General features: G+C 45.3%; 1 protein-coding gene across 1 annotated transcript; it reads right to left on the reverse strand.

Moving 5' to 3' along the window:
* Positions 1–457: 457 nt before the first annotated feature.
* LOC135879897 (paralemmin-1-like) lies at positions 458–104,755 on the reverse strand. Its single transcript, XM_065405927.1, has 7 exons — positions 104,750–104,755; positions 102,498–102,578; positions 78,979–79,109; positions 18,935–19,049; positions 17,759–17,780; positions 6,449–6,550; positions 458–1,203 (listed from the first exon to the last, which is right to left on the reverse strand). The coding sequence occupies exons 1-7, from the start codon at positions 104,753–104,755 to the stop codon at positions 458–460; spliced, it is 1,203 nt and encodes a 400-aa protein (XP_065261999.1).
* Positions 104,756–144,179: the final 39,424 nt, after the last annotated feature.

Here is a 144,179-nt window from a genome sequence, read left to right on the forward strand (position 1 = left end):
GCAAATTAAAATGATAAAATGATCTATGCTCCCTCCACCCCACAAAATCTATAAAATAATGTTAAAATATGATTTTTTTAAGGCTCTCATACCTGGCTACTGTGAAATTCAGACTCCCACAAAACACTGGGAATCTGATCAATCCTGCCAGATATATAAAGTAAAATATAAAAAGTGTTTTCTTTATATATATATTTATATAAAATCAAATAAATATGAAAGCGTTTGTTCACTTTCCCATTTCTCTCTCACTCTAAAAACTAAAAAACAAACAGTATGTTTGGTGGGAAAATAATATTCGTGTGTGCATCTTCCTGAAGAACTAGAAATCAAAGCAACCCATCTGCAAGGCAATGGAGGCATTCACTTCCAGTTCACAGTATTGCAGTTAGAAGTACAGTGAGGTCTAAGGAAGTGATGGAGCAGGTGCTGCTCAGAACAGGGAAGGAAGAAGTGGTCACATGATAATACAGCATTGACATCGCTTTTTCTTTTGTGTACCTGGGACTGGTTCCATGGGCAGACTTTCTTCTTTCCCCTCTGGAGAGGAGGGCTCTGTTGTGTCAGACAGAGGCCTTCCGGAGACCAGTTCGGCTGCATTTCCATCCATGGTGGATACGTCAGTCACGGTCTTCTCACGCAAGGACTTCTCATCATCTTCATCGATGAGGACCAGTTCTGCCTTGATAGTTTCATCATAGCCCAGCACTTTTTTTGTCTCCTCTTCATCATCAATGTTTTGGTAACCCATAAAAATCATTGTCACTGGTTGATCCATGCTGGCCTCTGGGACTTCATCTCCAGAGATTTTTGCTTGGTGTTGAGGATTCCCAGAATTCCCCTTGCTAGGTTTATGTACCATTTCTAATTTTGCCTCTTTGAAGAGCATTTGTTCCTTCACATGGCTAAGGTTTCCATCTGCTATCACATTCCTGGCTGACACAGTCATTTCATACCCTCCTCTTACACTTGATTGTCCAGCTTTCTGTATAAGTTCATCTACATCCTTTGAGCTTAATTTATGTACTCCATTTTCTACCACTGTGCTTCCAGAGTGAACCTCATAGACTACCTTGGTACCATCATCATAGACTTTGAATCTTCTTTGATGGGTCCCCTCTGGGCCAATAGGTGATGCAGAGAGAATCTTGGTCTCTCCGGTCTGTTTGTCTTTCTCCACATTAATTTCCATGGCGTACAAAGCTTGAATGAAAACAAGAGAGGAAGTGCATGTTACAACAAAAAAAGCCAGTGAATGGTTAATTGCCAAACAGACAGAGAAAACTACTGTGCCCATTTCCTATGAAGCTATTTCTAAAGAGCCAAGCATTCTACGTTAGAAGTGAGGTGCATACTGCGAACAGAGCTGGTTATTACAATACAGTACTTTATGTAATGGGATGCGAGGCACTCCTGCTGTAAACTAGAGATACTCTTCCAACTAAATCTGTGCAGAAAGGGGTTCTGGTCAATTAGAAGCGTGAAGATCATTTAGGTTAAGTGGGCTCATGGTGTACTTTTGACAAAATGAGATGACAACATGCAGGTCTACCACAGCCTTTCATCTTTGTGCTTGCCTCAAGTTCCAAGAAGAATTGATCTCAAAGCTCCTGAAGTGCTCCCCCTCCTACCATCCAGCCCATAAACAGCTGTTAGAAAATTTTGTTTGGGAAGGAATAAAATGCCCCTGACAGCTTGTTTTATTATTGAATACTTACTCCTATGTATGCCTTTCATCCATAGCTCTCAAAGCACTTTACAAAGCTTGGTAGTTATCATTATCCCCCGCTACACAGATGAGGCACAGATCACATAAATGACATGCCCAGCTCACACCGCAGGTCAATGGCAGAACTAAGAACAGAACTCAGCTTTCCTGGCTTCCTGTCCAGTCCTCTGTCCATTGGATCAGTAAGTAACTTAAGGAAGTTAGGTGTGTTTTTAACATTTTGATTGTAATGAAAAGTACATATAAAAAAAAAAGCACAGAAGTACCCAAGCTGATTCTTTTTATGGATTCCTAAACATTGTTTTCAAAGGGGAGACAGTATAGGGGTGAACTTGATTTCAAAACTGGACCAAACAAAGGGTAATAGACACACATGAATTCCAGACTAACAAGGAAAACATTCCCCGGCATGAAAGAGTTAAGAAAGGTGCAGTAACAACAAGAGCATTGTGATCACCACACAGTGGGGTAGACAGGCAGCTCACACACAACTATATCCCTCATTCTAAGGTCGTGGTGCAAACTCTAGAGCTCAGTTTTCAAGGTACAATTGTAAAGGTCTCTCAGCTTGTCTGAACAGAACTGTCTATTTAAGTATCAGAGGGGTAGCCGTGTTAGTCTGAATCTGTAAAAAGCAACAGAGGGTCCTGTGGCACCTTTAAGACTAACAGAAGTATTGGGAGCATAAGCTTTCGTGGGTAAGAACCTCACTTCTTCAGATGCAAGACATCTGAAGAAGTGAGGTTCTTACCCACGAAAGCTTATGCTCCCAATACTTCTGTTAGTCTTAAAGGTGCCACAGGACCCTCTGTTGCTGTCTATTTAAGTGCTCCTTATATGAAGATGAAAACATTTTGTCTCCTTAAAAGGTACAAACACACAATTAATTGCAGTTGCCATGATGGGAGTTGTCGCCAGCTGTTGTGAAACTTACTACGCTGTCTCATGAAAATTCCAATTCAATGGACCACAACAAAATTATGAGGATTTCTCTTACTAGGGGAGACCGTCACTTATTGGTGAACACAAAAAAACCCAACCCCATGTAAATTGTTACACTGTCCATTAGCAGTGCTGCATTTTCTAGGACGGATATTCAATACAATCCATATACATTTTTCTTGAAAATAGTGGTAACATAAAAATTACCTGAGCGTGGTTTCAATTCTCCCTACTCCCTCACCATATTATCAAGCTTATGTGTAGATTCCTAGGGCCAAACTCTGTCATAAGCATAGGGAGCATATAATAATTGTCGGAGAAAAACACAGTTCTCACTCTTTTGGTTGGGTGCAGCCAAGTTAAATACTTTATTGCATAAATAAACTTAATAGACTTATCTTTGCATATCTAGAGAAATCCACTACTGCGTTAAACGCTTTAAAGACACTTGGAGCTATGCACCATGCATCTGAGATTACAGCCAGCAAAATTCTGAGCAGCCACAGTGAAGGTTTTCTATAACCCTACTGACTTTATAAAGTGGGACAGTCCCGTTTTATTTGCTTGTATGTATTTATTGATTTACACCTCAGTGCTTGGTCAGTTTTCTCCCGCCCTCTTCTTCAGTTCCCCCATGCTTTTGCTCACAAAGACAAGAGCTGAGTTTAAGGGCGGAGGAGGGCTGCTAGTTCTTGGTCCTCCTACATGGGACCCCTTGAGTGAGGCAGTTAGTGGCTCACCAGCCTGCTGTCTTCCAAATTCACCTTTCTGTCCAGTGCCCAGCAGGTAAGCAAGACAACTATCTGAAACAGGAATTCCTATAGCTTATTGACAGGAAAAAGCATGACTGCCTGTATCTACCCGGCCGGTGCCCTTATGAATTGCTAGATTAGAGTGCATGCCAAGGAGAGATGCTGTGAAGTGTCCTTCACTGCTTCTCCAAGCAGGAGGAGTGCAGTGTGGTCCTATTCATTTGCTCGCCAACCCTTGCTCCTGAGGGCAACACACGTTTGCAGACTGGAGTGGGTTTATGAGCTCCCCAAGTCACGGGCCATCACTTTAATCTGCCATATCATTCAGTGCTCTGTCCAGTGTTATGAAGGGATCATGCCCTGCTGCTTGTGCCGTGACTGGATGTGTGGAATAAGAGGCCCCTACGACAGCTTCCTGCGCTTGTGTACAAGTACAGCAGAGGGCTGGGCTGAAGTTAGCTCGGAGCATTTAAAGCAGAACCTTGGTTTGTATTCTTTGTTGCTATTTAATTGGCTGATTGGTTTTAGTGTCTCCGTGTGTATCATTAGGGATAATACATGACAAGTAGCATGTTTCTGTTGTTTGGTTTGTCCCCATTTTGGGATCTCTGAGACTCGTGTTTCTAAAGTCTCATCTAGTACTTCTTATTTGAACCTTAAATCCAAGTTACAGAGACATGAAGATGATTAAACAAGAGAAGAAGAACCCCATTATTACTGTGCAGGAGCTTGCTTGTTTTTGGCTGGGATTTCTGGGAGGAAGTGTCATCTAGGGGCTAGGGCCTGGGGCTGGGAGTCAGAACCTCAGGGTTCCAGTACTGGTTCTGCCCTGACTTGATTTTTGATATCGAGCAAGTCACCTGACCACTCTGAAACACTCAGGCTCCTCGTGGGCAAACACTTCAGCGCTCAGTCATGTAAAAGTTGCTGTCATTTTCAAATGGTGTGTCTGTTTCAGCTGTGAGGCAGTTCAGATTGTTTAATGCAGAACAGGGCTGTGATTTTCCAAGCCCTCCATGTGTGGAACACCCAATTGAAGTCAATGGGAGTTGCACCTATGGAAGGCTTGAGGACTGGTGCCGGCATCTATATCTGACCTTGCAGGACTCAGCGGCTCCACACTTTTGGAATAAGATCTCCAGAAATACAAGTAAGTACCGACTTGTCCACATTTAGAAAGAGTTGCAAGATGCATCTCTTTGTCCAGATGTCAACTCTTGATGTATAATGATCTCCTAGGCATTTAGGGTCAGAGTTTCAAAAGAATTCAGAACACTTGGAAGATTGTCATCAATGACCATTTAAAACACTAGTTGGAAGGAAGGAACTGTTTTCTCACTGCTCATCTGTGTTAGAAATTAACAGATGTGGTTATATCTTTAAGTATTAAGGCACTGATTTGGGAGCTTATTGTCATTGTTACATATTCGTTTATTCCCTTCAAATTGATTTCAGAATGTCGCACCTGGGACTCTTACATTAGTTAGCTCTTACTCACAGAAGTAGTGCCAATGACTTGATTAAAACTACTCCTGTGAGTAAATGCACATTGATATAAGCAAATATTCCACAATTGGACCCTTTATAAGCAGACCCTAGCTGAAATGTATTACCATGGGAAAAGCAGAACGAGAGAACTTTGCTAACCTTTGCTTTTGTTAATCTACTTGCAGATGAAATGGGAATCTAGTATAATACTTCCAAAAGTTGTTGAAAAATAAACCATGTGATTAATTTTTGTCTTTGCAGTTCTTATCAAACAGCAAAAAGCACAACTTATTAATACGGTTGGAAATTGGTTGATAGTGAAGCATTGAAAGTACAACAGTACTTGAAGACGAGAGCCTGCATTACTGTTAGTACACGTTCTGTACAAGTTTAATTACAATGTAACCTGATTTAGTATTTCATAAGAATAACATCCCAGAGTACCTGTTAAGGAGTACTGCTTCTGCCTGTTAAATGGTCTTTAAAAACAGAGCTATCAAGTCTGTTACATTTTAAAAAGATGTTCTCAACAATCTTTAAACATGTAATAAAACAAAGCTTATGTTAAATAATCTTGACTGTGTGTGCTGCTTGCCCTGTCCTTTAAGCTGTTGCAGTGCATGGACTCCAGTCATCAAAGAAATACACAAGGAGAGACTATTCTTTTCGTGTTTTTGACACAATGCAGCTAGAAACACACAGGCAAATGGGGTGTATCAATCTCTGTCTAAGGCGGGTCAGATTTAGCACTGGGATGCGCTTTCTGGGTGCCCTGCAAAGAGGAGCTCAACCAAATGAAGGGTCCCCCATTTGTGGATCGCACCTCAAATCGATACACTCTCTTGCTGCATGAAATAATTGGAATGCCAATGTACCATCTTTCGTTATTGCTACTCTGTGATGGCAGTGACGTATCGAGCTGCATGTTGGCATTAATGCATGGAGCATATGGTTTTGAATAGAACAATATTGAAAAGATAAGTAAAATCAACAGCTAGGATCTTGCTCATAAATTGCTCCAGTTTAGAAACGCATTGAGGCTGAAATTCTGTAGCCCCAGCCTAAAACACAAAGGCATGTAACACCTTTTTTTGCCCCCGAAAGAGTTAAGCATTGTGCTGAAATAAACAGCTCCTTTCTGTTCTGTAAGGTTTTATGCACATATTGGTGTGTGTGTGTGTGTCTCATTCATCTCAATGGAAGTTGTGTGGGTGCAGGAAAGGTGCTATTATCATGGCCTAGATTCCATACATTTACATCAGCACAGATGGAGAGAGAATCAAGCTGAATGCTTCCATTAAAAAGAAATCTGCCAAGTGTACAATGCTACTTTTTAGGACTCACAAAGTATGTAATATAAATAAATGACTTTGAAATTGCTCACTGCTGTTCAAAGAGCCTTGACTTGTTCACAGAATACAAATCATGTGGCACTTAAACTATATCTGGGCACCAGTCCCATTAAGGTTAATATATATAAACAGAAGTTTGTGTCTACTGGATTGGCTAATAGAATACAGATCTCCTTGAGACTTACCAGTTACCCTGCTTGGTCCGTCCCACCCAGGAACTGGCTCTGCTGTTCGTGAATAGAGGGTTGGGAGTTCAGGGATCTGGGAGTAAATGTAATTTACTGCATCTGGTGTCAGAGAACAGAAAATACAGTTAGATAATGTTATGAGCCCCAGTGGCTTCATTGCTTAGACAGCAGAGTGTTAACTTATCAACCCAAACAATAGACATCAGAGCTTTGTACTGGATGATTGGATCAAAGTAAACAAAGTGCAAAGTCACTGTCATGTGATTGGTGTTCAGTAGACTAGCTGAGGTAGGAGGGAACATATCCAGATGACTCAAACTTTGTGTCAATTGCACACATCAAACTATTTGTCAGGCGCTTCTGGATTTTATCAGGTCAGTGACCTCAACAAAAGAATGAACCCCGTGTAATGGGTAGAATAAAGGATGTTTTATAGAGAAATACTCAGATAAAATGAGGTTTAAAAACTCTGGAGGTAACTGGGTGATAAAATGGCATGACAGACCAGCTCCTTTATATCAGTCATATTAGTTTTGTGTTTTATAGGTTGGTGAGCTGGAATTTGGCTGAAGTTTAACCTGTAAGGGAAATACTGTCTCCATGCTGGTTGATCCCATGCTTACTTGACATTCGGTGGGAATATAATACCTTGCAGTTCCACAGTGCCACATTTCATCCAAAGCCCTCTGGCCCTGAGTCAACAAGAGCCTAACTTTAAGCATTAACTTTAGTAGAACTACTCACATGCTTACAGTTGGGCACATGCTTCAGTATCTTGTTGAAATGGGACTTGAAAGTGGTCAACAAATATTGACTAAGCCTCACAACAGTGCTGCTGGGAGGTAGACTAAGGGAAATACTTACAGAGTCCTAAATTACAAACAGATAGGTTAAGTGACTTGCCCAAGGTCATGCTAGCAGCCAATGGCAGAGTCAGAAGCTCTCAGTCTCCTGCTCTAGGAACTTGTTTCTGGGTTTAAGCACACAAGACAAAGTAATTATTCAAGATGTTTGCATGCTAGGCAGAAGAAGAAAGACCATATTTTGATTCCTGAAGCAACACTGAATTATGGTCACAAGGTGTATTTCCTGTGGTTTGTTAAATCGACTCCATATTTCCAGGCACAGCTGTTTGCCTCACTCTGCCGACTGCTGCATTGATCCCCTGAAATCCTATAGTCTAGTGATTCCTAGTCCCCCAGGGAACAATATGTATAGCCATCCTGGAGTGAGGCCCCCATGGATCTCAATTACAGAGACAGAGAACGATGTCTTTATTGCTATCTCCAGTCAGAAATGTGCCTCCCTCATAGCCTCTGATAAAAAAATAAAGTTTATCTAAGGCATGGTACATTTACCCACCCCCACCACTGAAATGTGACATATAGAGACTGTTTCCTGGGGTCCCTGATTTTCAATCTCACTTTGTACTGCAAGATGTTTGGCATTATATATTTCATGATAACTTCTTGATCCTGGTTTATTTCAATCAGAATGGTCCACTTTGGTCTGTACATTGTGGAACTTTCCACCTTCTCTGGTGACAAGTTCTATCTATCTGAGGTACTTAAATAGCCCTTCCTTGAAGTAATATCTGAGTGCCTCACAGTCTTTAATGTATTTATACTCATAGCACCTTTGGGAGCTAGGAAAGTGATACTATCCCCATTTTATAGCTGAGGCAATGAGACAGCGTGAGACTAAGTGACTTGGTCATGGTCAGACAGGAAGACTGTGTCAGAGCAGGGAAATGAACCCAGGTCTACCGAGCCCCAGACTATCATCCTAATCACTGGATCATCCTTCTGAGAGAAGCTCAGGAGCAAGTCAAGGCAATTTTCTCTGCCACCCTGATAGGTTTTAGCAAAATTCTGATATTCACCAAATTTTATGGTAAATAAGAGATTCTGTATTCTCTGTTCTCTCAAAACACAAATCTTCCAGTCCTTGGGGTTAAAAAATATAAATGATGTTGTTTCTTCTAAGTCTGGTGTATACTAGTCTTGTTAAAACAATAAATACTGGAGGGGAAAAAAAATCTGCCTGCTTTGGTCTCTCCCACAGCTTGTAAACAGAAGAGATGGGAAGGTCTGTGCAGTGTCTGTCTGTGTGTGGACCCATGCAGGAGGGGGAGAAATCAGGCTTAAGAATTCATTTGGTGGCTGCTTCATCTATTTCTTTGTGAGGAAACGTGCACCTCACAAAACCCACCATCACAGTTGTTGGTAGTCTCAGTAAAAAAGTGAAGCAGAAAAGGGGTCTGAAGGCTGATTTACGCTCTGATCTCTGAAGCGGTGTCTGTGCTAGGAAAGTCAGGACATGGTGGTAAAAGGGCCTCAGCCTGGTCTACACTAGAGCCTCCATCACTGGTACCATCAGTAAAGCTGCAGAAGTGGTGAATTATAATCTTGGGCGAGTATTACGGAGGTGACAGCCTAGAAGTCTTCCTCCAGCTCTCGGCTGCGGCACCTTAATTGAGTGAGGAAACTTCCATTGCCACTGCTCATGCTGTATCCGTTGTGGGTGTAAATGGAGAAAGGTATTATCTAACGCTGCCAATCCAGCATCTGTCACCACTACAGAACCCACATTCCTCATGGAAACACATATATGCGATTTGTACCAAGTGCCTTTGAAAGCAAGAGCTGGGTTTGGGAAATATTCTTTATTTCACACCTCAGTGGGCAAACGTAAGCCTCCGGAACTGGGCTTTTTGTTTTAAATGCATAGTGCCGTCTGAAAGCTTTTTTGTTTTGCTGCAATAAGGCCTGAGAGAAACAATTATTTAGGACACAGCTCACTGAGCAATGGACAGTAACAGCTGCTCTCTCTTTTACAAGGTTTCTTGCCTTTGGTGAGACACGGGTACCATTCCTTTGCGCAGTTATTCTGGGAATCTGCATCAGCAAGTTTCTGAAATCCGTTTTCCACATGCAGAATGGCTGGCTCTTTCCTACGTGCCGGAACATGAAGCAGATTGTTCTGGAAGCAATGGAAATCCAATAAATAGTTGTTCAACCAGACTATGGAGGGTCTAGTTGGAACAGAAAACTGGGAACCAGGACATCTGCGTTGCAATTCCTTCTCCGATAGTAAATCTCTCTAGGGCAGTGTTTCTCAAACTGGGGTCGCCACTTGTGTAGGGAAAGCCCCTGGTGGGCCGGGCTGGTTTGTTTACCTGCCCCGTCTGCAGGTCCGGCCGATCGTGGCTCCCACTGGCCGCGGTTCGCTGCTCCTGGTCAATGGGGGCTGCGGGAAGTGGCATGGGCCGAGGGACGGACTGGCCGCCGCTTCCAGCAGCCCCCAATCCAAGGAGTCACACCAGATCTGAACGTGGTTTATACTTAGTAATTGCTCTCTGTAATCCTAGCCTAATCGAGAGTGATGGAAACACAGTATACATACAGCCCAGCTCTATACTGTCTCTCCAATGTCCATTGCAGCATTGTGCAGTGATAGCGGATACTTTTTGTAGCACATCTCATGCCATGTTTAAATGAAAGGCTTGTCAGCTCTTTGTCTGTGATGTGCCGCCAGGGCACTGATATGCTGCAAGCTGGCTGTAGTATGACAATGTAAGAGTCAGCATGTGACAGGCCTGCTGTCCCCAGCCTAGTCATTTCCATTCGGCGTCCTCTCACCGGGTGATCTGAAGCAGTCAGTCAAAGTGCAGTTACGCTGTGGGACGTGACAACGTGGGAGTGCTGTTTATTTGCCTCATTGACTTAGAGTTCAAAAATGGTCATTTAGAAATAAAAAAGATGTCTTTTTCCATCTTCCAATTCAACCTGACTTCTCTTGGATCCATGAGTCATTTTTATATAGTCACTTTTCTGATGTTTGAATGAAAAGGAAGATGCTCAACAGCCAGTGTCTCAGATAGAAAAAAACATGAGCACCGAGCAATTTATTCTCTGGTTTATGGACTCTACAGCATGGGGCACTTGCCTGGATCCTCTGGGCATATCTCACTTAATCAACGTCCTGCCAGTTCATGGGCCTTAAGCATTGGAGCACTTCAGCCCCTCTTGTTGTGGCCCGTGGCACATAATAGTTGTGTCTCCTCAGGGCTGTAATGCTTTTGTCTGATTTCGGGTGGCCTTAGTGTGGGTGTTGGTGGCCTGTGCTGTACAGGAGATCAGACTAGATGATCTGGTGGTCCCTCTATGACTCCAGGTCCTTCAGGGAGTGTCAGCAATTGACATGAGGGTCATGAGTGCTAGATGGTGCACTCGGCTCTGTGCTTTTGCAGGTTATTCCTTCATTGTCCATCACAGGTTTCCTTGCACTTTCCTCTGAGGGATCTGGTAGCGGTGATGGTCAGAGATATGGTTGGTCTGCAGTGATTCAGCTCTTTCTATTTCCTCTGAAAGATGTTTAAAAATTTACATAACGAGACAGCTCCCTATTGGCTACCTACCCGTTTCTTCCTACTGAGATCAGCTATAGTTTATGCTTACTAACTTGTCTCCAGTTCAGACGGCAGAAAGAAAAAAGATTATTAATTTTTTGCCAAACACTGATCTTTGGTCAAACAATGCCCCCCAATCATCCATGTGGTGGGCTTGCAACATGTACTTTCTCTGGGAAAGCAGAACACAAGAGGCTTAACGGTTCATTCGTGATATCATGTATAGAAAGCCCTGGTCCTTGCCCTGAAGAGTTTATAATTTAAGGACAAGGAACAGATGAAGGGCGAGGGGCAGCAATATAACATACAAGTGAAGTGGTTATGATGATGGTAGGCACATGTCTCATCAGCTGTATTTTTGCTCTGATTATCTATTTATATTATAAAAGCTTAGTTTTAGTTTGCATTGGATTTGGACGTTCCTGTCAACCTCTGTGAAATCCTGCTTCTTGCTAACTTGGGAGGAAAGTTAGCCTCAAGATGCAGGTAAACTTTAATGAAAGGGGAAGTCACTTTTGGATCCTCGAGAAGCGCCACTAGTGAGGGTGCTATGATAACCCCGGAAAATACCCCGGCCACCATTTTATAACTGGGGTTGCCTACACTGAGACACTTAGTATCAGTTTTACAAAGGCATTTAGGCACGCAAAGGTGCAGAGAGACACTTTTGTAAATACAATTTGGTACCTAAGTGCCTAGCACCCATTTAAATTAAGCAGAGCTGGGTACCTAACTCACTTAGGTGCTTTTGAAAACTATCTGCACCTTTGTGCCTAAATCCCTTTGACTATCTGGCCCCAAAATATAAGTAGCCAGGTTTTCAAAGGTGCTGAGCACTTGCAACGGTCATTGACTTCGGTACCAGAAAGCAGAAAATCAGGTCACCTGGTATATAGGTGCCCACCTATGGATGTAGATGATTAACGGTAAGAACCCATGTTAGAAATATCTGGGCTAAATGTCTGGTTGTGGCTGGCCCTGCACAGGTACATGTGGCGGATGGGTGGAGTGAGAAGGGGTGCAGAGGGCCCTGTCCCAGCTTGCACAGTGCCAGTCACAATCAGCAGCATTCACCCTAGGAACAAAACATTTGCCTTGCTGGATTCGTCTCTATTCTGGAGTCCCTCCTCCGGCAGTGGCCAATTCCAGATGCTTCAGAGCAAGGCCAAACAATAACAACTGTATAATTTAGGGTATGTCTACACCCAGCCGCTAGTTCGGCGGCTGGGAATCGAAGTTCTGGGTTCGACTTATCGCGTCTTGTCTGGACGCGATAAGTCGAACCAGGAAGTGATCGCCGTCGACTGCGGTACTCCAGCTAGACGAGAGGAGTACCGTGGAGTCGACGGGGAGCCTGCCTGCCGCGTGTGGACCGAGGTAAGTTCGAACTAAGGTACTTCGAACTTCAGCTACGTTATTCACGTAGCTGAAGTTGCGTACCTTAGTTCGAATTGGGGGGTAAGTGTAGACCAAGCCAAAGTCTCCTAACTGGCAAAGACGTATCCTGCCCTGCAGGTAGAATTCCTTTTGGACACCTGTAGGCAAGATGAAGCCTGACATACGTTAGGATGGCCTCAGGAATGTCTGATCTGCCTCTTACTCTTACAAAAAATCCTCTCACCACCAGGGCCGGCTCCAGGGTTTTGGCCGCCCCAAGCAGCCAAACAAACAAACAAACAAAACAAACAAACAAAAAAAGCCACGATCGCGATCTGTGGTGGCAATTCGGCGGGAGGTCCTTTGCTCCGAGCAGGAGTGAGGGACCGTCCGCCGAATTGCCGCCGAACAGCTGGACGTGCCGCCCCTCTCCGAAGTGGCCACCCCAAGCACCTGCTTGGTAAACTGGTGCCTGGAGCCAGCCCTGCTCACCACCAACAGCCTATAAACGTTTCCAATAAAACAGCATTTAAAAGAGGAGAGAGAACTGTAACCTGCATCAGTGAAGGGAGGCCCTTTGATTTAGTTCAGCTGGCAGTCTTCCCCAATGCATATATTAATTCTTCTGGCTGGGCAAAGGCAGGCTAAAGTTCCTTCTCTATCCCTGCAGTAAAACGTAGACAACTTCTCTGCCTAAAACAGATGGCACCCCTCACATGGTATTTTTGGTTGAGGAGATCTGAGTGACTCACTCCCAACTGCCTCATCAACAAGGACCACGTGAACCAATAAACACTGCCAGGGACACTGGCAGCAGAGTGCCTGTTACCACCCATGGTGTAAAAGAAGAAATTACTGCTCTTCTCCGGCTGAAATTTACAGGAACCCCTTACTTCAATCCATTCCTCCCCACCAAAAAAAGGCAGCCTTGTGATCTCTTCTGACTCCGACTCAGGGCTTGCCCCACAATCTAGGTCTGGTTGCATTTAAAAATAGGTGGGAAAACCTCCAGACATGTTGATAATACTATTTAAAGACCCATGGTTTGAGTATCCTGTTCTATGCTGTATCTACTCAGAGGCCTTTGAGTGGAGACACATTGTCTTGACTGACAACTCCCTCCTGTCTGGAATCTCAGCCTATCATCTTGCCCATGCCCAGCAAAAAATGCTACTGCTAAAATCATCTTCCTTCTCTCACTCCCCTCTGCAGAGGCCAGATCATCCTCTGCCTCAGGGCAGCTTTATACTGCTCCAGCAGTGCAAGGTTGCTTTAAATACAGTAGATTAAGCCCCTGGAGGATCTTCCCTGCTTGGGGGGTTTCCCTGCAGAGCTTTGGTAGTCGCTTCTACATCTCTCTTCCCATCCCTGCAATTGGAACAAGGGGCACGGCTGGGAGGAAGAAGATGTGGCCACGCTGCCCTATATACTCTGGGAAAACCTGGGTGCAATCGGGGACCCTTGAGGCTGCTGGCTCAGTGCAGGGCAGCCTCAAGATGGGTTCTACAGATGAGCATCTGGCCCAAAATCTCTCTGTTAGGTCCCTCTCCTCCTTTCTGTCAAGCTCAGCTTCTAGGCTTTACACAGCTCCAGTCCTGTCTACATCTCTGCCATCGATTCCCACTACTCTTCCTCTTCCTGCTGCCTATACTTCTCCCAGGCCTGCTTCCTCAGGCCTGATCCTGCAAAGACTTGCTCATGAGCTTACCTCTGTGGACTGTGAGTAATCACACTGAGCTCAATGGGACTACTCACATGAGTAAAGATAGACATCGGCATAGGCCTTTCTACAACTGGAGCCTAAATGTCCCTTCTGTATCTCCCCCCCCCCCCCGCCCCGGTTTTCTCATCTTTCCTCCATGCTATCCCTTACTCTTGAAACACATTTGATGACCTCTTTCTCCTCAGCCTTTCAGTGTAATCTAGCACCTATGGGCAAGGATGGTGCTTTCATCTGTTTATGTACAGCATATAGTACAGTGATTTATAATTCATAGACTTTAAGGCATGATGGACTATTAGATCATCCAGTCTCACTTCTTACGTAGCGCAGGCCTTAGAATCACACCCAGTTACTCCTGCACTGAGCCCAATGACTTGTATTTGCTCAAAACATCTCTTCCGGAATGTCTTCATTTGAAGTTGTCAAGAGAAGGAGAATCCATCCAGCAATGATGCCCAGTGAATAATAAAAGCAACAGAGAGTCCTGTGGCACTTTTAAGACTAACAGATGTATTGGAGCATAAGCTTTCGTGGGTGAATGCCCACTTCGTCGGATGCAGTGAATAATAATAATAAAAAATACTAATGGAGGACGCTGGTCTGCTTGGGTATTTTATAGAGCATGGGGATGGGCGGGCTGGTTAGGTTAAAGTCAGAACGGAGCAACACAGACTAGTTTATTATTAGTAGTTTACATACTATTGAATCAGAAGCAAAAGAACCAAACTACTACAAGAAAAGCTACTCACACTGGTAGTGTTTCTTTTCCAGCTGAGGGAAGCTCGTTAGAAAACCTGGTTGCCAAACAAGTCCAGAGAAGCTTTGGCTGAAGGCTGGAAGTATTTGGTTGAGGTTTGGAGTAGGTTCTTAAGACAGTCAAGTCAGTTTCTCCATTCCTAACCAGAAGTACTTACTCGTGTTAATTGGGGCCTGATCCCGAGCTTAGGCACCACTGAAAAGTGAAATAATGTGTTCATTTGGGGACAGCACAGCAGGATAAGCCTTGATGCAAAGCCCACTGATGTCAGTGGGAGTTTTCCCATTTACTTCAGTAGTCTCTGGATCATTCCCCTACACGTTACATTGTAACTCTGTACACAGCCCCAATGCTCTAGTGCAGTGGTTTTCAACCTGGTGTCCACAGACTATGTCTAAGGGGTCTGTGAAAGGCTGTCATTACCATAGAACAGTGGTGTTCAGCCTGTGGGCCCTTGGGGGGGTCTGCAGACTACATCTAAGATTTCCACCTCCATTTGAAATTTTTTAAGGGTTCGCAAGTGAAAATCCCACTGTCCTAATGTGTTAGGACCATTCCATGCCATCCTCATCTGTGTTTGAAGACCAGAAACTGGGATATGATTTAGCCAATAGTTGGAGGCCTTAGCATTAATGTCAGTGCCTTACATCATATCCATTCAGTGATGAATAGCAAGAACCAGTCTCTGGAGTGCACGTTACTGCAGATAAATGATGGAATAAAAAACATGCATCGTCCACCATTGGTGTTTAGTTCATAAGGGGTTGTCTGGCTATGTGTGAATTTATAAAGCTTTCAGCTAACTCACAAACCTAAAGGAAAAGTTCAGTATTCAGGCACATCATGTGCATTTGGGACGCTGACTCCATACACTAGTTATTATGGTAGACACATCCGTCAAAGCAATCTTTTCTATCTGTGAGAGTTATCACACAGAGAATATACTTACTCAGGGAAGTAAGCTAAATGTAATCAACACAAGTTATTAATCTATATGAAGAGGAATCGTCATTTTATGAACACTGTGAGAGCACACCACACAAGGGGGAGTGTCTCGATGGTATGTGAAAGGAATTTGCAGCATTTGGTAGCATGTGGCAGAGAGGTCCAGGATATGAATATCGTATGATGCCCTGTTGGCTGCATAAGCTATTGCTGGCTTTCATTTCCCTAGCATGCATATAGAGTCGGATGGGAATTTTCGGATGGAATGTTATCAGAAAACGACGATTTGTGGAAAGAGAAACATTCCATGGGAATAGGTCTATTATGATTAAACCTTTGATGGAAACCAGGCGTCATGGAGCAGGGCCTGGGCAGTCTGGCCTAGTGGTCAGAGCTGGAGTCAGAGGCAGGAACCGAACAGGGTTGGAGGGGACTGCAGTAGAGCAGGCGCAAGGCTGGGAACAAGGCAGGCACAGGAGCGATTGCAGCCACTGGCCTTCAGAGCCGGTCTGGTGATGCCCAAACCACCTGAGTGACTGAAAGGCAATTAGGGTGTTCAGCTGCAGGGCAGCTACCTGGCCCCAGGCTCAGCTGCAGGCCCTGATTCCTGACACCAGGCACTTGTCAGAAACTTGCCTTGTTTCCTGTCAGCTTGCCTGCCTGCGTCCCCCAAGCTCGCCTACTCCCCAGCAGCCCAGGCTCCCAGGCAGACTGCCAGCTCGGCTGCCATGGAGGCAGGGCTTCCAGGCTCCTCAGCAGCCCACCTGGAGGTCGACCCGGGAGTCTGGGCTTCCCGGCTCCTGGGTTCTGCAGCAGCCGGACTCAGCAGGCAGCCAGGGTCCCCAAGGAGTCGGGCAGTGGGCAGCCCATGGAGCATGCCGAAAAATCCCATTGAGGTTCTCCTGAAACAGAACGTACCAGTCTCTCCCTCCCATGAGCATTTTTGTATTTTTGACCAATTTGTCCCAATTTGGGATGAACATTTTCAAAAACTCTGAAACTTTTCACAGGAGGGAGACTGCTTTCCAGCCCGCCCTACAGGCCTACACTTCATGACCTGGACAGGAGCGGCGGAAGTGCCCTAAAAAGGGTGGGAGGGGGCCCACAGGTGCCTGAACCGTCTTCTCCCCAATGCCACCTGTTCTCCCCAAGGCCCCACCCCCGCTCCTCCCTACTCCCTCCCCCCGTCATTTGTCCTTACAGCCAGTAAAATGTGGGAGGGCCATTGCCCCCTTCTTTAGAGGCCTAGCCTCTTGCTGACAGCAAGCATGAGTTAACAGAAAGGCCAGTATGTGAATTACATATGATTTGGCCATTTGGGGCTAGGTGACATTTTTGTGACAGGTTGTCTGAAGGTTTCTGTTTATGTGATCTAGCTCCGAATAGTCACTGGGATCATGGTCTTCTCGAAATGTCCTTGTGCTTCAGCTAATGTTATTTCCAGTCAGTGAGATGGTCAAGGATGATGCAGGAGGCAGATGGAAAAGCAATTCTAGGGTGATATTTGAATGGCAAAGCGAAAGGCATATTAAGAAAGCGTGGCAGAGAACACTGACCGCATTGGGCTTGGATGGAACAGATCTACATCAGCACCAATGAAACCCCATCCAGCCGGGCCTATGTAAACCCCACTGCCCTAATTACAACCAGATACATCCGGTGTTTCTTTTGCACACTTTTTAACATCTTAGAATGGGGATCACATAGAATTTGTAAGAAACATCATTCTTGAGTCCTACAGCAGTCTGTGCTACCAAAAAATAAAGGTTCTTCTATGGAAAAACACTCTGGAAATGATGGACATAAAGATCAGCCACCATATTTAAAGTTAACGGAGTTTCTCTGGGTTACACTGATGTCACAGAGGAGAATTTGTCCCCCCACAACTATTTACACAAATACATCACAAATCACAGTGTACAGCAATAGTGCAATTTGTGTGGGTGCCACAGTAATAACAAAGAAAAAAAACCCCAACCACATCTAACAAATCATAAAAACAATAATCCCCATCCTGTAACACTTAGCAACAAATTGTTATCACACATCACCAGTTAAAACTGTAGATATACGTAATGGTGTAGAGGCACTTACCACCATCCTGGTGTGAGAAGCTCTGTAAAGACACAAATATGGGGATCAGTTACGCCTTCATGTGATGTGAAGTCTCCAAGTTTTTGCTCTAGAATTAGCTTGGGTTTGCTGTGTGCCTCTTTGAGGCTTATAAAGTGGGAGAGAACTACCGAGCTCTAAGGCTATATGTCTACACACTGATAGCAGCAGCAGATAGGGAATGTGTAGCTACACGCTGCCGTGAAAAGCAGGCCGTGTGTAGCAATATGGGAAAGACTCAGGCAGGCGGGAGGCAGCGGGGAAAAGACTCAGCCCCGGCCAGAGCCTTTCCCCCACCATCGCAGTCTTTCCCTGCAGTGGGGAAGAGCTCCACCCACGAGACACCACGCTGCTAAATCCAGCAGTGTAAACAAGGCGTTATGGCTTGGGTGAATAGAGAGTTGTGCAGAGTATGTACTCTCATATGTACCCACACCCTTCAGGTGTGACTTTCCTCACCTATGCTGTGTGTTGCCAGCTACACTGCTATTCACACCAATGCTGGGGGGCTACGTGTGTACATAGTCTACCCACTGCCAACAGAAGTGTGCAGAGCAGCTGTACCTTGAGGGTAGCTGGGTGGTGAGAGGAAGGGGATACCTAGTGTCATTGACATGAGAACACCTGCTGGTCAAGGTAAGAAGCAATATTCAAGAGTGTGGAATGTGGTCTGGATCCTCAGCTGGAGGATACCACAATGGAGTGAGCCCAACGAAGGGAAGCATACACACCCAGCTGCTATAGGAGAGATTGTCTATGTACGGGTGCGCTTCTGGACTGGCTGAGAGGGACGTTTCTCTCCAACCAGACTTTTTATTATCTGGCTGCTGTCTCCTTAAGTATGGCTGCAGGATTCCTGCACTTTCACTCCAGTGAAATGGAGAGACCCCCACCGCTCCCCCAAAACCAATGGCACACCCTAAAAAAGCCTAGGAAGTCCAGCAGTCTTTGGAAAGGCAGGTGAGTAGCACAATAACCTGCCCTAGATAGGTGGGTTTGAAAGCACTGGAGTTTTTTTGATCTTGCTCAGTCCACTTCTTATTAGACTCTCCACAGCTATTCTCCCGCTGTGCAAAGGCACATAACACTGCAAACGCTGCTTTCAATCAGTATTACACCTTGGCTTCACTCTCTTTGAGACTGAATCTTTTTTTGTACCTTTTGAAAGTCCTCAAAGGATTTCTCTGTCTCCTTTAGTTTCTCCAAGATGATTTGCTCTTTGGCAGATATCTGGGATTCTTCACTTTCTAGCTTCTCTATTTCTTGTTCCAGCCTGGAAGACATGGGAAAACCATCCATCATTTATTTCAGTGGCATACTAGATATCTGAAGGCAGCATCACCCTGGTAAGTGAGCACTGGCTTCCTAGCTGCGAAGGTATTAATCAGGATGTTAAATAGGTCAGGAGACAGCGGGGGAGTTTCAAAATCTTGTTCAAAAATGGTTTCTTGGCACAGGAGGAGGCTAGAGGGAAGACAGGGCTTAGAGCATTTGTGGTATAGAAAGGTCTATGTCAAAAAGATGGGAATTTTGAATGTGATCAACTTTTCTCAGAACATTTGTCTGTTAAATTAACACCCCCCACTTCCTGCTCCATTTTGGAAATCTCAGTAGGGCAGGTATATAAACATGCAATAATACTTGGAGGAATAAATATCTCCAAATCCTTCCACACCATAAAGGACGGAACTGGAAGCAGCTGTTAGAGGTTGGCAGGGCCCCAGCCCCATTAACAGGATTTCCTGAGCCTGCGTGGTGCTCACTTCCAGCAGACAGGCCCTTCACTTGGGTAGGATTCTCGGTTTCATCTTTCTACCTTTCCCATTGTTTTTGGATGATAATGGGGGCACAGCCCTATCAGCCTGCAGGTAATACATACCATGACCTGCCTAGAAAAGCCCTGGAGAGTGATCCTTAGAGATGCTAAATACCCATAGTGCTCATGGATTTCATTGAGAGTTGTGGGCTCTCAGTACTCTTCAAAATAGGACCAGAATGATGTTATATTGTAGCTATATAGGGCCAGATCCTCCACCGGTGTAAGTCAGCCTCACGCCATTGACTTCAGTGGTTTACACCAATGAAGGATCTAGTTCAGAATTTTTCTGGAGATATGACATACCCTAACTTATATACAACATTATCACTATTTCTGCACCATCCATAAAAAAATTAATTGTCATATTGAATGTTTGATTTGAGCAAAAGCCGAAGTTTCAAAACCGGGATTATCTAAAGTTCAGAAAGCCCACTCACTTCAGTGAGAGCTATGGTTGTCCAGCACCTCTTATTGAGGTGCCTCAGTATGGATGTAGGAGTCTCATATTAGGCACCCAAATGTGAAAGTTTTGGCCTCTATTTCTTTTCTCGCCGGGCTACAAGACAGACAGCATGGCTGAGAATACATTACACAGGAAAGTCAGCCCATCACTCACCAAAGAGCACTCTTTAGAACACTCCTAACTCAACGAATACATTGGAAATGGACATCCGCAGAACCAGAGTACTAGTTACGAGATGGCTAGCTCCTGTCCTTTCTTTTCCCTTGGCAATCAATGCTCAGTTATCCAGGCATGTTTATACCTCAAAGATGAAGATATATGAGGCCTGATGAATTTACACTGCGGAGATGGGTGCACACATATTCGTTTTTTTGTGAAATCAGTGGTTGCAGCATTCCGTACTACAAAGTCTGTAATACTGTTTTCTGCTAGCCAAATGATTTCAGGTGGACCGGTAGGTAGGGAAAAAGAATGTGCGTCTGACAAAGCCAGAAAATTGCAGTGGGAGAATTAACTCCTTTCCCCTTTTAAACAAACCAGAACTAGTCAATCTATTATCCCACTGACGTTAATGGAATAAGATGTTACTCAAGTATGAGTAAGGGTATCTAAATCTGGCCCATAATAATGGAGGGTAGTGTTAAGTGCATCATTTCCTGGATACCAGCTCAGATCTTTGGAGAAGAAGTTTGTCATGGTTGATTCAAGCCAGAAGGGAAAGTTTGTTTCAACCACAAAAAAAAGCTCTCAGCCTTTGCTTTGATTTTCTCTTATTGCTTAGTGGGCTGTTTGCTGTCTCAGTTTTACTCTGTGATGTCTTTTTTCCCCCTCCTCCCATTCTCTCCCAAAGTCCCTACTGCTTTCATGCCAAACTGCCTGCCCGCTGCCCCAGTGAAAAGAACAGTCAGGCAGATGCAACAGTAGATCAACGTCTTTCTGACAGCAGATACTGTTCTCGGCTTTCTTTAACCCCTTCTTTGGTTCTCTTAAGAAGCAGTAAGAGCAACAAGAGGGAAGAAAGAAACTAGGGGAAAGCTATCAGGGTAGATCGCTGGGGATGAAGGGACATGGATTTTTAGTCTGACACTAAATAAGAATGCCTGTACCACTGCCACCAGTATAAAATGGCATAACTCTATTAAAGGCAATGGAGATATGCTGATTTACACCAGCTGAGGATCTAGCCCTAAACTGGGTACTCTGAAGAGCTGGTCCACTCTTGAGAAAAATCTGTCTGGTCAGCTGAAATGCTGGACCTCCAGTCCCTGCTCTTCCTCACTATGAACGATATGAGCAGTGCTGGCCATTCCAGGAATGTCCAGGTAAGATGTACGCCATGGGCTGCTGAACGGAGCAGATACATTCAGCGCAGTGACAATGTGTCATGTTCCTTGCAGTACCCAAGACTGTGAGGCACCTCTCTACCACCTGCCCTTAGCATAAAGAAGTCTAGTCTGTACCTGCCACAGGCAACACAAGAACTTCCCTCCAGGCTTCCGCAGGCCTGTGATGGGTTAGCGATAGGCTCACTCCCACCCTGAGTTCTCCGAGCATCTCCAGTAGTGTCCAGCCCCTTCTCCACTGGGCACTTACAGCATTACCAAACCCGTTGTTCCCAAAGGAACAGTACAGCACAGCTTACTAGTTACACCCTGGAACACAGCTTCTGTGTAACACACGGCACTTAGATAGGTTTATAGTGAAAACAAGATGAAGTTTATTTAACGAAGAACAGAGATTCATATGGTTGCAAACGGGTATATGGGAAACAAAGAGTACACATAAAACAAAGTCATAGCACATATTCTAGAGCAGGAGTGGGCAAACTTTTTGGCCCGAGAGCCACATCTGGGTGGGGAAATTGTATGCAGGGCCATGAATGTAGGGCTGGGGCAGGGGGTTAGGGTGTGGGAGGGAGTGTGGGGTGCGGTGTGCAGGAAGGGGCTCAGGGCAAGGGGTTGGGGTGCAGGAAGGGTGCGGGGTGTGGCAGGGGGCTCGGGGCAGGGGTGCAAGAGGGTGTGGAGTGCAGGAGGGGGCTCAGGGCAGGGGTGCAGGGTGCAGGAAGGGTTCGGGGTACATGAGGGGGCTCAGGGCAGGGGGCTGGGGTGCAGGAGGGGTGCAGGGAGCTCAAGGCAGGGGGTTGGGGTGCTGGATGCAGGGTTCAGGAGGGGTTTGGGGTGCAGGCTCCAGCCCGGCACTGCTTACCTTGAGCGGCTCCAGGGTGGCAGCGGCATGCAGCAGGGCTCAGGCAGGCAGGGAGCCGCTCCCGGAAGTAGCCGGCATGTCCGGCAGAGGCTCCTGGGGGTGGGGTGGGGCAGGCGGCTCTGCCACACACTGTGGGTACCACCCCTAAAGCTCCCATTGGCCATGGTTCCCCGTTCCCAGCCAATGGGAGCTGCAGGGGGCGGTGCCTGCAGGCAAGGGCAGCGTACAGAGCCCTCTGCCCCCCACTCTGCCAGGGGCTGCAGGGACGTGGTGCCGGCTGCTTTCGGGAGTGGCGCGGGGCCATGGCAGGCAGGGAGCCTGCCTTAGCCCTGCTGCGCCACAGGGCTGGCAGTCCCATGGGCTGGATTGAAAGCCCTGACAGGCCGGATCCAGCCCACGGGCTGTAGTTTGCCCTCCCCTGTTCTAGAGCCTAAACTTAGCTAACAAGGTGCCCTCTTCTCTAATAAGGTACCACCCACCCCAAAGTCCTTCTCACCATGTTTTTCAACCAGGATAGCGGAGACCCTTCTTTTGCGAGGCCAAGCCAGCTCACAGCCTGCCTCCCCTGATGAGGGATAACTGGGGGGGTTCATCTGCACCCCAGATATAGTTCCAAAAGTTCATTGTCTCTACTGCCTAACAGGATAACCTCTGCTGGGTTTGTTTTTTCCTGCAGCGCCCACAACCTATTGATCAGCATTTTGCTCAGGCGGTGAATGGGCATCCATTGTGAACCATAAAATACTCACTTTGCATACACGACCAGCCAGAGAGAGAGAGAGAAGCATCTCTTCCTGCCTGCTTGTCAAGAATATGTGGCTCACTTTTTGGTGACCTGCCTTAACTCCCAGACCTAGAGAACATAATTTTTAGTATATCTACACACACAGAACTCCTCACCTATTTTCCATGCATACGTCTATCAATGAGTATGACCACCAGTGTAACACAGGCTTTCATCAGAGACCTTACAGGACATTCTTCGGCAAACTAGTATGCAGTTCCTAGACCCAGGGGAACCCTGTAACCCTTATGCACCCCTGGGCCCTCTGTCATTTGTTACAAAGAGGTTACTGAATCATGCTATTGAGGGACAACAGCAGCACAGAAGAAGTGATCTACCTTGTGTGAAGGCCCATGTTAAGTTTCCAGTTATGCCTGAAATAGTGTTACCTCATTATTTGCGGCATTCTCTATGCTTACTAGAATGACGTCATGTTACCGAGTTATCTAAGGCAATTAAAAAGTTGAAGGGAAACCGGAGCACACGTGTATTTATTTGTAATGTGCGCTTCACTGTATTATCCAGGTGTCACATACGTTATGAGAAAGCAGTCATTCCGCCACAGAGGACTGCATTCTCTTGCTTAAGCTGCAATCTTAGCTGGTGACGTATTCTTGAAGAGCCAGTAGTGAAAGGGTTAAAGTGTGGGACAAGTCTCGCTTTGCGGTCTGTATTTCTGTGCTAATTCCAACGCTTTGGAAATGGTGTGTGTGTGTGTGTGTGTGTGGGGGGGGGTCTGTATTCTTTTTTAGTTCATGATACAATGAACACATGCAAACCTGAATTTAACAAAACAAAACAGAACACACTTACATACCATCTGTGATCTGACTATAATTACCACAATCTCAGCTGTAATCAACCCAGCTACAGTACACACACCCCTTTTATACCTCCTGAATAATTTCCTCCTGAATAAATAGGTCTTCATTGTCATTTGACACCTGGGAAGGAGACCCTTATAATTTCCTGTTCCTGGCTTCTTTGTAGATTTCAGACTGGAATTTCAAAGGTGACGGCACCTGCAATGCCAGCCAAATAAGCAACAACACAGTTTGGAATGCTGTGGGGAATACCCGAGTGGGAAAAGAGACAGGATAAAGGCAGTGTGAAAAACGGACTGGTTAATGTTATTGCCCCTTGGCCTGAGCAGTTTGCCAATATTTGGAGCCTTGCCAGGTTGTTTCCATTAGGAGAAGTCCTGTTCCCCTGAACACAGTATGGAGGCAGTTTCCTTGTTCAGAAATGTAAGTCAGCCTTTCGAATAAGTGCTGTTACCAAGAGAAGCTCTACCTCAGTTTCCTCCAGGGGCCATTGCTTCTCTTGCTGTCTGCTTTCTTTCTCCCCGCTGTCTATTTCCTTCCAAACACATACACAGGCTACATCTACACTACAGGGGGGGGTCGATTTAAGATACGCAAATTCAGCTACGCGAATAGCGTAGCTGAATTCGACGTATCGCAGCCGACTTACCCCGCTGTGAGGATGGCGGCAAAATCGACCTCCGCGGCTTCCCGTCGACGGCTCTTACTCCCACCTTCGCTGGTGGAGTAAGAGCGTCGATTCGGGGATCGATTGTCGCGTCCTGACGGGACGCGATAAATCGATCCCCGAGAGGTCGATTTCTACCCGCCGATTCAGGTGGGTAGTGTAGACCTAGCCACAGATCATGCAGCTACACCCAATCAATGCCCCCAGCTCCTGCAATTGCAGTCAGTCTTCAGGAAAACCCCTTGGGCCTCACGGCTTAGCTTCTACTCAGGACTGCCATGATAGTCCAGGCCTTGAGTTGTGGCTTCTAATGTTTCAGCTATTTTGACCCTGCACCCCATATTCTTCACAGTGATATTATGATGATTATGATGTAATTATGATGTATTTTATGCAAGATAAGTCATGGGAAGTGTAATTGGAAAAGTTATGATTTGCTGAATATGATTATCCTATTTGTAGGCATGTCTCATTTTTGTTTCTGAAGTTATGAATATTGACTATGTATCTGTATTTCAACTGTAGTGACACCTGGGTAACGCTCACTAGACAAGATTCTTTCAGTCTAGATAGCTGGGTGGGGAAGGGCTTAATCAGGGCAATGGGCCATTAGGAAAAAACAATAGGCCTTAGGAGAAGCTTATCTCCCACCTGGTGATCCTTCCTGTGAACGCCTCCAAACAGCCTGTAAGTAATGGCTGCTATGAATCTACAAGGACATGTGATCAGACCACATCTCTGGACTCCATCTTGGGATGTCAGTATTTTTCCACAGGCTGGTCTGGGAACCAAGCTTTGGAACAAAGGGTTCCTGCCCTGAGCAAAAGCTATGTAAGGCAGGGAGGGACATCATCTGGGGTTCTTCCCTCCCCACATAAAAGACTCCTAGAAACACTCGAGGAACAAAGTCTGAACTGGGGGAAATGCAGGACCTAGGTTACAGGGATTTCTAGCCTGTGAATGAAACGCCTGGGGATTCCAAGCTGTAAAGTAAGGGCAGCTTGCCCCTTAAGAATGTGCAGCCTGCTTGTACCATCTCATAGATTGGATATGAATTAGGAGATTTTCACCCTATTCAGTATATTAAGCTTAGTTTGCATTTTTTGTTTATTTGCTAAGTAATCTGCTTTGATCTGTTTGCTATCCCTTATAATCACTTAAAATCTATCTTTTGTAGTTAATAAACTTGTTTTTGCTTTATCTAAACCAGTGAGTTGGAGTGAAGTGTATGGGAATCATAGCTCAAGAGGCAAAGGCTGTTGCATATTCCTCTCCACATTGAGGGAGGTGTTCTTGTATGTGCATGCCAGTGGTCATAACAAATGTCCACACCTAGCATGGTCACAATCTGTGCTATAAAATTATGGGATGGCCTAGTTACTGCCCTGGTCTAACGTGGTTTGAGAAGAATTGTCTAGGTAACAGTTGGACTGGCAACAACTGTATTAGTTAAGAACTCTCTCTCCCCATGAAAGAGAAGAGTTCCAGCCCCAGCCCCGAGCAAGGGGAGAAGAGACACTTCTACACAGGTACCCTGTCTCTTAGGCAGCATTTTCCTGCTTACGAGCCCCTGTTAGGTACCTCACATCCCTGGCTGAGAGAGGAAAGACTCCCCCGCTGAGGATCCTATTTCTCACAGACAGGTTTATGAAATAATCCCTTTCCACCTAAGCTTTGGCTCATCCTCCATGCTCCAGCTACACCCTCTCAGGCTCAGATTCCCCTCCATTTCCCCCCACAAAACTGGATCTCCCCATCAGTACTACCTCAGCTGGCAGCCCAGGGACCACCCCATTAGCTCCTTGACCCCCCTTCTGTTATCCTCAGTGTTGGCCCATTTCCCTATCTTCATTCTTTGGGAGGACTACAGGCCTGCTCCCCCACACTCCACAGGTAAAGCCTTGAAGGGCAACAGAACTCAGATCAGAATGGACCTTGCTAGCAAACACACTGCTAAGGGAAATCCTGCATGTAGAAAACCATACCTCATGTGGGTGGGGCTGATGGCTGGAAAGGGGCAGCAGGAGGGGAGGTAGCCAGCCAATGCTCCCTACGTGGACAAGGGGAAAAGGCTCTCTCGGCTCCTTATACTCCAAAAGGAGGTCATGGAGAAGGGGGCAGAGATTCACCTGAGGTATGTGAACAGAAGGGGAGCCAAGTAAAGAGAGAGTCTAGGCATGGGGGTAGAGGAGACCAGCCAAGGATTCGGGCTGTACATAAGCCTGGTGGGGAACAGAAAGGGACATCTGCATGCACACGTGTGGGTGGCCTGTCTCCCGGTCACCGAGCAGATGAAGTCTCAGGCTGTGGGTCTCCTCAAACCTGAAACATGGGCTCACCATCTCTCTGCTGCCCTCACCAAAAAGGAGGGGCCCTGCAGCTCTGGCTTTCCCTCTTTCCTCTGCCAGGAGATAGAAATTGTTCTGATGAAGGGAGTCTCTTCTCGCCTGCACCCCTCCCCAACCGCAACACACGTACACACCGTGAACATAGGTCTGAGCAGCATTCAGTGGGGCTGGGGCTGCCACATGCTGTTCTGCAGTGAGGATGCGCAGATTCATGAGCGGCAGAACTGTGCTTCAATTTCTAAAATATAGCCTCCCCTAGCCTGGTTAATTAACTTCAGTAGTGTAAATGGCTCCTAGAGAGACTGATGCCGGGGAAAAGTCTTGTGTGTTTTGTTTTGAAGCGATCATGGTTTCAGTGCGATAGAGACAGTAACAGCAAGAAGATTAAACTTTTAAGAAAGATTGATCAGGTCTCTTTGGTCCATGCCAGCTTTGCATAAACCCCAGACAGCTCTGTGGAGCAATCCTATCATTTCTGCAAGGAAGGTAGCAATGCAATGGCAATTATGAACTCTTATGTATATACGTACGTACGTATACACCAGAGGAAAAGCCGCGCAGCAGCAGCAATGAGGAAAGGTCTGCTTGGCCAGAACTTCAGGATTCAAGACACAAGGATCCAGAACATTAGTGGGGAAACGGAAAAGGCTTTATAGGCAAGAAAATAACTTGGGGGGGAAGGAATGATGAGGGTACATGTGGAACAGTGGGCTGAGCTCTGACATGTCACCTCTACTACCTTAGGGCCACATTCATCTCTGGGGTGACAGCCACCATCTTGGCCAACACACCACAGACCTGTAGAGTTAAAAGCATGGGCTGCTATAGCTTGAGCTAAAGAGGCAGGCTGTCAAGCTGAGAACTGTAACAGACCCATATCCCCTGGAGGCCGAGGAGGCACACAAAAGATGCAGTTCTCACTTACTTCAGTGGACTTTACTTCTGCTTATCCCAGCGTCTCTCTACAGTTAGCTCAGAGACGATCCTTGGTTCTAGTCCCGACTGGGCTTTGGACCATCTCACAGAAGCAGACAACGTGGAGGAGTCTGTTTTATTCTATGCAAGTTCTTGTATCATTCTGGCAGAGTTAAGCATTGAATCCTTATCGCCTATATCCCAGGTCGCTGTCGTAACCACAAAACCACCCATCTGCTCTAAGAGAATGTGCTGGTCCCATAGCAGGGGTTAACACCAGAGCCACACAGCTGGAAACCAAGAATGTTAAACTGCTCAACCATTTATCTATGTGCCACGTCCACTAATAGTGCCTTCTCTGCAGTGACCTCAGACAGACCAGGAGAGGCGCATGGATTTGGGGCAGTCACTTCTTAGTAGAACCCCCCCCATTTTGGGGGAATACAAAAAAACCCTCACCCCACACTGGTGACTCCGGCAGCTCCTGTCCCTTGGGCTGGGACTCCAGGCATTGCAACCTGGTGCAAGGAGTTGCAGAGCCACTCAGGTTTGGCCCAGCTGTCCCTCTGCCCCATCATGACAAAGGGGCAGCCAGGCCAAAATGGAGTGAGCGGCATTGAAACCTGGCGCATGGGGTCACATCACCTCTCACTCAAATTTGGCTTGGATGCTCCTCTGTCATGATGGGGCAGAGGGACAGCTGGGCCAAACCTGAGTGGCTCTGCAACTCCTTGCACCAGGTTGCAATGCCTGGAGTCCCAGTCCCAGCCCAAGGGACAGGAGCTGCCGGAGTCACCAGTGTGGGGTGAGGGTTCTTTTGTATGGGGCACAAATTGGATTAGCCCTGCAACCCCATGCACCAGGTCACAATACCTGGAGCAAGAAGCCAGGCCCACCCCCGCAGGTCAGGAGCCACAGCTGCAAGGTGAGTGCTGGATGGATTGCTTTGCAATCTCCGCTCTCCCCCCTTCCCACACGATCTCCCCTCCCATCCCCTGAGGAGGGACAGCACCTGACCCCTGCTCATGGATAAAATGAAATTCCTGAAAAATAAAATAGGAAAATTATAAAAATTAAAAAGAATTCCATGGGGCTCTACTTATTAGAACACAGACATGGTTTAGCTTCTACACTAGCTAGTTTCCCCAGCAAACCTTGTCAGTTGTGCCAAAACCATCAGAATCCTTTGTAGAGATCAATACAGTCCAGCAAACAGTCAATAAAAGGGTGAAAGCTGCTTGATTCCATACGGAGCATGAATTTATGTGCCATAGTTGAGAAGTCTAATGCTTCCTAGCTTAGCTTTCAGCCCCTCTGCAAAAGTTCCTCCTTTTGAATCTGTCCTCCTTGGAAACTTGACACTATGAACCTTATACTTTCCAAAAGGGTGTTGTTTACTGAGCAAAGCTGCTAATCAACAGCTGCAAACTTAATTAGCACTTGGAGAAGGGACTAAAACCTCCAGGAGAATACATTATCACCAATCAGTGCTTGTAAATTAGATACAGGCACAGCACTGGATAGGTAGCTGTGGCAGCATGTTTGTAAGGTTTCCTAAATGCATAGGGAAAGTACCTTTCTCCTATGACCAAGCAAAAGATGGTGTCTGGTCTTGGTTAAATAAGAATTTGTAGGGGACAGGGGGAAATCTAGATTAAAACCAATGATGATTAATTAACAATCATGCCTGCTTGTAAAGCTTTGCATCAAGGGTGAAGAATATTTGTTTTGAGTCAATTGGTAAAATGCTGCCTGCTCAGGAAATGGAGGGTTTTGTGGTAAGCTAATGCAAGAGCTTTAAGGTGGAATTGCAGAAGCTAGAGATGGATAAAACCCGTACATAATCAAGTCCCTCTCCTTGCCCAGGCAAGAGGGTCTGAATGCTGACTTTGTCTAGTGTTTTGTCCAGTCTGAAATCTTAAATTTCCCAAGCCATGGGACTTCCACCATTTCCCAGGGAGACTAGTCCACCATCTGGCAGTACTTCCTTAGGCCATGTCTATACTACCCGCCGGATCGGCGGGTAGTAATCGATCTATCGGGGATCGATTTATCGCGTCTCGTCTAGACGCGATAAATCGATCCCCGAATCGACACCCATACTCCAACCTTGGCAGGAGGAGTAAGCGGAGTCGACAGGGGAGCCGCGGCGGTCGACTTGCTGCCGTGAGGACAGCCAGGTAAGTCAAACTAAGATACTTCGACTTCAGCTACGCGAATAGCGTAGCTGAAGTTGCGTATCTTAGATCGATCCCCCCCCAGTGTAGACCAGCCCTTATACTCAGCCTGAATTTTCTCTTTCTTAATGTCATTTCCTTCTCCTAGTTTTATCTCCTTGGCTCACCCTAAACACCCTTGTATCATTCCTTCCTGGTGTTTATACCCTTCAGATATATGGAGCCTGTTACCAGGTCTCCTCTCTTCAGAGTTCCCCTCACACTGTAAATACATAAGGCCAGATTCTGCCACTCTTGTTCCAATGGAATAATGCCTGACTTTGGGCTAGATTGTATGCACTGTTCTTATAGCCCTGTCGGTCCCAGGATGCTAGAGAGACAAGGTGGATGAGGTGATATCTTTTATTCGGCCAACTTCGCTGGTGAGAAAGACGTGCTTTCGAGCTTACACAGAGCGAGCTCTTCTTCAGGTCTGGGCTAGATGGTAAGCTTACAGACTGCCCTGAGTCAGGGGGTGAGTGTATAACTGGACGGACTCAGGAACAGAGCAGACAATTAATTGCAACTCAGAGTATCACGGTTCCTCCCCTGCTGCCCCTTCCTCTGGGAAGTGTAAATTACTTCACCCCTTTTCATGAGACCGTCTGTCCCGCACTTGGAGCCGAGCCAGACACTCTGGCCAGTGAGTGAGGGCAGAGTAGGGCTCCTCCCACTTTTCGTTCACAGCGGAGACTTTCAGACTCCCCTTGTCATGGCCAGAATTTGGGCAGGGCCTTAATCCCCCCTTATTCCCCTGCACCTCTGAATAAAGGCTGTGACCGGCTAGCTCAATCTGGCAGAGTCTGGCTGTCTCATAATCCGTGTCCTGGAAGCACCTATGCTTTTAAAAATGGTAATATCCTCATATGGTTTCCCCAGCCCAACCTGTTATGGAAGATGAACTCTTAGGACTTGCTGTATGACCATAGCTCCTGTGTGTAGAGATGGGGCTTTGTTTTCCTATGACTGTCATTGTTTTCCAGTTGTCTCCCCGTCTAGAGAGATAGGGAACCTCTTACGTGTGGGATTTCTTACATCAAACATCTGAAAATAAAATAAAGTAACTGACTCTGAAGCACTCGAGTGGGTTACTTAGGGAGGTGGTGGAATCTCCATCCTTAGAGGTTTTTAAGGCCCAGCTTGACAAAGCCCTGGCTGGGATGATTTAGTTGGGGTTGGTCCTGCTTTGAGCAGGGGGTTGGACTAGATGACCTCCTGAGGTCTCTTCCAACTCTAATCTATGATTCTATGACTCTGAATAGCAGCTGATGCAAAATCCTTGCACTGCAACAAACCAAGCATGTAGCAATCTACATCTGTGATAGATGTGGAGCTGCTCTGTAGTAATTTATGAATAATGTGTGTTGAATCATCAGGGCTGTTGGGAAACAAACAGGAAGGCAAAACAATGCCTCCAGACAACACCCCTCAGCAAACCCGTGGGTGTTGTCACAGGACCATGGGAGACCATGGTCCTGGAGGAGACTGGCTCAATCTCCTGGGCCCACCAAACTGGTTTTAGACAAGCAGGGCCCAAGCTGCAGGAACAGAGAGAACAAAGAACTCTGGCTAAATGGGTAAAATGGGACTCTCTCTAAGCAGGGAGACAGGTGTTGGGGAACTGTACAGCTAGAGTGACACTCGCTGGGGTGCCTGAAGAAGCTAGACCTGCCTGGTCCTGTTCCCGGATGGTAGGGCTTTAGACAGAGATACAGAAAGTTTATTGCTTTAAAAGACTTTTTCTCCAGGTGAAGGAGGAGCGATTACGTGACCCTTGGGGTACGTTTGTTGTCTGTTGTGTGTGTGTTTGTGGTGTGCTTGCTGCTTGACTGAAATATACCATGTGGTCTATTTGTTGGGGGACCGTGTGCTGACTGTGTGTGTGCTGAGCGAGGGAGCTTAGAGGAGGGAGTGTGAGCGGGAGCTAGATACACTTAACATTCCTTAAACTTTTTTAAATTTAAAGCCAAAAAACACCCCCTGATAAAAAAGAAAACAACAACAAAGGAAAGAGCTGCAGGAGTTAACAGAGAATGCCGGCAGAAGTCCAGCAACAGAGTGGCGGCTCCATAGTTTATTGCACCCAATGCAGCATGTATGATTACCTGCCCTATGAGCAGGTGGAATATGTGTGCATTCGGTGCAAGGAGCTCCTGGCCCTCAGAGACCGTGTACGGGCTTTGTAGACACCAGAGTGGCTGAACTGAAGGAGCTAAGGGAGACATATATTTTATAGCCATATTTTATATATAAATAAAATTAAGAAGGCCAAAAAAATAATTTGAAGAACAGCTAGCCAAAGACTCAAAAATAGCAAAAAAAAATTTAAGTACCTCAGAAGCAAGAAGCCTGCTAAACAACCAGTGGGGCCACTGGACGATCGAGATGCTAAAGGAGAACTCAAGGACGATAAGGCCATTATGGAGAAACTAAATGAATTCTTTGCATCGGTCTTCACGGCTGAGGATGTGAGGGAAATTCCCAAACTTGAGCCATTCTTTTTAGGTGATAAATCTGAGGAACTGTCCCAGATTGAAGTGTCATTAGAGGAGGTTTTGGAACAAATTGATAAACTAAACAGTAATAAGTCACCAGGACCAGAGGGTATTCACCCAAGAGTTCTGAAGGAACTCAAATGTGAAATTGCAGAACTACTAACTGCAGTCTGTAACCTATCATTTAAATCAGCTTCTGTACCAAATGACTGGAGGATAGCTAATGTGACACCAATTTTTAAAAAGGCTCCAGAGGTGATCCCGGCAATTACAGGCCGGTAAGCCTGACTTCAGTACCGGGCCAACTGGTTGAAACTATAGTAAAGAACAAAATTGTCAAACACGTAGATAAACATAACTTGTTGGGGAAGAGTCAACATGGTTTTTGTAAAGGGAAATCACCAATCTACTAGAATTCTTTGAGGGGGTCAACAAGCATGTGGACAATGGGGATCCAGTGGATATAGTGTACTTAGATTTTCAGAAAGCCTTTGACAAGATCCCTCACCAAAGGCTCTTAAGCAAAGTAAGCTGTCATGGGATAAGAGGGAAGGTGCTCTCATGGAGTGGTAACTGGTTAAAAGATAGGGAAAAAAGGGTAGGAATAAATGGTCAGTTTTCAGAATGGAGAGAGGTTAATAGTGGTGTTCCCCAGGGGTCTGTACTGGGACCAATCCTATTCAACATACTCATAAATGATCTGGAAAAAGGGGTAAACAGTGAGGTGGCAAAATTTGCAGATGATACAAAACTACCCAAGATAGTTAAATCCCAGGCAGACTGCAAAGAGCTACAAAAGGATCAGTCAAAACTGGGTGACTGGGCAACAAAATGGCAGATGAAATTCAGTGTTGATAAATGCAAAGTAATGCACACTGGAAAACATAATCCCAACTATACATATAAAATGATGGGGTCTAAATTAGCAGTTACCACTCAAGAAAGAGATCTCGGCGTCATTGTGGATAGTTCTCTGAAAACATCCACTCGATGTGCAGTGGCAGTCAAAAAAGCGAACACAATGTTGGGAATCATTAGGAAAGGGATAGATAATAAGACAGAAAATATATTGCCTCTACATAAATCCATGGTACACCCACATCTTGAATACTGCGTGCAGATGTGGTCGCCCCATCTCAAAAAAGATATATTGGACCTGGAAAAGGTTCAGAAAAGGGCAACAAAAATGATTAGGGGGTTGGAATGGCTTCTGTATGAGAAGAGATTAATAAGACTGGGACTTTTCAGCTAGGAAAAGAGATGACTAAGGGGGGATATGATTGAGGTCTATAAAATCATGACTGGTGTAGAGAAATAAGGAAGTGTTATTTACTCCTTCTCATAACACAAGAACTACGGGTCATCAAATGAAATTAATAGGCAGCAGGTTTAAAACAAACAAAAGGAAGTATTTCTTCATACAACACACAGTCAACCTGTGGAACTCTTTGCCAAAGGATGTTGTGAAGGCCAAGACTATAACAGGGTTCAAAAAAGAACTAGATACGTTCATGGAGGATAGGTCCATCCATGGCTATTAGCCAGAATGGGCAGGGATGATGTCCCTAGCCTCTGTTTGCCAGAAGCTGGGAATAGGCGACAGGATCACTTGATGATTACCTGTTCTGTTCATTCCCTCTGGGGCACCTGGCACTGGCCACTGTCAGAAGACAGGATACTGGGCTAGATGGTCCTTTGGTCTGGCTCAGTATGGCCATTCTTATGTTATGCTTTGTTCCTACTCTTAAGCTTAACCAGTACTTTGGTTTAAGCAAGCTGTCTGGTCACTCTGTTCACCACTGGTCATCGGTTCCCAAAGGGAAGAACTGTAGGTGCCAAATCCAGTTGGCTCTATTGGGTGAGCACAGTTGAAACATAGGGTACTGTACCACAGGGCCTAGACTAAGAGAGGTAGTATCCCATGATTCCGCCTCAGGCGTGGTGAAGACGAGTGGCCTGATAATAGAGAGGGGACAGATGTGGGACAAGCGCTGTAGCCGTGAAAAGAGCACATTGCTGCTATGCACTTGAAAAGTCATTTAGGTTTATTGACAGATGCTAGTAGTTCTACTGTACGCTGCATGGTGTTATTTATAGATTGGGATAGATCCAGATATAAAGAGAGAGCAATCCAGGGATGACTTCTGAGAGCTCATTCTGCAGTAACGTATCATTACTGGCTACCATAGTGTTACCCAATGTTGGAGTATTATACACAATGAAAAAAAACGGTTATGTGGCAGTGGTTGTCTCTTCCATCCAACAAGCTGCCACTGCGGCTCCATTTAACCCAGGGATGGGCAAACTTTTTGGCCTGAGGGCCACATCAGGTTTCCGAAATTGTATGGAGGGACAGTTAGGGGAGGCTGTGGCCAGGCGCGGCCCAGCCTCGGCCCCCATCCGATCCCCCCCCCCGTTTCTCGCCTCCTGATGGCCTCCCTGGGACTCCTGCCCCATCCAACCCCCCCTGTTCTCTGTCCCCTCATGGCCCCCACGGGGACCCCTGCCCCATCCATCCCTCCCTGTCCCCTGATCTCCTCTGGACCCTCCGCCCTTGATTGCCCCCTGCCACTCCATCCAACCCCTTCTCTCATTCCTGACTGCCCCCCCGGAACCCCTACCCCATCCAACCACCCCTTCTCCCTGACTGCCCCCAGAACCCCTGCCCGCCCCCCCCGCCGCCCCATCCAACCCCTCCTCTCATTCCTGACTGCCCCTCTGGGACCCCCACCCCTGACCCATCCAACCCCCCCTCCTTCCTGACTGCCCTCCTGGGACCCCTGCCCCCAATCAACCCCCCCTGTTCCCCACCCTCTGAGCGCCCCGACCCCTATCCACACCCCTGCCCCGACCACCACGCCGAGCTCCCCTGCCTTCTATCCAACCCCCCTGCTCTCTGCCCCCTTACTGTGCTGCCTGGAGCACCGGTGGCTGGCGGTGCTATAGCCGCGCCACCCAGAGCATTGCGCTGGCGGCGGGGCGAGCTGAGGCTGCAGGGAAGGGGGAACAGCGGGGGAGGGGCCGGGGGTAGCCTCCCGGGCCAGGAGCTCAGGGGCCGGGCAGGAGGGTCCCGTGGGCCGGATGTGGCCCGCGGGTCGTAATTTGCCCACCTCTGATTTAACCACTTTCAGGCCAGATCTTTTCCATGCAGTTCAAATATATATGGACACGATGAAGATATGAGTCCAAATTCACACCTGACAGCAGTGGGCTAGACTCTATTGGCCTCAATGGAGCTCAGCCTACTGGGCTAATGGTGATTTGGCCTTGGGATTATGAAGGTGTAATAAGGAAGTATTCAGAAAAAGTATCATTAACTTCCTGAGATAGAAAGGTTAAGAAATAGTGTAGTAGCTAAAAGCCTCTTGCTGAGAAGGGTGAAATATTTGCACCACGTAGCTAACAGCTTTTAATGTTGTATGCAGCGTTGCTGTAGCTGTGCTGGTCCCAGGATATTAGAGAGACAAGGTGGGTGAGGTAATATCTTTTATGGGGCCAACTTCTGCTGGTGAGAGACAAGCTTTTGAGCTTCAGGTGTGTGTAAGCTCAAAAGCTTGGATCTGTCATCAGCAGAAGTTGGCCCAATAAAAGATATTACCTCACACATCTTGTCTCTCGAACAGCTTTTAAAACACTTCAATGGTAATAAGAGTTCCAATGGGGATAAAGGAGTTGGGCCTGTATGTCCCATCAACACTTATTATAACTAGTAGTATTATCACAGCTCTAGCGGCCCAGCTGAGGTGAAGGCCCCACGGTGCTAGGCGCTGGACATACACATACTGAGAGACAAAGTCTGCCCTGAAGAGCTCACAGTCTAAGTAGGCCAGACAGAGGGTGGCAAAAGCATTTTAACCCCCATTTTACAGGTGGGAAGTGTGGCTCAGAAATATTAATTGAATTTTGTTCAAGGTCCCCACAGGGAGACTGGGGCAGAGTCTGAAATGGAACCCAGGTCTCCCTTGTCCTACCCCAGTGCTTTAACACCCCCCTACCCCCTGCTAAACAGCTGTGACAGGCCAGGCGGGGTAAGCCCGGGAAGTGAACCTGCACAGGAGGGCTTTTCGACAGATGTTTAATCTCCATCCTTATGGAAAATTACAGCTTCCTTCCGATGGGGCTATGTAGCAGGGTGGTCACCTGCTCCGGCCGTAAAGGGCTTAAAACAGCCCAGGAGAGGGCTGTGGCTGGGAGCAAGCAGTTCCCAGGCTGACTGGGGAAACAGCCTCAGCTGGGGCCATGCCCCAATCAGGGCTCAGCTGGCCCTTATAAGAGTCAGTCTCTCTCTACCTAGAGAGGGAAGGGCCTGGCTGCTTAGGAGCTCACAGGGTACCTAGAGTGGAGCAGGGCTGGGGGAAGGCCAAAGGAGCTGGGGAGCTTCGGCCTGGAAACCCCCACGCTGAGGCCTTGTTAAAGGCTCAGAAGGGTACTGGTGTTGCAGAGGGCAGTCCAGGGGTAGGCCAAGGCAGCAGGTCCAAACCCCCCTTGCCTGTGATGAGTGGCTTGTACACTGCAGTCTGCCCCAGTGAATGGGGGCTAGATGGTGACTGGCAGTAGCCTGATACTAAGGCGAGGTGGGGATAGTGGGTGGGCGTTCCTCTGGGTGGGGAGACCCAGATACTGTGGGGGTACTGCCAGGGGGCAGCCCCCAAGAGAAAGGGGCACTGGGGTCTGGGAGGGACACGGGGGCCAGCGAAAGGCGAGACACCGGCTGGCAGAGGGCACTCTGGAGGCTGGCGAGCTAATTCCCCAAGAGGCCAGCAGGAGGTGCCGCGGAGATGAGCATCACCCTGTTACAGGCTACAATAGAAAAGTAATGAGCTTCTGGAAGCCCCAGGCCCAAACACTACAGACCTGAGCTACCGCCAGCACAAAGCCAAATAGATGGAAGCTAGTAAGGAAACATGTCTATTTGCCCTAAACCACTGACCTCCCTAACCCCAGAGGGTAGCAGGGGGGTATCGTAAAACTGCAATAGGAATAGAGTGGCACTCTATACCTTTCCTATACCTTCCCACTATCAGGGACCCGCTGCTAAGTAGGCTTGTCAGCATTTGCCTAACGAACTGCTCTTTTCTTAAGTCTTAATTGTTGGATAGCTGGAAGCGGCTGCAGAGCTTCTGGATACCTGGTGGCAGGTATTTTACCCTTCGTTCGCTGGACACTCTATGAGGTTCATCCCATCACACACCACAGGAAGATAACTGAATTGTTTGACAGCCGAGGAGCCAGCTAAACACTGACGTTGATTTAGTGCAAGTGAAAGGTGCTGGCTTGAGAGCCCTAGAGACGGAAGTTTTCTTTACCCCTACAACAGTTGCAGCAGGGCATGTGTAATGATGCACACCCAGGTGGGCTATTGGCAGTGGGGATCACACACCTGGGACCTCCGGCTCATCAACCTCCAGTTATGACCTGAAGGGGGACAGAGCAGCCCTCCCACGTGCATGGACTGTCTGATTTTCCCAGTGGGGAGAGGATAGGACAGCATCCAGAGCTCCTTTTCTCGTTGGTATCTTCTGCTGAGCAGCAAGCTAGCTGCAAAATCCTGACTATGGGGAGCCGTGCAAATGATTCATCCTCTGTGTAACGGAGAATGGATCAAAAGAATCCTTCAGTTCTAGCCCCTGGCTACTAAAGGCATTGCCCCTCTCTGCCGAGCAGCAGAGCTGCTGTTCAGGTTGGACTTTGCTCCTTTGATGTGGCACTGGCTTGGCGCAGGGGCTGATTTAGGCAAGACGAGAGAAGACAGACAACTCCCTTCCTGACAGCATGAAATAATGGCCTGCTCTCACTGGGGGGTGGGGGTGGCACACAATGCCACTGCACAATGGAAAGGGAGATGACTTTGCCACCACCTGCTCCTGCCTCTTGCTCTTTTCATTTGACAGAGGAAGGTTTGTCTGCTCCCTCCCTGCTCCATTCATGGGAGCTGGCTGGAGACTGCAGTCAAGGAGAGTCCTGCACTTCAGAGAGCAGCAACCTTATCCGTTTCCATCGCCTACTAGCTCACAACAGTAGAGCAGGCAGGCAGAGAGCAAGCGCAGGGGGACAACACAAGGGGCATGTCATGTACCACTGGCCATAACTAAGCCAGGGTGTTGGCAGTGGTGACAGCTCAGCTAAACAGCTGGGATTTTAACAACTCCTGGCAATGTTCTAGTGCTTTTCAACAGAGGATCTTAACACGATCGGAGGAGCTAATCGGGAACTCACTCTATAGGATATTTTAAGACAATCATAGTTATTTCTTTGGTTGTGCAGGGCGGGATATGGGAGTTAAAAGTCTGGGCTACTCAACCTTGATCATGCCACTGTCACTCTGGGGGAGCGGCCAGGGCTACTTTACATATCATCACCCTCGAAATTTGTTTTCCTGAGCCTCCTTCGCTTTCTTTTTAAAGTTTGACACTTCCATTCCCTGCAGTGTCGGTCAGGCCGACAGCTCCTGCCCCCCAAATTATATCTCCTCTCAGGTCACAAGATTCCCCCTCCTGCGCAACTTAGGTTCAAAGTGTATGTTAAGCTCCACCTCTTCTGCTAAGAAAATACACACAACTAGGGAAATGAATAGGGAAATACATTCCTAATAAAGTCATGCGTCTTTTGTCTCTGCTTCCATTTCTTTTCCTTTCATTTGTGCTCTCCTTCCACTTTCCTCTTCAGACCATTGTCTTGATTCTTCCGCTGTCTTTTTGGTGGTTCCCAATTCCTTTGCAGCCATTCCGTTTTCCAGCTCCCCCCGTTTTCTTGTACACGTCCTTCCTTTCCTGGCTACCCCAAACCTCCCAGCCTCTCATGCCTTCTCTGACTTCCCCCATCCCTGTTAGTTCCTCTGTATCTCATTCATATTGTAGCGATATTTCTTCCCAGGCCCCACCCCACAAGAGCTGGTTAATTTCAGTCTCAAGAATGTAAATATTTTGGATGTAAATTCTTCCTCTAACGTACCTATTATTTACATTGCCTGAATAGCCACTCGAACACAATGTACCCGTAGTCAAATCAATGTTTTTTTGTTACACTGCTGTGCCAAAGGTTTAAATGGCCTTTACACAAACTCCGGATATCTACTTGTAAATAAATAGACAGTTCTCTTATTATGGAGAAATAGAGTTTAAAAAAAAACCCAAACAACCCAACCAGTTCCTTCTAATTTTCTGGGTGTGTCAGTAAAGCTGCAAAAATTCTTGTCTGTTACAGGAGGCACTTACAAAAGGTCTTCATGGGGAACACTTCTGGTATTGTTTTTATGAAAGACCCAATTTCAGTGGAACCATTGTATGTATTTTAAATCGCTCTTGGCCCTTACTGATGTAGTAGGAAATCATGTCTGGTTAAATGAGGGTACCCAAAATAATACATATTACCAGAGCCCGCACAAGTCAATGGAAGTCTTACCACTGACTTCAACAGGCTTTAAGGTTAGACCTTCTGTGACCAAGGAAAATGAATGAGACAACATGAGATGTATGCAGTGTAGCTGTAGCCATGTTGGTCCCAAGATATTAGAGAGACAAGGAAGGTGAGGTAATATCTTTTATTGAATCAACTTCTGTTTCAAGAGCTTGTCTCTCTTGCCAACAGAAGTTGGCCCAATAAAAGATATTACCTCACCCACCTTGTCTCTATAAGATAACATGAGAGAGAGTCTATATACACACAAGCCAGTATATCTACAGGTATCAATACATTATAATTAAGGCTACATTTTAGTCACGGGTATTTTTAGTAACAGTCATGGACAGGTCACGGGCAGTAAACAAAAATTCATGGCCTGTGACCTGTCCATGACTTTTACTAAAAATACCGGCCCTGACTAAAACTTGGGAGGGGAGGGCGGTCGGGGGGCGCTGCGGTGCTGGGGGAGAGGGGAGGCCAGGCCATAGTGTGCGACCTGGGACCAACACTGGTACTGGGAGAGAGGGGGGCTGGGCCGCGGTGCATGGCCCTGGACCCCTGCTGGTGCTGCGGGGGGTGGAGGTTGGCGGGACTGGCAGGGGTTTCCTACCCGGCTCTGTGTCCCTGCAGCTCCTAGGCGGCAGGGGCCAGGGCAGGGGCTCCGCTGCTCCCACCATAAGTACTGGCTGCTGCACCTCCCATTGGCTGGGAACTGCAGCCAATGGGAGCTGCAGGGGCGGGGCCTGCGGGGCGGGCAGCGTGCGGTGCGGTGCGGAAACCCCCTCTGCTGCCTAGGAGCTGCAGGGGGCCATGTCAGTGGGAGACAGGAAGCCCCCCACCCTGAGGTAAGCACCCATCCCCCGCATTCGCCCTGCCCCTAGCCCTGAGCCCCCTCCCACACCCCCAAACTGCTGCTGGCAGCCCCTGAACCAGCACCAGGTGCTGAAAAAGTCATGGAGGTCACGGAATCCAACACTTCCGTGACCTCCGTGACAGACTCGCAGCCTTAATTATAATCCAAATATGATATATTAATTGGTAAATTTATTATTGATGAATTAACCAGGACCATGCTGGGTACAGTACTACCATGCAGTATTAGGGTGTGAGCTAAATCACTGAAGCCAATGGAGAGTCTTTCCCTCACACCCTGCGCCAAAGGGCTGACATCTAAAGGGAGCCTCTGTCTGGAAGGGAGATTTGAAGGCAAACAGGGGCCTGGCTTTGTGAGTTAAATTGGGGAGGGTGTGCCGAGCACACGGGGCAATGTGGAAGATGATGGGAAGGTGCTTGTGGGAGAACCAGATGAACACGTGATGGCAGTAATGGGTAAATAGAGGGAGGCTGAATTGTGAAGGGCCTTCAGGGTATGGACCAGAATTTTGTGATTGCTGCAGTGTAAGTGGCAGGAGCCACTGGAGGGACTCAAAGAAGGAGTGGGCTGTAGCCCACGAAAGCTTATGCTCTAATAAATTTGTTAGTCTCTAAGGTGCCACAAGTACTCCTGTTCTTTTTTCAAAGAAGGAGATGACTTGTTCAAAGCAACAAGCCAAGATGGGACTGTAGCAGCAGCCTTTTGAATGGGGTGAGGTGGGTGTCAGGAGGTCTGGGGAGAAGTGGGTTGCTTTAGTCAGAGCAGGAGATGATAAGGACCTGGGTCAGAGCTGTAGCTGTCTGGACAGAGAAAAAGCTGGATCTTACAGTTCTTATGAAGGCTGGTGTCTCAAGATCCAGATACCACCTGGCTGCGCAGGTCTAGAGAGAGAGGTGAAGTTGAAGATAACAAGGGACTTTGACTGTGAAGATGGTGATGTTATGAACGGTGACAAAGAGAAGGGAGGCAGGGAAGATTTGTGGGTGAAGATAAGGAGCTCAGCTTTAGCGCCATATTGAGTTTAAGCTGCTGGCAGGACTTCCATAAGGAGATGTCCGAGACGGGACTGGATGGAGAGAGGCATGTCAGGAGCAGAGGGGCAAATTTGTGAGTCATCAGCATAGAGACAGTAGTTGAAGATAAAAGCACCTAGTGAGAAGGTGTACAGGGCGGGCCAAGGACTGAACTCTCCAGGACTCCTGCTGAAAGCAGGAGGAGAGGGTTCTTAGAAGCAGGAAAACAGTGTTGTCTAGTGGTGAGTTCAGGAGACTTGACTTGTAAATGTAGAGCTGATTAAATGGCATTATTAGTTCATCAGTATGGTGGTGATACCGACACCTACGATACAGTACCACATCTCCTGATTACAGCAGCATTTCCTTCCTTGTGCTCTCACCCTCCTGACCCAAGACTGCAGATCAGCTGTCTCTTTATTAATATCTATACCTACACACACATTACAGTAACGTAGAAAATTCATCAAATTAATTTAACGATCATTTACATGTAATGAAACGGTATATAAACCTACAGACACATGCACAAACGCACAGTGGACCCGTATATATGTCTGCAGAGGAGACCACCTTCACTCATGGACATAGGAAGTTGGCTGTGGCAAAACTGACAAATGAGCACCACTGGAAACGCACATGTTCATGCAAAAATTGATCTGCAAAAATCCCCCGATTCCAACATAGTGGGAGGTGAAGATAAAAGTCACTATAATTCTCATGCAGTTCTACATTTACATAATCAATTTTGCCACAGTAAATTAAAGTATTCTAGATTAGATCCTCTGATATTTCCCCATGCAATTTAGATGAAGCCCTTTCACTTGGTTGTGGCTTCAGTTACCAGCCAGCTCTGGAGTTGGAATCTAGCACTTTAAAAACATATATTATACATATACCCCAAATGAGGTTTCCCTCTGCAAATGCAGACAAGCCTTTCCTATTAAATCATGGCTTTTTATTCAAATTGCTATCATATAACTAATGTATCAGACTTTTTCACCATGGACTTCCTGTACATACTACTCAGGAAATTATTTCCACTTGTTTTAACTCCCTTGGAGTGAAATCCCGGTCCTCCTGAAATCAGTGGGTGTTTTGCCGCTGATTTCAATGGGACAAGTGTTTCGCCCATGGTGTGTTCCTTATTTGAGATGTTTTAAATCTGGGGTTAAAAGGTATATTCCCCCCTGCAACATCTTGGGGAGAAATACAAATGGTGTATCCTAGAAGAACAGCATATTACTCCCATTATCACTCAAAACAGAGGCAATCTGCATCTGTGGTCCATTAGAAAAGCAGTGTTGTCTAGCAGACTAAGCATGGGGAACAGGTGCCAGGCAGTATGTCTACACTGCATTGTAAACCCAGGTCTGTGGGACCTGGGCTTGTGGACTCTGTGGGTATCTACACTGCAGTAAAACACCAGCAGCTGGCCCATGTTAGCTGACTTGGGCTGCAGGGCCATAAAATTGCAGTGTAGACATTCAGGCTGGGGTCGTGCCTGGGGTCTGAGACCCTCCCCCCTTGCAGGGTCCCAGAGCCTGGGCTTGAGCCCAAGCCCAGATGTCTACACTGAAATTTTATACCCCACAGCTCCAGCCTCAGGAGTCTGAGTCAGCTGCCCTGGGCTCGAGAGACTCAGTGTTGTGGGGTTTTTATCACAGTGTGGACATACCCAGGTTTTCCAAGTCTGAGTTTGAGCGTCAACACTGGGCTTACAGTTGCTGGACCTGGGTCTCACAGCCATGCTAATGCATCCATACTGCTCTATGCAAACCTTCTGCCTTGGGTTTTCAGCTTGAGCTGTGTCCACACTGCAAAATGACAGGGCTTGGACCTGAGTTTCAGCAGCACTCTGGCTCTGACCCCCTCTCCCCATCAGGATCTTAGGAGTTAGGTCTTTAGTGCTTGCTGACCTGTATATGTGTAGATGGAAGGGGGCTTGGGCTCAAACATGAGTCAGAGCTTAGTGTGCAGTGTGGACATACCCAGGAAGGCTTGTGTTCTAAGCCCAGCTCCACTACTGATTTGCTGTGTGACCTTAGGCATGTCACTTAACCTATCTACCCCAGTTTCCCCATCTTTAAACTGGGGGATAATTGAGTATAGTGAATTTTGCCTGTTCATGAATATTGCAAACACAAAATGTGATTTTTCTCTATTCGCTATTCAGAATTATTCATGACAGATAATTATTGACCTAGATATTCAAAAGCGATTTGTTATAAATATAACATTCAAGCTATTTGACTGGGCACAGGTCACATGTGATGTTTCTGTTTCCTGACTGGGTGAACATAACTCTTAGAACCAGGTTTCTGGTACAAATATTTGCAGTCATGATTTCAATATGCACATGTTTTGTGACTATTCTGTAGCAGTGACTTAAAATTTGCTGCTTCAGGGAACAGTCCACCAGTAAGTCCATTTGCTAGATTGTTTGCAGAAAGTGATGCACAACGCCTGTGATCTGACCTGGCATATTCTAATTTACTGGGTGAATACAGTCAAAAATAATGTATGGGTTTTTTTTTAAATTTGAACCAGTTCTGCTATTTTGACTCCTTCTCTGTATCCTGACAGCCGTGTGACTGTAATAGTCTGTTCTAAATAATAGCAAGACTGGCTTAATACCAGGGAACTGTGCAATTTACAGCCTTTTTACCAACCTTCTTTGCGGCACTATGCGATTAGAATCCCTGGGAACTTAGGTGGAGGCTTTCCAAGGGGTCTCAGGGTGCCCAAATCCTATTGAAAGTCATTATAGATTGGGTGCCTAACTCTCTTAGGCCCCGTTGAAAATCCCACCCACCCGTAGACATCCATTTGGACTAACTCCCCCCCACACACATATCCTGCTCAGCTTGCCAAGGCAGAGATCAAAAGTCAGGGACATAAGTGAAACGGCCGGGCAGGAAGCGTAACATGATGTGGGATTTGTTTCTTTAATATAAACATGTTACATGACTTAATCTTCATGATTAGGTATTTCAGATTTAATTAAATTTACTAGAATCAGTGGGCTGCGGCACCCAGTTTGGATGAAGGACAATGCTGGTGATGTAAAGCGAGGAACGTCTCTCGGGATGAAGGTCTCTCTCTCTCACCCCCTACCCCCCATCATTCAGTCTAGGGCATGGCTACACTTGTGAGTTTACAGTAGCACAGCTGCACTCTCCAGGCCCGCAAACAGCAGTAGCTACATCAGTGGGAGCTCTCCCGCCAACACAGCACTGTCCACACCGGCGCGTATGTTGGTGTAACTTATGCAGTTCAGGGGGTCATTCACCCCCCTGAGTGACATAAGTTATTCCGACATAAGCTGTAGTGTAGACATAAGAGACTGCCTAAGTTCAGTCCTGATCATACCAGTGGTAGCATCCTGCTTCTACTTTATCACACTGATCTTCCTTAAGGCTTTTGATTTTTGTAACAAGCTTTCCATATTGCAGCCTAGTGTGTGGCGAATTTAATGGAGAGATATTTCATCCTGGTGGGATAATTTCAAGGTTATTCTAAGTGTTCCTGCTCAGGCAAATCAAGCCAATCAGGAAGCTCCTAGAACTGTGGGCTGTGCTCAGTTGGTTGTTTCCACCCTTAGGCATTTCCTGCCATTGTTCTTGTTAATTTCTCTCAAGTTTTTTGGGGAGGCCTCTGGTATTCACAGACAGATGCACACAGAACTTTTTGTTTTTCTTTTTATGTGGCCTTAGATTTCCCCAGCTGCCCTTGAGTTCTGGGAAGATGGGTTGGCAGTGATAAATGGATGGGAGAAGCCAGCGAGGCAGAGTGGCTTCTTCCCTCGTCTGTGCTCAGACAAGCGAGGATGAAATCATGCTGTCAAAAGCTGAATGAATTTGCCTGTTTGTCAGAAGAAGCTGTTTAAGATCTTAGTAGAAGCTGGTGGGTGGGCCAGTCACAAGGTGCTACTACCTCCGAGCTGAAGAATTCTAAAAAGATTCCTGGGGGTGATGTACTGTTTTCTAGAAACTGACACACATGGTTTGATCTCTTTCATTTCATACCTGATTTTCCCTTGTCCCTGTTAGATGAGTCCTTGTAGCTGTATGTATTATGGCTGGAGCACGGCATATGAGGGTTAGTCAGGGACAGTATTAGCCCCTTGTTTTAGATTCCTTTGGGATTCAAAATTATTTCTTATTTTCCCTGAGGCGACCTCTGAATTTTTCCTGTCTCTAGATGGAAGAGCGGGTTTATCACCCCCCAGGGCGTTGTAATGTAGTGGGTAACAGAGGCTTGAGAGTCAGGACTCCTGGGTTCTAATTCCCAAATCTGCCATTGATTAACCATGTAAACGTGGGCATGTCAGAGAGCATTTGTGCCTCAGTTAGCCACTGCAGCTACTGTACCTTAGAGAAATTGTGAGTCCTAATTTATGCTTCTTAAGCACTCAGATCTCCAAATGATAAGATACTACAGACATGCAAGTATTAGATCACCTCTGAGGCCTCCTGGTCCAGGCCAGCCAAACAGAGGAAGCTATGCAGCTGTAGGCCTGAAGAAATGAATGAGAGAAACAGCACTGAGATTGCTCAGAGGTGACATTTCCAGCCCTTTGCTCCAACAGTATCTAAATCTGAGTCATAAATGTTTGACCACATATGGTGTTTGAACCCCCACAAAAAGAAGAGCAAGTTTAGTAATGTGACAACATCCTTTTCTTTCACAATAGATAACGGCAGAAATCCCCCTGCTGCCTCATGGAAAATTGGAATGAGGCAGGATTTAATTGTGGGAAGCTAAAAAGTTTCACATTCATTTAGGGCTGAATGTTTGTACCAGGAGTCAGCTGACAGCTTCCTGTCCAAGTGGGCCTCAGTCAGGTGAAATTCTTGACCTCTGGATTTTCAAAGTGCTGTAGAAGTTCCAAGTCAGAACGAAGCAGACATCTGGTCTGATTCACGTCAGGGGGTAAAAATTAGTCAGGCCAGCACTTGCAGTCCAAGGGCGCGGCATGGGCTAGAAAAGGCTTTTCCTTTTATTGAAGTCCTTTAAAAGAACATTCTGGGCTCTGGTTTGTTAGGTGGGTCACTTCCAGATACAAGGGAAAGCCGAGGGATGGCAAAGAACTACATTATTATTTATAAACATTTATGTTACAGGATGGGTGACCCATATTTTCTAATAAACCACTGGTGTTCTTTCTGCACCAGACTCAGAGGTCAGAAAGGAATCCCAAGTCTGGGTATTGCTCATGCTCAGTTCAGTTATGCTACATGCAGATTGTCTCACAGAGAGGTTTCTAACTGTTCTGTGCCCAGCAGAGGTCTGTAGGGCACTTGCTGTGATCCTCTTCCTCACTAGTTCCAGCTGATAAACTGGCAGTAATACCGGTAGGAGCTAAAGTACATCAAATACCTTCTTCCTATTATCCATGGGAACAACTGCTGCACTTTCAAGAGTGATACTGTGTAACTGGGAATGTGCGGTAGGTGGTCCGTGTGACCGTGTTCGTGGTGGGAGGGGATCCAGGAGAGGATCTCACTACAAGGATGTGATCAATGCTGTGAAGAAGCTTGGCAGTGCCTGCTTCACCGATATAATCACTACACATTTAGTGAGAAGAGAAATAAGTTCAGACTAGAACTGTGCAGACCTTTCCGAATAAACCCCCAAAGCAGGTGTTTTGCTTGGTTTTGAGTCTCGCTACAAACCTGCTACTCAACCCAGGGTTTCTAATCTTTCCAGCAATCCTGGCCCAGGTTCTGGGCAAACCTGGGACTAATTCCAGTTTTGACACGTGTGAGCTAACCCTCGCCGGCTTTCACCTGGAGTTTTGGCATTTGAGCAAACCCTCAAAGTAAAACAACGCTCCCCTGAAAAATGTGGGATCTAGCCCATGATCCCATTAGTAAAAGGAAAAACTAATTTTCACACAGGTTCAACATGAAACCTGAAAATCACTTTAGGTTTACAACCCTCAGTGAACATTTTGAGAACATGCTCTACATTTCAAGTTTGTAATGAACCGAGACTCTGGGTAAAGTTTCCATAAACGCCTAAGTGACTTGGAGACTAAGTCCCATTTTCAGAAGCGACGTAGGCCTTTAAGAGACTCAATCCCAATGAGGTTTGACCTCCCCAGTGCCTAGGAATCAACTTGGTCTCCAAAGTGCCTAGGGATCAGATTTACAAAGGGACTTAGGTGCCTAAAGGTTCAGATAGGCACCTAGTGGGATTTTCAAAGCATGAAATGAATTAGGTGCCTAATTCCCATTGGCTTTTAAAAATGGGATGCTTAAGTCATTTAGGCACTTAACGATTTTACCCCATGTAACTTCCCTGCCACTCGGGGTTGTGCTGTGAACATTTTGCACAGCTGTAGCAGGCTAACCGACAGCTGAGAACGGATGTGGCTGGGGATTTCTACAATAGAGTTGATGGGTGAGATGACGCTACTTTGAGACCCCGATTCAGGAAGTAACTTAAGCACATGCCTAATTTTAAGCATGTGTGTAGCTCCATTGGTTTGACTGGGACAACTCACATGCTTAAATTTAAGCAGATGCTTTAGTATCTTCCTGAATCAGGGCCTAAAAGAACAGTCAGACAAATCTACAGACGGACGTACGGCAGGGTAAGGGGAAGGGTAGACACTTAGCCTGTTGGAAAATGTAGACTAAGAATAAGACTTTTAAGAATAAACCTTATATACTTACAGCATTAAGAGTATGTGGGGAGTAGAAGAAGCAACAAGCAGGGCTGTATAATACTATCCCTCTGTAAGAGCAGTCAGCCCAGCAGATTGTCAAGACAACCAGTCACAGGGCAGGCGGGTTAGTCGGTAAGCACCAGACGGACACAACCAACTCTCTAAAAGTTTTCTCCCTCATTTGAAACTGGACTCGTTTGTGGTTGAGTTTTCCCTGGCACCATTTGCGGTGCCCCGACACCACTGTCAGCGCAAAATGTACTTGTAGAATACCTCCTGTAGTCCACACATCTGGTCTATTCAGCACGACAGCCCATGTGGCCTCTAGGCATAACACTTGGCCACTCCCTGTAATGAAATTTGCCTGGCTGGCGACATGAAGTGCCCACAAGCTCCATCTCTTCACTTCCTATTCTCTTTAGGAATTCACTTTTGGTTTTGTCTTGGCACATACATGTCAACTTTTTGTAGTCATTTATAAAGAGGCATTTGGCAGCACCAGTGTGGGATTCCAAACACAGAGAATAACGTCAAGAGAGCCACACCTGCAGTCTTACAGAGGCTAGCCCTCCGACACCCAAGTGGTAAAACAGCCTAACCTGTGAGATGATAAATTGTCACCCAAATAGGAGAGTCTGAGTGTTGGCTCTTAGGAGTCAAGGAACGGGCATCAAATCTAGCTGTGGAGGACAGTGCTCCCTGTCAGAATTGTCCAAAGGGCTTTTAGCTATGGTTGGTCATGCACCTATGGTTCATGCAGGGCTCTGTGCACGGTGATTATGCAACCATAAATCCACAGCTGTCCTGTCACCGTCCAGCTACCCAGCTTTTCTGTCTGCCATTTTGCCTTCCTTTTTTGAGTCTGTGTTTTTTTGTGCTTGTTGAATGGGTTGCCTGAACATGGTCCAACAGTGATGACCCTAAAAGGACAGAGCAGAGAGCAGCAAGAGGGAGATCCTCTGTGATTTCGGTCACCAGCAAGACTGAAAATGAACTGCCTGCCTCTCCACAACTTCTCTCTGAAATAGCCAAGCTGTTAAGCACGGGCTGGGGGTGGGAGGAGGGAGAGGAGAGGGTGCTGGAAGTGGTTGCTGCCCTGGGTGCCTTTCTCTGAACAGGTAAGTACAGCCTCCAAATAGGTGTCAAGAGGTCTAACTAGTTAAGAGAAGAAGCATGGTCCAGTGATTGGACACTAGCTTAGGATTCAGGAGACGGGCTCCTTGCTCTGCCATAGACTTCCTGTGTGACCTTGGCACATCACTCTTAGTCTCTCTGTGCCTCGGTTCTCCATCTGTAAAATGGGGATAATGGCACTGCCCGACCGCCCAGGGGTGTTGCGATGATAACTACATTAAAGGTTGCGAGGTGCTTAGATACTGCTGTGTTGGGGGTCGTGTGAATATCATAGGCAGATAAGTCAATTTCTGGTGGAGCCCTAATCATTTAGTGCCTCCATGCCCTTGTGTCACGAGAGGGGGTAACACATTTTACATTTCATCTTAAAAAAATCGTCACTTTCTCTTGCTTAGGATTGACTTTTTCCGTAACAGAGTGGATATTATGCTATAAAAGAAACTGGTGTTTAATTTAGAGTTTTGTGCTCTGAAAACAACCAGCTAGAAAGGGGTAATACATACATCAGGGTGGATCTGAAGGAACCCCAAACAATCCCTTAAAATCTACTCAGAAAGCAAAGGCTCGGCTGTGCCCTCCATCAGCTCTTATAAGGCAATATAATTATGAAGGTCACCAACTAACTTCCCTTTGTTTCCCATGCCGGTGGCATCCTTTGGACAACCTGTTTAGATAATAGGGAGTGATTGCTTTGTACTTTGGCAGCGTCTGCCTGGTGAGTAAGAAGAGCTCTGGCCCAAGGATGAAGAATGAGGAAAAGGCATGAAGATGCTTTAGTTCAAAAGACAGAGAACGTGAAAGACTAGCGCTGAAGATAAAAGGTGAATTTCTGTGTCAGGGAAGGATTTTGATGCAGTGTATGAGGACACCTAGTGGACACTAACATTATGACAGGCTCATCCTTAGGCCACCTCACCTGTCCCAGCCTCTCCTCATGAACTTCACACCCCTGTTAACAGGAGGACAAACAAACATTTTCAAAAACTGCCACTGCTTCCCCACCAGCACCACCACCACAGGAGAAGAGGGCAAGTGCCATTGGAAAAGAGACATGATGACAACGGCACAGACAACGTTAATGTCAGAGGGTTTCGCATATTTAGCTTCTGGTGCGGTGGAAGCTCCGGGGATGGGGTGGGGAACCATAATGCTGTGTTAGAAGTTTTTGTGGTGAACACACTGGAAAGTACATTTTAACTGAATCCTGCCCGTAGGCAGGAGTGTTAATGATGGCAAGCCGCACTCTTGGTAGGTGTTGTATAAAGAGAAAGCAAAGCAATCGGTGCTGTCATCACTTGTGACAAAGAATGACGCATCAGCTCCCTGGTGTCAGGTGGAGGTTCACGATGATGAAACTGACAAGAAAAGCCAGGATCAGTTCTACACAATTTCCAGAAGTAAGAGAACTGGATTTGATGCTGTCGGGAAGTGCTGGTTTGACAGCTCTGGAAAGCGAAGTCTTGGTTTATTCACAGAGCAGGTACAGCATGGGAAGCCACAATCAAGCATCTCCACATTCCCCAGCCAACATGCCTTAACTCTGACCTGGAGGGACAGCCTGCTTTGGGATGAAAAAGTAATCCAGTCTCTATGCCCATTCATTCCCCGCTTCCCCGGCTGCTTTGGTGAGGGGAACATCTGGTTACTAACTCAGTGCACAGCTACTACACGTAATGAAACTTCAGCCACTCCTGACTTGAGCTGGATTTGAACTGATCACTAAACCTGTTTCCTACCATCTGAGCTATCCAGTTCTTACACAAACTGTCCTTGTTAATAACCCCACAACACAGCTATAGGAATATGGTTTAAGGTCAGCACACAAATAGCACTCTCCACTAATAACACTGGTCTTTTTTAACAGGAGTAAGATGAGCTTTTAATAAAAGCTTTCCCCTCGGTTCACCAGATAAATCAGAGGATTTGGAGAGGGGAGGGAGCAGATATTGAGCTAGTGTAAATCAATGTAATTATATTGAATCAGTGGGACTACATCTATTTACACCAGCTAAGGATATGGCTCAATGCTCCACAGTTTCAGCAGGGATAATATTTTTGTTTGGTTCTCTCCCTAATGTTCATTACCAGAATATTTAGCAACTTACAGAAATATGTGCACGTTTAAAGAGAAATTGTGGGTGCAAATTTGACAGCAATCTACATTTTCCATGTAGTTTACAGACTGGAAACTATATGAAATACCATTTGTCATTTGCATGAAGATAGAACCCAATGACTGAATGTCCTTTTTCCTTACGGGTCTGATACTCCCAACTATTGATCCTTATATTGGCTTAGTCCAGCAAACACTTACGTGTGTGTGTAACTTTATTCAGCTGGATTAGCTCATGTAATTAAAGTCACATGTGCTTAAGTTTTTTCAGGATAGGGCCTATGGGTAGTAAATAAAGGAAAACCCAAGTTCCTGCTCTCACTCAAGGGCACATCCTACTTACTGATCAATCATTCACATACCCAGTTTAAAGAGGTTGGAGGACAGATTTTGCAGGGTTTTTTTAAATTGGGAAATAAAAACATGTGCTTTCAAAAATATGCGCCTTCCCACTAGTGCCTGGATTGTTATACCCACAACCAGAAGGGAAGAAAACAAAAGAAAAATAAAAAAACCACAATGCAAAATGTTAGGTTCTATAAAAAGACACAACAACAACATTTTTCACTCTTGGAAACTCCAATGCCCCCTCTAAAAATCCTGCAGATTATTGAAAAAACAAAGAATACAACCTGGAGCAGAGATTTCAACAGCGAAAGTCCAAAATGCAGTCAAGGACCTTCCAAATGGCAAATTGTCCATGGCTGCATGGCTTTAGCAGTGTGTCCCATAAATCTTTCCAGGAGCTTCCACTGCTTAGAATACTTAAAAGGTTCCATCACTCCCCTTAAACAGAAAAAAATGCTCAATTTCTGTTGGAAGCCAGTGTAACCACGCTCCTGAAAATCAATAACCGTCCAGGAGACTTTAGATCATTATCAGCCAGTATCATTAATCTATCTAGACAATAAAATAGTGGGACAAGTCTTAGCAATCCAGATCTCTCTAGCCCTATCACCGGTAATTCATGCTGACTGGCTGACCTGGCTTTATTCCATGGACACCCACCAATCTTAATATTCCCCGAAACATATTCATTGTATTATAAACAGACAAATGTAAGCAACCTTTTTCTTGCACTAGATGCAGAAAAGTCACCCATTATAGGGCCTTTACGATATTATTTTTGTGGTACTGGAGAAATTTAATCTTGCACATCAGTTTATAACCTCCATCTAACTCTTCTACAATTGTCCATCTACACTCCAGTATTTGCATGCCTTAAAGTCAGGCTTTCTCCTTAAAAATTGGTCCAAGGAGAGATTGTCCTTTGTCGCTGTGTCTGTTTGCTCTGCTCACTTAACTGCTTGCAATAACTATCAGAGGTTCTCTGGAGATTCAGGGCATCACAATCCACAATAAGAACCTGAAATTGCTCCTTTGGCAAATGACATCTCACTTCAACTCAGTGACACACAAGCCTCCATTCAATGCCTTCAAAGAGTCTTGGAGGCCTACAGCCCTACATCTAGTAAATATCCCAGGTAAATACAACTAAGCCAGAAGTGATGCCCTTAGGAACCCATCCAGGGAGGCTGTCTAATTGCTGGTAGTCCCTTGGGACATTCAAATACTGAGGTTACAAATCTCACTCAATCATACCTAAAAATCTAAATCTGCAACTCCATTTATATATATGCAAAGCCAGCTCCTTAGCTGGTATCAATCAGTGTCCAAATTCTGGGAGCTATGCTGCCTGACACCTGCTGAGGAAGAGACCCTCCCTTATCTCAAGACCTTCCAAGGTGTCAGAACTTACTATTATCTGTGTTGGACATAGTAAATGGGATACAAATTAATGTCCTTTCCTGAGCTTTGTATTTCTGATCAGGCCTTGCACTGCTTGGTATAAAACGGACTAGAGAGAATAAGCATTAATTTCATATGGCATGGAAAGATGCAGAAAATCAACCAGTTGACGCTCTAGCAACAGAGAACAGAACGCAGCATTAAACTCCCCAGCTGGAAATTCTATCACGGGGCAGCTGTAGTTCAAAATAGGAACTGTTATTTTTCCCATCTACCACGCATTCCGGGAATCAACCCACGGGATAAAATCTTTGGCACTGACATAAGTGTGCAGATCACCAGATCTATGGTGGACATAAAACTTATCCTAAGTCTGCTCACTGTAACAACGAAGCTTGCGGCAATCTGAAGCCCTAACCTAGCTGCAAACACCACGCTGTTTCAATACCAAGGAAGTTTCTGTAGGTTATGTGGCATGTATAAATACTCTGGGACTGTACTAAATGAATAATCAATTGACTATCACTTTGGAGTCTAGAGATACAAGAGTTATGTTCCAGTCAGTCAATCAATCTGTTGTGCTGTCCTGCATCAGGGCCTGTAACTGGCTAGCCACAGTGACCCATGCAAAAGGGTTTCTCATCTGCTGGGGGCTAGCAAGCAGATGGATTATTGCAAGGGCTGGAGTGACAGCGTTCGTGGTGGAGCTGTAATGTCGTTGCGACTCAGCCTGTTCCCATGCTGTGCTGGCTTACAAGTGACCTGTTTGTCCCATGTCTAAAAATAGACGTGAAATTGCTCAAGCCTGGCCCCCGCTGTCTTATCAAAGTATCTTGGTGACATAAAATTCCCTCCAGTGGCAGGAAACAGACTCTTCCCAGGGCTGCTTCCTGACGATGAGAAGCAGCTGCCCTCCCACCATCCCCTTTGGGGGTTTGTTACTGAGAAGATTTCATTAGCAGCTGATGATGGAAGTCCCGGCTTTTTGATTATTGTTTGTATTAATGTAGAGCCTGCCCCCCGCCATGCCTCAGTCAGGATCAGGGCCCCGCTATGCTATTAGCGAAATAATGTTGATTAATAAAGTGTTCATACTCAGTGGCAGTAGAATTATACAGCTGTTTGAAGCAGATTGAGCGCCAGGCTGCAGCTGGAGCCTGTGCAGGTGTCTTGGGAAGGCTAGGAGCATACAGCGGGAGGAGCCGTTGCCCTGCACAAGGACTGCCCAACATTGAGCTGCCTCTGGAGCTATTCTCTTAAAAGGGAAGAGTGAGGGTGGAGCGTGAGCCCCACTGCCTTCACACCCAGAGCTCTGGGACGGGAGGGAGGAAAAAGCACACACTGCATCCTTCCAAAGGGTGGGCGAGTGGCCAGTGCAGCATGTTGTTGCAGGGGACTCCAGGAAAAATTCTGGCTAAAGCACACAGTATTCCTCCATTGGTGCCTACAGCACCCCCATCACATAGGCTGGGATATTCCATGCACCCTAAGGAGTTGGGGAATTTCAGTGGGACTTGGGCACCTAACTCTCTTACTCCCATTGAAAACCCCACCCCGAGACAGCAATCTGGCCTGCAGCATTTGTGAAAGGTGTCAGATTGAGCGCCCTGCAAAGTTAAGTCCTCTTTATTCACAGAAGTAAGCAGCACTGCAAACTTTGCCCACACTGCACTGCCCTGCTACCATGACATGGAGCAGCAGGGCAGATTCATTCTTCACTGAGAACATCAACAAGGGTGACAGCTCTGATGGTGGGTTTTGCCATGTGTGTTCTAGGACCAGTCAGGTGTTCGCTATACAGACCACAAGCCATTACGGAACTTAGCTAGATTCAAATCTCTATGCAAGAGGCAGAAGACTCCATGTGCCTTTACCATCCTCTGAGTCATCAGTCATTCTACCCTGCCATGAAGACCACAGTGTGATCAGATTAAAAAGGCAGGAGTGCCACTAGTGTGGTAAAAGTGGCATACTGGGGCCTGGAACAATGCATGGCAAGGATAGAAAAAGACAGCAGGAGAGAGGTCATGGTGGGGGGGGGGGGTGGAGGGAGACAATTGAAATAGTTAGAAGCAGCATGGTACAGTGGCTCGAGCACTGGACCGGAGTAAGGAGACTTGGGTTCTATTTTCAGCTCTCCCATAGATTTATTGTTTGAGCTCATGAACGTCTCTTCACTAATCTGTGCTTCTGTTCCCCCCTTCTACCTTTTGTCTGTCTTGTCTATAGACTGTATACTCCTTGGGGGAAGGACTGTGTCACTCTGTTTGCACAGCACCTTGCACAATGGGGTCTTGATTTTAGCTGGGGCCTCTAGGTGTCAATAATAATTATAATAATACTAGGGAAGTCCGTGAAGCAGGGAGGTGAAACAGAACCAGCAATCCATCAGTGACAAGATTAGCTCCTAGCACTATTAGACAGGTGAAGAAACTAGTTTATTACATTCCCTAATGACCTGGATATTTAACATTCCATACCAATAGTGGGGAGTCTAAAAAGCTCTTACTGACTGCAAATGAAATACCAGAAACTTGAAGATGTGACATGGAGAGGTTCAGTAAACATCATCAGGAGAATGCCGTACTCATCACAAGCTTGATATCTACACTGCTTAACTGCTATTACAGAAAAAAGTATCTGGCCAGTGTTCCCTCTAAATTTTCCCATCTATGTGCGGAATGAACTTTGTAATGTGCACCATATCGAGGTAATGTGTGGATGTGCGCCACCAGTAGAAACCAAAAACCTAGATATAATATATATTTTTAAAAAGTTACCATAGGGATAATTACTCCACCCAGGACAGGTTAGGCATTTTAGAACTCACTACTCAAAGAATTAAATTTAAGTGTAAGAGAGAAATAAAAATTATGAAATGCATAGACCAGTCAAAAAACTAAAATAACACACTCTGAAAGAAGTATCAAGAAGTAACAACACCACCACAAGTACATGTTTGGAGGTGAGTGTGAAAGACAGTGTGTGTCCGTGTGACATAGAGCTTGCTTGTGCCAGCAAGCTCCCTCCATCCTGAGCCCTGTCTTGTCCCCCATCCCCGCTCTGTGGAGATGGGGTACAGGGGAGGGGGACCCCCTGACATCAGCACCCCCGTCTCCTCCCCCTCGTCCTCGCTCTGCACAGCAAGCAAGAGGCTCCTGGGAGTAGCTCCAAGGCAGAAGGTGTACGGCAGGGGGGGGAGGGACACCTGAACTGCCCGGAACTTGATAGCCTGCTGGGTGGCCACCCAGCCACACAGCTTACAGGGAATGTAGGTATCGGCCTACTTAATTCCTCTTGAAGTTACCATCTGATTCCCTCCAACATGCAACATCAGGATAGGATGATTTGGACACACTTTTATATGAGCCAGCTATTTTTCTTGTCTTACAGTTTAGAAAGGACTCCCCCTACTGGACATAGCAGGTACTACACTAGTCAGGTACATGGTAGAAACACGAAAGGGATTGTTTACAATGTATTAGGGGTATGCCATATACTTTGGTTCAGATAGAAATACATACAAACTGTTTCTTCCTCCCCCCTGCACACGAGACATGACTCGCGTGACTTTTTTAGTGCTAAAGAATACTGAGCAATTCTGAATCCAAAGAACAACGTGAGTCCACCCCACCCCCCGCTTGAAAACTTGCCTTCCAATGTAGTTTTAAAAATCTACACTAGGCCCAAAGCTGATATTGAACAAGGTTTTGAAGAAGGAAAAAAAATCTTCAAAGGAGCAGTGGTGAGAACTGGACAAGAGGACTTTCGTTCTGACATTTCCTGATTCCTGATGTGTTTACATCTAGTTTCTATCCCACCCAGGATCTGGGCTTCTCACAGTCAGTCACCAGAACAGGGTTCAGTCAGAACCAGTTTTATTTAACCAAGTGTTTAGGCAAAGTTGGTTTTGTTTGAAGGCTACTGTGGTGACTGCTTGGAAACTGTAGCCTTTTCGATGTTTGGGAGCAGACAGATGCAAATGGATGTGATTCCATCTTGCAAAAGTAAATGCAATTGAGAGAGAGAGACACACACACACACACACACACACACACACACACACACAGGGAAGTGGGTTCTGGACACTGTATGGCCCCAGCCACCAGAGAAGTTTAATATGCAGAGAAAAGAAATAGGATACTAGGATAAAGGGGTCAGGCATGAGGCTTTCTATTAAGTTTAAGCATCAGTTGGTTTGATGAGGGAATGGTATAGAATAGGTCAAGGGACTGCTTGGTGGGCTGCTGGTATTTGTATCAAAGAACTGGCTCCTCATATCAAAGACAATATATATATTTTAGCCTTTCTGCATGTACAGTCCCCCTGCATAAATAATTATTTGGGCTTGGTCTCCTTCTCATGGGGCAGCAGTACGCCTCCCAGCAGGGACACTGATCTCTCTGTAGTGTGTGTACAGCTGCCCACATAGCAGAGATGGTGCAAACCTCAACACAAATGAGTGAAGGGTGATTTGCCCATGACAGGTGCATGAGCCTGAAAGTTATGCAGAGCCATATTAGCTCCGCCCGCCCGCCCATGGCTTTATGACAAACTGTTGGCATTTAATTTATAGCCTGCCAATCCAATTATGCTGTTGATCCACAGCCCCATCTGGCCATGGTTTACTGATTACTTCATCTTAAAAGCTGTCAGTGGCTCCCTGCATCCAGCTCCACTGTTCCTATCCTATTTCTTCCCTGGAGCAGGCCAGCAGCTCAGCAGAGACGGCAGGCACAGAGAACACTGTCAGGGCTTGGCAAATGGATGAGATCCCTACTAGCCAAAGGAAGAGTCAAGAGATGAGGGCTGAGGAGCGCCATCCCCAAGGTCCAGAGGAAATGTCTGGGGTGAAGGGGCTGGGATTTCTATCATGGGCCCTCTTTGAAGGCTTCACATTTCGTATACGTTTTTGGCTGTGTGTTTTCAGGGCCCTGCCGGGGTGGGGATGCTGGGAACACTGCTCTGGCCCAAGCTCAGTAGGGACCCTAGACAGGACACATGTCAGAGCGGCGCTTTTCTTTTTCAAATCTACTGCTCGCAGTTCAGCAGGAACAGCAGCAGAGGGAGCCCGAAGCTCATTCTAGCACCTGCCTCTCCACACTTCTCTGTCCTTGGGCCCTGTCTGTTCCATGTTAGCAATGGAAGGGCTGAGGTGCAGGGGCTAGCTAAGGGGACGTCTTCACTACCCGCCGGATCGGCGGGTAGTAATCGATTGATCCCCGAACACGCTCCCCGTCGACTCCGGAACTCCACCGGAGCGAGCGGTGGTGGCGGAGTCGACGGGGGAGCCACGGCCGTCGATCCTGCGCCGTGAGGACCCGAGGTAAATTGATCTAAGATACGTCGACTTCAGCTACGCTATTCCCGTGTAGACCAGCCCTAAGGAAACACATGGAGGGAGCTGGGCTGAGTGCTGCCTACCATGGCGGGCGGAGGGAAATCAGAACCTGCAGGCGGGGAAGAGAATAATCACCCCAGAAGGGATCAGGGTGCAGACGGCCTAGATGCTCCTGGCTCCCATGGGGAGAGGGCGAGAGTGCTCCCCTTGAAGCCCATAGGGAGAGGATTGTGCAGGGTGAATCAGAGAGGTGTGCGAGAGATGGGTGAGTGGGCGTATGTAAAGTGTGATTGGGAGCGTGGGTGGGCTGCAGGGGGTGGGGGGGTGTGGCGACAGAATGGGTGGGCTGCAGGGGGTGACGACAGAGTGGATGGGGTGCAGTGAGATAGTGACAGAATGGGTGAGGTATGGGCTGGCAGTGGTGAGGGAGTGGATCGGGCGCACAGCAATGGTGTGAAAGTGGACGGGGCCCATGGGGAAGGTGGTGACGGAGTGGATGAGATAAAGGGGATTAGAAAAGTGAGTGGGGTATGTACAGTGTGCATGAGGTGTGGGGTGGTAGTGGGGATGAGCGGATGAGGAGAATGGGGTACCTGCAGGGTGGGAGTGGGTGGTAGTATCTCGTCGGATTGAATGTGCTATCATCGTATGTGAAGGTATGAAGTTTGGCTATGTGTGTGTTACTGAAACATGTTGTGAGGTTGAAAACACCCACAAGAAGCCTTTCAGGTACGACAGTAAAAAGACCAAACAATGTTAATGGCTTATTGAGGAAATACACACATTACCCCAGGAACTGTGTACAACAGAAACCTCTCAAAGATAGCACTACACAATGGGAACTGTTTGACCCAGGTCACAGCAAAAGAGCTTTCCCGCAAGTGGGAAGAAGATATAAAGATATAAGAAAACAATGACATCATGATGGGACCTCACTCTTCCTACAACACCACACCTGGAAACACCTGAGGGGCAAGGACTGAACTGTCGGAAGTGATGGTCCCAGGCTAGAGGGATTTTTAGCCTGTGTATGAAAACCTGGGAAAGCTGAGGCAACTTGGGCCTTAAGAATCTGCCAGCCTGTTTATCCCTCAGGGTGAGAATTTGCTAATTCATATCCTACCTATCTAGTGTGTTAAGCTCAGTTTGCGGTTTTGTTTATTTACTAAGGTAATCTGCTTTGATCTGTTTGCTATCACATAATCACTTAAAACCTACTTTTTAAAATTAATAAACTTTTTTGTTTTGTCTAAAACCCGTATGTGGAAATCCTAATAGGGGCAGAAAGCTGTTGCATATCTCCTTCCACACTGAGGGAGGGGGTGAATTTCATGAGCTTACGCCGTACAGTTCCCTGTGTAGCGCAAGACAGTACAATTTTGGGTTTACCCTTCAAAGGGGGGGTGCACTTGAGTAAGGGGACAATTCCTTAACTGAGCCACCCCATGCAGAGCTGATCTCAGCATCTGTGTGAAGCTGCAGCTGGGTGTGTCCCTACCTGTATGTGTGCTGGAAGGGGCTTGAGGGCCTGTCACAGCGGTACAGTGTAAAGGGAACCAAGGCTGGTGGGTCAAGCAGGCACAGTGGTACCCCAGTTCCAAGTGGCACCCCAGGGGGAACCTGTCACACCCACCTTTAAAGAACCAAAAGTATTCAGCATCTGGATAAGGTCCAAGATGCACGTACGCACATCAAAATAATCATTCAGTATGTCATACACAGCTCTGGAAAATAGGCCTTTGTACGTAGAACAGCATGAACGTTTCGCCAAGAAAACTTAATATTGTAATTTAGAAAGAGCCCAGATATTCCACAGCCTGTTTTAATTTCTAACAACCAGCAGGGAAATCTCCATTCACTAAAAGTAGTTCTAGGCCCAGTTTTGCCCCCCAGACATTGGTACAAATAACTGAGCATAGCCAAGACCAAAATGAAATCCAATGGAGCTAGGCTCACTTATGCCAGCTGAGAATCAAGCTACACAATTTTTGTGTTGACCTGTAAACTCTTTTACTCATTTCAAAACATTTTTAAAAGAGGAAGCTCAGATCACAGTCATGTGACTAGACCATTACTGTTACATTGTACGTTCTTTTCTGGTTACCCTTTAAAATCATGTCAAGTTTCTCTAAAAACCCACACGCAACAACACCCTTTTCTGAGCCAGACTCAACCCTGGCACCCTGCATAATCATTTGCACCTGTGCAAAGCCGCTACTAACTGCAACCACTGTTATGCATGAGAAGAGACTTCTGATGTGCTAGCACATTTTACACCTGCTTTTATAGGTGTCAGTGTCCAAGGCACTGGAGAATCAGACCCCCATGAGCGCACACAATTCAATAAAAGGCAATTTAGCAAGGGACTAATTAATGAGCACAATCACCCCTCTTTCATCCCAAGGCAAGGGAGAGCCAGGATTTTTCACACACCTTATTGTTTCGACTTTCTCTCATGCAAGAGTTTTCTGACCACTGCCTCGTTGCTTCGGATAGTTTTTCCTGATAAATTCAAACATCTTTACAGTTAGGGGGACTGGATGGCTCAGTAGTTTGGTTTTGGGATAACACAATATCAACAATGATCTAATCTCTTTATAAGGCAGATACCAGTGTGAATTCTGCAGCCTTTACTGCTCCAGAAGCTGTAAACCAACCCACTTAATGGAGCTGTGATGTCATTAAATAACATTCCTCTATTGCTGTCAGCAATCTGAGAATCCTGTAATTCTGCAGTCTCCTCCTAAAGATATGAGGGATGATGAAAAAAATGTACCAAACCTAAGAACATACAAAAATGTTTAATCCTTTTGTTTTTTTGGTTGACAGCTCTTCCTAATGAAAGGTGTTATGGATCTGGTAAACCTCTGACAAGAAGGGCTAGATTCTAATCTCACTTGCACCAGTGCAAATCTGGAGTAACTCCATTGACTTCTCTCAAATTACTCCATATTTGCACTCGTGCGAGTGAGATTAGAATCTAACGAAGAGAATCGATAAGGCTCCAATTCTGCAAGTAACTCTTCATGGACCAACCCCTGTGCCAACGCAAAGCCCAAATGCAGGAGTCCCTGCCCATAAAGTCACCAGTCACCCACACGATCAGGCCCTTTGTGTATGTTTGGTTTTTTACAATTTGGTATATAATTTGGTATATAATTGAGCAAATGGTTCCCCTACCAGAAAAACACTGCACCACAGGATGCCCTTGTCTCTTGTTAGTGTTGCATCGTACCCCATAATGAGAGAAGAAGCTGAGTTTCAAAGAGAAGGCAAATGTTTTTTTCCCTTTGAAATATCATTTTAGAGTGAAATTAGTGCCTGTGACATGCAGTCCAACAGCAATAATACACAACAGTATTTAAGTCCAAAGCAGACAGCGGAGAGTTACAAAGGGATCTCACAAAACTGGGTAACTGGGCAACAAAATTGCAGATGAAATTCCATGTTGATAAATGTAAAGTAATGCCCATTGGAAAACATAATTCTAACTATATATATAAAATGATGGGGATGTAAATTAGCTGTTACCCCTCAAGAAAGAGATCTTGAGTCACTGTGGATAATTCTCTGAAAACATCCGCTCAATGTGCAGCAGCAGTCAAAAAGCTAGCAATGTTATGAACCATTAGGAAAGGGATAGATAGTCAGACAGAAACTATCATAATGCTTCTATATAAATCCATGGTACGCCCACACCTTGAAGACTGTGTGCAGTTCTGGTTGCCCCATCTCAAAAAAGATATATTAGAAATGGAAAGGTGCAGAGAAGGGCAACAAAAATTATTAAGGTTATGGACCAGCTTCCACACGAGGAGAGATTAAAAAGAATGGGACTGTTCTGCTTGGAACAGAGACAACTAAGAGACAACTATTTATCTCTTCATATAACATAAGAACCAGAGGGTCACCCAATGAAATTAATAGGCAGCAGATTTAAAACAAACAAAAGGAAGTACTACTACACACAACGCACGGCCAACCTGTGGAACTCGTTGCCAGGGGATTTTGTGAAGGCCAAAGCTATAACTGGATTCATAAAAAGAATTAGATAAGTTCATGGGGGATAGGTCTCCCAATGACTATTAGCCAATATGGTCAGGGATGCAACCCCATATTCTGGGTGTCCCTAGGCCTCTGATTGCCAGATGCTGGGACTGGCTGACAGGGGATGAATCACTTCATGATTGCTCTGTTCTGTTCATTCCCTTTGAAGTATCTGGTATTGGCCACTGTCAGAAGACAGGATACTGGGCTAGATGGACCATTGGTCTGACCCAGTAGGGCCGTTCTTATGTTCTTAACAGTCATCACTGAGGACCAGAGGATGATTTCATTCTGGGACCACTGGAGGAGTAAGGTGCTTCTCATCATGCATAAGGGTGGCAGAATCTGGCCCTTCTGTTGAATCTGGACCCTATATATAGCATGTTTCATCTGTGGGTCCTAAAGCATTTTACAAAGGCGGACAAATATTATCCCTATTTCAGAGAGAGAAAAATGAGGCACAGGCGGGGCCTAGGGCATTCTCAGGGAGGACCTTTACCTCTGCAACACAATTCCTTCTTGGGTCCGCCAGGGCATCGATTTGATGACATTCAGGTGACTGCAAAGCCTGACTTTTCTCCCAGACTCTTCCGGCGGAGGAGAGTTGAATGGATGGGCAGCTGTGGTGGAAGATGGAATACTGGCTGGAGGGGCATTTCAAATGGTTTTTAGGTTTTAGACATTGGCCCAGTGCATGTGCAAGAGGTATCACTATTTTGCACATCCTCCAACAGCTTTGGGCGGGGGGAATGCATTTTATAAAACAGACAAACCAGCTGTCTGATAGCAATGACTTGCAGTTACACCGATCTGGGGTGGGCCGTGTACTGCCTGTTTTAATTGATGTTATCATTTTAATTATACGGTGCTTCAGCAGAGGGAGGAATGAATCTACTATCAGGCCCTGCCTTAGAGTGTAAGCTGATTTCTGCAGGTAGCAGGAAGAAATCTCCTTCCTCACCCCGTCTTCATATTCAGCATTGCACAATTGGATCAGCATACTATAGGAGCCCCAGTATGGTCCAGAAGACAGAGCACTGAACTGGGCCTCCGGAAACCGGGGCTCCATTCCCAGCTCTGCTGCTAGCCTGCTAGCAAGTCACCTCACCTCTCTGTGCCGCTTGTTGCCTCTCACCCTGCACCTGATCCCTTGACCCTGATGGGAGTCTTTCCATTGACTGCTTTGGGTGGAGTTCCTCTTGTCTGTTTAGATTGTAAACTCTTGTTTCTTAGTCGGTGTCTGTACAATGCTACTGTAACATAAATAATACTGTGGTCAGGCAGCGCCAATACCAAACAATAAGCAGCATTAGAGTCAGAGAGGAGTTATTTAACTTACGCGCCAATGTGGACACAAGAACAAATGGATATAAATTGGCCATCAACAAGTTTAGTCTTGAAATTAGGCGAAGGTTTCTAACCATCAGAGGAGTGAAGTGCTGGAACAACCTTTCAAGGGGAGCCCTGGGGACAAAAACCTAACTGGCTTCAAGACTGAGCTTGATAAGTTTATGGAGGAGATAGTATTATGAGACTGCCTACAATGGCATGTAGCCGATCTGCGATTGCTAGCAGCAAATATCTCCAATAACCAGTAAAGGGACACTAGCTGGGGAGGGTTCTGAATTACTGCAGAGAATTCTTTCCCAGGTGTCTGGCTGGTGGGTCTTGCCCACATGCTCAGGGTCCAACTGATCACCATATTTGGGGTTGGGAAGGAATTTCCCCCCAATCAGATTGGCAGAGATCCTGGAGTTTTTTTTGCCTTTCTCTGCAGCATGGAGCACGGGTCACTTGCTGGTTTAAACTAGTGTAAATGGTGGATTCTCTGTAACTTGAAGTGTTTAAGTCATGATTTGAGGATGTCAGTAACTCAGCCAGAGGTTAGGGGTCTATTACAGGAGTGGGTGGGTGAGGTTCTGTGGCCTGCAACGTGCAGGAAGTCAGACTAGATGATCATGATGGTCCACTCTGACCTTAACGTCTATGAGTCTATTTGATGGTCAGAAAAAGGGGATTTTTCATTAATTTAAAGTGTTTCCATTAAGCTACTTTTAGAAAATGTTGAAGTTTTCGGGGTTGCTGCCCCTGTGAGCAGAGGCAGGGCATCTTTACATGAAATTGAACTCTGAACAATTACAAAGGACATTTCCTGATAACCTGGTAGGGAAAACATGGGCCGTTCATTACGATATGTGCAAGGGCTTAGTGTGGTTGGGTTTTCCCATTTGTCATGCTACCCCCACATTGAGTGCACAGACAAAAGCATTATGGTGTTTTCTTATCTCTAGGGTGATGGCCCTGGCAATCATTTCCTAGAAGATGAGACTATAATGGAGTCTTGGCTGCTGCTACCAGGAAAGCATTTAATGCTGCCAGGGTCTGAAAACTGGGTTGTAAACTGCTGTGATTTTTCTACCTACAATCAGTTGCATTTGCACAAAGAGAAAAAACATGGTCAATATTTTTACAATCTCCAAATAACTAGAGCCCCGATCCTGTAACGAACTACGTGTGGGCAGGATCTTGCACTTCTGTGGAAGTCAATGGGACACAGCAGTTTGCCTGTGTGTATAAACTTGCAGGCTGGAGGCCTAAAACACCATTATTGCTTACATGCAGAACTACTGGCAGAGTTGGGGTTAAGCCCTGCAGAGCTTCATTAGTCCCACTCTTGGAAGTTAATAAAGTGATTGTGCCACACACACAGCTAGGGCTGAAAGCGTAATAGAGAAAAACATTTTAATACCAAAAAATTTGACGGGCACCCCATTGATGACAGAGGTGGGGAGTGGCTGGGGAGTCCATTTGTGCCACGACCCAATGGCTTCCCTAACACTCCAGCAGGGAGATGTGGGGTGATGCTGTACCATACCCGGTCTGCCATTCATTGATACTGCTGAATTTGCCTGCCTTGATGTGCGGGAGAAGGAGAAAGATGAACGGGACATGGACGGAGAGACCTGCATCAAGTACTTGGATCCACTGGCTGTTCCCACTCAGCTCCACCCTGATATTAGGGACCACCGACCATCCTGACTTTGTTTTAAAGTGACTTTTCAGCTTCTAGGACAGCTCCTTGCTCACAACCTCCAGCCTCAAGAGCACCAAGGACTTTTTGAGGTTCCTCACTGTTTGGAGTTTCAACTCACTGTTGATCCACACACACACATTTGGAGTTACTGAGCATAATAACGCAGAGTTGGGGATCAAAAAGGTCTTGGGCAGAGCAACACTCTCAGTCTGGCATGTGGCAATGGGCCCAAACAACAAAATTTAGCTCCTGTTCTCCCCTACGCCAGATCTGATACGCCCCAAACTTCTGGAGTATTCCAATTCAGGGCTTTGGGTGGACCCTCTGAAAAAGTTCCCCTTTGCAAACTAGAGTGGAAGTTTGTAATGTATCTGTAGTAGTTCCAACATTTATGTGAAATGTACATGCAGCATATATTTCATGCTGCCACCTTTTCCAAAACTGGAAGGCTGTTTTACTGGCCCTAGGTTGAGGACTTCTTTTTTGTTCACAGCTCTTAGCTGAAAATCCCCTGGCAGCAAAGCTGGAATCTGAGTGTAACAGATACGAGCTGCCATTCCCAGAGCTAGGAATGGTGTCAACTTGATCCACTGCTAAACGTCCAGGACTATGAGTATGAGAGCGGGAGCTGGAGTAACTCGTGAATAGTAAGCTTGACTGTCCCCCTAGCATCTGATCAATGACTGACTTCCATGCAATCCGCTCGGAATGGCATTTAGAGGGGTAAACTGGTTCTCTGGCTTCCTGCCTTCCATTTCAGCTAAATGAAGCTTACAAGCACAACTCCGTTGGCTGCATGTTATTGAAACATGCCTGCCTGAAACATGCATCTAAGTTTAGGACTGACATTTCATTCCAGGTGTGCCAGCTTATAAATAAATGCTTGTGTACATTCATAGGAATGGGACCACTCATACCACAATGTCCTGAAGCACATTCCTCTCCCCTTAGTTTTTCCGGGGAATTTTATTAACATATGATTTTTTTTCTATATCCTTTGGAAAGTAAGAGGTTTAGCTTTATCTGAGAACCTTGAAACAGATCAGCTTCTTAAGGCTACAGTTATAACTGGATCTCTGTCTGAGGAATCTTCGAAATACGTATCACTGGGCACCAGAACTTCACTCTGACTCTCAAATGCAATGCAGGCTGTCGCATAAAATTCTCTATGGTAGTTTATACCATAGTCTGCAGTTTATACTCTCCTCCAACTTTAAAGAGATAGAGGATGTATTGTACCTTGCACTAGGATTAATGATTATCCGACTGAAACCAAACTAAACAATTGATTTAGTCCAAGACAGCACAGGCAAACCAGGTCTAGGGCTTCAAGTCTTAATTTAAAGTTCAGTCTTCTCTGGTCATTTCTTTGACCACCACAATACAGCTAGAGAGGAGAGCGTCTCTAACCAACATCAATATTGTAGATTGCTGTGAATGTCAAATTTGTATACATTTTCCGAGAGATGAGATTCCATAAGCAAATTCATGTTTGCCATGTGGGTTTCCTATCAAACAAACCAGTCAAATGGCAAAGTACTAAAACCAACACACAGTCAGTGTTTCAATAACTATTTACGGAAGGGATGCTATCAAGCTTTGCAGGATCTATATTTGACTTGCCTTGTTCCTCTAATATCTGTTTGCAGAGACCATGGAATTCTTTATAGAGTAGAACTTTGATTCAGCTCATGCCAGTGAAGTGCAAATCTGACAATTCTCACCCATCTTTGGTCCAGTTCATGGTAGGGCACTGGGCTGGGAGTCAGGAGACCTGGGTTATAGTCACAGTTCTGCCACTGACTTGCTTTGTCACCTCGGGCAAGTTACTTCACCGCCCTGTGCCTCAGTTTCCCCTCCTACCTTTTGTTTATTTACATTACGGGGCGACTCAGTGTGTGTGAATAGCATCTGGTTCAATGGGGTTCTGATTTCAGCTGGGGTCTCGCTGCTACTGTATTACAAATAATAAATGATAATCTTGATGTTGCACATGACGTCTGAGGTGGGGTCAGGACAGACAAAATCAGAAGTGGAGGAGCCAAAAAACAAAACTGCATTTGTTTGCATTCCAAATCTACAAAATACAGTCATTTGCAATAAGCCCACCCAAAAGCAGTGTGAATTTAGGAGGCTCTGCTGGATCTGTTCCTCCCCTCCCCCGAGAACAAATGATTGAAAGACACTTTTTTTGCTAAAAAGAAAACAACATCAGCCATTAATGAGCAAGTCTAAGAAAAACACCAGCATGTGTGGAGGATGGAAGAGAGTCATTTAGGAAAGCCTAATTAAAAAAAAAACCAAGCAATTCTAGACAATAGCACTTTTGACACTATAGTCTGTGGGGAAAAATGTTCAAAATGCCAAAGTGATTTAGGAACTTAGTCCCACTGATTTTCAATATGACTGAGGCTCCTGAGTCACTCAGGTGCTTTTGATCATTTTACCCTTAGTCTGTGTGTCTGCTAGTCATTGAAGAGGCTCCCAGACATCAGATAGGTAAGGCAGAACTTTTGCAAAGTAATTCACACACCCCGTCCCCACTGTATTGCTTCCACACTGTCTGTCTTTGGCATGTCCAGAGTGGCTTAGGCTCTCAAGATCTGGATTTACACGTGTAGCTGGGAGCACATACCCAACATAGTGACCTGCTAAAAATTGGAATCTTACTTTCTCTTCATACGGCTTACAGTTGTTCTTCCTTGCTCTCTCTAGCAGCACAGATGATTTGTGCTCATGGCCATAGGCGCCGACTCCGTGGGTGGACCACCCACCGAAAAAAAAGTGGATGCTCAGCACCCACTGACCACAGCTGTTCCCTGCCCCGGCTCATCAGTTGTCACACCTCGGAGGCGTTGCATCACTGGATACACTCAGGGCCGCCCAGAGGATTCAGGGGGCCTGGGGTCTTCGGTGGCGGGGGGCCCCCGCCGCCGAATTGCCGCCGAAGATCCAGTGCTTCGGTGGCGGGTCCCGGAGCGGAAGGACCCCCTGCCGCGGGTCTTCAGGGCACTTTGGCGGCGGGTCCCGGGGCGGAAGGACCCCCCGCCACCGAATTGCTGCCGAAGACCCAGAGCGCAAGAAGCTCCGGGGGCCCGGGCCCCACGAGAGTTTTTCGGGGCCCCCGGAGCGAGTGAAGGACCCCGCTCCAGGGGCCCCGAAAAACTCTTGTGGGGGCCCCTGCGGGGCCCAGGGCAAATTGCCCCACTTGCCCTCCCCCTGGGTGGCCCTGGATACACTGGGTAGTTTTACCACTTCACAATGGAATTTTTTGATTTTTTTCATATCCATAGTAGCTAGACCCATTCCTCACATTTTCATCTATGATGAGTGGTTTCCTCTGTTTGACCATGCTCCTGTTAAGTCTGATGAATCACTGTTTTCCAGTAGTTCTAGTTGCACATCTGTGTTTTAAAATATGAAATAGAGACTCATTAGCTCCGACTCCTATGCGCTCCAATGGTCCCCTCTGGTGCTCCAATGGGAGCTGCAGGGGCGGTGCCTGTGGATCGGGCAGTGTGCAGAGCCGCCTGGCCGCTCCTCTGCGTAGGAGCCGGAGAAGGGACATGCCACTGCTTCCGGGAGCCACTTGAGGTAAGCACCACTCGGAGCCTGCATCCCTGAGCCTCTCCCCACGTCCCAACTCCCTGCCCCAGCCCTGATCCCCTTCCCACCCTCCAAACCCCTTGATCCCAGCCCGGAGCACCTCCTGCACCCCAAACCCCTCATCCCCAGCCCCACCCCAGAGCCCACACCCACAGCCAGAGCCTGCACCCCCTTCCCGCACCCCTGCCCCAGCCCTGATCCCCTTCTGCCCTCTGAACCCCTTGGTCCCAGCCCAGAGCACCCTTCTACACCCCAAACTCCTCATCCCCAGCCCCACCCCAGAGCCCACAGCCCAACCCCAATTTTGTGAGCATTCATGGCCCGCCATACAATTTCTATTCCCTGATGTGGCCCTCAGGCCAAAACGTTTGCCAACCCCTGATCTAGCAGAAAAAAGGTATAACATGATCCAATGGCTGGAAGTTGAAGCTAGACAAATTGAGACTGGAAATAATGTGTGATTTTTTAACAGGGAGGGTAATCGACCATTTGAACAAGTTACCAAGAGTTTGTCTGGATTCTCCATCAATGGCAATTTTAAAATCGACATGGGATGTTTTTCTAAAAGATCTGCCCCTCGGAATTATCATGGGGAAGTTCTATGGTCTGTGTTATACAGGGGATCAGATTAGATGTGGCCACAGCAGCTAGTCGTCTTAGTGCATCCTTAGGGTCTCAGACGGGATTGTATTTGGTGCGGCTAGCCAATCCTTAGGCTGGCACTGCCATGGCTACACTCTGCTTTCAGTGGGCTAGCCTGATTGGAGCTACTGCGGGTATGCCTGCCTGAGCTGGACAGTACACCTCCAGACCCAGTGTAGACAAGAGATCAGCATGAACCTAACCAGTTTTCAAAAGCTGCTTTTGGAAGACTTTAGCTTAGTCCATGCCACTGCCCTGTCAAGTCCTAAAATCTGTTTTATCTGCCCCCAGCTGGTAGACTGTTATCCCTAGCCTGGATAAGAGCAGAGATTGTGCATAGGAAGATGTTTACCAAGGCAAAACGAATTAATATGGCTTCAGGTCAAAGGAAAGGAAACAAGCAGTATAAACAAGCAAAGAGATGAAGTGCCTCAGGGTATATTGCCTAGTTCTTTATGCCATTTGTAAATGCACCGTAGAACAATCATCTGCTTCTAATGTTTAGAGGGGTGAACGTGTGTGTGTGTGTGTGTGTGTGTGTGTGTGTGTGTGTGTGTGTGTGTGTGTGTGTGAGGGAGACACTGTTCTCAGACTCCGTTTGAGCAGTCTCTTTGATATTGTTTTTCCTGCCCTATTAAAAAAATCATTCTCTGGGTCAGCGTTCAACTAAAAGGATGGCGGGAGCTTTTCCGATGCTAGGACTGGCCTGCTGCTTGTTACGCTGAGGCTCACTCGTAAGGAGAGTTGGCAACCCAATAAACACAAACTAGGACGAATGTAGCAATGAAAGGAGAGGAGTTGGGGTCAAATCCTGTTTGCCATGGGGCGGCGGGGATGGGGTGGGGGGACAGACGGACTTAACGGAGATAGTATAAAGTGAATATCTATCAAAGCCTCCCATATATGATGTACCACAATTTACAACTTTAGGAAGTCAGCGTCAGTGTATCTAGATTTAATAAGGGGCTAGAAGATTTTAGGTAGTTATACACACGAAGACAGGGGTCATTGAGTGTCATGTTTCAAGGCTTAATATCAGCCCGAGCATGAGGCAGGAATGTTGTCACCTCTTGTACAGCAGAACATTATTAGCCACGTGCTTTATAGTTTTATATTTACTCTGAAGCAATAGTGCAAGCACAACACAGAGGTATGAGAGGTGATGGGTGAGGCTGCGAGTTTGTCACGGAGTCTGTGACCGCCACGACTTCTGCAGCAGCAGGTGCATCTGGCTCTGGGGCTGCCCGAGCAGCTCAGGCAGTTCCTGGGCCAGTCGCATCGGCTGCTGCTCGGGCAGTCTTGGCCACTGCCCCCCCAACAGCAGCAGGAGGGGTTTGGATGCGGGAGGGGGCTCCGGGCTGGGGTGTGGGAGGGGGTGATGGCCCTGGGGGGGGGCTTCCTGCCTCCGCCCACAGGCACCGCGGCCAATGGGAGCTGCGGAGCTGGCAGCGCGTAGGGAGGGACATGTCGCCGTTTCTCAGAAGCCGGGTAGGGAGCCTGCCAGCCCCGCCAACCCTCCCTCCAGCACCAGAGGGGGTCCTGGGCTACTCCCATCCGAGCACCCACTGCGCCCCCTGGACCACCCCTCCCAGCACCTGCGGCTCCCCCCTAGGCCGCCCCCCCAGCACCCATGTCCTCTCCTCCCTCCGAGCACCCGCGGCACTCCCAGGATTTAGTCGGGGTATAGTACAAGTCATGGACAGGTCACGGGCCGTGAATTTTGGTTTGCTGCCCATGACTTGTGCATGACTTTTACTAAAAATATCCGTGACTAAAATGTAGCCTTCGTGATGGGCCATTGGTCCGATCCAGTAGGGCACAGCCTATATACATGTACCTATGTTGCTAAAAGCTACTTTTAAATGATCTAATAGCAGCTGTAATCGAGATGGCTCTTGCCTATCTGAGTCTGGCCAAGAGGTGGCCGTTTGTTCTCGCTGATGAGGCTCATGATAACAAGAGCCAAGCCTCAGTCACCTCCAGCATATGCTTTACCTGAAGCTACAGCGTCAATCCATTTGGAAGCTTGAGGCTAGTGTAAAATATGGCAGCCTGCTTGTTAAGTGAAGTATCACAGCACCTGTGCTCCGGCATCTGCACTGGCTGCCTTTGGGCTTGGGGACGGTGCTCAAGGTGTTGGTTCTGATCTTAAATGGCCCTTCTGCTTGAGGGAGCATGCTCACTTCTGCTCTAAGCAGCCTCTCTTTCTCACTGACTTGGAATCGGTGATAACCCCACAAAGTATGAGCCTCATTCAGGGTTCCCAGTTTGAGATATACAGAGAATACATCTGAATCCTGGCACGAGGCAGAGACCAAGGGAACAAACAATGGAACGAGAAAAGACTGGCAGTTCGGACACCAGCAGGAGAGCAGATGATGTGGGGAAAAGGAGCAGGAGATACTATGACAAGAATTAGCTTAGAGTTCACGTCTGCTGGGAGCTCCAAGGAGACAGGAGAAAAAGCTTCAACATAGCCTCAGGATGGAGCAATTGATGTGGGAGGAACTTGGGTTACAACGTCCCCCAAACCTATGTGTATTTATTTTTGTTAATAAGCTTTTCTTTTATGCATCGTCAGCAAGGGTTCTCTCTTCGTGAGCCCATCCCAGTCACTAGGACTCCAACAGTGCCAGATTTGAATATTCAGCAATAAAGGCTACGTTAACTCTGATGTAAGGTGGATACAATTCTGTGGGCTTCAACAGAGATTAATTTCCTTCCATCTGGTCTGGATCTGGCCCTCTCCAAATTGTGAGCTCTGCCTGCCAGCTGTTAGCTAGACACCAATCAGTCAGAGCCAAGCGGCAGACAACCTCCCATACTCCGTGCATCTCTTGCTACCCGAGACCTGCATGGCACTCATCTGTGACTCACATTGGTCAGCTCTACCAGATATGCTGAAGGGAAGCCTTCCTTGTTATCGACCTGGTAGGCACAGTGTTCAACTCTTCTCAGCGGGAAATCGCTCTTACTTGCAACACACCTATCGCGAGCATCCTCTGTAGGCATTAAAAATGCTTGTTTTATAATCTCCCAAACAAGCATGCTATCAAAAGAGTCACCAGCAAAAATGTACACCAGTCAGGGGGAACAACTCATAACCTTTGCTCCAAAGCACAGGCCTGAACCCTAGAGTAAAGGAAGATCTCCATTAGCTATAGTAGGCTAGTATTAGGCTTTTCTTTTGTGAGGCAAGTCACTAGAGGACAAGAAAAGTCACAATTTAAAACCAATCCTGCTTAGCGCGTGTACGCCCACATGCCCACCCACCCACTCACACAACTTCATAACCTCAAAGGGCTTTTACAGACATTAGCCAATGAATGCACATGACACTTGAGTAGCTCTGAAATTCTCCAGTAAAGGGCAGTGGACATACACATTAGCCACTGCATTTCCATTTTTCCACCCCAAGCGCTGTCACAGTGCCACATCTCTGTTACGAAGCTCTCTCCCCTTTTCCTTTGTGCATGGTGCTTTGAGACCCTCTTCAAAACCAATGCACTATAGGTACAGCTCGCATCCACCCCAATCCAGCTCTGAATACAGTGTGTAAAGAAACAGCTGTGATTTGTCTCCCCTTTGGAGATGGTGGGCCAGATCCTCAACCAGCATAAACTGGTGTAGCTCCATTAACTTCAATAGAGAGACACCAATTTACATCAGCTGAGGATTTCGCCGAGTGATTTACCCCCCCCCCCCAGGAGCACAGTGTTATAAAAGCAAGTTAGGGTGTCAAGCAAGTCTGGGAATAGCATTCATACTCCCTAGGAGTTCATGGAAGTCCCACTGGTTTTGTGGCGGGCCTGTGAAAGCTAGGTACAATCAGGGAAGTTACTAGCCATGTTAACTGGCTTCAGTCATCAAGTGATGAAATATGTTGTCACGGAGGTTATTACATGTAAGCATCTTGCATAATGGTTTCACAGCAAAGAAAAATCCTCCACGCTTTGTAGTAAATGTAGGTCTCTGGGACACTATATAACATAATCTCATAAAATAAAATAAATTTGGAAGCCTTTCAAATACTGGGAAGGAACAGCAGGCTGTGGGTGGGCTGCCATACTCTGCGAAGGCCGGCTGTTAATACCCAGATGTCGAATGCCAATTTTCCATTTACTGCTGTAAAATAACAGACTGTCATGTGGTAAAAATAACCACGACAGGCAGACAGAGCATTCCAATGTTTGCTTCACCTACAGCACTTAGGCAAGAATGTGTCAGCGAAAGTTCATTAGGCATTTATCTCGCTGCTAGACCAAAGGATACATTTCATGTTTGTGATTCAGGGAGAGGAGGGGATCAAATATTATTTACTGCCCCAAATCTAATGCAACTGTACAACCCAGGGAATATCAGTCAGGTGACAATGGCAAAGAATCACAGAAAGAGTTACTTTCTTCCAACTCTGAAGAAGAAACCTTATAAGAAGGAAAACAGCATTATCCCTAATGCTTCTCTTCCTTGCTCTCAGCTGCTCTGTAGCATTCCTGCCTAGAGCATTCCCCTACCCACTTCTGCCTGGCATTCTGCCACAGATTTAAAGAAACAGTCCACATAATCTTGCAATCATGTTTGCTGAATCTAATAGTTAAAGAATGCTTTTCAACCAAGTTCCGTCTGACTTCTGTTTAGACCCAGTCATGCTCCCACTGAAGTCAAAGGCAAGAGTCTAACGGGACTTCAAAGCAAGATCAAACCCACTATATATGCTAAAAATTTCAGCTAGTGATTGGTGCAAGTGTTTAGAAGAAAATATCTCCTCTTCCCTCAAAATGAATCTTTACCCAAGTCTAGAACCAAATCAGCATCCGGTACTAGATTATCTAACACTGGAGTAAGATTCTTCACGGGAAGACGTTTTCTTCTGGTCTAGTGTAAAAAGCAGATTTCCAGGCACTTAGGACCCTACAGAGCTGCTCAAGTAAGTTTGACAAAACAGATAGAACACCCTCTTATGCCGCCAGACTCTCTCTTCTCAAAAAGCATACAACGCCAAACTCCAGTCACTTTGAATTAGGCTTAGTCAGTCTTATTCGGTCGGCTAGGTCAGAACCAAATCCCTGGATATAAAGATCCCTCAACTCTGTGTCTCTACCCATCTCGCCTTTTCTTTCTTGGTTAATTACGCTTCTAATGCTCCTATGATTCCTCACTCTCTAAGCAAATTAAAATAATCTCAAACATCAAGTGGTCACTCTGCCTGTGATTTTTACTGCAAGGCTCTTATTCTGCTTGTATTTTGCCATAGTCTTTCTTTCCCTGCTTTGTCTTTTATGTATGTTTTGTACTTCTGTGTGCCCTTTGTTGGTAATTATCTGCTTAATTATACAACAGTATTTAGTTATTTGTAATGGCTGATATATTATGGACTGTTGTACTTTACTACTGGTTTTTTATGATGTCTATGAGACATACTGACTTTCTGGATGTGCCTGGGATTGTGTAGACAGAAATGCTGACTAAGATAGGCCCAGATCCTGCAAACACTTGTACAGGAGCGGTCCTATTAAAGTCAGTTGGATTACTCACGTGGGTAAAGTTACTCACATGCATAAGAGTTTGCAGGATATGGGCCATAATTTATGATTTCCTGTCTCTTGCATTTCATGAAAATCTAATAAAGAACAGGAAAAAGGAAAAAGTTAAACATTGTTTGCCTTGATTTTTTCAACTCTTTTCAACAAAGGATCAGATTCTGATACCCTCACCTCCCATGGGTGGGCCTTACTGTATATGTGGTCCTAAAGATTTCAATGGGTCCACTTGTGGAGTGAGTGGCTATTCAATGTGAGAAAAGGTGTCAGTAAATTCCGACTCTTAACAACAGACATTTGGTCTGTATTAAATTATGGCTGTGAAACAGACATTCAAATAACTGACAATAGACTACTAGTCTTCAAATTATGAAGTTAAAGAAGAATTCTGAAAACATGACAGATAGTTTATGTAACCAACAAAAAGTATTGGAACTCAGCAAACACTGGTCAGAGATCTTATGAGGAGAAACGTTCAATTTGCAGGACACATTTTAAGAGGTTCGCAGGCGATGCACGTTTATGGGCACTGGAAGGGAAAGCTGATGGCAGAAGAACGTGAGGCAGAAAAAAAAAGACCTTGGATGGACGATGTGGATCAAAAGGACTAGTCATCCACAAAGAGATTAGCAGGGGAGTGTACAGAATGGGCTACTCTGGTTGCAAACCTCCAGTAATGGAGATGCCACGTTAGAAGAAAAAGAAAGATGTCAGACTTCTGAGCCGTAGTCTGTAAGTGGGCTCATGCAATTACCATGATAGTATTAGTGCCATCTTCTACCATCGAGCTCCATGCATACATGCTGAGTTTGCTTCTGATACAAAGAGAGGGACAGTCCTCCCCAATGATCTCTCACCGGACCCTTTCCCACTTCCCTCAGCTGTCTCCTGTCACAAAGGGAGAGACACCCCTCCCCAAATGCCTTGTTCCCCTTCCCATGTAAGAGGATGGGATTCCCAGATTTTGGTCCTAATCTTCCAGCCAATTTAAAGTAAGATAGATTAAAAATCATGGTTTTTAGAAATGTTTCCTTACCTTTGTTGCAAATAACATTGTGCTATGAATTCGCACAAAGGGAATGGCACTGTCTTAACGAGAGAGATTTAGGGTGGGATTTTCAGTAGCACTGAGCGCTGGCCTAAGTCTGCTCCAATCGAGCAGCCTGGGTTCTAGGCCCCAGATCTTACAGATAAATCCAGAGCTAGCTCTAACACTGCCCGAGGGTAGAGATATATGCCACCCCCTCACAACACAGGAAAACAGGCCCATGTGGGACTGTAGGCCGTCTGTGTTAACTTCAATCTGGTATGCAGCAGTATCTATTCTGGCACTGTATTCGGAGTGCTTGCCAAGCCTTGGTGTTTATTTCTGACCTGGAAAGGCACAGTGAAATCTCTTACAACATAGTGGCTCTTATTTTAAACAAGCAATAAGTAGTAGCAGTAGTAGTAGTAGTAAGAGAGTGACCCTTATGAACATGTTAACCTGAGTGAAAGAAACTGAATCCTCAGTAAACAACAGGCAGATTCTGCTGCAAACTGGTGGGGATGAGTGGGTGCTTCTCATTTGTTAAAGTTGGCGCCTGAGGCTAACTGCCAGTAGATGACAATAAGCCAGTTGCCCTGTTCTTTGCCCTGAACTTTACTTATTCTCCAGTAGGACTCTGCCCCCCGCAACCCGCAACCAAGCATGTGTGTTACAGGATTCCTTTCACAGATGCCTCAATACTGCAGCTGTTCAGCACTCACCCATATGACACAGCCTGAATCTCTAATGGAGAACCAAGGTCCCTGGCACACTGGGCATAAGGTGCAATGACAGTCTCACCCGTCTGGCTTGTCGTATAATCAGACAATAGTTTTCCTCTGCTCTTGGGTATTTGGTTCAGCCAAACTCCAGTCTGTCTAGTTAAGCGGTTTGGGCCAGCTCCATCCATAATGGACAGGGTCTCTCTTTAGTAGCATGCTTCCAAGGGAGAGAGGGCAGGGGCCATTGGCCCTGATTCAGCAAGGTACTTAAGCTTACCTGTAAGCATATAGGTAGTCCCACTGAAGCCATGTGGCTAAGCATCTTCTCCAGCGAATTACCATGCAACTCCTCCCATCACTCTCAAGTCTCTAATGTGTTCTGGCTACTGGGACACATCCTGGGCTAACGCCCAGCATCTCCCCTGGCTGGGTGGCGACACCAAACCGAAATCAGCATTTTAGGATGTTTGCAGTTCTTTCTGCTTCCCTCCTCTAGCTCACATTCCTGCTGTCTCCCTCTTTCTCCACCACTCATAAGAACATCCATGCTGGGTCAGACCAATTGTCTGTCTAGCCCAGTATCTGCTGATGGTGGCCAGTGCCAGAGCTTCGGGGGAAGTGTACAGAACTGGGCAGTTGGTGCGATCCACCCCTGTCTTCTGGCAGTCAGAGGTTTAGAGTCACCTCGAGCATGGCGCTGAAGCCCTGACTATCTTAGCCAGTAGCCACTGATGGACCTATCTTCCATGAACTTCCCCCTTACACCTGCCTCAATGGGATCTGGTGGGAGGGATCCAGTTGTCAATGGAACTTGTTCTATATATTAAGAATTCAGGTCTTCAGAGAGGTCTTGATCCTTGTTATCCCTTCACTCTAGTGTCCAGGTGTCGCTGTGGCAGAGGAGGGAACTGGTGCACACAGAGGCTAAGTGACTTACTCATGGGCACACTGGAAGGCCTGTGTCAGAGCAAGGAACTGAAACCAGGTCTCCCACCTCCTAGTGCTCTCACCAATGGACCATCCTTCCTCTCCTTCCGGATCAAGACCACTCTGCAGACCTGAATTGCAAATGCATGAAGGCTGTGGGACAATCTTATGCTGGCTCTGCGCTGACTTCGACGACTCAGGATTTACATCGGCATAACTTGACCGAAGAATTTGGCCTTTGGGCTTGCTCTCCAGGAGGAAAAGCATTTGCTCTTGTTGGTTTTAGAACACATCATTTGAAACAAAAAAAGCAAATAGGTGTAATGAGAAATAGATAAAAAAAAAAAAAAGGTAGGGGCCAAGTTCTGCAGCTGAACACACACATACAATTCCCTGGGCGAGATTCTCTGTTGCCCTGCATCTTGTGTAGTCAATTACACCAGTGCAAAGCAGAATGGTGAGCAGCGTGTACACACTTTTTGCACTCACTGTGCACTGATGTAATGACTACAGGAGGCGCAAGGCAATGGAGAATCTGGCCCAGGTGTTTAAGGGAAACCACACATGCACAACAAAGGGCAGAATTTAGCCCTGTGAAAGTAAAGGAAAACTGCACCTACCTGTGGATGTTGTCTTCAAGCTTTTTCACTCTGAGCTCATCCTCTTCTGACTGCCTCCTTCTGGCTTCTTCTTCTTCTGCTGAGCCAGCGGGAATACCCTGCAGCAGCCATTTTTCTCGAAGCGCTTTTGACTACATGGGGGAAAAAAGAGAAGAGTCGTAAGAAGGAAAACTGTATTCCCTGAGCTGAACTGTATTCCCTGAGCTGAACTGTATTCCCTGAGCTGGAGGAGAAGCCAAATCTGCTTTTAAATATTTGATAGCCCTCACTGAATCACTAATTAGCACTTTAAATATTATACACATCATACACACTAGCTAATCCTTGAGGGGTTTATCCAGATGTCAGGTCAGCCAGAAGTCAGAGTGTCCGTTTTACAGTATATACTATATGCGCCACTGATTTGTTAATCTGAAGTTATTTTTAATTGCTAATGAAAACTGAATTTCCAACCACTCAAACTAACCACTCCTAGAAGAAGTGAAATCCCAGCCCGGATATAGGCCATTTTATGAGCCATAATGCAAGGGCTCAGAGGGATATCCACATAAAATACTTATAGAATCAAAAGCAAAGAGCGATGCTCCAACAGAAAGCAGTGGGATCTAAACATAACATGCTTTAGAAAAGTGAAGATGATTAAGGCCATAGATGTTCATTGTGATTTTTTAAAGTATATTTACCAAAAGCAGTGCCTATGGAAATGCTCATAATCTCCTAGCCAAACCAAGACAAAAAAAAATCTTACATCAGTATGTGCTAGTTTAACAGCAGCTGGGTAATGAACATCAGCCCAGGACTGTGGTAACAAGTGGCAGTAGCACACACTCAATAAGATGATACATTGGATTCTCACCATATTTTCCATATATTTCCCCCTCAGCCTATCAGAATTAGTACAGTCTCATCTGGAGTGAGCTCCTACCCAGTAGCTGTCATCCAACGAGACACACTGGTGAATCTATGGGTGGTAAGATACACTTAGGGTGTTGGTACGCCTAAAGCACACCGGCGTGTGCCTTCTCACTAACCCCTCTCTCCCGATGGTCCGATATACATGTTGTATAAGAGGGTAGACAAGATGGAATGCCAGACAACAGCACCTTTAGGAATGAAGGCTAAATTGTCTGATGCCAGCCTCTGGGAAAGAAAAAGGAACAAGGAGGAAATGAAGCTGCCATATTTACTATTGCTACAGTCAGCAAGTGAGTCAACAAGACATCAAGATCAGTGGTATCAGAGACAGCGTATAGATCTCACTTTATCAGCATGGTCACTCAGGATAGAATTTTCAAAAGCACCTAAGTGATTTAGGAGCACATGTCCCAGTGACTCTCAAAGGAACTTGTGCTCCTAAGCCACTTCAGTGCTTTTTCATCTCAAACTCCCCGTTAGTACCTGGCCCAAGCCGGGGAAGCTAATGATCCAACCAGCAGACCAAATTCGGTGATGAATCCTGGTCACGTGCCACCTGTGGCATGTTGCACATATGCTAAGAAGAAGTGCTTTAAAAAATCCTACCCTTAATCTTCATCCATTGCCAGCAAGAGATCATTTACCAAACCCACCAGTGCAGTTCCTGTTCCATACCCAGGTCTGTACCCAAACTGACAAGGATCAAGAAGATCTGAGGCATCTCACTATTCAGAGTCATCCAACAGCCTTAGACTCATAGACTTATAGACTTTAAGGCCAGAAGGGACCATCATGATCATCTAGTCTGACCTCCTGCATATTGCAGACCAAAGAACCTCACCCACCCACTCCTGTAATAGGCCCATAACATCTGGCTGAGTTATGGAAGGCTTCAAATCTTCGTATAAAGACTTCAAGTTACAGAGAATCCACCATTTACTCTAGCTCAAGCCAGCAAGTGACCCTTGCCCCACTCTGCAGAGAAAGGCAATCCCCCCCCCCCCCGCAAGGTCTCTGCCAATCTGACCTTGGGGAATCTTCCTTACCATCCCCAAATATGGTGATCAGTTAGACCCTGAGCATGTGGGCAAGATCCACCAGCCAGACACCTGGAAAGAATTCTCTGTAGAAACGCAGAGCTTTCCTCATCTATTGTCCCATCTCCAGCCATTGGAGATATTTGCTAATAGCAGTCGTGGATGGGCCATCTGCCATGGTAGGCAGTCTCATCACATCATCCACTCCATAAACTTATCAAGCTCAGTCTTGAAACACATTACGTTTTTTTGCCCTCACTTGGAAGGCTGTTCCAGAACATCACTCATCTGATAGTTAGAAACCTTCATCTAATTACCAGCCTAAACTAGTTGATGGCCAGTTCATATCCCTTTGTTATTGTGCCACCCTTCTCTGTTTCAACCAGATGAGATACAAAACGATAGTTAGCCGGATTGTCAGTATCAAGTGATGGTTTCTTTAGCAAAGGCTACACAATGGCCTGGCCACCTGCACTCCCTAAGGGCCAGACTTCCCTAGTTCATAGTGAGCTCATAGCTCAGCAGAAGTCAATGGGATGATCTGAGTGGGAAATTACTACTCGGCATGTGTAAAGCTATCATAATGCAGCCCTAAGGGCTGTGTTGACAATCTCCACCAGAAATGAACCCAGATTTGTCCAGTGCCCTTCATTAGCTAGGAGGATAGGAGTCCAAAGGGCAGGTTGCAGAATGAAGCATCCCTGGCTGATTTTGTGAGCCTCATGGGCCTGAATCCACCCAGAAGAGACTTAATGTTTGTCCACTCCAAGTCCCACCCTGCATCTGATTTGATCCACAAGGTAACCAGCAATTTCCTCACAACGGGAGAGGTTTGGGTCAGTCACCCAGTGAAAGCAGCATGGATTGCTCTGTTGTCTGCCACTTGAAATCCCCTGAACAAATGGAGGGGGGGAAGAATCTCTCTTGCCCCTGCACAGCTGCAGCATAAACATTCAAAACCCCTTAATTTTGTAATTAAGCTTCCACCTGAAACGTCCACTGCTGGCATTCCAGCTCTCTTGCTTCATTTGTGCTGGTCATCTATGACCACAGATAACCTGTGCGGGTGAAGCCAGACAAGATGGTGCTTATTAACGGCCAATGATTATTTCTGCATCCTGCCAAATACTCCAGTGTGGTTTGCCAGAGAAACATATTCTATGACTTTTGGAAAAACTCCTTGACACACGCCTAATTTCAAATCTGAGCCCATCCGCCTGGTCTAGAAAGCGACCAGGTGTGTGAGTTTATCCCCTCTGCAGTCTACAAAGTGAAGCCATTAAAGAAAATTGACAATTCAAATAGGTTTAAATTCAAAGGCTGCCCAAACCTGCGACATCAGACTTTTTAATGAAGTGCTGAGGTCTCTAGGTGTTATAGAACCAGATTTGTGGAAACTCAGTATAAAAATAAACAAACTGCTTTTTGGCAGTAAAGAAAAAGATCAGTCATTTTGTTTGTGGCCAGACCGACAGACACACATGCACACACAACCTGTGCATAAGCTATTTGATATCACTGGGAGATCTATTGCATATCAGAGAAGCAGATTTTAATGTGATAGCTTGGCACAGAAGTAATGTGAAATGAAAAAGCAAATGAGACTTTATAAACAACCCCAACTCCCATTGGCTTCATTGGGCTGTGGATCAGGCCCCTTACACCTTAAAAAATAACCCCTCCCATTCACAGAACAGAGGATTTCCAATACTGTAGATGGGGTGTCAGCTACAACTGAATGTTGTGAGTTTTGCCATTGACACGAATTGTTCTCCAGACCACTAATCTACCTTCTAGTTGTGTCTTCCTCCAACAATGATCGATACTTTATGCTTCAGAAGAAAGCAAAATCATCAGCTCAGTTGTGCCATGCTATACATGGAGGCATGGAGTGAGAGTGTTTGGGGTTATTTTTTCCTAACCCTGGCGGTTAATCATTCTGGTCCTGATTTAGCAAAGCATTTAAGGACATGCTGAAGTCCCGCTGACATTAGGTACAGGCTTAACTGCTTTACTAAATTGCCCCCAGGTATGAGACTGCATTAAACGTGCCTCACTAGCTATTATTAATAGACATATAATTATCCAGTCCTTTAAAAAAATCCAGCTTCCAATGAGCAATGAGTTCCACAGGTTGGCTGTGCTTGAGACACTTAGCATTTCTTTGCATTCGTTCTCGGTGTACTGTCTTTTAATTTCATTCCTCTTACGAACCGGGGCTCGAACCCAGACGGGACTCCTGATTGCTGTGCTCTAACTGATGGGCCATGGTGCTGTGAAACTGTTCCACATGTCACACTATTTAAAACCAGTGCCATCTTTTCGGGCAATGCATAATTCTTAAAACCAGGCACAGGTGCACACAGATTAATTATAATGAAATGCTCGAGTGGTTCTTAGCCAGGGGTACACACACCCATGGGGGGTATGCAGAGGTCTTCCAGGGGGTACTCAACTCATTTAGATCAGTGGTTCTCAACCTGGGGGTTGCAGCCCCTGGGGGGTCACGGGACGGGTTTAGGGGGATCACAAGTGCTGGGCCGGCATTAGAGGGTGGCAAGCGGGTCAACTGCCCAGGGCCCCACACCACAGGGGGCCCCGGCTTCAGACAAGGCTCACAAATGAAAAACAGGCTCAAGTACCATATTTATATTCCAATTGATTTATTTTATAAATTATATGGTAAAAATGAGAACTAAGCAATTTCTCAGTAATAGCGTGCTGTGACACCCATGTATTTTTATGTTTGATTTTGTAAGCAAGTAGGTGAAATTTGGGCTATGCAAGACAAATCAGACTCCTGAAAGGGGTACAGTAGTCTGGGAAAGGTTGAGAACCAGTGTGGTAGAGGTAGGGTTGCCATTTTTGGTTGGACGCATTCCTGGAGGTTTCATCACATGATATAATCTTTAATTCAAGATTAATCTTTAATTCCTGGAGACTCCAGGACAATCCTGGAGGGTTGGCAAACCCTCGGGAGAAGAATGACTGCTTCGTTGTTAGGGAGGAGCACACGCACTTTAAAAGAGGAGAGATTTTTTATAGGGTTTGGTCCATCTTGTTTCCAGAGCCTGGGGCCCACCCCAGGGCTAAATGCAGATTAGTAGCTGCGAGTCAAAGGGTACGTCTTTACTACCTGCCATATCGGCGGGTAGCAATTGATTTATCCGGGATCGATATATCGCGTCTCGTTAAGACGCGATATATCGATCCCCGAACGCGCTCACCATTGACTCCGGAACTCCACCAGAGCAAGCGGCGGTAGCGCAGTCGACGGGGGAGCCGCGGCCGTCGATCCCGCGCCGTCTGGACCCCAGGTAATTCGATCCAAGATACTTCGACGTTGCGTATCTTGGATCGATCCCGCCCCCAGTGTAGACCAGCCCGAAGGCGTGGAGGGAGAGGCATCAGCGGGGGAGACTCACGGTGGAGGACGCAGCACTCCCATCCGCGGTTCTCTTTTGGGGCAGGCTGGAGGTTGGATTTCTGCTCTGGGGGGCTGGCCAGGGCGGGTCTGTCCACTGGTCGGAAACTGTGCATGGAGGAAGCATCTTCCCCGTGCTCTGTGTCTCACAGCCCAGCTGCGTCAGCATTCCAAGTAGTTGCGGCTGAGGATTCTGGCTCTCAGTCCAGGACTCCTTTTGTGGGCTTTGCTCCGTTCCTCCAGAGTTCATCAATATGATACATTAAGCCTGTCCTGGATACAGTGCAGTATAATAAAGACTGTCCGTTTTCTAAGCTGTTTCCCAAGCGATCTAGTTAGCCTAATAATAGTGAATGGCAACAAGGACTGCTACTTAGTAGAGGCTGTAATAGCCAAAACTCTGCATAATAGGGATGTATTGCTACAATGCAGGCAGTTAAAGAGTGCTTAATCAAATGCTGAATAGCCAGAAAAGTTTAAGATCCCCTCCCTTAATAGAGAAGTGGCCAGTGACACATTAAGGCCCTGACTCAGCAAATAAGGACATGGTTAAGGTTAAGCATGTTCTTAAATCCCACAGGGATTTAAGCATGTGCTTAAGTGCTTTGCTGAATCAGGGCCTAAAAGAAGCAGTAAAGTGAAAAGGTGAGATTATTTGGATTCAGTATAATGTTTAATTTTAAGCCTCTTTTAATTACAAATTAATCAGGACAGCTGCTAGCGGAGAGAGTAGGTATTTGGGTGTAATATGATTCTCTACAGCGGTTTGGTTTTTGACACATTTGATGAAAGCCGGTAATTTAAAAATCTTTGTCATCAATTTGCTATTTTATGTTAATTCTTTAAAAATACGTCTTGTTTTGCTATTAAAAAAAGCAGGGAGGAAAAACTATAGTATCCCCCATTCTCTTGCCTTTTCTTTCCTGCTTTTTTTTAATAGCAAAACAAAATGTATTTTAAAAAGTAATAATGGGTGAGATTTTCAAAAGCTCCTTAGTGATTTAGGAGCACAAGTCCTGAAGTCAACAGTCCTTGTGCGGCTATGTCACTTATATGCTTTTGAAAATTCTAGCCAATAATGTTAGAGAAATGTCAGTGGATCACTGAGAACTTTAGCATGACAGGTTTGCCCAAGTTCATTACCCAGTTTGGCCTGTCGTCATTATTCAAAGTAGAATCAGTTTTGGGTTCGTACAGCATTACTAACGATAATCTTCAACCACAACTGTCACAGACAGGAACTGCCTTTGTTTGGCGGTGTTTTGCAGATTCTTCCTGAAGAATTGCATCAGCTGTTCAGAGAGCTTCCTTGGCTGGTATTTCAGTTTTCTATTCAACCCAGGGAGTAATGCTGGCCATGTTAACATCTCACTTGGCTGAATCAGACCAGAAACAGTAGTACGAACTATGGACATACAAAAGTAGTAAACCAGGTTCACAATAATTACATGTACCAAGAAATGAAGAGGGAATAGTCAAAGTGGGGCCTACAGGTCAAGGGCTAACACCTGGATGGTGCTGATCACTCTGGCCCCATTCCAGTAAAGCACTTAAGACTGTGCTTAACTTTAAGCATGTGAGTAGTCTCACTGACAACGTTAAGCATGGGCGTAAGCGATTTGCTCAGCACTTCGCAGTCTGGAATGAGCCCCCAATGAGGACCACAACGTTCTTCAGTCCAGACTGTGGCTGTCCTCATTTTTAATACAGGAGTGGAGTCCACTGCAGGATGGGCTACATAGCCTCCAGGGGCCACAACTCCCTTTTAAAAGACAGAGATGGGCTCAAATCAAAACGCCAAATATGGAGACTCCTACAGTTGGGAGACGTTCAGATCCAGCACCTAACTTTGAGAAACAGGCCACACTCTAAAGATAAAAGGCAGCTACAACCTACTCCATTTAAAGTCAAATAGATATGGATCCAAAGTTCCTAATGCAGCCCTGAAGAGGGCACAATTTGGTCCCTTCTGAAGTAAAGCACTTACTTAATAATTGCTCCGTATTTACTGTCAGCTGAATCCCACTGTTTTTACCACGTGCACTTACTGAATCTCTGTGCTGAAGCTTGAAGAGGAAAAAGTCAATCCCCTCAGAGTAACGATGTACTTTAAGCTACTCATGAGATTTTAATGGCATGTTTCTTCTGTTTATGTGAAATGCTTAAGCTACACCTCGCATTGCTTCGTCCTCTCCCCCAAACTAAAACCGCCGTTTGGAAACTGTAAATGGAATGAATGTGGAATCTGTAATTGGAACCTGTAACTGTGACTTCGTTAGGACGTATTTAGGGAGAGGAATGTCATGATGTGTTAGAAATCCTCTCGCCTTGGTGAGACCGTCACCACATTTTCCTTCAAGTGCGAGAAGTGCTGGCTGAGATGCAGTTGGATTGTAATACTGGGATTTCTTTTCACACAGAGGGGAAAAAAAAAGATACAGATTTGAGGGAACTAGCTACAGTTACTTAATATCACATGGGGAATCCAGAATAGGATGCTCTGGGAAGTGAAGAAATCGAAACATTTTTCAAAATATGGGTAACCTGCCATGCTTGAGAATATCTGAAAGTATATTATTTATATACATGCACACATCATGTACATATAAAACAAACACACACACCACATGTCCATGTAATACAGTACACACGCTCTGGGGTGCATTCTCCTTCCTGCTACAGCCCCTGTACAGTGATGTGGCAGTGTCTAGGGACAGAAAAGCTTTTTAGCGGGCTTGTGCAGGATTCTACCACAGCAGACATTTTGTTAGGCAGCCACAGGCTGCCCTACATGCTCCCCTCCACCCCCGAAAAGCCCCAACCTATGGGGTTGGGGGCCAGAGCTGAGAAGGGTGCACTGGGGCGGGTGGTGGTGGGGAGGTGAATTGCAGTGCTAAGGTCATTCTGAGCAGCTGTGGGTTGTGGGGCTGCACACAAGCAGCCCAGCCAGATATTTCAGCCTTTGGTGAGGCCTGCACTCAGGGGAGTGCAAAGAGCCACCTTTGCCTTCTGTCTCCCACAGCTGCAAGATTTGTGCTGTGCCTCTTAGAGGTACAACATCTCACCCTATAGTTACACCAGAGAGAAAATATTAAGAATCTCTTAAATCTGCTATGTGAAGCACTCAGAAGCTAGGAATTGCCACAGTTAAGGCTGCCAGTGCAACCTTAACTCAGTCCCTTGTACATATGCATTGCAATATAGTCTCTAAATTACATGATCACATGCTATCATTTCCCTAGGACTCCTGAGGAGTCCTACTATGAGCCTTAGTATCTTAGGGCTTCTCTGCATACAAAAGTTGCCCTGCTTTAACTACACCAGTATTGTTAAAACAATACAATCTCCCTGGAGTCAAGTGTCAGAGGGGTAGTTATGCTAGACTGGATCTGTAAAAAGCAACAAGGAGTCCTGTGGCACCTTAAAGACTAACAAATGTATTGGAGCATGAGCTTTCGTGGGTGAATACCCACTTCGTCGGATGCCATGCGTTTGACGAAGTGGGTATTCATCCACGAAAGCTTATGCTCCAATACATTTGTTAGTCTTTAAGGTGCCACGGGACTCTTTGTTGCTTAATCTCCCTGGAGTGGGCACAGTTATACCAATATCATTGTGTTTTATGTTAGTATAGCTTATTTCTGTACAGGAAGGGAGTAAGCTATCCTGGTATAAGTCACCTTTATACTGGTATAACTACACCCACACTATGGGTTGTACCGATATAACTATTTTTAAATTAAAAAATCACTATATACCAGTACAAAAATAACAAGAGGGCCTAGTAGTCTATACACAGTTGACTCCAGTGCACTACCTTACTCGGGGCTAGATCATTCAATGGGAATCAAAGCATGCCAGTGGAAATACTCCCATTGGCTTTAATGGGAGGAAGATCAGTCCCTCAGTGTTCCAGTTCAGTCCAGTTCTCCTTAGTTAGCTGATTTTGCCATGCACAATTCAGTCCTCTTACATGTCACTATGTGCTTTGGTAGAATTAAGGGAAATAAATTCAATCTTCTTTATAATGTACAAGGAAGGGTACAACTTACATTGGGTGCTAATAGGCAGATGGGAGAAAAGATGGAAATCGGTATTACAAAGACTCAAACCCCAACAGATACTGTGTCTGCAATAAATACAGAGACATGGGGCAAGGCCTAATTTAATCATGTTTATTGTAGTCTCGAGGTTTGGCATTTAGGACACTAATTCCTTCAGGGGTTTCAAGTTGTTTACTATTTGTCCTATAAAGGGACCATTGTGCGACCCCATGAATGCACATACTGTAATTAAAGCCACATTGAAAATAATATACCTTTGCTTACAATGCTCTGTTTGATTTTAATACTATATTAAATGTTCATTTAATTAATGTTATTTATTTTGACAGCATTTTCAAGTGCTATTATACCCTTGAAAGCGACCCTGTAAAAATGTCATACTTGGGTTCCATGTGTATTGTATTTCGGTGATCTCATCTCAAATTTGCTGAATTAGGACCTGATTCTGCAGCCATTACTCAAGGAGAGTAGTTCATATATGCAGTCCCATTGGAGCCAATGGCACAGCTCCAGGGCCAGATTTTTACATCTTTACTCTTTAAGATAAAATGTTGGTTTTCATCTTTATTTTAAATTCGGTTAGTGCTACAACATTTTAATTCCATTTCTTCAATCTCATTTTGATTTTTAAAAATAATTTAGAAACACGCTCTTGCTAAGGTCAGCTATATTTGATGCTCACCATTCCTCTGGCTGCCAAAGATATTTCCAAGGAAACTGATAGTCTCAGGAGATCAAATAAAGGTCAAAAGGTGACCCCAGAAAGCCTCCTCCACTAAAAATGTTATGTTTGCTCTTGAGAAAAAAGTAATGAAAATGGAACAATACATGCCATCGATGTTCTTTCAAAATACAACTAATGGGACGTATGCAATGATGAGCTGACAAAGTCTTAAGAACCAGTTCCCTACCGGGTCTTTGGCGGCACGTCGGTGGCGGGTCCTTGACTTGCTCCGGGTCTTCGGCGGCACGTCGGTGGCGAAGACCCGGTAGGGAACCGCCCGGTGAGTACAAGCCCCCTGTCCCGTCCCCCCACCCATCCGACCCCCACCCACATCCTGCCCCCGACTGACCCCTTCTCAGAACCCGCAACCCATCAACCCCCCCCACTCCTTGTCCCCTGACCACTCCCTCCCGAGACCCCCCACCCTAACTGCCCCCGAGGACCCCACCCCTACCCAAACCGAGGGGTTTACTTCTGGAATCTCTCCTGTCTCCCATGATTTTCCAAAGATAATAGCTAGAGGCTCAGATACCTCCTCTATTAGCTCCTGGAGTATTCTAGGATGCATTTCATCAGGCCCTGGTGACTTGCAGGGATCTAACTTTTCTAAGTGATTTTTAACTTGTTCTTTTTTTATTTTATCTGCTAAACCTACCCCCTTCCCATTAGCATTCACTATGTTAGGCATTCCTTCAGACTTCTCGGTGAAGACCGAAACAAAGAAGTCATTAAGCATCTCTGCCATTTCCAAGTTTCCTGTTACTGTTTCTCCCTCTTCACTAAGCAGTGGGCCTACCCTGTCTTTGGTCTTCCTCTTGCTTCTAATGTATTGATAAAAAGTCTTCTTGTTTCCCTTTATTCCCGTAGCTAGTTTGAGCTCATTTTGTGCCTTTGCCTTTCTAATCTTGCCCCTGCATTCCAGTGTTGTTTGCCTATATTCATCCTTTGTAATCTGTCCTAGTTTCCATTTTTTATATGACTCCTTTTTATTTTTTAGATCATGCAAGTTCTCGTGGTTAAGCCAAGGTGGTCTTTTGCCACATTTTCTATCTTTCCTAACCAGCGGAATAGCTTGCTTTTGGGCCCTTAATAGTGTCCCTTTGAAAAACTGCCAGCTCTCCTCAGTTGTTTTTCCCCTCAGTCTTGATTCCCATGGGACCTTACCTATCAGCTCTCTGAGCTTACCAAAATCCGCCTTCCTGAAATCCATTGTCTCTATTTTGCTGTTCTCCCTTCTACCCTTCCTTAGAATTGCAAACTCTATGATTTCATGATCACTTTCACCCAAGCTGCCTTCTACTTTCAAATTCTCAACGAGTTCCTCCCTATTTGTTAAAATCAAGTCTAGAACAGCTTCCCCCCTAGTAGCTTTTTCAACCTTCTGAAATAAAAAGTTGTCTGCAATGCAGTCCAAGAATTTGTTGGATAGTCTGTGCCCTGCTGTGTTATTTTCCCAACATATATCCGGATAGTTGAAGTCCCCCATCACCACCAAATCTTGGGCTTTGGATGATTTTGTTAGTTGTTTAAAAAAAGCCTCATCCACCTCTTCCACCTGGTTAGGTGGCCTGTAGTAGACTCCTAGCATGACATCACCCTTGTTTTTTACCCCTTTTAGCCTAACCCAGAGACTCTCAACACTTCCATCTCCTATGTCCATCTCTACCTCAGTCCAAGTGTGTACATTTTAATATATAAGGCAACACCTCCTCCCTTTTTCCCCTGTCTATCCTTCCTGAGCAAGCTGTACCCATCCACACCAACATTCCAATCATGTGTATTATCCCACCAAGTTTCAGTGATGCCAACAATGTCATAGTTGTATTTATTTATTAGCACTTTCACATCACCCCACCCAAGGAGGGCACTGGTATATTCCAAACACCCATCTGAGCCGGCAGTTATGCTAACTGCACCTAATTTGGGTGTCTACGGCTGCTCCTGGAGCTCTGGGTTCATTTTCAAAGCTGGGCACACACTACCAATCTGGTTCTCCAGAAGCATGAGCTCAAATGAAAAAAAAAATCAATTTGCTTTAGCCATTCTCATGGCCTTTTAGTTTCAATGCTCAAGGCCGAGGGGTTTACTCACACGAATGTCTGCAGAAAGCAAATGTTCCACAAATGAACGTAAGTACCTGTTTTGCAGGGGTACATTTTTTTATGGTACAGGGACAGAGCTGGAGACAGTGTCCTCAAACTCCATTTATAATCCTGACACAAAGGCAATTAAACAAACCGTATTTAATGAAGGATATGTCTGCAACTGTCCCAACTATGGCCAGGCACACAGATGAGATGGGACACTGCTTGACACAACGTGGGAAGAGGATTCCTAAATCTCTTTGCCAGTGCCCTGCCACAAAGACAACGAAGCCAGAAAAGGATCTGACCTCAAAATTATAACTGTCCTCTCTTTCTCACACACAGTTAAGATGATGAGAGAAAATTAGCTTTAGACTCTATATCCAACTAATAAATCTTTGTGATCTAATTTTTCTCAGAATGATGCTTCTGTGAAGTCCCATGTAGACCCGAGACTTTTCATTTAACAAAAAATCCCCCAATCATGGAGTAGCACAACGGAAACCTCATACAACACTTTGACAGTACAGCCCTTCTACTGAATAAAGTGAATGCAATGTATTAGGACACCAGTATAATATGATGTATTAAGGATAATCAGGAGCATTCAGATTTGCCCTTTGTATTTCAGAAATCACCACCAAGCAAACTTTCTGGAACTGCTGATGTCCAAGAATGAACAGAACCCAGCTCTGTTCTTCGCGGCTACATGGGCTTTACAGCTCTGACAGCCACAGCATTTTTGTCAGTCAGCTAAGCAGATGAGACTCAGGCTTTGTCTTCACTACCCGCTGATCCGGCGGGTAGCAATCGGTTTATCGGGGATTGACTTACCGCGTCTACTGAAGACGCGGTAAAATCGATCCCTGATCGCTCTGCCGTCGACTCCGGAAATCCACCTCGGCAGGAGGCGGCAGCGGAGGCGGCGGCAGCGCGGCAGCGGTCGACTTTCCCGCGTCCTCACCGCTAGGTAAGCCGACCTAAAATACGCAACTTCAGCTACGGTATTCACGTAGCTGAAGTTGCGTATCTTAGGTCGGACCCCCGCTGCAGTGTAGACCTAGCCTCAGAAGGCACATTGGGAGTATCAGAACCTGCTTGTGCATGTGAGCAGAACAAGCATCTGCCTAGGGCGGCAATACTTAGGTGGCAGCAAAAAAAAAAAAAAAAAAACCTCACCAAGCACAAAAATAAAATAAATCTGGGATTCCTCCCATCTCCTTCCCACGCCAGTGGGTGCTCTGAATCGCATGTTTTACATTTCTCTCCCACTACCTCTGCCCCAGCTGATGCTGTTTACACAGTAGCCAGCGGTCCCTGTGCTGAGCAGCTAATTGGTTCTCAGCTCCAGCGGAGTGCTGATCAGTGCTAGTACTGGCATTGCAGGGATATTAGCTCCTCCCCCAGCCTCCAAGGGGGAGAAGATGGATGGTTTCTCTGGATGCAGTGTGAGCAGGTGCTTTGGTGATAGATACCATTAAACATTCCTTGATAAATCTGCACATGCAAAGAGGATTTGTGGACATACACTGGCTGCAGCAAGCCAGCTGTATCTGTGCAAGCAGATACACAGGCTGCTGTTGAACGTTTGGTCCTTGAAGCTATTTTACTTGTTTCGCGAGTGAACAGGCTAGCCTGGCTGTGCTCCAGAAATCACCTGGTGTGGCTCAGACTTCAGAGTTATTTTACAATCTGCAGTTTTCATGTGAAATTTGAGTGCTTGAGGAGACTTGTAAAAGAGGAGCTGGGTGGTCATTTGCAAAGGGAGCAGAACTCAAACTTCCTCTAACAAATAGTTCATGTTGACTGGCATAACGTGAATGACTCACTCCAGTACAGGGCAGGCACTGAGTTTTGCGATGCTAGTGTGATCTGGGACACAATTATTTGTGTCACACAAACTCTCTGCTGCGGTATGTTAACTGCCACGTAACATGCTTATTCTCTTCAAAAGTGAGCATTAAATCTGCCTTGTCCTGATTAGGAAATGAAGTTGTGTTTGAAAACACATTAGTTAACATGATTTTAATCACAACTGTGCACCTAGTGTAGACAGTTTAGCACCTTGACAACATATTACAGTAAAACTTGCCTTAGAGACCACCTTGGAAGAGGGACCACCTGTCACGAGCGACTACTTGCAGAGGCCACGGAACACCACTGTTTTACTGTATCTAGTTGAAGGCATAGTCAACCTTAGACTCCCACTTACAATCAGCACCGACCAGCTAACACATGTTTAAAGCTGTTTAAATAGAGTTAATCAAAGATTTTCACATTAACTTTTTTTTTTTTGGACTTTTTAAAAATGTTTTTTAACCCATGTAGAGAGTGGTTGGATTTTTTTAAAATGAAGATGACAAAGTTATAGCAAAAAATGTTTGACTTTTTCCAACCAGCTGTAGTGTTAAACAGTGCCCATACTAAGTGCAAAATTGTGATTAAAATTACATTAGCTAACATGCTTTCAAATACGACCTAATTCCAAAATCTTAGGCTTGGTCTACACACATATTTTGTACCAGTTTAGCTATATCAGTTAGAGGTATGATTTTTTAAAAACTGGAATGGTTGTACTAGTACAACCATTAGTTTGGAAGCAATTATACTGGTGTAATGGTGCCTTGTACACGTATCGCATATTTCCCTTCCTGTATGGGAATCAGCTATACCAGTATAAACACATTTCTATCAGTATAATCCACAGTAGGGGGGTTATACTGCTGAAACGATACCGGTATAGTTAAAGCAGGGCAACGTTTGCATGTGGGCAAGGGGCTTTAGTGTCTATTTTGGCAGCAGGGAGAGTGTTTTGGGAAAACAGATGTGCACGAAGCGGCCAGTACGTGTGATGTTGGGGCAGGTATCATGCACAAAAATAACTGTTTGAACATCACCTGCTGTTGTTAAAAGTAATACCCAGAATTACTATAACTGAAAGAGATTAGAGAAAAGTCTCTCTTTTTCTTGTCTGTTAGTTATTAGTTGGTGCATTTGACAGCCCTTCAATTAACTAGTCAGTCAATCACTTATCCCTGTTTGCCTTCTACACACCAACAGGGGAGAAAGAAATTATTTAAGTAACAGGGAAACGTGATTGTAAATATTACAAAAATTGGCAGGGAGACTAAGGAGTAAGAACAGAATCTGAAATTATTTATGTCATTTTCTTGATATTGACTAGAATTTGACTACTGAACTGATCACAGAAAGGGCCCTTTCTTGTCCCAGCTCAATATAATAGACTTACAGGTTCAAATCAGCCTTAACAACTATACCTACACACAACTTGATTTGCCTATACACACAGCAACATCTGAGAATTCTGGTGGTTGGATATCTAAGTGATCTACATATTCAAGTGCAGTTTGCACACACAAATCTGAGGTTTTGCTCATGCAAACACATGGGTGAAACAATTGTAGCTGTCTTTCTAGTGGCTGGATTGGGGCCACTTTGAAAATGTGTCAGTTACATTGCAGTCTCACAGCAAATTTCCCATTAGGGTGACTGCCAATGTAAATATTTTTGCATCACAGCTAAATTGCTCATGTCTCATAGTTAAATATCATGTTGCTTTCTAAAATATGTAAACTGAGTGGACAGTTATGGTTTCTATACAAAGAGGTAGAGACCCAGCCTCTTCAGTCCAGTTGACTTATTTTAGATTAAGAAAAACCAGAAAGTAAGAGCTAATATAAAATCTCCATGAGACAGAAAGCAGAGTTTGTGTCTCACTCATTGAGATCATTCATCCAACCCAAAGGCCTGCTCTAACTAGGAGATTACTTAAATATTATGTGGACAACATGTAATGGAATCATAGCTACACCACAGCGAGAGGTTTTTTAACATTTACATCAGGGCTTAAAATTGCAGATTTGAAGTAACTCTGGCTAAAAAATGTGACCTGACAGCTCTGTATAAGTTTTTTAAAGTTAAAAAAAAGTTTGAATGAAATAAAAATTGTTGTACTGAAATCTAATTTCCAGCCAGGTTCTCAGTGTCTAATTTTCAGCATGTCTCATGGGGATGGGGCAAAGTTGGCCTACACTGTCATGCTGATGTATGCCAAGATAATGACAACATGTCAATCCCAGTTATTCAGAGAGAGGTGTTTTTTTTAAAATGGCGGTTAAGTCATTTCAGGAGAACTAATTATGGGCAAACCTTCAAAGTTTGGATTCAATCAGGATGAGCACAGAAATGTTCAAATGCCAGATCTTTAGCTGGTTTAAGTTGACACAGATCCATTTAACTCAATTAAGCAATGCTGATTTACACCAGTTGATGATCTGGCTCCTGTCAGATGTTTTTCCAAATCTTAGCTGAACTAGCCAAAGCTGAGATGGCCTTGACCCCAAATCCCCGAGATAAACACCACTTTTTTTTTGGTAATTACAGATCTGGAGCAGTCCTATCTCTAACCTCACCCTCTTTACTCAGCACAATTGGACTGAAAACTTTACTGCAGCCTCCCTCACAAATTATTTGCATTTCTGCTTCCACTCTGAGCCAAAATTTTATTTATTTTTTTAATCCAAATACTCATTCTAGAGTCACTTCTGGAAAGAAAATGAGCCAAGGTTTCGCAGGCAGGGAAAGGTCTTATTCTTTTTCTGGACCAGTTCACCATCCCTTATACAAAACTGCATGAGCTTTTAGGAGAGTCAATAGTCTCCACTATACAAGGACAATTCCTGGAAAGAAGAGTAGCTCTACGCAATGTTCAAGCTTCTGCATGCCCCGAGTTATCACGCTCCCGCCTCATTCAATCACAAAGTGCTAAAAAGGGCTGCAGCCCAAGGGTTAATGTCTGTAATTCGCTTGTGAATAATTATACTCACTGTTTAAAAAAGCTAAATCTGGGTCACGTAGACTCTTTCTAAAGCAAATATCAGGTCAGTGGGAGGGGGAGATCATGCATATGGGATGCTGAGTTCCCCTCAAGGATCTTTCTTTCAAACCTGCGCAGGCATCACTTGATCAGGGGTGGCTCTATGTATTTTGCCGCCCCAAGCACGGCAGTGAGGCAGCCTTCGGTGGCATGCCTACGGGAGGTCCGCTGGTAACGTGGATTCGGCGGCATGCCTGCGGGAGGTCCGCCGGTCCCGCGCCTTTGGCGTACCACCCGCCAAATTGCTGCCAAAACCGCGGGACCGGCGGACCTCCCGCAGGCATGCCACCGAAGGCAGCCTGACTGCCGCCCTCATGGCGACCGGCAGGCCGCACCCCGCGGCTTGCCACCCCAGGCACGCGCTTGGTGCGCTGGTGCCTGGAGCCGCCCCTGCACTTGATAAGTATTCTAGAGGACTCCACGAGGTTGTGCATGACTGTGTCAGGCACTGCGCAGATAGACAATAAATGGACATTCTCTACACCAAAGAGATTACAATCTAAAGTAACTCAAACTATAATGTATAGTTGTATGCTGTTTAGGAGAGTGCATTGTAATTCCATTGGTGAACCTTTCTGATATACAGAACCATACACATGTAGGGCTGGAAGAGACCTTAAGAGGTCATCAAGTCCAGCCTCCTGTGCTGAGGCCGGACCAAGTAAACCTAGTCCTAGACCATCCCTAATAGGAACTTGTCTAACTTCTTCTTAAAAACCTTCAGTGACAGGGATTCCACAACCTTCCTTGGAAGCCTGTTCCAGAGCTTAATTACCCTAATAGTTAGAAAGTTTTTCTTAATATCTAAATCGCCCTGGCTTCAGATGAAGCCAATTACTTCTTGTCCCACCTTCAGTGGCCATGGAGAACAATTGATCCCCATCCTCTATATATTCTTTATATAAAACCGTGTACAGTACATTGAACACTCTGTAGTAATATTTTAGTACAGGGCCAAATTCTGAGTTACACTTATACAGAGCATGGTCCAAGGGCTAGGGCACTAGCCTGGGGACCAGCGTTCAATTCTCTGCTCTGCCAAAGACATCCCGCATGACCCTGGGCAAATCACTTAATATAGGCCTCACTTCCCTATATGTAACTAAACAGGATTTGGCTCATTACATGTATGAAAAATGACTTCACTCTAGTTATATTGTGGTGCAGACCATATGTACTTTGCTTTGGAACAGTGAGCGAGTGGTCATGCTAATGATAGTATGGAATCATTGACAAATATCTGTAGTGGCTTTTTTTTTGAGAGTTAAGGTTTAATTTAAATAATTAAATTTTCTAGCTTAAGTAGGCATTCCTAATTATTCATTTACAAAAGTTAGCTTCATATTTCCGTATATAAGTTGATGTTTGACAGCTGTTTTTATATGGGGGGGAATAAGTTGAGGATAGCGGTATGATCATGTAATAAAATTGAAAATGTCTTTTTAGCTAAAGAAGTTTCAGCTAAATCCATGTGGTAACATAACCTCTGCATAATAAAACTACACCTATTCTATCAAAATAAAAGCTATAATTACATTGTAGATTAAGTGTTCATGCACTGTGGTTATTAAAAAAATACATTTTAACCCCAAAAGGGCCATAATATTGATAGCCTTCAGGTTCAAGAATTGTGCGATAAATTCATGTATTGTAACAACTAATGGAAGTATAGTGAAGGAATTTTTCATTCAGTTCAATATTACAGTGTTGGTTACTATAAGCTTATTGGCAGTCACCAAATAACATTATTGTAAGTGGTTTTATAAATTCTGATTAGCTGAATATAGAGGCAGTTAGATCTTGGAAGAAATGCTATGTTAGTTGTAATACAGATCTTATTAGAAGTTATGGATATCATCCATAAAAATAGAAGATTCATTCTACTAAAGACTGACGAAATAACTTCTTCTTAGATGCAGCTGCTGCCTACAGGATATACCCACACAAACAAACAAAACCATTACATGATGTCAAAACATTCAATAGTTAATGTGAACAAAGTCAGATTTGTTTTGATCATCTTTTTGAACCTAAACTCTAGTTTAAGGGTCTTGTAAAACTTCAAATTCCACCAGGTTTAGCCACCCCTGCTTATTATGTTATATAAGTATGCATCTGATGAATTGTGAAGCATGAACTTAAAGGTATAATGAGACATCCTGCAGTATGTAAAAGAGGAAGGATTGTCTTGCGGCTAAGGGGTAAGCTTGGGGGTGATATTTTGTACTGTGCATCTAAAAGGAGCAGCACAGAACTTGCTGCCCAGGGGAGGGGGCTTTCAGTCCCAATCCTGGGCTGCTTTTGGGGCCTGAAGAGGCACCCCAGTGTGACTTACAGAATCATAGGACTGGAAGGCACCTCGAGAGGTAATAGAATCCAGTTGCCTGCATTCATGGCAGAACTAAATATTATCTAGACCATCCCAGACAGGTGTTTGTTTGACCTGCTCTTAAAAATCTCCAATAATGGAGATTCCACATTATGGCCGTCTCCCTTGGTGCCTGTATTAGGGGAATTCTCTCCCAGCCAGAGCTGGGATGTTTAAAGCCCCTTCTTAGTCCACTCTGGCTGTCACTGTTACCTGGCATAAAGGGGCCAGAGAGGAGGGCCAGGATCTCACTCTAGGAGTCTGGAGATCCATCAATTGTTTCCTGCTCTGCGCAGACATTCTATGGATAAGTCATAGACTATATTTGTGCCTCAGTTTCCTCATCTACAAAACAGGGATAATATTTATCTAATAGTGAGAAGTGTCTGTAAAATATGTAATGAAAGGCACCATGCTGGCATGCACTTACTAATTCTAACCCTTGTGAGATAGACTGCATAATATACTGCCTCAAATCATAGTCAGCTCTCACATCCGGGCCCTCAGCCTGAGCCGTGTATAGAACAAGGGAAAAGTGAATGAACTGAGCATATTGTGAGGCATTTAGCCAAGGACTAATTGCTCTCAACCACCTGTGAACTGCGAGGAATGCTTGTGGAGAGTTACCGCTTTTATATATTTTTTCAGTGTGCTTAATTGTATGAGTTTATCCAGATACCTGTAGTATTCCAAACCTTATTAGGTACTCAAACATATCATTTTATACAGCATATTTAATAAACTATTAGAACAACATCTCACAAAAATGAACCAAGCAAGTGCCATTATGATGGAGGCTAAAATTCTAGGATAAACATCCCAGCTTTTATACTTACAGGATCAACCCAGCTATTACAGTCATAGGATTAACCCAGATATTATAGTCAAAGGCTTTTCCAGAGCAAAGTTTGCTCATTTTAACAAAGTCCAAAGCAAAGTCCTTTTGCTCTGCACTGACATTAATGATCCGGAGGCACTTTTAAAGGTTTGTTTAAACCAGCCTGCAGTACTTTTGCGGCATGGACAAACATCCTCTATAGAATGGGTCGAAGCCCATTTCATTTATGACTAAACCACGTTTCTGTTGAGAGCCTCTGAAACTGAGAGGCTAGTGTACTTACCTACCTATGTGCCACAGCTGGGGGCTAGATTCATAGCTGGTATAAATTGGCCTAGATCCGTGGGTTCCGATGGAGTCACACAAATCTCCACCAAGTGAAAGTCTGGCTCTGGGAGTTTAAAGGAGGATATGATGGCACCATGGCATTGAATCTTGAAGACTAACAGACAATTAGATTTTTTCCCCCCTACAATACTTGACATGAGTCAGGCAAGCCAGATAACATCTTAGTTGGTGGCCTGCAGTTCCATATAATTGACCACCACACTAAATGAAGGGAATACCCAGGAGTCTCCTGGCTTTCTCTGCTCCCACACAAACAAACAAAAGTACGGTATAACCCCTCCAACAGGATCCATGATCCAGGATGAACCTCTGCTACCAAAGCAGCATTTTATCTGTCTGTGCTTTGCTTTGGGAGCAACCAAGTCCTGATTTGTCAGGAGAGCATAAAACAAGCAGTCACCAGAAATCCTCAGGGTCAAAACACCTAGAAAACAGGCTAATCATGTGCCCTCAGATCTCCCCCACTCTCTAGGGTTTTCCTATCTGGGAATAAGATCGGTCTTGACCTAAGGTTTAAGGTCCCATAGCTTCTTCACAATCCTTCTAGGCAGGGCCTAGCAGTGGTAAGGACCATCTGTGGAATATCAGGCACAGAACCAGAATAGCTGGTTCTCCATCATCTCCTGCAAGAGGCCCCAGTTTAGAAGGCATGCTGGGGTCAGGAGTGGATGTGGTTGTGGTATTCCTACACCTCACCTCTTCTTTGGCAGAACGATGACCATAGAGACTGTTTCAATCAGAGCACAAGCTAGGGCAGCCCACAGGGCAGATGTAACCTGTGCTGGTTGCTGCACCAGTACTGTATAAGGGAAGCATATTGTTCTTTCCCTTGGTCATTGTGCCAGGTTCAGCACCGGTGCAGGGATGGATTGGGGCCATAATCTCAACACATGTACATTTCCTCACTCCCAAATGCAAAAGATATTTCATGTAACCATATATTGTCTTAATTCTGACCTCCCTGACTTTCCTTTGACTGTTACTGTTATTAGTCTTGGTCCATTCATGAGTCAAATAATAAAGGGAATAACATGCGTAATTATCCCATGCATCATTTGGGGAATATGTGCAATGGTCCAGATCCTCAGCTGGTGTAAATCAGCATGGCATCACTGATGTCAATATAGCAACACCACTTTACACCGGCGGAGTATCTGACCCAATAACACTACCTTATACAGTGTTACTTCCTCCAAGGATGATGATATTCTTATACCTAACTACATACACACAACAAAAATACAGTGGAAAAAATTAGGTCATCTGAAACCAGCTTTCCAAACACACTAATTGATAGGATTTCATGGGAAGCCCAAATGGGTGTGCTTGGAATCAGTGAACGTGGCAAAGAAGATACCCAGCTTACAATAAGAAAGCATCAGAGATGCATGTTATCTTCCCAGCCAGAGTGTGATCCTGCATACCCTGTCGCATTAGCTTCTGGTAGCCAGAAGTAATTCTCTCTCTGGGATCGAATGGCAGCCTGAACAAAATGGCAACTCATGTTGCCCCATAGGAATGCAATCATGTTATCTCCTGATAATGCAAGAGACAACGTGTGTCACCACTAGGTTTGTGGTGACAGTGATGGAGCATTTGCCTAGGCTGCAATCAATTACTTGGACTTAAATTCATTATGTCTGAAACCCTCAGCACAGTTTACAGAATATTATGATGGAGACTTGGAGATCTATGAAAAGAATCCTGTCTGTAGCACAACTTGAAGTCTGCTCTTTGAGCATGTGTGTGTACAGAATGTATTACACACACAATACTCCATATACTGTGTGTGTGTGTATTACACCCCCGCATATATATTGTGTATGTGTTTTATATATAATGCATACACACAGTATAGTATAGTCATTTTAAAATAAACTCTAGCATGCTTGATGCAAGGACAGATCAAAAGCCAAATCCCCCTTGTTTTATTCAGATGAATAATCCCATTGAATTCCATAGGATCCCTTGACTGAGTTAGTCCAGCAAGATTTGGCCCCAAATATAGAGTTTTCTTTTCATCATTGGATACAAAAGCTGTGTGAGTGTGTGTGTGTGTGTGTGTGTGTCTTTCCCCCTCTTTCTTACATGCATACAGGTATAAAGGCAATCTTTTCTACTTGCAGCAAAAATAAAAATAATTGGGCTGATTTTCAATTGGGCTGCAGCTCTCATGGACTTCAATGGGCACTGGGATTGCTCAGTGCATTGGAAAAAACCAGGCCATATTTTAATATATATAGGATATGTAAAAATTAGATGCACATGTGTACACACCCTTTCTGCAGAGACGTATGTATAAGATTTACAATGCTATGTATGCTTTATAATTGCACATGGCAATTAAACCTTTACACACACACACACACACACACACACACACACACACACACACACACACACACACACACACACACACACTCAAAAGCTAATGCTTCGATGCTAGAGTGACCGACACTATAAAAATCCAAGCCAGCTATGTAGACAGCAAGACCTCTTTTAATCCATGCAGTGCACACCCATATCGACAGCGATTGGCATCTTATCATTTTGTATAATAAATAACAACATTTAATAATAATACACATGCACACCCTTCTGCCTCTCTGCTACCTACGCCATTTCAGTAACAATGTCCTGTATATGAGAAAGACACAGGATGAGGAACAGGCAGGACATGATTAGCTGAAAGAGATAGGCTCCGGCAGTGAAAGCTGCTGCATGTCGGAGCAGGTTCTTCCCAGCTTCCAGACGTGTGATCTGCATGTCTAATAATGAACAGATTTAGTCAATCCATCATTTCTGGCATCAGTCCCTTACCTTGAAATGCTGTAGTTGAAGTATCTGGTCCTCAAGCTGTTGTCTCTTGCCTTCTATTTCTGTCTGCCTTTTCCTTTTTTCCTTGGGAAAATAAAGAGAGAGCACGTCAGAGCGATGGGTGCCTTAAGGACTGCGGATTCTTAAAAGAGAATTTAAGCAGCCAAGCACATCTGTACAGATGTCACCAATGCCATCCGCACAGACATTTCACCTGCTTCTCTGGCTGTGGGTATGCAAACGGCAGCATCCTTGCAACATGTCAGCTAAGGACTAGCTACTTGTTCACTGAGCAGGAGAAATTCTCCTCACTCACATTCAGCCATAGGAAGAGCAACTGAGTACACAGTCCTGGAGAGGGAAAAAACCCGGGCATACTAGCTAACAATGGAGTTACCCTTGTGTGTATTATTCTACAAGGTCAAAATTAAGGCTTGCTTGGTGCAAAGAATGACAATAACCCTGTAAAGAAAGCGTGTGATTGCATAACTGATAAAAGAGGGATAATACTAAGATTACAGACCGCATCCTTCTCCCATTGAAGTCCGTGATAAGACTCCACCTGAGTTCAATGGGAACAGCTTCTCTTCAAAGCACTGTATTAACCCACCAGCCAGCTTCAGTGCTGAGTCATTTCAAACACAAATGAAAAATATGTACTTTAAGCAATTGGCACCCTTCTTGGCAATCTTAGCAGAGAAAGCCTCGGACATTTTCTCTCCCTTAAAAGGGTTCCATGACAGCAGAATTAGTCCAATCGTGAGGGGCTGTGAGTGCTTTGCAAAATCTCACTCACCGAGACCCTGGCGCTTTAGCAGGTCTATAGATGCAACATCCACTTCAGCCGGCAGTGGATTCTTCCCCCCCCCTGCAGCAAGGGAATACTGGCCTCCTCTTCTCAATCCCTTGCTGTTGCGAGGCAGCCATTGATAGCCTCTTCCAGCTTTCCCTCACACCATCAATTGAAGCAGGCTATTGGCCATTTCTTCTGCCCCTCCCTCCACCTGGGTTGCTTCAGAGCAGTTCCCTCTTCGCAAATAGGTTGGGCAATGGGGAAATTGTGAGGAGATGGATGCAGAAAGACACAAATGCCCACAAATCAATTTTTACTGGGTCTGTTTTTCACATCCCTCCACCCGTGAAGCCATATGTTTTAGTTACCATGAGCCCAACTTTACAAACCTTAAAGGAAGCCACTAAAAAGTTCTAAAAGTGACCTCAAGTAGTTTTGCTATACCAAAAAAGTCACAACTTTGTATCTTGGGGCTTTGCAGTGACAGACACCGGTTCTGGGTGTCCCACTGAGATCCTGGGAATTCTCCTTTTTCCAGTGGTTTACACCTCTCAGCCCTGCAGATATGTAGACAAAAGATGTCATTTGTCTGGGACTGAATCTTGCCCATCCTGGACATTCGACAGGGGTAATTTTGAGGAAAATGTCCATGTTTACAGGGTTGAGGAGAAAACATTTTTGTAACAGGTTGATTAAAAAAAAATGGAAGCTGCCTGGAACCGCTCAGGGGTTTCAGATGTTAAAACAAACCATGAGAGAGCTGGATTAATGAACAGAGGGCAGATAAGGTGGTCAAACAATTATGAACAATTGTTTGAACAATAATAAGTGACTTTGTAATTTGTTACATAGATATCTCCTCTACGTATTTAGTGAATTATATACTTACACACACACACACACTTATATATTTTAGTTAAGTATATTAGGGCCGGTCAAAATTTTTCTAAATTTTTTTTGATGGAAAACTAGGTTTTTACTAAATGAAATTTCTTGAAAAGTGCCTGCTTTCTGCAGAAAATTTAATTTTTTAATCAAAAAAATCAAACACCTAATCGAAATACTTTGTTTTATGGGATATCTTGCTGTGGTGCTTCATGAGAATTGTAGTTCATTTTCCTTCCATCCCCATTCTCCTCTATGATCTGGGCACCCCAGTTAGACTGTATCTCTCAAGGTGCACCATGGCCTGGGATTCCCATGATGCAACTGCCTCCCTTCACAATGGAAAGTAAGGTGCATCATGGGAGATGTAGTCCAACCCGGGAGTCCAGCATACAATGAGATCTGGAGCATGTGGCACCCAAACTAAAACTCCCATGACGTACAGCAATGGGATATCCAAATTGTAATATTTACATATATGGGTGAAATATTTTGGTTTCTGATTTTTCACTGAAAAGTAAAAATTTTCCACAGTAAAGAAGCCCATTTTCTGACCAGTTGTAGAGCATATACATACCTGCATTATCGATAACATATAATGAAAGAAAGAGGATCTGATTCCTATGTACACTGGTCTGGCAATGTAAAGGAACCTTCAAGTGAGTGTAAATAAAACTTACACCCACCATAAGGCTCCTTTATTTTGCCAGCACAATGTAAAAGAGTCTTAGTGTAAATTAGAGTAGGAATAAAGGGAGGTAATTAGGGGAGCGGAAATTTCCAGAAAACTGAGTAGCTGACTGGAGACTTTCCTGACAATGAGATTTGTCAGGCCGTGGCACAGTCTTCCAAGAGAAGGGGGTGAAAACCCCACTATTTGGCACTTTTGAAGCAGTTGCTCAAAGTACTAGAAATAGGGTTGCCAACCTTCTAATTGCATAAAACTCTAGCCCTGCCCCTTCCCCGAGGCCACGCCCCCTGCCCTGCTCCCCATTACTACATTCCCCTTCCCTAGGTGGATCGCTCTCCCCCACCCTCACTCACTAACACTGGGCTAGGGCAGGGGGTTGGGGTGAGGGCTCTAACTGGGGGTGCAGGCTCTGGGGTGGGGCCAGAAATGAGGGGTTCAGGGTGTGGGAGAGGGCTCTGGGCTGGGACAGGGGATTGGGGTGCAGGAGGGGGTTAGGGCTCCGACTGGGGGTGTAGACTCTGGGGTGGGGCCAGGGATGAGGGGCTTGGGGTGCAGGAGGGGGCTCCAGGTAGGGGGTGGGGCAGAGGGGTTCAGGGTGTGGGAGGGGGCTCTGGGCTGGGGGCTCCGTCTGGGCGTGCAGGCTCTGGGGTGGGGCTGGGAATGAGGAGTTCAGGGTGCGGGAGGTTCAGGGTGCAGGTTGAGGCAGGCAGTTGGGATGTGGGAGGGTGTGAGGGCTCTGGCTGGGGGTGTGGGTTCTGGGGTGGGGCTGGGGATGAGGGGTTAGGGGTGCAGGAGGGGGCGTCAGGCTGGGGCAGAAGAGTTCAGGGTGTGGGGGGGCTCTGGGCTGGGGTAGGGGGTGCAGGCTCTGAGGTGGAGCCAGGGATGAGGAGTTTGGGGTGCAGGAGGGGGCTTTGGGTTGGGGGGGCTCAGGGCTGGGGCAGGAGGTTGGCGCTCAGGGTTGGGGCGTGCGTTTACCTCCGGTGGCTCCCAGTCAGTGGCGCTGCGGGGGGGCTTAGGCAGGCTTCCTGCCTGTCCTGGCTCCACGCTGCACCCCAGAACAGCCAGCAGGTCCGGCTCCTAGGTGGAGGCGCGGCAGGCGGCTCTGCGCGCTGCTCTTGCCCGCAGGCACAACCCCCGCAGCTCCCTTTGGCCCCGGTTCCTGGCCAACGGAAGTGCGGAGCCGGTGCTCGGGGTGCGGGGGGCTGTGCGCAGAGCCCCGTGGCCCCCCTGCTTAAGAGACGGACCTTCTGGCCGCTTCCAGGGTGCAGCGCGGTGCCACGACAGACAGGGACTAGCCTGCTTTAGCTCCGCAGCACCGCAGAGTGGACTTTTAACAGCCCTGTCGGTGGTGCTGACCGGAGCCGCCATGGTCCCTTTTTGACCGGGTGTTCTGGTTGAAAACCAGACACCTGGTCACCCTAACTAGAAGACATATAATACATACGGAACAATCCCATATTGGCAAAGAAATGGACTCAGTGGTCTTTTCCATCTCTAATTTCTGTGATAATTACATGCAAAAAATATGTGCTTACATAGTGCAGGCTCCTATACGTACACATTTTAATTTCATGCACTTTAAATGTTGCACATATAAAATCTGCACTGAGTAATTTTGCAACTACCTGAACTGTGGCATGGAAATGCCCATTTGTGTGTGCAAATGGGTGTGCACAGAAAATGTGTGCATGCACTTTTTTGGGGGAAAAAATGGCCCTTTATATAAAGTGATATCCACTGGAGATTCCCCCCCCCCCTTTTGCATTTTTGAACAGAACAGGAAAATGCATGGCTCAGGGGTTACAAAAAGAACAACATTCTTCATGGTCGCTTCTTGCAATTTTGGGCACTGGGGAAATAATATTGTAGCTTTACAGAGCAAGGGACTCATCAGATCCCATCCTGTATTCTCCTGTCTTATGTTTTCTTTGCTAAAAGAGCCTGTTTGTCTATTTAAGAGAGGAGATTAAAATGATTAGAGCTGCCTCTGTTAATGGCAACAATATTCTAATAATAAGGATAATTCCCCCTGTTCTTGTCAAGTAAGTTTTTCCTGTTCTGATTTGATTTGAATTGTGTGGGAGTTTGAATCCTGTTGTCCTGAAGCCCCATGGGCTAATCTGAACTACACCTCTACCTCGATATAACATGACCCGATATAACATGAATTTGGATATAACGCGGTAAAGCAGTGCTCCGGGGGGGCGGGGCTGCACACTCCGGTGGATCAAAGCCAGGTCGATATAACGCGGTTTCACCTATAACGCGGTAAGATTTTTTGGCTCCCGAGGACAGCGTTATATCGAGGTAGAGGTACCTACTTCCTAACACTTAATTGACCTATTTTTTTACTCATTGAAAAGAAAGCACTTAATAAAATGTGATATAAATCACCAAGGTATTTTCACTGGCTGGTTGTGTCATGCCTTATAATGGATATGACAGGAGAGCCTAATAAAACATAGATTAAAAAATGTCTTTTTTTTTTGTTAAGAAAGCAAAGCACTTAGTGTATTTTCCCCTCAGGCAACAATAGAGCACGCACTAAAATACTTGAACTACTTACTAACTCGTGGGCATCTGTGGAATTAAATCACAATATTAATCATGTTTCCACTTGCCCGGTTTTCAGTCAGCCGGACTGCATCTCTCCTTCACTTGGGCTTTCACTATGGACCTAGGCTATTGGGTGAGGTATCTGTGTTAAAAATATTTTTCTTCTGAAGACTATATGGCTCAGGGGGATTGGTAATTGGATATAGGAGAGTGTCACCTTTAGGTCACTGCTTCAAATCCAGCCCAGATTGCTCACAGTCAATGAAAGCTGTTACCCTAGCATAACTATTCAGTGGCTCATGTGAAATGAATTGTGTGATATCAGTCCAGTTCCTAGTGGTGAGCAGGGTTGCACAACATAAAACCCACCACTAGAGTATATTGCCTTGTCATATAATGTACTTCAGTGATATGTTTCAGAGTAGCAGCCGTGTTAGTCTGCATCCGCAAAAAGAACAGGAGTATTTGTGGCATCTTAGAGACTAATGAATTTATTTGAGCATAAGCTTTCGTGGGCTACAGCCCATGTCGTCGGATTTGCATCCGATGAAGTAGGCTGTAGCCCACGAAAGCTTATGCTCAAATAAATTCGTTAGTCTCTAAGGTGCCACAAGTACTCCTGTTCTTCTTTCAGTGATATGGTTAATAGTAAATCATAAAACACTTATACTAAATTTGATCACAAGTGAATGATATTTAACCATTTTCATTGATGTACATTTTATAAATGCAATATTCTGTAGCAGTAATTGTAGTCAGTATGGTGGAGCCCAGTTCTAACAAAATGCAGAGCAGTGAAGTAAAATGAAACTCTCTAATGGCGGGAATACATCAGCAATGCACAGACTGCAACTCTGGTTATAAGAAGTTATTCAATCACATGTCCGGACACTACAAATATTACTATCAAGCACCGGACTCACTGCTGTGTTCTGCACCTGGTGCTAGTCACATATAGTGAGCAATATGTTCGGTAGAAAGTCTTTTCAGGATTGGCCATGTACTGAAGCTATTAGGGGAAGTCTTGGCTTCACTGAAGTAAGTTCAGCATTCACTTAGATGCTTTCCTGAATTAAAGCCTGTAAGAAAGTGTTCTACATTATGTTTCCCTGAATATAAAATATCTTTTTCAACTGGGCCTATTATTTTAACAGATACTAATTTACTAAGGTTCTTGGTAACAAGAAAATAAAACACATGCTTTAAATAGGTTTATCCCAGGCAATTTTGTTTAAATGGATGTCTAATTTTTATTCCATAACAAGTAAATACTATATTATTATTTCAGACAATAGAGTTAACGCTAATATCTTTTTTGATGGGAGTACAAGTTTAGTTGATAAAGGTAATAATGCTGATGTAATATACTTAGGCTTCTATAAGGGTTTGATTTAGTACCACATGACATTTTGATTAAAAAACCCCCTAAAACAATATAAAATTAACATGACACACATTACATGGATTAAAAATGGGCTAACGGATGGGTCTCAAAATGTAATCAAGCTGGTCTGTTTCCAGTGATGTCCTAAAGGGGTCAATTCTTGGCCCTGTGCTATTTAACGTTTGTATCATTGACCTGGAAGAAAACATAAAATCATCAGCGATAAAGTTTGGAGATGACACAAAAATTGGGGGAGTGGTAAATAATGAAGAGGACAGGTCACTGATTCAGAGCAATCTGGATCGGTTGGTAAACTGTGTGCAAGCAAACAATATGTGCTTTAATACGGCTAAATGTAAATGTATACACATATGAAAAAGAATGCAGGCCATACTTACAAGATGGAGAATTCTATCCTAGAAAATAGTGACAGAAAGATTTTGGGGTTGTAGTGGATAATTAGTTGAATGTGAGCGCCCAGTGTGATAATGTGGCCAAAATAGCTAACGTGATCCTGGGATGCATAAACAGGGGAATCTTGAGTAGGGTAGAGAGGTTATTTTACCCCTATATGTGGTACTGGTGAGACGGCTGCTGGAATACTGTGTCCAGTTCTGGAGTCCACAATTCAAGAAGGATACTGAAAAACTGGAGAGGGTTCAGAGAAGAGCCAGGAGAAAGATTAAAGGATTAGAAAACCTGCCTTATAGTGATAAACTCAAGGAGCTCAATCTATTTAGTTTAACAAAGAGAAGATTATGGGGTGACTTGATTACAGGCTATAAGTATCTACATGGGGAACAAATATTTAATAATGGGCTCTTCAATCTAACAGAGAAAGGTATAACACAATCTAATGGCTAGAAACTGAAGCTAGACAAATTCAGAGTGGAAATAATGTGTAAATTCTGAATGGTGAGAGTAATTAACCATTGGAACAATTTACCAAGGGTCGTGGTGGATTCCCCATCACTGACAACTTTTAAACCAAGATTTGTTGTTTTTCTAAAAGATCTAGGAATTATTTTGGTGAATTTTAATGGCCTATGTTATACAGGAGGGCAGACTAGATGATCACGATGGTCCCTTCTGGCCAGGGCCGGCTCTACTGTTTTTGCTGCCCCAAGCAGCACGCCGAATTGCCGCCGCGGACGGCAGGGGCAGTCCATGTGCCGTTAGGGCGGCACGCGCGTTTCCGCGGCAGCGGCAATTCGGCAGCAGCTTCTGTCTTCAGCCGGAACACAGAAGCTGCCGAATTGCTGCTGCGGGCAGCTGAACATAGAAGCTGCCGCCGAATTGCAGCCACCGCGGAAACGCGCGTGCCGCCCTAAGGGCACACAGAGTGCCCCCGCCATCCGCCGCGGCAATTTGGTGCGCTGCTCGGGGCGGCAAAACCACACAGAATGCCGCCCCTTGCAGATTGCCGCCCCAAGCACCTGCTTAGAATGCTGGTGCCTGGAGCCGGCCCTGCTTCTGGCCTTGTGTAAGGGGACTGTTGCCCCCTTACTAACATTCAGTGGGGGTGTTTTGGTTGGCTAGCTCCCAGCACTAAAAGGGGAAGGGTCGATGGCAAATCAGGAGCCTGAGACTGACAGTCCCCAGGAACAATGGGGAGAGGCCAATGCTCCAGATCAGCCTGATTGACAGGCTAATCACAGGGTCAGGAAGCCAGGGAGGTCCCGTCCTCCGTGTGAGTTGGAATTGCCTGGGTCAGACTGAGTGGGGCCGAGCTAAGGAGAAAGCAGGGGCCCAAGCTGAGCTGGAGAGCAGAACCGTGCCAGATCCAGAGGGGCCAGAGGCGCAGCCACAGAGCCAGAGACACAGCCCAGGGAGAGCAGATCCTGTGCTGGGAGCAGAGCCGCAGCCACAGAGCCAGAGACGCAGCCCAGGGAGAGCAGATCCTGTGCTGGGAGCAGAGCCGCAGCCACAGAGCCAGAGACGCAGCCCAGGGAGAGCAGATCCTGTGCTGGGAACAGAGCCGCAGCCACAGAGCCAGAGACGCAGCCCAGGGAGAGCAGATCCTGTGCTGGGAACAGAGCCGCAGCCACAGAGCCAGAGACGCAGCCCAGGGAGAGCAGATCGTGTGCTGGGAGCAGAGCCGCAGCCACAGAGCCAGAGACGCAGCCCAGGGAGAGCAGATCCTGTGCTGGGAGCAGAGCCGCAGCCACAGAGCCAGAGACGCAGCCCAGGGAGAGCAGATCCTGTGCTGGGAGCAGAGCCGCAGCCACAGAGCCAGAGACGCAGCCCAGGGAGAGCAGATCCTGTGCTGGGAGCAGAGCCGCAGCCACAGAGCCAGAGACGCAGCCCAGGGAGAGCAGAGCCTGTGCTGGGAGCAGAGCCGCAGCCACAGAGCCAGAGACGCAGCCCAGGGAGAGCAGATCGTGTGCTGGGAGCAGAGCCGCAGCCACAGAGCCAGAGACGCAGCCCAGGGAGAGCAGATCCTGTGCTGGGAGCAGAGCCGCAGCCACAGAGCCAGAGACGCAGCCCAGGGAGAGCAGATCCTGTGCTGGGAGCAGAGCCGCAGCCACAGAGCCAGAGACGCAGCCCAGGGAGAGCAGATCGTGTGCTGGGAGCAGAGCCGCAGCCACAGAGCCAGAGACGCAGCCCAGGGAGAGCAGATCCTGTGCTGGGAGCAGAGCCGCAGCCACAGAGCCAGAGACGCAGCCCAGGGAGAGCAGATCCTGTGCTGGGAGCAGAGCTGCAGCCACAGAGCCAGAGACGCAGCCCAGGGAGAGCAGATCCTGTGCTGGGAGCAGAGCTGCAGCCACAGAGCCAGGTGTGGTGAGCAAGTGGGGCCAGCCAAGGGGGGACCTTGGGCAAAGGGCCCAGCACAGAAAGACACCCCCAGACAAGGGCCCTTGCAGGCCAGACCAGGAGGGGGACCTTAACCTGACGGGGGGCTGACGCTGGGAAGAAGGGTCCCACCACTCAAAGCCCGGAGGTGTGTGGCCACCACCATTGCAAGTGTCCAACCCGCAGCATACCTGCAGCACAGCCAGGGCCTGAGACGGAAATCTGGGACCTACAAGGAACAGACTGCGAAGTGCCCTGATGTCCAGAGACACTGTTTGTGATGTTCCCTGCCACAGAGCGGGGTGATGTGTTTTCCTTTAACCTTTCCCATTTTTCCTTGTTCTTTTCTTTAGATTAATTGTTAATTAAACAACTTGTATTTGCTTTAAATTGTATGGAATAATCAGTGGGTCAGGGAGGTGCCCAGTGCAGAGAGGGTACCCCGGAGTGGGGACACCCTAGCCCCTGTCCTAGGTGACCACAGCAGGGTTGGGGGTTGAGCCCCCCAGGAATCCTGGGCCCAGCCTTGTCGGGGTTTACGAGGACTCTGCCAGACAGGAGAGTGGAAGGGGAGTCCTCAAGGGGAGGGAGGCCCCTGGGTAAAGGGAGTGGGAGCGAGGACTCAGATCCTTTCGCTAGCCCACTTCACCGGGGTAGTGCAGAAGCCAGGAAAGTTCCCCACAATAGCGGGACCATTCCCCCCGCTTACACTTGGTATCTATAAATTACCTGGCATAAATAACCCCCTTGCACTATTCCTGATAATGGTATATTCTCCTTTCTGGATTGGAATGCTCAGAGACCAAAGCATCGTGCATTGCCGGATGGAAATATGGTAGCTGACGAAGCATTTCGTTGTGTACAATGTTTCTGGCAAATGGTGATCACACTGGAACACACTTCACCAATTACTGGAATTCCCCAATCAGTGGCAGGATTGGCAGCATCTGAATCAAGCAATTTTTCTATGATTGTTTCAAACTATGATTCTTGGGGACCACAGGCAGCATACCGGCTGCATGAAAACCAAAAGGGCAGACTTTAAGTAAGCAAGCTTGTTCAAAGGGTTTGCATCAAAATTATGAAAACCCATGGCGTTGATGTGAAACCTGGTGAAACTTGGTGGGTTTTGAGGCGTTTTGCTCAGAAACTACCCAAAACTCCAAGTGAAACTTGTGTGAACATGTGGTTCCACATGAATTGGAACGGAAGGAAATGTTCACATAAACTCCAAGCAAAGCAAAACTGCTAGGTTTTGCACACCAGTGATATTTTCCTACCCCAGCCAGCAGAGGAACATGAAGGGTGGAAAAAGCAGTGAAAAGTAGTCAGTTCCAGACTGCTCTGACCCCAGTGTGGCATAGCGCCATCTTGTGGGTGCTGTATGTAGCTTTAAGAAGTGCAGAGTTAACAAGAAATAGGCTTGAGAGAGAGATGAAGAAAATACAGACACTCAGTCCAGTTACATTGTGGATATGATAGTTAAACAAAAGCATTTCACTGAAAGCTCAGACTCTCTGCTTCTTGAAGAATACAACCCCCAGCAAGAGGTAGACTCCCCTAAATAAGATCTAGGCCTAAACCAAAACTCTGGATCTAAACAGGTCCTGAATGCTCAGATCTAGAATCAGATTCCAGCTTTGGATCCCTATCTCTCCCCAAAATAATGAGACAAATGGCAAAGTTAGGGCATTCATTTACTTCTTCACATACACAAATCAGTTGTTAGAAAAAAGAAGCAGCTTGAATAGCGTGGTCACTCTTGTTGCCTCTGTATTTTGAAATCTGCTTCTTGAGAATGAGATTTAGGCCAAAATGTTCAACTTGAATGCAAGAAGTCAGGTACCTAAATAAAAATGGCCTGATTGTTCAGAGGTGCTGAGCACGGCTAGCTCCCACTGCTTCAGCAGGGGGCCTGGGTACTCAGCACTTCTAAAAATCAAGGCACTTTTACTTAGGTGCCTATATATGGCTTGAGATCACTAAATCTAAGCCCTCAAATATGAAAACATTGGCTTTCGTGCCTGCTTATGGTCTCAGTGTAACCCCACAGTAAATCCACTGATGTCACTGGAGTCACTCTGGAATTGCCTGGCTATAGAAGAGAGCAGTGTAGGCCACCAGTTTTTAGGCTCAAAGGCATTCAGCTCACTGTGCCACATGGTTGGGGTGTACCAACGTAGTGCTAGATTGATCAGTTAGACTCAGCCTGAATAAAGGCACCCTGTCACAATGCCTTCCCTGCCCCGTCATTATCTCAGGCTGGGGCAGCAAGTTACAACAGCCCCTTGAAAAGTTTTCAGCGTATTTCTCTCCTCACACCTGGCCAGCTCTACATGACTCCATCCATTTCCTGCCCCCTTCCGCTGCTCCATGCCTGTTTGCTCACAGAGGGAAATATTCAGATTGCAGGGCGTGGGTTCTACACCATGCCTGGAACCCCCAGCGCTGGTAGGTTTTACTAGGCAGAGCTGTGGCGGGTTGGAGCCTCATCCCCCCCCCACCCTTATTCCACGCCCAAGCCATGTAAAACAAAGGTGAAATCTAGACCACAGAACTAAGCCTGTGTACGCTGCTCCCACTGACTTCAATGGGAAATTGTGCGCCTGAATCCAGTGACAAAATGTGGCCCATAATTAGGGGAATGAAGAAGGCGCAAAAATGTTGTGGTGAGTAGGTGGGAATCACACCGCAGCTAACTGGCAGTATGATGCTCCAAGTATTAGTAAGTCTCCGGGCACAGATTTCCCATCGCTTCATCACTGCAATATTCTAACGAGTTAAGGAGGAGCAGATGGAAGGGGGAGGAACTGACTGTTGTGTTAATTGGAAATAAATACACAAAAAATGGCACGAGCAAAAGAAAATTACAATGCATGGCATTTTGCTGACAAGTACAGAAAATAACTGCAGAGAGATATGATCAAACAGCCATGTACGTTTCTTCAGCAAGGCATTATTTTCTCTACCAAGCACAGTTGGTGGCTATTATTCCCTGTATATTTAAGCCAGGCCGATTTTAGAGTAGCAAAAAAGGATTCTGACAGTTGAATTTTTTTTCTGGTTCAGGGACATTCTGCACTTTGGGAGGAAGAGACCATCTGTGATTCTGCTAATGACTGCAACCTGCACTTACCACAATCCCAGAGAAACCACCCTTCATGGAAACTAATGCTCCGTTACAAGTTAAAACCTCTCTGATTTTTTCCCCCTCAGCTAGGCACTTTGAAGAACAGAGTCTTCATTGTGGTGACTTCACCAGCTATTTTACAGTGAAATAAAATCTGTAGAGTTTTTTTTTTCTTTTGCTCCTACGCTCAGTGCTAGCATTTCACTGAAAAAAAATACAGGCAACCAAGCTTAATTTTTTTAAAGTGACTGGTTCTCTCATTCTCTTTCATTCCCACATGGCCGATTCTTTTATTTTCCCATTGTGTTTCAGGAGGGGGGAAACTATAATGACAAGCAACTATCTCTACTAGTTACAACAATGCAGCCTAGTACTGGATGCTCCTTGTAAACTGTGACTCAAAGCGTCTTCTGCAATTGTAAACAGAATACAATAGAAATTACAGCACTGAGGCGGTGGGGGAGGGGAGAATTGAAGATGTGCCATTAGCAGAGTAGAATAAACATTCCTCAATGGCTGGTGGCAAGACGCCGGCTGCTACTTTGGAATAATCAATGCGCACTTACAAAAGTAAATGCATGTTCCCTGCTGTAAATACAAGAACGCGCATCGCAACACATTGCCAAGTACATCAGACTGTATCACATGATATGCCCACACATGACTGCACTTGGTGCAAATCTCATTGCTATGAGTAGCCCATATAATGCCTACAATCGCAAGTTAGGGGTTCGTTCTGGTCTCCTGCTTCCATCAGCATGTAATCTGAGATACCTCAGAACAAGGTGAAAACAAGTTTCCAGCCTGCTCCAAACAGGGCATATACACGCTACTTAGAGTCAGTCCATCGTTGCCGCTCTCCTTGGGGTTTGAGTTTATTTGTAATTCAATCAACAATGACAAAACAAAAACAGCTTGGGCTTTTCCACCTAGCCTTGCTCTTCTTAGAGTTTTCCTGCAGCTTTCCACCTCTGTCCTGGACCCCAGCTCACTGCCTGGAGAGACACTCCAGCCTCACGTGCACCAGTACTTTGGTTGGCTCCTGCGAGCCTCTGTCAGCAGTACTTACTCCATTTTATACGGTGTGGCAGCACCTGATCTTAGGGAGGCTCATCACCCCATGTACTGAATTCCTATGCAGGGTCCTAGAAACTACCAAGATAACACTGAACAGCGCACTGATACACAGATACCCTCCCACCAACAACACAGGAAGAAGAACTCCACATGGACTCCTCCTGAGGGTCGAAATGACAGTCTGGACCTATACATTTTCGTTGCCCTCCGCTGGACTCTCTCCAATTTGTCCACATACTTTCTGTAATGGGCGGCCCAAAACTGGATGCAATACGCCAGATGTGGCCTCACCAGTGCCGAATAGAGGGGAATAATCACTTCCCTCGATCTGCTGGCAACGCTCCTACTAATGCAGCCCAATATGCCGTTAGCCTTCTTGGCAACAAGAGCACACTGCTGACTCATCTGCAGCTTCTCATCCACTGTAATCCCCAGGTCCTTTTCTGAGGAACTGCCGCTTAGCCAGTCAGTCCCCAGCCTGTAGCAGTGCATGGGATTCTTCTGTCCTAAGTGTAGGACTCTGCACTTCCAGATAATTTATGAATATGTTGAATAGGACTGGTCCCCTGGGGGACACTACTATTTACCTCTCTCCATTCTGAAAACTGACCATTTATTCCTACCCTTTGTTTCCTATCTTTTAACCAGTTATCAGTTCATGAGAGGACCTTCCCTCTTATCCCATGACAGCTTACTTTGCTTAAGAGCCTTTGGTGAGGGACCTTGTCAAAGCTTTCTGAAAATCTAAGTACACTATAGGATCCCCCTTGTCCACATACTTTTTGTCCCCCTCAAAGAATTTTAGTAGATTGGTGAGGCATGATTTCCCTTTACAAAAACCATGTTGACTCTTCTCCAACAAATTATGTTCATCTATGTGTCTTACAATTTTGTTCTTTACTATAGTTTCAATCAGTTGGCCCAGTACTGAAGTCAGGCTTACTGGCCTGTAATTGCCGGGATCACCTCTGGAGCCCTTTTTTAAAAGTTGGCATCACATTAGCTGTCCTCCAGTCATTTCGTATAGAAGCTGATTTAAATGATAGGTTACAAACTACAGTTAGTAGTTCTGCAATTTCACATTTGAGTTCCTTCAGAACTCTTGGGTAAATACCTTCTGGTCCTGATAACTTATTACTGTTTAGTTTATCAGTTTGTTCCAAAACCTCCTCTAATGACACCTCAATCTGGGACAGTTCCTCAGATTTGTCCCCTAAAAAGAATGGCTCAGGTTTGGGACTCTCTCTCACATACTCAGCCATGAAGACTGATGCAAAGAATTAATTTAGTTTCTCTGCAATGGCCTTATTGTCCTTGAGTTCTCGTTTAGCATCTCGATCATCCAGTGGCCTCACTGGTTATTTAGCAGGCTTCCTGCTTCTGATGTACTTAAAAATGTTTTTGCTATTACTTTTTGAGTCTTTGGCTAACTGTTCTTAAAATTCTTTTTTGGCCTTCCTAATTATATTTTTACACTTCATTTGCCAGAGTTTATGCTCCTTTCTATTTTCCTCACTAGAATTTAACTTCCATTTTTTAAAGGATGCCTTTTTGTCTCTCACTGCTTCTTTTACTTTGTTGTTTAGCCATGGTGGCACTTTTTTGGTTCTTACTATGTTTTTAAATTTGGGGTATACATTTAAGTTGAGCCTCTATTATGGTGTCTTTAAAAAGTGTCCACGGAGTTTGCAGGGTTTCACTTTTGGCGCTGTACCTTTTAATTTCTGTTTAACTAACCTCCTCATTTTTGTGTAGTTCCCCTTTCTGAAATTACATGCTACAGTGTTGGGCTGCTATGGCGTTTTCCCCGCCACAGGGATGTTACATTTAATTATATTATAGTCTCTATTACCAAGCGGTCCGGCTATATTCACCTCTTGGATCCTGTGCTCCACTTAGGACTAAATCAAGAATTGCCTCTACTCTGGTGGGTTCCAGAGTAGAGGCATCCCGTCCTGAGGTAACATGAACCCAGTCAATGTGGGGATAGTCGAAATCCCCCATTATTACTGAGTTTTTTATTTTTATAGCCCTCCATGAGCATTCACAGTCACTATCACCAGCCTGGTCAGGTGGTCGGTAATATATCCCTACTGCTATATTCTTATTATTTGAGCATGGAATTACTATCCATAGAGATTCTATGGTACAGTTTGGTTCATTTAAGATTTTTACTTCATTTGAGTCTATACTTTCTTTCACATATAGTGCCACTCCCCCACCAGCACGACCTGTTCTGTCCTTCCGATATATTTTGTACCCTGGTATTACTGTGTCCCACTGGGGCCTTATATTCCTGTAATAAAGTGATTAAAATGCCTGTGCATGTATTGGCAGTGCCTGCAATCTCACCTTGTAGAAAAAAAAATAAAGATGATTGACCATTATAAAAGTTTGCCATTGATTATCCTCATTCCACCAAGTTTCTGTGATGCCTATTATATCAGTATCCTCATTGAATACGAGGCACTCTAGTTCACCCATCTTATTATTTAGACTTCTAGCACTGGTATATAAGCACTCTAAAAACTTGTCACTTCTTAGCTGTCTGCTATTACTTGATGTAATTGAATGTGACTTTTTTTTTCATTTGACTGTTTCTCATCAGAGCCTACCTGTATTTTATCATGTTCCATCCTCTTCTCTTTACTAGGACATAGCAGATCTCCATTAACAGATCTTCCCCTAAGGGTAGCTTCTGTCCGAACCACGTGCTCCTCTGGACCTGTCGCTTTCCCCCAGCTCTCAGTTAAAAAACTGCTTTATGACCTTTTTAATTTGAAGGGCCAGCAATCTGGTTCCAGATCAGCTGGTTGCATACAGCCATACTCCAGGAACTATGTTTAAGGATTTAAAGGAATTCGACCTAACTAAGAGACTTCCATTAAAAAGAATAGAACTTCCTTTAACAGAACTTTATGGTTCCACAACCACTAGACTTGCTCCACCCACTGGAACCTGATAGATTTAGTGGTTACATCACTCCTATGCAAGACAGCAAGTCACTCTCTGTGTAGGAGAAATATATGGATACAACTAACTGTTTGCATGTTGAGCTTGTACAATTTAGTCACATATCTTAGGCTGGCAGGTTACAGAGGGTGCCGCCTATGCACGCGCATCAGCTGTTATGACTTGCTTAAATAAATTAATGCGTGTGTGCCTTTTAAAATAAGTATCACATTAGATTTTACGTTAAGACCTACAGGAGTACTGGCCAGTATAGCAGACTGTCCAGTGACTTGAACTCTTAGGGTAAGTCTACACTACCCGCCGGATCAGCGGGTAGCGATCGATCTATCAGGGATCGATTTATCGCGTCTAGTGTAGACGCGATAAAATCAATCCCCGATCGCTCTGCCGTCGACTCTGGAACTCCACCACGGTGAGAGGCGGAAGCGGAGTCGACGGGGGAGCGGCAGCGGTCGACTCGCCACCATCCTCACAGCCAGGTAAATCGACCTAAGATACGCCGACTTCAGCTACACTATTCATGTAGCTGAAGTTGCTTATCTTAGGTCGCCGCCTCCCCCCCCCCGTGTAGATCTAGCCTTACACAATCGACAAGTGCAGCTGAGTGAACCAGATCAGCTGCCCAGCCCAATCTGGTACACATGCTGCCCACAGAGCCCCTGTAGTTCTTATAACTCCGCCTTGCCTCCCCAGGGACAGTGTCTCTAGATGCTGGAATGCAGGCAAGTACACCTGGTCCTTACCCCACAGCCCAGCTGAAGGGTTATAACTGAGACCGAACAGTACCAAGCTGCCTATGAGTGGGAAAGTTGCTCCCGGACTGCTGGAATAGCTTACAGAGTGAAATATGAGATATGATCTGATTGCCCTTAGCATGCGTAATTACAGGCACTTGGTCACAGAGTCTAGCGAACATGGTACACCCGAAGAATGACCGCTTAATTAAAATCACCGCCCACCTTAAGCAAAATAAAAGGATGGCGCTGCTCCCAGAACAACAGCTCCTAATAAAAAGCGATGAATACAGGAAGGCATTTCCTTCTGAAAAGTTGCCTCATTGCCACTTTTGAAAAGCAACATAATTAACAAGCAACAGAGGGTCCTGTGGCACCTTTAAGACTAACAGAAGTATTGGAGCATAAGCTTTCGTGGGTGAATGCCCACTTCATCAGACGCAATAATTAACAAGGGTTTCACTGAAAAGCCTGGGCAAGATTCTTAGGGTGGATTCTTGGCCTCCCTGGAATAACTCAAAAGACTCCTATTGACTGGGACCCAGGATTTCACGCTCAGTATCCTGATTTATGGAACCCTGATGCATAACTAGGGTTGAATGAAATGGTTAGGATCAAACAAAACCCAACCAGAGTCTCTGCCCGAACCACAAACCAAACTAAACCCTTAGTAAATGGAAAAATTCAGATGACTTTAAGGGCTCGCCTAAATGGTGAGCTACTGCATGGCAAGCCAGGGTATGAATCTACAGCACATCAGCTTGCCATGCAGGAACCTTCCATGCAGACACTGCGACAGTGCTGTGAAAGTCCTGGAGTGTGGGTTGACACACTGCTGTAGACAAGCCCTGACATACAGGTTTTTTTCTGTTTTTGGTCGGGCCTGAATATGGATGTACTTAAACATCACAAGACAGAACTTTCAGAGACTTCCAGACCAGATCTGTGGAACAAGGAATTTAAGTTGGTTTGGACTGAACTTCACAGAAGCATCCAAATGTTTAGTTTCTATATGGTTGTCAGACTTCTGGATCTAGCGAGACTGCGGTTGAGGGGATCTGACTATGGGGTGACCTTTCAAAGGCGATCAGGCGAATCCACAGACTGCATATCTTCAGGAAACATTGCAAAACCTTCCTCTTTGAAAACACCTTTCCATCATAACAATGACAATCGCACCACAGACACCCCTTTTATCCCTAAACTTTTACCAACTCCCCCCTCTACATCCACCCCAAAAATAATAAAAACTAAAACCCTACCCCAAGCAGAGTTTTAACCCTGAAAAAGGAGAAGTACCAGAGACTCCGTGAAGTCCACTAGGGACTGTGCTATTGCTATCAGTTTTACGTGGCAGGTGCTCAGACACTACAAAGCTAGACAGTGGTATTAAACCTAACATAGATTTGTCCATTATTACTGATAACCCTTAATACCACTCAAATAGGATAGATGAATACGTCATTCCAGTGCCTACAATGGGACACCTCCAGGATTATTTGCATTGCTTGTTAACTTTGACCTTGTTTCACTGTAACTAGAGTTGGTTGGGAAATGGTTTTTTCTGAGGGTTTTTTATTAAAATAAATGAAAATATTTTTTTTTTCCAAAACTTTTAGTGGAAAGTTTCTGTTTTTTCCCATTTTGAAAGAAAATGTCTGCAAAAACCCTGATTTTTTTCAAAAAGGTGTTTTTTAATTGAAAAACATTTTCACCAGTTCTAACTGTAACCTTTATCTGTACCCTCAAAAAATGGAATTGGAGAGGAATGGTGACTGCCCTTTAGGTTTCTTAGACTATGTTTGAAATCTAATTGGCCTCACCAGTGCCGAATAGAGGGGAATAATCACTTCCCTCGATCTGCTGGCAACGCTCCTACTAATGCAGCCCAATATGCCGTTAGCCTTCTTGGCAACAAGAGCACACTGCTGACTCATCTGCAGCTTCTCATCCACTGTAATTCCCAGGTCCTTTTCTGAGGAACTGCCGCTTAGCCAGTCAGTCCCCAGCCTGTAGCAGTGCATGGGATTCTTCTGTCCTAAGTGTAGGACTCTGCACTTCCAGATAATTTATGAATATGTTGAATAGGACTGGTCCCCTGGGGGACACTACTATTTGAAATCTTGAAATCTAACATCCTAATCTTCCATTAGGAGGGGACAAGAGCCCCCTCCCAGCCCAAAATACCATAATCCACTCTGGTCTCACCGCTCGGGCTATGCAACTGGATTTAACACACTAGACCAAATTTCTAACGCTGCTCCTTCCCCTCCATTTCTTCCAGCAATAAAGGGTTTGTCTACACTGCAATAAAATACCCATGGCTCGCCTGTGCCAGCTGATTCAGGCTCACAGGGTACGAGGCTATAAAACTGCAGTACAGACAACTGGGCTCGGACTGGAGCTCTGGGACCCTTCCCCCTCGCAGGTGTGAGAGCCTGGGTTCCAGCCCAATCGTTTACACTGCTCCCTGAGTCCTGCGAGCCTGAGTCAGGTGACCTGGGCCAGCCCCAGATGTCTGATTGCCGTGTAGACGTCCCCAAAGAAACAGGAAAATGCACGAGAGGGATCCACTGCCTGACTAGTGATTTGGAGTGTGCCGATTTTAGGCGTAGCTAAACACTGACACCTTCAAGGGCTCTGATTTTCAGAGGGCAGGTGCTCAGCCCTATGATAATTTGAGCCTTTCACGTTGCCTCAAGCTGAGCACCTAATAGTCATTAGCCACTTTTGAAAATGTTGGTCCACACCAAGAGCCAGACATAAAATCCTGAAACAAAAGATGGAGGGCACAGAAAATAAAGGACTAAGCTACTTCAGCCTAAGCTGCTATTCCTTTTGATTAGAGATGGGTCCCCACAAAAGTCCTGTGTCTACACCACGCTGAGATCTCAATTTAGCAGTTTGGACCCATTTTGCTTTTGATCAGGCAGTTGAGAAAGAACCAGAAAAGAGAAGCTACACAGCCCAGACCATAGCAGCTTCTAATACATTTTATTATTCCCTTGCTTTGATTTTATTGTCTTAGTCTACACTGATACCATGCAGGAGCTAGCCAATTCCACTCTGGTGGCCTTAGACACTACTTTTCTAATTTAAAAATGGCTGAACAAGCCAAACCAAACAATACTGCCTATATGAACCCCTATAGCTCATTTGATCTCCTAAAGTAAGACTGGTGAGTGTTTAGATAAGAGAAACCCAAGCTAGCATCTCAATTAGCATAGTTATAAAGGGGTGGTAGTCGAGTGAGGTGAAAATGATATATATATTGTTTATGCCTACCATATCCCTGCATTCTAGTTTAAGGGCATTCTCAGTAACTAAAATTACACCCCAGTCAACTTGCTATTTTGCTGCATTTACGTAACAGATTAAATAACCCACCACTGATTCCACTTTCATTGTCCAATATATTTAATTACTTCCCACAACCTTTAAATAGATTACCAGTATTAATTATAATCATTTATATTATGGCCATGCCCAAAGACCCCAGTCAAGATGGAGGCCCCATTGTGCTGGGTGCTGTATGTACACAGAGGAAGAGACAATCTCTGCGTTGGAGAGTTTAGTATCCAAGGGCTGGTCTACACTACAGAACTAGAGTGTGTTTGAATGTGATCGTGGAGAACTGAGTTACCCAACATGTTACTGATGATGACTGGGAGGTTAGTGTAGACAAAGGATAAATCACATCCGGCATCAAGTCAGTTAATCATAATTAAACCTTGAGGATCATTTCTCCTGGTTTACACCACTTACAAAGTTATGGTCATCATCATGCTACCTAGCTCCATTCTCACAACTCTGTTCGCACATGGTAACATTTTGTAGTGAAGACATGCCCTAAGAGACTCAAGAGAAGACAGAGGGGGTAGCACATTAGTGAACGTGGGCGCCACTGGCAGAGTTTTGTCAGCTTTGTAACTCACTTTAACGCTTATGACTCTGTCCCACTCTAGTGGCGGGCCCACATAGAGGTTTACGAACCTGCTGTTGATGTTGCCCTAACAGAGCTGGGTCTCTCAAGCTCAGGTAGTAGAGGCTCACGCTTTTAGAATCAGAGAACCTGGGTTTGATCCCTGCTGCCAAAAAGCGACTCAGAGGCATCGTGTTGCAGTTGCATAGGTTTTTAAAAAAAAAATTGGAGTAGAGATGGGGTGAGGGGAAATGGCAGGAATGGAAGAGTTAGGAAGAGAAAGAGCGTAGAAAAAAACAGAAGAACAGGGAAGGAGCACAGTCTCAGCTCCTGACCTGTGCAGTCACGGTCAGCTGGAAGAGCAATGTAAGCACCATTAGAAGATGACTTTTTTATTGGTAAATAATGCTATCTTTGCTTAGATCCACCAAATTATGTTTCTTCTCCTCCCATTTTCCAGACAATTGTAAGCATTGCTCTCAAATTATTTAAGCCTTCCATGCACACCTAATTAAAATGTGATGGCTGTGTCATTTCCTGACATGTAATATCATTATGCAGCCTGAAGAGTAAACAATTACAGGCTCAGCAATGAGACTGCATTCCCTTAAAGTGGCTCAGCCATCACATTTGCATAAGAGCATTCTGGGAAAACTAACCGGGCTTTGGTGAACTATTTTCATCCCTTCTGCTATCACAGGCAGCACAGCAGTTAATACCCAAGCAACAATACCTTAATGAAGAGATGTGGGAAGTAGATTTTTTGGACAGTTATTAAGCAGGAATGACCCTAGAGACCTGGCATTTATTCCTGGCTTTGCCACTGACTTGCTGTTTGACCTTAGGCAAATCACTTCACCTCTCTGTGCCTGTTTCCTCTCCCATTCTTTTATCTATTTAAAGTGGAAGATCGTCAAGGCACTGATTGCCCCTCTCTGTATATTTGTACAATATCTAGCACGATGGGGCTATAATTTTGGTTGTGGGCTCTAGGCATCACTGTAATACAGATAGTGACCAATACTACTACTACTACTGTTACTAATATTAAAATGACCAAAAATGGGAGCTGCGGTATGCTCAGCATTCTAGGTCACTCATTTAGGCACCCAACTATGGATTTAGGAGCCTAACTTTAGGCATCCATTTTTGATAATCTTAGCCCAAGGCCCCACTTGTACAAAGATCTAAGCATATATGTAACTTGAAGCTCTACTCACATACTTTAGGATTTTGGTCCCGCAAAGACTTGTCATTAGAGTATTTTAAAGCCACGTTGTACCATTAGACCTGCTTAAATTAAGCTGCCTTTGCTCCAGTGCCAATGGATTGTAATGGAGATTTCAATCCCTTGTGCTGTAACAAGTACTGCACGGAACCTCTTTTAAGCATCTTTAGTGGAACAGATCACGCTTCAGTCTGAATATTACGCTCTGAGCTCAGATAAAGCACACAAGGCCACAGGTGTTCCCATTTCCCACTATCATCAGTTCTAAGAACCTGAAGATAACAGGGTGTAAAGAATGTAAGAAATAATTATCTGGTTCTTGTTCCAAATGTCTGTGCAATAGTGCGGTGTGTTTGACCGGTTGATGTGTTTCACCCCAGGGTGTCCATCAGTGGTGGACAAAATGGTTACTTATCTACAGAGGGTGAAACCAGTCAGACTCAGCATGCTTTAGTTGGAGACTGACTTAGTCAAGACATACTTAAACACATGGTTAATCAGCATCATGTACCAATCCAAAATGTGCTTAATTCAGGGCCGGCTCCAGGCACCAGCGAAGGAAGCAGGTGCTTGGGGCGGCCAATGGAAAGTGGCGGCACGTCCGGGTCTTCGGCGGCAATTCGGCGGTGAGTCCCTCTCTTCCTCTTTGAGCTGCCGCCGAAGAGCCGACGAAGAGGAAGAGAGGGAGCGAAGGACCCGCCAGCGAATTGCCGCGGAAGAATGAAGCGGCGCGATTGAGCTGCCGCCGATTGGCGCTTTTTTTTTTTTGATTCGCCGCTTGGGGCGGCAAAAAAGCTGGAGCCGGCCCTGCTTAATTGTAGCTCTGCATGTTTGGAGCTTCAGATGACCCTGCTCCAAAGCATGGTCCAATTAAAAGCAAATTTTTCTTTCCAAAAATCTGCTGAAACAAGGTTTATGTCAGGGCCAAAATTTGAACCACCTACTTCTGTAGTGTACAGGAACGGAGCAGAATCCCTGTACATAGCTTGGGGACCCACTAGTGGGCTTCCCTGCCTTCTAATGCAGAAGCCACCAAAATCTAACAGAGGAGCAATGTATATATATGTAGGTAGGCCATGTATGTTGGTATGTAGTTAGTAAACATGGGTATTTAGGAGCCAGTTGTGTCTGGGAGAGCAAAAGACACGACAAACTCACACTTTTTTTTTTTTTTTTTTTTTTTTTAAGAGAAGGGGCTGACAGGAGTAGGCAGGTGGAAAGAGAAACCAAACCCCATGTCCCACAAACAAGGAAGCCCTGCAAAGCTAAGGCTTTAAATGGGATGCGAGATAATCCTGAAAGAGGACTGGAATTTACTCCCTGCAGAGAGGAGAGGAATGTAGCCCAGGGAAAACACCAGAGCTCTTGCCTGTATCCCTGTTCTCTTGACATAAGAAAGGGCTGGGAACCCCACCTATGTGGAGAACTTAGGAGCTTCAGTAAGTGCAACACCAGGGGACAAATGATCTTTGTGGTGGAGTTTGGCAAATCAGACCCGTGCTCTAGTAACATCTGTAAGGTGTTTTGGGATCCACCTGGATGAAAAGTGCTAAAGCATTTAGCGAATGTAAGATCATGAAACAAATCCCACTCACTCACTATTATTTTTCATAGGGCTGGTCCTTCTTCATATCACACTGACACATACAGTGCCACAAAGAATCACAGAAATATAGGGCTGGAGGGACCTTGAGAGGTCATCTAGTCCAGCCCCCCAGGCTGAGGCATGTTGTGTAGTGCTTTGATTTCCAAATATGTTAGCTCTCAAAATGCTTAGCAGTGTTATAAATGGGACAGCAGTTCTCTTTACAGACAGAGAATAATTACTTAGACTGTAAGCTTTTGTTCATTGTTTGTACAGCGCCCAGCACATTGAGACCTTGATCCATGAATGGGGCTCCTAAGTGCGACCACAATACCAATTAATAATAATAATGAACTCTGCTTTAACCATAAAGCTTTATAAGTGCTGAACCCAAAGCTGATGAACTCTTTGAATTTTCTGGAAACAGACACTTTAACAAATTTGGGGTGTGAGCTTACGGATGAAGAGAAAAGCATGCAGCTGACGAGATACTTTCACACTGGATTGAAGCCTTCTTAGTGCTAGACTTCTTGAGTTGACTGCTCAATGAGATGCTGTCCAGTTTGTCAAAAATAAAAAAATTCGTAGCTTTCCCAAAGGTTAATGCTGAAATAACTCAAATGTGTCAAATAGCCTCTTCAAATTGCTACATTTCACTAGGTGAATGATGTGTCAGTACATCCCTTGAGAAGGCCAAAAGGACAAATATACTGTACTTCTGGTTAAACACTAAGCATTTTCAACAGCCCTCCTGATTGACATGAACGAAGCCAAGAGAGTCTGTAACCAGGAAGGAAAAAGATTGCTGAAGACAGTCATTCAGAAAGGCAGGAGGATTTAGTGCTCTGCTGATCTCTGTTTGGTATTTATAGCCTATTTTATCTGTTGCTTTTCTTGCTGGTACACTATTCTGTCACCCTTTTACATAACTGTTTGGAAAACCGTTCCCAAAGAGTAGTTATCAGTGGTTCAAAGTCATGCTGGAAGGGCAAAACAAGTGGGGTCCTGCAGGGATAGGTTCTGGGTCCGGTTCTTTTCAATATCTTCATCAATGATTTAGCTAATGGTATAGAGAGTACACTTATAAAGTTTGTGGACGATACCAAGCTGGGAGGGGTTGCGAGCACTTTGGAGGATAGGATTAAAATTCAAAATGATCTGGACAAACTGGAAAAATGGTCTGAAGTAAATAGGATGAAATTCAATAAGGACAAATGCAAAGTACTGCATTTAGGAAGGAACAATCAGTTGCACACATACAAAATGGGAAATGACTGCCTAGAAAGGAGTACTGCGGAAAGGGATCTGGGGGTCATAGTGGATCACAAGCTAAATATGAGTCAACAGTGTAACGCTGTAGCAAAAAAAGCAAACATCATTCTGGGATGTATTAGCAGGAGTATTGTAAGCAAGACATGAGATGTAATTCTTCCGCTCTACTCCACGCTGATTAGGCCTCAGTGGGAGTATTGTGTCCAGTTCTGGGCGCCACATTTCAGGAAAGATGTGGACAAAGTAGAGAAAGTCCAGAGAAGAGCAATAAAAATGATTAAAGGTCTAGAAAGCATGACCTATGAGGGAAGATTGAAAAAATTGGATTTGTTTAGTCTGGAGAAGAGAAGACTGAGAAGGGGACATGATAACAGTTTTCAAGTACGTAAAAGGTTGTTACAAGGAGGAGGGATAAAAATCGTTCTTCTTAACCTCCGAGGATAGGACAAGAAGCAATGGGCTTAAATTGCAGCAAGGGTGGTTTAGGTTGGACATTAGGAAAAACTTCCTAACTGTCAGAGTGGTTAAGCACGGAATAAATTGCCGAGGGAGGTTGTGGAATCTCCATCATTGGGGATTTTTAAGAGCACGTTGAACAAACACCTGTCAGGGATGGTCTAGATAATACTTAGTCCTCCCATGAGTGCAGGGGCCTGGACCAGATGACCTCTCGAGGTCCTTTCCAGTTCTATGATTCTATGATATTTGGAGCATAACAATGGTATTTTAAAATGGCAACAGCTGAAATACTTTATTGGTGGGCTTTTCAAAAACCGTTGGCATTGGCCTCACTCTGCTCCTACTGAAATCAGTGGTAAAACTCCCATAGACTTCAATGGGAGCAGGATGAATGAATGAATGCCTTTGAGAACTCCACCTTATATGCATATAGTGTCTTTCTGAGGGATCCCATGACACTTTTATAAAACTATACCACGGGTCCTGCAAGCATCCACCCTATGGAGTCCCATTGGGCTCCATGATGCTGCATGTGGTAACAAAGCTCAGATCTGTTTGCAGGATCATGGCTTGCAAGCAGACAGGAATCATTTCCCCTATCAGTGAAGTGCAACCACAGCAGCTATTTAAGAGTGCCTGGCCACAACACAGAACAATGTAAGACAGGAAGTGAAAAAGAGGACAGTGCCCAACTGAAACTGCAGGAGCAATTTAAGTAGCCAAAATGTATAAACTCAGATTGGAATCTGATCCCAACACCACTGTGACCCTAACAGCATCCTAATGCAAGAGGGCAAGGGCTCATTGTTAGTGAAGTTTCAGCTGGACTGACCAGTTGAATGTACCTCAACTCACTCATGTCATAACCTGTTATCTAGAATAGTGGCTCTCAACCTTTCCAGACTGCTGTACCCCTTTCAGGAGTCTGATTTGTCTTGCGTACCCCCAAGTTTCACCTCACTTCAAAACTACTTGCTTACAAAATCAGACATAAAAATACAGAAGTGTCACAGCACACCATTACTGAAAAACGGATGACTTTTTCATTTTTACCATATAATTATAAAATAAATCAATTGGACCAGATGACCTCCTGAGGTCCCTTCCAACCCTGATATTCTATGATTCTATTCTATAATATAAATATTGTACTTACATTTCCGTGTATAGGATATAGAGCAGTATAAACAAATCATTATCTGTATGGAATTTTAGTTTGTACTGACTTTGCTAGTCCTTTTCATGTAGCTGTTGTAAAACCAGACCAATACCTAGATGAGTTGATGTACCCCCGGAAGACCTCTGCCTACCCTCAGGGGAAAACCACTGAGCTAGAAGAGGTTATGTAAAATATCACTAGAACGCTAATAACATACTGATCCTTAATATTATTGTGTGGTGTATATACAGAGGACACATTCAAAATTACAAGTACATTGGAAATTGCGTTATCAAAGTGTGTCTGCCGGGCAGGGCTAAAATTACCCCACCCTAGACAAAGGAATTTGGTTCTGACACCTGGGGGGTATTTCCAAGCTACACTAAGAGACAATGGGAATGCAATTTTCACAGAAGTCAGACAGAACCATCAAGCCAGAATGGGGAGGATATAACCGCTCAGCACTTTGGACTCTGTGGAAGTTGCGAACCAGAGCAGTTGGTCAGCCGTCTTTCTGGAAGGTAGATTGGAAAGGAACCTACCCTGAACAAAGGCTGGAACTTATTTTGTTAGGTCTTTGCCCCTAGAATACATTTTTCATTTGTATTTGCTTGTAACCATTTCTAACACTATCCTTTAAACTTGAACTCACTTAAAATCCTATATCTTTTTGTTAATTAACTTGTTTTTATTTTTAATCTAAAGCAGCCCAGTGCTGTGTTTGACTTACAGTGAACATTAACTCCAGTTAATATGGCAAGCTGCTGGATATTGTATCTTTAAAGGGACAAATGAACCTTCATACCTCTCTGAATGGTGCAGGAGAGGGCTGGATATTGCAGAGCACATGGTTTTGGGAAAATTTGGGACTGGGCGTGTGTTGAGGTTACCCCGCATAAGGCACCTGGGTGATAGAAACTAGTGGGGCAGTTGTGTTGTGGCAGGCAGCTGTTGGGATCAGAGCACTGAGCCAGGGCTCTCAGCACACAGACACTCAGGATACTGCATGCTTGTCTGCTGGCTGTCAGCATCCTGGCTGTGAGCCAGAGCCGCAGGACAGTTAAGGCACCCAGGGTAACAGGGCTGGCAGTGACAACTCCTCCCTGGTCTAGATTGCACCCCAGTACGTGACATCCATGTCTAACAACCACTCGTGCAAAAAGCATCACAGGATCTTTAAGAACCATACAAGGTCATACAAGATGGCACCTCCAAATGCATAATGCCCAAAAATTCACCTGCTACTGAATCACCAACATCAGTTCCTCTAGCACCATTCATTTCCCTTAGCGATCTCCCAGTCAAGCAGTGAGGAGGCCTGACTCTGATTTGTTTATGAGATCAAACAAGAGCACAGTCCAAGGTGAGATCACTGCACATCATGTTACCCTGGCATGCACACAATAAAATCTAAGGCTTCTCTTTTCCCCTCCACACACTTTCATTAAAGAGGAGCAGAAGTGAAGAACTGAGTTCCTGCATGCAACTAAACGTAGCATTGCAAAATGATCTCATCCTGTTGTCACTCAGGGGTGTGACCGAATGCGCCCCTGTATTCACACTCTACATAGACAAAGATTATTACAATGGCAAACTATGCTTATGAGGTATCATTTGAAAACTAATAACTCACTGGTCAATAATATCACGGTGAAATGTATGTAGCAGCATTAGATGTAGAGTGAAGAACATAAGCTGAAATTATGGCGGAAATGTGTTTACCAGACAAGTCTGGAGGTGAGGGGCATGCAAACCTGTTTCTCAAAGATGAAAGACAAGCTGATGAATCACCGGTCCAGTGGCCAGTCTTTGGCAGCAAAGTGGGATAGGAGCAGACTGATTTGCAATTTAACTAACAACAAAATGGAACCCCTTTCACCACGAGACTCCAGGCCTCCATCCTCACTGCTGAAAGGAACTTTATCTAGGGGTAGTCCTCAGGAAAATGCATTTCAGAAGGTGACTGGACTATAAAAGTGAGGGGCAAAACACCCCACATTCTCTCTCTTTCTTTCTCTCCTCCCTGCCCCCTTTCACCCAAGAAGACAAAGGAACCAGCCTTTGGACTTTGTGAGAGATCCTGACTTGAAAATTTGATCAGCAATGTCGCTGGGAACCTGTGGTAAGGATTTTACCTTGAACCAAGTCTAGTTTGTTGAGTCGTAGCTACTAAGACACCTTTATATCTTTGTTTTTCTTGTTACCATTTCTGACGTTAATACCTTGTGCTGGTACTCACTGAAAACATATCTCTTTATAGTTAAACTTGTTTTATTCTTTAATCAAAACTAATCCAGTGTGGTGTTTAAACTGAATTGTTTGGTAACGCCAATTAAAGTAGCAAACTGTTGTACATTGACCCTTTACAGACCTCTCATATCTGAACTGCCCAGGAGAGGGCTGGGCAGCACAGAACACATGTTTTTGAGGAAAATCTGACTGGGAGTTTGTTGGGGTCACCTTGAAAGTAGTAACAGGCTGCTGGAAGCCAGAGGGTGGCTGGTGTGTAGTTGACAGGCTGCTGGGGTGGCTGGACCCAGGACTGCAGTTATACCCAAACACTCAGGGTGTGACTGGCATGGCTGTTTGTGAGCGGCCCAGGTTGGGAGCTACAGCAGCAAGGCATTGTAAGACTGCTGGGCAAGATAGTGCCACAATCCCTCACTGGGCTGGATTGCACCCTGGAATGGGATAGGAGGGCCACTGGATGCGAAAGCATTTCCCACCCACGTGTCTTTACTCTCCTATGTTTGTCCAGCTAGGCTTGAAACACCAAAAAAGTCCCGTCCCCCCTTTCATCCAGTCATTGATAATGAAAAACAAACCCAGAGGTTCAAATTTCATTGACAGACATCCCATGAGACTGCATATGTTCTGGATTTTAGACTATTTATTTGAATGATCTCGAAGGACAGCATGCACAGGGTTATAAAGGCTTTGTGTTTACTTGTGGGACCCTTTTGCCAGGTACTGGTGACAGCAATAAAGGCTGGGTTCAAAATACCAAAGGGTCCCTTTATGGAGAACAACAACAACATGGCTCAAACTCCCGCCCAGAGTCTTACTTGTATTTCTGCTCTGGGGAAAAAACTAAAATAAAATAAACCTCTCCCTGGTCACCCTTGTCAGGCAGTTGTGTCCTGCTATTTTGACTATTTTAGAACTGAGAACTTTTCATTGAAAGGAGATGTGGGACAGTCATAGATATCGTCAAATAAAGGTTAAGTAAATCACCGTAACTTGCAGGTAATTTATTCAACTTCCACCCTCACCTGTTGCCCCCACCATGGAAGGAGTCAGTCTCAGGGTACCCTCTGCCATCCAGGATGGCTTCCCTCTGCAGGTCCTGGCTACTCCTGTCACAGCTCTCCGGATGTGTTCCCACCCTGAGGTTCAGTCAGCAGGCTCAGCTCTGTGGTTTAGCTTGCCCCGACTCTGAGTGGGTCAGGACCTTGTAAAGGTAGCTTGGCTCACTGGTCATAGCAACTGCCCCATCTATGCAGTCACTGCTGGTCCTTGCCTGGAGTCCTTTTTGCCACTACCAGTTCAACCCCTCTGGAAGCCACACCCACCTCTTCAGAGAATCAGCTTTGCTTGGCAGGTTTGGTCAGACCTCGGATTTGCTCTGCTTCACATCACAGCCACTGCCATTCTTTAAGCTGCTATCTCTTCATTTGGGGAATCAAAGCCAACACCAGCTATGGGTGTTGGGTCTTTTTTTGTGTCCAAACACCAGTACCTACCCATATAAGACTGAGATAAGAGTTAGGGTGACATCTCCCACAGGGCCTGTCCAGCATTGTTCTTGTGTTGTTTTGTCATACAATAAAGATAGCTGTTTAGCATTACTCCTACACTCAAAACTTAATCAAAATTTAAACGTGACAAAAGCCTTCAGGGTGGAACTGTGGGTAACAAAAATGCAAATGAAGCTGGCTCATTCTGTCTCTTCCCCTTGACACCAACAGAATGTGCGTGCGTATGGGGAGGAGGGGAGGCGGTGGTAACAGAGCTTGTATCACTCTGAGAAACTGCCCTGAGGCTAATACTTTTAGTTGGTAGTTCTTAATGACTGGGCAGTGCTAATCTCTACTGGCTGCCAATGGAAGGTCAAAGAGGAATCCAAAATAACCAATGCAATGTTTTGCTGATAGGCGCACCTCTCCCTCATTCCCTGCATTTACAGGAGCGTATCCTGCTGCCATTTCCAGATCTCCATTTCACTTTACAAGGAGCAGGAGCAGGCTCTCTATAACATTTTGGGATTAGGGGCTACATCACACCCTGGTTTGTGTTGCCATGTAGGGGAATAAGGAACATAAAATGCCTCGACTCCCTTGCTCTAGACTATGCATACCCCGGGTAACTTGCACAGGGTGAGAGCAGCCTCCACGGGGTGGAGTGGGGGGAGAACGGACAAAGCCTTGGTGCTCCCAGGTGGGAAACTGGGAAGCAGAGGGTGATTCTCAGAATCATGATCCGTGTCCCAGATCATGACTCTGAGAATGAACTGGCCCTTGTTTGGTACTTGTGGCAAAGCCAAGCTTTTGCCTTCAAGGAGTACAATAGATGCATAAATCAGTGAAGTATAATTTCTCCCCAGTCCCTTCACCACATCATTATACGATACAGTTTAGTAGACCACGCAGTTCATTCGGAAGGCTTCAGAGCTGCAGCACACTGAGTTTGCACCGGAAACGGTTCCTAAGGGCTGCTTAGCACCTCTGCTATTTTTAGCATTCTTCTGGGAATTGGAAGTATGTTAATAAATATGCTGTCTTCTACGCAGAGTCAGGAATAATGAGTCAGCGTATTCATATTGATGTCATGACAGTCAGCCATCCTAAGCAAGTAGGAGGCCAAAGGGCTCTGCAGTGACTCTTTTCCGTTTGTTCCCAGTAATGAATTCAGTTTGTGAGCGGCAATGAAAGGAGCAGGGCAAATGCTCTGTCTGCTCTTTAATCCTAATGCCATGGGTTGTGTTTTGGAGCTGGGCCCTGCCAAAAGATCATTGTTTTGTAATTAGCTCCCCCAAGATGTAGGTGGACACCAGCAAACCCTGAGACTGAGCCCAAAGACCTCCTGAAGCCACTGCTTGAGCTGCAGTCAGTGGCCTCAGAGATGGACTCAGAATTGCCTAGAGTCAAAAATACAGTCACCATTCTACCGAGCAAAATAGAATTTGATTTTATACAATGTCCCTATTTCTCCAGTACCTCAGCATGCTTTACAAAACAACAAGCTACAGTACATGCTCAGTAATCACTTTCAGCCAGCCTTGCCCATTATCACCTGTTTTACTGCCAGGGAGGTTTGGCCAGGAGTAACAATGCAGCACCCTGTCCTCACCATGTTGCAGTATCAACCCACAACCTGATGTGGGACTTGAACCTACGATCTATTTTCACAGCTGCAGAAATCCTACCAGATAAACCAGCTCCTTTCTATAGGGCCATAGTTACTTCTTGGGTTTATGTTCTTGAAATACTTTGACTAACCTGACAAAGTGAGCCGAGCAAAGCCAGTGAGACAACCAAGCTCACTTCAGAATGCCACCCAGAATTAGAGATGTGACTGAACCAAAAACGCAGATCTGAACTTCCAAAACGTTGGCCCTGGATAGGGTGACCAGATAGCAACTGTGAAAAAACGGGACAGTGGGTGGGAGGTAATAGGTGCCTATATAAGAAAAAGTCCCAAAAAACGGGACTGTCCCTTTAAAAATGGGACATCTGGTCACCCTAGCCCTGAATCAAAATTTTGCAGGGGACCCCATTTTTCTAATAGAATGAATCAACACCAAGAATGGCACAACCCTGAATTTAAGTGTTCACAATTTGGATCTGGACCAGATTTTTGCAGCTTGAACCCATCTCCACATTGGCTGCAAATGCAAAACTGGTGTGTATCCCTTGGGGTAGCCAGGAAACCTATGATATTCTTACTAGGCCACAGGATGTCATTATCACCCGAACTAGTACTGTCAAACTGGCATTCCTTAGGCCTGGTCCACACTAACCCCCCACTTCGGACTAAGGTACGCAAATTCAGCTATGTTAATAACGTAGCTGAATTCGAAGTACCTTAGTCCGAACTTACCGCGGGTCCAGACGCTGCAGGCAGGCTCCCCCGTCGATGCCGCATACTCCTCTCGCTGAGCTGGAGTACCGGCGTCGACGGCAAGCACTTCCGGGATCGATCCGGGATCGATTTATCGCGTCTAGACAAGACACGATAAATCGATCCCAGAAGATCGATCGCTTACATCCGGACCAGGAAGTAAGTATAGACGTACCCTTAGACGCAAAAAACCCTGACTCTTAAGAGACAGCATTCAAAACAATAGCATCATGTGATCCTGACTGTTTGTTGCTAGCAAAATCAGTCCCAGAGGTCAAATGAAAAATGTCTTGAAACATTACACAACGTTACATTACTTTTTACCATTCATGTATTTGAAATTCATTTAACAAATGAATATATGCGATGGACCAGTTCTGCTGTCAGATATGTGGGAGCAGCTCTAGCATTGGATTACTGGAGTTGTAACTAACTGAAAGCAAACCGTGTTAAAGAAACACTGCAGTAATGGTCCCAATGGTTCTCCTGTAATGGTTTGTGCATCAAATCATGGCGTTATTCTGGAGACAAAGTTCCCACTGGAATCTGTGGGAATTTTGCCAAAGTATGGACTTGATTAGATTGGGTCCCATAATAGGTGATAGCAAGTACTATGCCTAGTGTTACTATAAATAGTCCCACTGGACTCAGTGGAGCAGCTCAGTAGTAAGCTATTATGCTCGGCCTTTTGGCTAAGATGTGAAAACATTAGCTAGCATTTGCAGAATCAGGCCCTAAACTTGTATTGCACCATCTTGTCTTTTTAGGAAAATGCTTTTCATCTCGCTGAGTTTTATCCGTGTCGCAAGTATATAATGAAGACAGGGATTTTGTTTCTGTTTTGTAGGTTTTCATTTATGTTCCAACATCAGATGCTACTTGGAGATCCTAGAAACAGGACTTGTCTCTCAAATGAGCTTCATGCAGTTCCCAATGAGCTGATAGAAACTCCCTCTGAATGATGTCTTATTGTGCATCTCCTTTGGAGTAGCGTGCAACCTCTCTGCAATATGTCGGTGGACTGCAGCCTCCACCCAACACTTAAGCTCTAAGAGTAATCCATTCTTTCAAATGAAATTACAGACTGGTTTGTAAGCCTGTGGCTCTTTTGTACATACCAGCATGACTAATTCTCTACTTCACTTCATATCACAAACAGGAAAAGCTGCCTTGAATTTAATATCCTCAAGATTGATGTTAAGTCTGTGTGAATGGCAGGCTTCAAAGCGTGAACCTGTCTTTCAACAACCACTTTTCCTGTAAAGAGCCAAAATCTAGGGGGGGAAAAGGGAGGGGGTAAATAACATTTGAGACAGACAAAGGGGCCCTGTTCCTGAGCATAAATGAAACACAGCTGGTTTACAGCTGTGCTATTTTCCTCTATAAGTCAAAGCACCAGACGGAATGAAACTCAATAAATGCTTTCAGCACCACTGTTACGATGCTATGGAATTCCGAATAGTCCTGTGTTCCGATGTCCAAGGAACAAAGGATGTCGCCTCAACACCTCAGGAATTCCGAGACACAGATGCAGACAGGCAAAGGAAAGTATTTAGGTTTCCTTTTCTCTTTCAGGTCAAGGAGAAAACACAGGTAACACTGTGAGGGACAAACTTTTAAAGGGCTGGAGGCTCAGAGGAGCCTCCAGAATGGGAACAATTATCCAAAGCCTGATTTATTCAAATCTCTTTGGTTTGGAAACAGGGCTGAAGATCTCGTGAAAATACGTTCTGACGTAGGGCCTGATCCAAAGCACACTGAAGTCAGTGGAAAGAGTCCCATTGACTTCAGTGGGCTTTAGATCAGGCCCATAATCTCCTGCAGTCCATTTAAACTCAACATGGCAAAGCCCAGGCTCCTCCTCCTATTCCTCCTCCATGGTAGAAGATTCCAGGATCCTTCTGAGCCGTTATTCACTTTCTTTCTTTACCCCTGAGACATTCAGGTTGGTGCCAAATCCTGCGGCTGGTTCATTTCTAGCATGCACAAAATCCATCTCTGCTGCCAAAAGCCTTGTCTGGTCATCTCCTCTCTGGCCTTCTCAGCCAGTCAAGCTCGTCTTCCTCCAGTCTATCCAACGTGCAGCCATCAAGCCCATTTCTCACCTGCTGCTGTTGCAACCCACACACCTCCTGGGTGTGGTGTTCTCTCCCATCTAGTGACACTGAGACACTGAGACCACTTAGAGATAGATTAATGAGTCTGCTCTACAGCCTAAGCTAAGGGCCATATGCAATGAGCTCCAGAGACCCCAGGCTCGATCCCGCCCACTGATGACCCCATCATCTCTGCTCTACTAGCCCTGCATCCCCTTCTTTATCAATGTCCAGGCTCTGCAGAGTTCTCACTCTAGCTACATCTTCGTTCACCAACTGTTTCCCTCTTTGGACCCCAGAGCTTGACAATTCAGTCCCCCTCCACTTCTCCTTTGAGCATTTGCCCATCCTCTTTGCTTTCCCTCCATTGCCCTCCCTCATCCGGTATGCAATGCAGACTCCTCCTTCTCCAAACCCACCTTGGCCCACTAACCTAATATCCTACATTAAAAAAAAGTTATGTCCCTTGCCCTGTGTCTGCATGTTGCCTGCTTTTCGGGGAGCAGGGACATCCCTTCAGGTATGTCTGTAAAGCACCGAGCAGACTTTGGGACATAAAGCTCTTCCAGGCAGGGACTGTCTTGTTGGTCTGTGACTCTTATAGCACCTAGGACAATGGGGCCCTGGTCTACAACTGGAGCTCGTAGGCACTGCTGCAATCACAATCATAAGGAATATTAAATAATCATGGAATTTATAATTGAATTAATCATTAATTCCATCCGCTAGTCAAATTCAGAAAGGGCAGCTGCTGAAACCCATACATGCAATTCTGTTTCCCCAGCTAGGGATATGTCATGCACCACTCTGAGTAGGGATGTCAACGGCTCCTTTGCTGTGTTCCTGCCAGGGGACTTCAAGCTGGGCAAAAGTCAATAGAGCTAACTTCCCTCCTCCAAAAAGTTATGCAAGATCTTTCAAAGTTCTGCTATTAGAGGAATCTCCTACTAACAGCGTGTGCTGTGAGGAGCAATCTTTGCCCCAGATTAAGTGATACCTGCCCAGCTGAATTTTATCAGGTATCTTCTCTGCTATGCGGGATATGACTATGCACACTGGAGAGATGAGCGTGAGCCAAAGTCCTGGAGCTGAACATCCCTAAGCTTGGATAAGTTCAGATTTGGATCAGGACTTTGCAAATTGTGTCTCTTTCTGAGACACCTGCATTATCCATTATCCTTCCATTATTAGGGATATATTTTGTTTCCTCCATTTGATGGGAGAGAATTGTTTTTATTTAGTTGATTTATGCATTTAGTTTAAAAACCTGGAGGTTTATGCCATTTTCTTCTACTCTCAGTTCCTTCACTTTTTCCACAGTTAGCTCTGTGTGTACAACGCACCACGTTTGAGCTCCGAAGTCCTCTGATTTTTATGGGAGGGATGTACAGAATCTTGCAGCAAAATGGGAATTTGGGCAAAATTAACTGGACATGAAATCATATAAAAACCTCCAGTTTTATTACAAAAATTAACAATGCTCCCCAAAATGAAAATATACAACCAGTTCCCATTCATTTAGGTTCAGTTCAGCAGAGGAACACAATTCCTCTGGGGCTTATGTCCTGTGCATGAGGGGAAGTTTGTGGCCAGTACGGTTAGCAAGAGGGGTGTATTACTCTATTATGATTGAAGACGGTAATGGGAGTGCCATACAGAGGAGATATCTGTATAATGTAGTTATTATAAAATGCATAATCTACTGTCACATAAGAATGTGTGTCACTGCTCATAAATAGTTCCAATAAAGCTGGTTTTGTTGCTATGCATTGCAAACGGCTTCTGGAATAGAGCTCTGAATAAAAAACCGTCAAGCTATCACAGTAAGAGGGTCATATTTTTTTATAATCTCTGTCCAATTCCATCTCATTCTTTGCTTCAGTCTCCAATCCAAACTTCCAGCTGCCAACAGACAAGTCTTTTGGACTCTGTGTTCCACAATGCTCCAGACCTTAAAAAGATATGGTAAGCCACATACACAATCCACCTAGTTCTTAAATCCATACACCACTGTCTTCATCTGTAATTTGTAAAAGATAGATTTAGTCTTTTGGGAAGGCTATGATTCTGTTAGGAGCCTAAGTCTCGCTGAAACACAATGGAACTTAGGTTTCTAAGTACCTTAGTCATTTTTGGAAATGGGACTTAGGAACCTCCTTCTGCCACAGGCATCTGGCACTGGCCACTGTTAGAGACGAGATACTGGGCTAGATGGACCATTGGTCTGACCCAGTATGGGTCTTATGTTCTAACATAAGTCTCTCAGGAGATTTTGAAAAATTTGCCCTGGTTACTATGTTTCTTCACTATTTCCATTTACCTCATCCAGGTATGTAAATGGTCCTAATACATTTCTTTATAAACACCTCCCAGCGCCAATTCTGCAATTCCAAACCATTACCTTTCGGTCTAACTATGAAAATCTGGGAGCTATATGTAACCCACACACCTCCTGGGTGTGGTGTTCTGTCCCATCTAGTGGGGCTGAGACCACTTAGAGAGAGATTAATGAGTCGGTTCTATAGCCTTAGCTAAGGGCCATGTGGCTTTTAGCTCATGCATTAAGCTCCAGAGGTCCCAGGTTCAATCCTATCTCATAGAGCTGGAAGGGACCTTGAAAGGTCATTGAGTCGAGTCCAGTTCCCTGCCTTCACAGCAGGACTAAGTATGTCCCTGACAGATTTTTGCCCCCAATCCCTAAATGGCCCCCTCAAGGATTGAACTCACAACCCTGGGTTTAGGAGGCCAATGCTCAAACCACTGAGCTATCCTTCCCCCGTCTACTGAAAACCGGGGTCTGTCAGCATTACACTTATGTTGTGGGTTTGTTCCTCTATGCTATTTTTATCTAACAATTTAGCAAAAATTGGTCTATGCATAGTGAATATGATTTGTAACTATTTAAGAAATAACTCTGCTTGAGTTTTCTGCATAGTGGTCTGTGGTGTGGACCGATATAACAAAGGAATGCTGCTGGGTTCTACTTATTTCTACTTTAAGTGTCTGCACAGAGACTTGTGCTAACCCATTTCATGCTGGATAATAAAAAGCAGATGACCTAATGTGTTCTGCTGAATTTCTCTTGTGGAGAATCTGAAATTCCTCAGAGGCAAACTGATAGCCATAATCTGGAATGATCTCTACAGGAAAACATATATTCCACAATGTCTCCATAGTCTTAGCAGCAGAAGTGTTTGTCATATTTTCAGTAACATTTCTAGCTACCTGGAATGAACATCAACTACCACTAAGTACAGTCTGTGGTATGTTTCAGTGAATACTGCAGTTTTCAGCATGACAAACTTCTCCTATAGCTTGGTCTCAGCAAGTTAACATCTAGCCAAACTTTTATCTTCACCTTGATGCTCATCCTGGTGAGATTTTCAAAGCACATAAATTACTTGGCTGGATTTTCAAACACTTCAATAATTCATCCAGCATGTAAGATTTTGGTATCACTAGCCTTCTATTCCACAATAAACAATCATTCTCTACTAACAACTCCATTTTAATGAAATACAGAAATAAGGATCAAATTTCTCTTCTACCATATGATCTGGCCAAACAAAAAGAGTATATTTCTTTACCTTAACCAAACCAGGATCTTTCTTAGTCATCATGGCACTCTCTTTTGCAGATCTCCTAAGAAAAAAATGCTGTAACAGTCTAGACACTAATCCTACTCCTGGTTGCACCCATAGTTTCAGAGGCAACTACAACAGCTCATCAGCATTAACCTGATACACTGATCATCATATTGCTGTGGAGCTAAGGTTAAAGCCCACCAATGTGTTCTGTCTGCCAGAAGCAAAATACTTTTCTTTGGATGCAACATCTTTACCTCAGGATTTTTGACCAGTGCTCAAGGTAGATTTCAATCCAAATAAAAACAAATTAATTCAAAAATAATACCTCTCTCTCAAGTTAAATGGAATTTCTTTTAGTCATTGTTAATGTTCTTGAAGCCCCATAGAAACATGGGCTTTCTATTGTCCATCTTTCTCTATGTACAAATGTATACGTAGTTCTTACCCCCGACCCGAGAAGCACTACATGCTACTACCAGGATAATAAAATGCACCAGAACATGAGAACTACTCAGAATTGCTTCTTTAAGTCTTTTTACCTCCTTCTTTTAGGGTCTTGCCTGTTGTATGTTTTCCTGTAATAATTTAGACATGGGGCTTCTTTTTGTAGACCATTTTGGACTGAACTCTTCCATAGCAGGTTAACATAACCAAAAGTGATCTCAACACTGTTGGGTAAAGAAACATTCTCAATAACGTCTGTCTTTTTTTTGAAGGGATGCATCTTCTCTGGATTGACGCTGTTTAGTGGGTGTTTAAAGCATTTGCTCATGGCTGCAATAGCTCCTGTGCCTGCTTGTTCCCAGACTTAGACTCAGCCCAGCTCCAGCCTTGCCTCAGTCCCGGTAACCTAGCTCTGAGCCTCAGCTCTGATTCCTGACTTGACTCTGGCTCTGACATCTAGCCTCTGACTCTGGGTCTGACCTATTCCTGGCTATGGACTCTTTCTCTATCCCGTAGGCCTGCCTCCTGTTCTATCTACTAGGCACGGCTTCCCACATGCTGGTGTCAGACATCATCCTGGTCTCAAATAAATATTGGCTTTATATCTGAAGCATGAGGTTTAATATCCCTTCCAAAATTTGTCATTAATTATGGTAACTTTGGCTATTCTTGATACCCATATAAACATCCTATCCCTTTTCAAATCTTGTTAAGTTCTTGGTCTCAATGACTTGCTCTGGCAAAGTGCCACACAGTTTAATCACAAATTGTGTAAATAAAGTATCTTTTCTTTAGGTGCGTCCACTGTACGAAATTATTAAACAGGTGGCATTAGAGCCAGGTTTGATGTGCTTGAGGCAAGGAAAGTTCTGTAAATGTCACCTCGTTGCCAGTTTGGCAAATAAATCTTGTGGTTTTGGAGTTGACACTGATCCATGTCAAGTCAGGGGTACATGGTGATTTTGTTGTCACTACTAGAGACGGTGGGGAAAACTTTGACTGAACCATTTTCCATTGGAAAATGCAGCTCCACCAGAATCGAAACACATGATGATACTGTTACAATTCCACAGAAATCTATTTTGGAGAAAAAATTTAAGAAGTTCTGAGAAGACATTTTCAGAACAAAACATTTCATTTTCTGTTTTGAAACAACTTTTCAGTTTACTTTTAAATTTTTTGGCACATTATGGTTGTCAGGGTATACCCCCCCCCCAAATCTGAACTCTGGGGTACAGATGTGGGGACCTGCATGAAAGACCCCCTAAGCTTATCTTATACGAGCTTTGGTTAAAACTCTTCCAAGGCAAATCTTCTGCCTTGGACAGATATTGCTGCCACCACCAAGTGATTTTCACAAATATTCAGGGAAGGGTCACTTGGAATCCCTATCCCTCCCAAATATCCCCCCAAGCCTCTTCACCCCCTGTCCTGGGGAGGCTTGAGAATAAAATACCAACCAGTTGCCTTAGCAACGTGAGTACAGACCAACCCCTTGTCTAAGGGCTTCGGAATCAAAGGATTCTTTAAAAAAAGGTAAATTTTATTAAAAAAGAAAGAAACATCTGAAAACTCAGGCTTTAGGGATTAAACACCAAAAATAACTTTCTTGGGGTTCAGCTTAAAGGTTACAAGCAAAACAAAAGCACCTGGGGTTAGCACAGAGGACTCCACAAATCAAAACAACTAAAAAGGTTCCTAATCGCATCTGTCTTAATTTTTCCTGTGCTATTTACGTATCTGGGGTTCTAGGTATGATGCTGATGATTTCCCATACCTGGCTTAAAGCTTACAGCTTGTTGCTGCCTTCCCCTCTCTCCAGCCCAAGATACAAAGACCCCACCCCCCCAGCAGTTTTTCCAATTTGAAAGGGTACAGCCTCCTTATTGGTTCCCTGGTCAGGTGTCAACTCAGGGTAATCTTTTAACCCTTTACAGGTAAGGCAATTAGGATACAGCTACTAAGGAGGATTCTATAGCTACTGACTGGCTGGGTGTCCATAAAAGGGAGCTACCCCCCCCCCCCTCATTTATCACAATGGTAGAATATGAAATTTTAAAAAATCAAAGTCAAATTGAAACATCATCATGATTGTGTCAAAACAAAATTTTCTGATTGATCCAAAACAATTTTTTCCCCAGAGTTTTCCTCAATGGAAAATTTCAACGTTTTCAGGTTTTGTTCCAGTTTGAAGTGAACCTAAAGTTCAAAATATGGAAAATCCTTTGGGAACTGGGATTTTCCATCCTCCACACAGCTCTAGGCATCACAAATCATCACACTCCCTTCAGTTTTCAGGACACACACAACCAGTAGAACTCTTTCACTAAACCATATAGGTGAAATTAATCTCTGCAAGTCTTCCAATTGCTTTTCCATAGGTTCTCACAAAGTGACATTACTTTTTTCCATCCAACTGGAAAACCATTCAATTTTCCATGTGGTCATCCTTCCTTCCTTCCTTCCAGAAACATCTTCCTTTGCTACCATTTTATTGATCACTTTGCTGTTTCAAGGTCCCCATTAAAGAATATTCCCCCTTGTCACCTGTGATTTTCATGTGATGTCTCCCAAAATCTCATCAGCCCATCAAGCTTTTAAATTTAACTGAATCAGTAGCCAAAGGAACAAAATAGTCAAGGTAGCTCACTGAGAGGATGCTTTGTTTGGAAGCTACATCCAGCTCTGCTTCATTATTGGGCCAGTCTCCAATACCAATTCCAGCTGCAACTGCTGCCAATTGAAAGTTTTTTGAACGCTGTTTCCCAGAGTGTTCCATTCCTTACAGGTGCTGTAG

The sequence above is a fragment of the Emys orbicularis genome, chromosome 6 (assembly GCF_028017835.1).
Source record: "Emys orbicularis isolate rEmyOrb1 chromosome 6, rEmyOrb1.hap1, whole genome shotgun sequence".
Lineage (NCBI taxonomy): Eukaryota > Metazoa > Chordata > Testudines > Emydidae > Emys > Emys orbicularis.

Excerpts from the sequence above, each read along its gene's own strand:
- LOC135879897 (XM_065405927.1), bottom strand. Across the intron at positions 79,110-102,497 it reads TTCAACTACAGCATTTCAAG|TCAAAAGCGCTTCGAGAAAA; the intron begins GTAAGGGACTGA and ends TCCCCCATGTAG. Across the intron at positions 17,781-18,934 it reads CCTTTGAGGACTTTCAAAAG|AGCTTCTCACACCAGGATGG; the intron begins GTACAAAAAAAG and ends GTGTCTTTACAG.